The sequence below is a fragment of the Struthio camelus genome, chromosome Z, assembly GCF_040807025.1.
Source record: "Struthio camelus isolate bStrCam1 chromosome Z, bStrCam1.hap1, whole genome shotgun sequence".
In the NCBI taxonomy this organism is placed as follows: Eukaryota; Metazoa; Chordata; class Aves; order Struthioniformes; family Struthionidae; genus Struthio; species Struthio camelus.
The window spans coordinates 43656902-43801080 of record NC_090982.1 but is presented as its reverse complement, the minus strand read 5'-3'; the positions used below and the strand labels follow the sequence as shown (position 1 = coordinate 43801080).

At 42.5% G+C, this 144179-nt stretch overlaps 3 protein-coding genes across 9 annotated transcripts; all 3 read right to left on the bottom strand.

Moving 5' to 3' along the window:
• Positions 1-32633: 32633 nt before the first annotated feature.
• On the bottom strand, positions 32634-66210 carry LOC104151001 (E3 ubiquitin-protein ligase TRIM36). Of its 4 annotated transcripts, none has more exons than XM_068926691.1 (10): positions 66062-66210; positions 55099-55333; positions 46712-47055; positions 42496-42642; positions 41475-41570; positions 40269-40522; positions 39526-39650; positions 38683-38976; positions 38083-38380; positions 32634-36480 (listed from the first exon to the last, which is right to left on the bottom strand). In XM_068926691.1, the coding sequence occupies exons 1-10, from the start codon at positions 66128-66130 to the stop codon at positions 36126-36128; spliced, it is 2217 nt and encodes a 738-aa protein (XP_068782792.1). In that variant the 5' UTR covers positions 66131-66210; the 3' UTR covers positions 32634-36125. The 4 variants fall into 4 exon arrangements, with proteins under 4 accessions (XP_068782792.1, XP_068782793.1, XP_068782795.1 ...); XM_068926692.1 differs by having other exon boundaries at positions 46712-47037; XM_068926694.1 differs by lacking the exon at positions 66062-66210 and adding an exon at positions 56627-56828 and having other exon boundaries at positions 46712-47037.
• A 14717-nt stretch (positions 66211-80927) lies between these two features.
• Positions 80928-121302, bottom strand: LOC138064398 (geranylgeranyl transferase type-1 subunit beta-like). The gene is given in 10 exon segments (XM_068926700.1): positions 80928-81491; positions 81494-81625; positions 86566-86674; positions 86977-87161; positions 89493-89538; positions 96348-96480; positions 99240-99391; positions 107911-107978; positions 115312-115430; positions 121122-121302. Coding segments are annotated over 10 exon segments (1125 nt in total). The 5' UTR covers positions 121256-121302; the 3' UTR covers positions 80928-81444.
• Positions 121303-121650: 348 nt separating this feature from the next.
• On the bottom strand, positions 121651-143397 carry LOC138060819 (coiled-coil domain-containing protein 112-like). Of its 4 annotated transcripts, XM_068926696.1 has the most exons (12): positions 143202-143397; positions 138182-138340; positions 137918-137993; positions 130439-130560; positions 128553-128674; positions 126701-126790; positions 125611-125686; positions 124658-125048; positions 123391-123807; positions 122575-122670; positions 121953-122071; positions 121651-121875 (listed from the first exon to the last, which is right to left on the bottom strand). In XM_068926696.1, exons 3-12 carry the CDS (start codon positions 137987-137989, stop codon positions 121845-121847), a joined length of 1536 nt encoding a protein of 511 aa, XP_068782797.1. In that variant the 5' UTR covers positions 137990-137993; positions 138182-138340; positions 143202-143397; the 3' UTR covers positions 121651-121844. The 4 variants fall into 4 exon arrangements, with proteins under 4 accessions (XP_068782797.1, XP_068782798.1, XP_068782800.1 ...); XM_068926697.1 differs by lacking the exon at positions 143202-143397 and having other exon boundaries at positions 138302-138665; XM_068926699.1 differs by lacking the exon at positions 143202-143397 and having other exon boundaries at positions 138170-138293.
• Positions 143398-144179: the final 782 nt, after the last annotated feature.

Sequence of the window (144179 nt, the reverse complement as noted above, 5' to 3'; positions counted from 1 at the left end):
CTGCGCACAAGCCCAAGTTCACTGTGTAAATGGAAAATTACAATCATAGCAGGGGAGATGAGTCAGCCATTCCTCATGACTCCCAAGTATTCCTCAGAGAGCAGACCCCAAAGTGGTTTGTAATAGGAGATACAGATCATCAGGTTTTCCCAGAACTCTATGCATTTGAATCAATCATACTATGGGATAGGATTGCCAGTGTCTATAGGGTCAGGAAACAGACGGTCACTGTACAATACCCAGTTCTTGCTATAGTTACTCACAGAGTACCCAGCAAGAATAGTCACTAGAGTGGATAGCTGAAGAGTTAGGGGCAGAGGCATCATGGTCTGTTTGTGTATTTTTTTCTCTCAGGGAAATAGCAAGCATACATGTGTGCCTAGCATGGTACTAACATGGAGATCATCTCAGAGCAAGGAGATCACCCAAGGCAATTTCTGATCTACAGTCACCAGTCTCTCAGAGATAATAAGCAAACTTGCCAAGCCTGCAATCACGTAGATGTTCAGCCAATTTATGAGAGAGGTGAAGGTCTTAAAGGCCTGAAATCACAGGTCTGGGGTTCTCCGGAGCCTGCCAAAAGCACATTTCCCCACCACTCAGCACTTGCGGGAGCAACACAAGTGTCACTTACAGGTGCTAGGGTAACCAGGCCGCAATTTCACTCTCAAAAGGGAAATTGTAACGAAGAAAACTTGTTTCAGCACAAAGCTGTAGTGGCAGAATGTTACTTCATATCTGACACTGATTACTAGTTATTATTCATGTTTTAAAATCTCTGTGCCCTTACCTGCAATGAGATGAGAAGTGTCTTCAGGTATCACCTCTATTCCTGTCATCAAAACCATACTACAGAGATACTACAGAGCTTTGGCAAGGGCGAAGCAGACTCTGTAAAGGCCGGCTGGCAGATCCAGTAGGGTCATGCCTTTATGTTGTTCTTTCTTGGTTTACAGAAAATTCTCCAAAATCATCCCTTGGCAGTTGCAAAATGTGATTATGTTGTAAATACTCCTGTTAAGAACATAAAATAATCAGTCTTCTGCATGAATCCTAATCACATTGGGTTCTTAATAAAGCAGGGTATTCAGCACAATATATAGCTATGCACAATGTTTCCTATACATTGTTATGACAAGATAGGCTTGTCACTGTTGTTAGGCTTTCAAATTATGTTCTAAAAATAGCCACAAAGTTGTCAGATATCAGTTTCTATTTAACAACAATGCAGTTTTATACTCTTCAGTACTTTTAAGACTCACTGGTTTTTATCATTTTAGATTTTATTTACTAGCACATAGTTGGATTAAATTATAGCATGGTTCATTAAAATAAATGGTATTTGCATCTGCACTTATTCTACAGTTTTCTCTTTCAAGTTGCCAGAACTGTGCCCAGACATTTCACTGATAACACTTCGAAGATACATTTTAAAAATAATTTGATTCATCCTTTTTGAATTTAAAACAAAACAGAAACACACCTAAACCAACCAACCATCGTCCTTAAGTAACTGCTTGACCTTCAAAGTCACCTTTTCAACTTCTCAAAGTTTGTCTTTCCTCTCCTCTCCCCAAACACGCATCACCTCTCTTCCTTTTTCCTTCTCCTCCAATAAATAATTCAGGGAATATCAGTATACACACATCTAATCATATTTCCGTCTAACAGATATTAAGCTTTTACCACACAGCAGGTGAGTTCTCAAAACACAGAAACGCAAATAAAGTAGGTGTGATTGCAATACCAACCATTAACAAATACCACAACACCTTCCAGAATATTTTAAAACACTGCTAACAAGTAAGTGACATGCAGGCTGTAACGATATAAGCTCCCCATTTTTCTCCAAATGTACCGGGTCAGAATTGGGGGTTCATTGTAGTGGGTCAGAATTACCCCTCCCAGGTTGAATTTCTTTAGAAAAAGCGACAAAATGAAACAAGGCAAAACCCAGCCCAAGTACCATCCTAGGCCTGCCTGCTCAGAAGTCAAAGCTGCTCCTTTTCCTCTGGACAGTGTAATGAGTTACCTGGAACAACAACCGAAAATACTGTTCACGGTTTCTTTCCAAGTAGAGTTTTCAGTCAAATTCTGCCAGTACATTTACCTTTCAATCAAAAATCTCTTCTCTCTCCTACATGCAGGCAAAGACAGCTAGGAATCCTAAGAAGTGTTGTTGGTATCAGACCAGGACAACTCAGCAGTTAAGATTTAATCGGACCAGAAATCAGGACGTTTAACAGATGAGATACACTTTCTGAAGTGCACAGATCAGTAGCTAAGCAATAATTTCTGAATAAGTCCAGACTACGGAGGTGTGACACACATGAAAAAAAACAGTTCCATAATCTAAGGTATTATTTGTAGTGCTATCTCTTTTTTTCTTCTACAATAAGCATCTTGCTTCGATACTTACAAGAAAGGAATTTGAGATCAGAATTCCTGGCATCTAGAAGTCTCAATGCGGTTTATAAACATCAGGCTAGATTGATCCCTCTTCTCTCTACTGTGCATAGAGAGAGAATGATGAAAAAAATTAATATTTTGCAGAATACTTTTGTCTTCGGGAATTTTGAGTTACATTTCTAACTTTAAAAATATGCATTGAGTCAGTTTCCTGCAATGCAAGTCTGACCGTTCAAATTGGTTCTCCTGTCTTGCTTTTATTATCTTGCACTTGTTGCCTAGTAAAGCCACCTAGACAATAATCTAATAACACTAGCCCCGATTTCACAAGTTCTGCAATAAGCAATTTGCTTAAGTTAATGTATGGACATCTGGTCAAAGGAATGCTGTGTATTTTTTTCATGTAGCTTCTTTTAAGTATGTTGACTACCCAGTTCTTTCTCCATTTTACCAAATTATAAAAATGCAAATAAAACAAAACAGGAAAGACTGGCTTTCTCAGACCTCCAAGAAAGACCAAAATGTGTCAGAAATGGTATTCAGTGAGATGGTACGTCACACCGAATACTTTTGAATGCATGCATGAATCTGAAGTAAAATTTATTTTTTTGTTTTGACTCTTTGTTTTGTTTTGCAGTCTTTTATTGCTGCATCATCTTGTATCACCTGCAGTGGATACTCCTGCTTATTATTCTCCATAGCAAGAGCAATAACTACAGTGCATAAGCAAAAATGCACTTTTGCATTAAAAGTAAGTTCCTTGTATTTAAGTCCCTTGAACTAGAAGAAAAACAAATGCAGATATCCAGCTATCATTGTTAACAAGGTATTTCTAGTATTCTACTCTGTGCATAGCAAAGTCTCCACACCGTAGCCTGTCCTGAAATATTACTGGTATAATTCCTTTAATTAGGTCCTTTTTATTTGTTGAACTACTGTGTACATAACCATGCTCCCAGAATGGACTCTTTTTAAAGAAATTGTTTCTCTGAAAATGATTTCTCTAATTTTTTTTTTTTTTTAATGCTACCAAAGATTCGGGACAAATAAGATAGCCCTTTGGCTTAGAGCTAAACCAAGGATGAAACTGCCTCAGAATATACATCACTGCTGAATGGAAGATTAAGTAATTAATTGTTATTTACAGTTTGTCTTCCTGCCTTAGCCAGCAAGCAGTGCTTGAAAATGAGCAAGGAGTTGCTCGTGAAGTGTTGTTCACCTGGCTGCTTATTATTGTCCCTGTCTCGTTACAGGGTGAGCCATTGAAATGCCTGTCGCCGATGGCGCTGAACAGCTCCTAATAAGCCCGAAGAAAAAGACCCAGAACCACAGTTGCAGGAATGGTGGTGACATATAGGAATCACAGAAAGTAACGGAGAGCCTCAATTAATCAAGGTTCAAGAAGAGCGAGAGACCACCAGGACCAGGAACCCCATAGTCCCTTACAATCAAAAGACCTGGAGTATTTACCTAGCTTACATATAAAGGACATTTACCGTAACAATTGTTGCCACCTGCCCCACACCAACTGGTTTCCTCTGGGGACTACATTCAAGTCATCTATGCGGAGCTGAGCGATGCAGCAGGGCTTCTGCATGAAAGAGATGCTTGCGCATCTCCTCAGTTCCTACTTCAGCCGTTGGCCGCTTCATGTTTTGCAGGCTGGGTTACATTAGCACAGCTACATCTTCACTGTCCCTGCTGTCCAAGCTGAACAAGGTACTGATTCTTCAAATAAGACTTTTTTATTTTAATGCCAGAGTACTGCTGTCTACACTGCTTAATGGTGTGTTTGTGCAAAACACCTCTTTGGAGCAAGATATCACACCAGAAGGCAGAGAACCTCAGCCTTATTCACAGCTGCCCAGCTATTACCCTGTCAAAAACCTGTGCATCTCTAGCCCTGTCGATCAGCAGGTAAATTGCAATAAGCTTCTGATTCAGAATCTGTTAATACTTGACTAATGCGGAAGGTAATAGCTGTCCTGACAAAATTCCACATCCATTTAAGAATTTTAATTTCCAAACACTGTTCTCTTAAAAAAGTAACCATTAGAGCAGCAACAAAATACAGCGGCTCCCCACCAGCTATTCTATTCAGCTCTAACAAAGCTCAATCAAAGCTCTCCAGGCTCTTAGTTGACCGAGTAAGGCAGTATTCTCCGCGTAACTGCTGCAGAAGCCTGCTGATAACAACACAGAGCACATGTAGAGCTAATAACCAGCGAAGGTCTCCAGCCATTTCAGGAGAAACTATTGTGCCTGCTTTGTATTACATTCCTTCTCAGTAGTGCTTTGAAGAAATGATTACTTAAGCATTATAAAATGCTGTTCTATATGCAACGTACCTACCACCAGGGATACAAAAAAAGAACAAGAGAAAAGAGAACGATCAGGGAGATTATGTGGGAGAAACTGCAACCAAAGAAGGAAAATATATTACTCTGAACTTCTGAGCACCAGTGTAAAGAGTTAGACGCTAACTTCTCTTACATGGCTAGGAACTGGAGGTCATCCCCACACACAGGCCTCTAGAAAATTAATTCCCTCTGGAATCATGATAAAATGTCATGTTTGACTCTTGATTTTGATGCCTTGATCATTTGATCATCTGGTGTTTGCAGCTTTAATAGTACTTCGTCATGTGCTTCAACGACTGTATGGCGTGCTTCCTTCTCACTGCACGGTTTCCCTCAAGGCTTTTTGACTTCCTGGAGGAGACAGATGTTTGCTCACTGAAGGATTACACTTTTTTTTCTTTTTTCTTTTTTGCAAGGGGTCCACATTTGAAACACTTCATTAACAATTTGATAACTAGCAAAATGGCTTTTTAGTTCTTTCGAAGGCACACTGAGGGATCCTGGCTGGCCCCACAAACAGGAGGATGGAGCTTTGTGTTGCCGTGAAAAGCACTATACTCGCCCCATGCGGGAACATGTCACGCCATGGCCAGGTGAGGGCAAACGGCGGTCTGCGCCTGAGGGGAGCTGCGGGGCACGCTGCCGGGGAGGGGCACGGGCCGCTGTGGTGCCTGGGGCACACAAGGGTCTCCCTCCACCAGCCTTTCACGGACTCGGGCTTTCCCCAGCCACCCCGCTCCAGGCCCCACAAAACACCACACACAGGCCAAGACCTGAAGCGACTAAAGCCTTAAAAACTCACATTCATCTTCCCCCGTAGCCCTGACGGCTCCCCTCAGGCGGGGGGAAGCACCCTGAGGGGCCCCCTCCCGCGCAGCCCAGGGGCCGGACACTCGAGAGGTTTCTGAGGAGTACAGAAAACAACCTTTACCTGTTTTCAAGTCCTCCTCGGGCTCTGAAAGAAAGTATAGCTCAAACATACTGACAAATGAATTCATTCATAAAGCCTCGCTATAGAAAAGGTAATTTATGAGTACTTTGATTTCGTTAGCAGAAAGCTAATAGTAGTGTCAGCTTATCTTTCAAACCGAATTCAATCTTCTAGGGAATCCTAAATGAATGTGCGCAATTGCCAAGCGTTATCACTTTCCACTGGGGAAAGCACAACCCTCCTCCTAGCCGCTTCGACACCGAAGAGCAAACAGCGTGCGGGGCAGCGTGGTCTCGGCCCAGCCCCAAAGAGCCCCAGTCGGGCCTTCTCCATGGGTGCTCCAGGGCCCAGGGGGGTAATGAGCTCGGGGCCTCCCAGCGCTGCCAAACACAAATAAGGAGGTAAGGTGCCCTCTCCCCTGCACTTGCAGGAAAACAGCCCGGGAAGAGCGACTGTGCCCTTCTAGGGGACAGGGACATGCCTGATTTGTTATGTTAAACAAGTGACATAACTCTGTGTACCTCCCTCAGAGGAAGTAAAGGAGAAAATGTTCATCAGCATTCAAGGACTTCAGGGTGAAGGTGCTACATAGCAGCAAAACAGTGCACTACTGCAGCTTTGTAAGGCCCATATGTTAGTAAGGCACAGGAAGAAAATGTCTACAAAAAAACCTCAGCTGTTACCTTTGACACTTCTGTCAAGTAAGGGTTACTCTCAGATCTTGTGTAACGTAGCTGTTTGAATATCAACGCACATCTGCTTTTTAATCCTTGTACTTTTTAGCAATCACCCGCCACATAATTGAGTACAGCATCTCTTACCCCAGCGAGCCCGCTGCTCCCTTTCATCTGCCAGGGAGGGAAGGCGCCCGCTGGCACCAGGGGAAAGCGGTGACAGGTCACCGAGCCGCGGTGCTCACTGTCACAGCGTGCTGCATTGCTGCAAACTGTTAATAACCTAAATGCGCCGTGCTCTCCACCCCTCAGACCCCCCTGATTCCAGCAGTCAACAGGGGGATCTGCGCTGCCCAGCGAATTCACTTATCGCAAGTACATTACCCCCGTGAAAGGGCTCCCGCTATCTCAGCTCCTCAGTCAGTGACTCCCGCAGTCCTCTTTGCTTTTTTCTGAAACGCTAGGTGATAAAAAACAACCTGCTCAAGGTTACACAGCAAGGCGGTGACAGAGTCAGGGAAATAAATCACGTTTTCTCAGTTGTCAGCCCTGCTTCCTCCTGCCCTTCTTGGTATTCTCCAGCTTTCTCTCAGATTTCAGTAAGTCTCCTCATGATGGACCTGTAGGTTCACGATTACTGGAAAGGGCAGAGAAGAGCAAGCGGGAGGTAAATGCAATGCAAAAGAGAGGGGTATCTGCAGCACACGCCCACCAAAACTGTGCAACTGCAGCAATGCAAATGACATTATGGACTTGTATTCTTGACCTATGCACTTTCCCAGCTGCTCCGCAGAAACCCAGCCTGGGGATAGAAAGGGGAAAGGCGAGACTGAGTTGAGATGAGAGTCCAGCAGAGGCACAGCAAAGCAGAAGTCACTGTGCATGGACCAGAAACACGGGCATCAGCACACGTTGCCCTGATCTCTTGCAAATCCCTCAGGGTCCAGCTAGATCCCAAAGCACTAATGGGCTGAAAGGATGAGAGGCCCATCTGCTTGTACAGGGTGGATAAAAAACAATCCCACACACTTCTGAAAGGAATACAGAGAACAGGCTTCACCTAAATTCCAAAGTTTTACCAGTGACATAGGTCAGAGTTCTAGCCATAAATTTCTCATATATGCGCTTTTATAGTGAACTAAGACTAGATTTTTTATATTTTTACTGATATTTTATACCTTATTTTGCAACATAAATTAACCCAGTTTTAAGAGGTAATAAATACCATGCCTTCTTATACCTGCCTGAGACTGAATACATTCAGGCATACATGCATTGTTAATACAATACCTGCATACACCCTGCTATGACAGTAGCTTCCTAGATTCACATCATCTTTTATTCACCTATAGTGGTGCAGAGAAGACTGAAGTGATCTGTAAACCCAAAAATGTGCTCTATTACAAAGATCATTAACAGCCAGAGGATCTCTCCGAAAAATGTTTTCCACCTGACTCCAAAATAGCCCAATGACATTTTAGCAATAACATTATGTTATAGATAGCATATATACACATAAGAATACTTTTTCTTACTTTCTCTATATAAATAATATACATACCGTGTATATTACTGTATTACATATAAAATAGCTCAACAGTATTTTCAATATGCTCGCTCATTTCTATCCTAACTGAACACTAAAAAATACATCTTAGCAACATACCTCACCCTGCCTGTAATTTCAAAGCTAAGGGTCATGTCCCCATTTCAGCAGCCTGGCCTTTGGCAACTCAGCTCCAATTAACTTACTAGCACTAATAGCAGATTGGCAGTCAAGCGCGGCACACTTCAAAAAAACACCCTACGTACCATGGCCGCTCTCCAGGTTAGCGACAAAAATGGTTTAATCAGTTTCAGCAATATAGGTTTAAAAGTTATTCCCTTCCAGGTGAGAATTTATCATCTTAGCAGTGGTCTATTACAAACTTCTTGGCCACTTTGTAAACAATATAAATAAAACTAGACTAAATTTGACAAGATAAAAGGAACTTCTCAGGTCAATATTGTGTCTAAGATATTTAGCCCTCTGTCATATAGCATCTCTTCCACAGATGGTTATAAATATGTATGCATAGATGGATCATTACATACAAGAGTCTAACATTCCAAACAATTAATAATAGTTCAGCTCTGAATTTTTCATTTGTAAGAAATATATTTCTTGGCTTCCTCATAGCATATATGGCTATATTTAGATTTGCTGTGGAGTGAGGTCTTTAAATTAGGTGTTTTTACCTTGGTCGACAGTTCCCTTTGACTTAGCGGTACACTGTTTAATATTCAAGGGATTCTTCAATTGTATACAATACATGTCATATTGCTACTGTGACATACGATGAATTTTAAACCTAGCTGACTCAAGGAACTGAAGTGGCAACCTTCATCATTCAAACAGTCTCTGCATATGTCTCTACAGCTTGAACTAAAGAAATAACTCTGTCAATGGACAGAGTCATATTCAAGACACATCACACACTCTGTCCAATAAATTAGATAAGTGGGTTTATAGGGAATCTAAACTAGTGAGTAAGAGCTTATGCTATATTACTTTCAAATTTGTTCACTTTTTACGGTGAGTATTGCCATGCAATTACAAATACTAATGAGAACTGATCAGAGACAATCCACTCTGCATCCTACCTAGTTTAGCCTCCAGTTCCTTTGACCTTCTGTCAAATCATCTTCCTTTCTGGTTCTCAAAAGAATCCTTTGGCAACATAGTAGGTCTAAAGGAGCAGCCAGAAAATGGTGACATTCTTCTATAAAAACTCTACAATAGATGTAAACAAATTCAGAAACAGATATATGGCTACAAAGAATGAGTGCTATTATGCAAACAGAAGCACACTCAAACCATGGAAGGTTGGAGCACAAAGGTAAGGGAGATGGAAGACGTAACTCCTCATTAGCCCTGCTTAGTAAGGCATGCAACACACTCTGCCAAGTAGCTACACAACTAGATACATACGACAAGTGCGCTTAGCCACTAACTTGAAGTGCATGTTTTTATTTTATAGCGAGATATGGAAAGAACGGGGCCTTGAGAATCCCTTTCTCAGCAACACACTCGTAGTGCTATAGAAATAAGATGAAAAACAAGCGAATATAAAAGGGCCTCCCTTTGTTGCAAAACAATAAAGGGAGAAAGTAGGGATGAGAAAAAAAAAAAAAGAAGAGGAGAAATGTGAAATCCTTGGCATTGGAGAACAACAGATATCATAAAGCTTGCTCGGGGTTTAAAGGAATTTCCTGGTTGCACAGTGCTGCTGACAGTATCGGATTACAGGCAGTAAAAGGAAAGTCTTGGAGCCTGAGGCAATAGTTTATTGCCATTAGCCTTGCACTCTCTCCCAGTATTTTTTAATCTTTACACATCAGCTAAAAATATAGCAGCTGTTCTGCAGCTGAATATAGCCACACTCACCAGCACTAGCTGAATAACCTAGTTTTCATAATCCTTGTCCAACTCAAAAGGTAAGGAGAACTTGCACTGCGGAATCACCGCTACTGGACTTCCAGCTTCGACTCTATGCCTAAGTAATGGTTCAAAAACAGCTTTAAAAAAAAAAAAAAGGCCTTGACTTTAACTGTCATTTATGCTCTTTCATTTCCAGAAGTTTACTACTCCCAACTTGATTTTGACCTAAGTGAAGCAAGACATCTAATCATCATTTTCTAAACCATTTTCTAAAATATTTTCTAGATGTTACCTACACCCAACCTTGCATAATGACAGTATTTCAGACCACAGCTCAAAGAGGTGTGACCACCAAACAGCTGTCTAACAAGAGGCAACTTCCACCACCGAGACACAACATGCATTTTCTTCTTAGATCTCTCTCCTGTCATTCCCTTGCCTAGCTCACCACCTCTGGTGGTTTTCAAAACACTCTGTGGTTTGATCCTATTAAGTGAGAAAAAAAAAACCTAAAAAAGCAGTTTCATTTGCTTAACTCTTTAAGGGATCGGCGTAATGGAAAGGATTATCCTATGCATCAGCTTGAATAAATAAATGGACTAAAGTGCCCTCTTGTGTTTATCTAAATCTAAAGGAGGCTTAAGAAAATACTCTGTATATCAGCTATCAAAATACGAAAGAGCACAGAGACAGCCGGAAAATATTTTCAGGACCCTGGCTTCTGTGCTACTATTGTATTTCACAGTGCTAAAAAATATGCTAAAATAGCTCTAGGCTTTGTTAACCACTTGTCCTGTATTATATTGCCTCAGCATGGCTACATTTATGTCCCAGTTGCAGTACAAGTCAAGAACACATTAGGAGAACAGAATTATAAGACTAAACATGCATTAAAACAGACCAGAAATCAAAAGCTTTGCTTTGGTCCATTTTCTGAAGTAGCGACTTTGAAAATAGCGATAAAACAAGACTGTATGTCAAAAAAAACCTTTAAGGGGTAGAAAATATTTACTCTTGAGCCAGAAGCCTTGCCAATTGAATAGGATTACTCATGAGAGTAAGGATTGCTCTTGCAAACTTAGACTGACAGGTCAGGTCCTGAAATGTTTCTGTGGTTGGCTGTGTTTTCTCAGGATGATATTGCAGCAAGTTATATGTTAATGTCGATTTTTAGTTCCTGCTCTGGCTGTTCATTTTAAGGGGCAAATAACATGAATGATAACAATAGGTTTATTTATGAGAGAAGAAAATACTCAAACATCAAATTTAGTTTGGAAAAATGAGTTACAGCTTGCATAAAGTAAACATTCCAACCTTTATGTATCTTTCACTGGGGATACGCCTGACATGGCCAGCTTGACGAGAGGAGAAAAATCAAGCCTGCAAAGCCTCCGCAGTAAATTCAGAGCACCGTAACAGGAATGGGCCCTCACGCAGCACCCACCAACCGCCCTTGGCTGGCAGGGATGTCAGACTGTGCTTTTGCCAGGCTGTTCTTGCTTGCAGCACAGCCTCCCTGCTCAACTAGTCCTGTGTTGCTCTGTCCCCACGTTTTGGCTAGACAGCTCCCTGAGGATATCTGCTCTGACAGCTCACAGCTGAACCGGAGCAGTTGTTTGGGGAAGAAATGGAGGGTTTAGTATTAGAGCAATTTTTGCCTTGAAGACAAATGGGACTTTCCCAGCAAAGTGGTTGACATAGAAATAGGGAGATTTAAATGTTCATTTTGAGGTTGTGTTCTGAGCTACTGAGATGAATACAGCACTTCACACCTCTCACTGCAATTGTCCCAGTTCTCTGGAAGGGCAGAAAGTTTACTTCCAGTTCATGGCTTCTCTCCAGATTTTTATTTTCTTTATAGTAAAAAAGGCTCTTTTATTGAAACAAAAGGTAGAGTTCTGCCCCAAGGGACCTATTCGATGCCCATCAAATTATAAATTAGATGGCACTCTGGTACAAACACAAATCTTGTCTGCCTGTAGCAGGCATGGGGGTGGGTTGGTTTAGTTTTTCGTATGTTAGTTTTTTGGCATCCACTAACATTCAGAGCCTGCTATGTGTGCAGAATTGGGCTGTTTGTGAAGCCTTGCTGTTTTCTTTCCCTGGGTTCTGGTATCATTTATTATTAGTATGTTTTAGACACAGTCTAAGAAAGACTCTTGCTTACCCGAGCCCGCTCTCCAGAGACACTGAGCCATCACAGACATACACTGACTCAAGAACTATTTGGCCTTTTCCAAAGTTTGGCAATTTGTTAGGCCGTTGCATCTGCAGGAGGACTCTGGTCTCTGCAGCAACCTACAAGGGCGGTTCTCAAAAATCCCTATTCCCCACCTCTCACGTTGCCATGACAGGAGGTTTTCCGAAAACTCAGATTTTCACAGCCACTCTCTGCCTGCTCCCTTTCTCTTTCCTCCTCTAACTTACAAGCCAAGTTCTGGCAAGCTGATGCATGTTTCGCAACCACCAGGTAGAAACTCAGGAACCCCAGAGTGGGTTTCACTGATCATCTGCCCAATTCCACCCTACGGTCTCAGACAGGAGCCATGAGTAATAGCTGACCAAACTAACAAAACTGGGGGAAGACTTAAACCCAGACCTAGAGGGCCCCCCAGACCAAGCAAGGAGTTACAGGTGAAAACTGTTTACTGTCTTTGATGACAGAAATCCCCTTCTATAAAATGGAGTCTGAATTAACAGATGCAGCTATCCGTTTATTATTATTTAAAACTACAGTCATGATTAATAGCAGGAAATGGCTGCCTCTGCTATTACATAGTTATTTTTCATTAACGAGCTTGTTATAGCCTCTTATATTTTGGCATCTTTTCCATTCTGTTTCTTAAATTTTGTTGCCATTTCTTTCAGCTGCTCATAAGTTGTGTTTGTCCCATAGATGTAAAGCTGTATGGTTATCAGGATGGAACTTCAGAAAGCATGAAAGAGCAATACCCACCAGGTAGTCGACTGGCACCACCTTTTTTCTTCACCTGGAGTTAGGATTAAAATATAATTTCTTTTTACTTGCTTTCCCCTCACTAAAGACTTGATCCAAAGCTGCCTAAGTTCAGCAGAGCTCTTCCCAGCAGCTTGCTTTCTCTAGGCTGTCAGTCAGGAATCTGTTTGAGATACAGATGTAGATCAGTGCCTACTGCAGGATCTTCTAACATCTTTGGAGAAAGGAAGTATGCCTCTGAACTAAGAGCTGAACTGAACTGTCCAGGACAGCAGAACAGCCAGCCTTGACAAATGGGCAAGAGCACACCCAAAGCAAGAGAACAGAGGAGAAGCCATTCACTGCCACTCTTCAAGGTGGAGAATGATCCGTCTTTGATATCTCGGGTGGCCTCTTCTCTCTGCTAACAACCGCTGGAAGTGAATCAATAGACAATATTACAACAACAATAGACAACTCACACGTGACGCTCAGATACTAAATACGGTTTGAGTTATAAAATTATCACCATGAAAGTGGGCACTATCCTGAACACAGTGAATGCAGACACATCTTGCAGCATTAAGTAGTAAAAATAACACGATGGTCTTAAAAGTACATCATTTCATCTTCTTTACGGTAAACTGCCAGTAAAGTTTATGATGGTATGATCAGGCAGAATTTTCTAAATCTAAGTTTCTTTGTATTTAAAGACATTACTAGACAGCTTGCACACCTATTCAATACAGATAAGAAAGCCAGACTACAATTTATTAAACACTTGGCTATCTATTGCTTTCTTGCTACAATATCAGATTATAGGAGGCAAAAAGAAGGAAAGATTTAGAGACGCCCAACAGATCAGAGATCCTGGGCAGGGTGTGTGGGAGGGGGATTCATAGAAACTAATTTTGCTGTGGAGGCAATACTAGTGAAATTCTCATAGGCCCCGAGCCCATTGTCTAGTTCTATTCACACAAGTTTTCAAGCACATTTGCAATCAGTAAAACTTTGTGCTTAAATCTCACCGCCTTCGAAACCCTAGTGAAGCCTTATTTCAACTCAGTATCTCTGCAGGAACCTCGCTGGAATACAGCGCTTTTCATACCCTAAACAAATGTTGCGAGTTGCACTTCCAAAGGGATTATCCTTTCATCTGGGCCAATTTTGTGTATGTTTGTACTCCTCTGTCTGTGTTGAACACTGGCCTTGCATAGCTGACAGAATAGCTGACTGGGTTCACGTATCTTTGTTTTTATTCTATACTAAAGCAGTAGGTATAGTCAAACTAGTGATTAAAAAAAGGCCTTGAGGTTTAGGGCATGAGAAAAGTTACATTATTTATTTCCCTTTTGTCATGTCTGGCTTTGAACAGTGTATTACAGGGACACTGAGACAAATGAATCTAGTCAGACATGTTATGAAACAGTAAGTGCAAAGTTTACTGAAGTCAGAGGCAAGTCAAGAATTCTGTTTGGTCCCAGGAGATGACGCGTCTGCTTTGATAACAGTTTTCCATTCAATGCCCAACACAGATACCACAGATAGGCAAACCCTTGAAATTCGCTTTTCTTTGTTTGGCATTCTCGTAACCAAAATCAAATTGGTGTTAATGAGCGCAGCCCCAGATAAGTCAACAGAGCTAAATAAATCAGTAAAAGCCAGGAATCTAGCATAGCATATATTTTAATATGAGCCTAGATATTTGGGTTGAGAATCAGAGAATACAAGTACTTCCAATTAGTGGTAGGTGCTTCCTGCCAGAGGTGTTATTGGTCCATAAGTACAGTGAAGCCAAAGTAGAACTATAAAATGACATTTAGTATGTCCTGCCAGACGCCCAAGAATTAGGGCCAATCTATATATATATGTCTTTGCGAAAGACATGAGCCATAACTGAAAGCCTCCCAAATGACAGACCATTTATCTTAGCCCTTGATAAGGGCATAGTTTTCCTCGTTTTGATTTTTCAGCTTTCGCATTATGATTTTGTTTAATATGACTATGGAGTACCAGGTACATTACTCCAGAAGAGTACTTTTACATCATGAACACAAACCAGAGACTAAGCTCCTAAATGTCCCTTTGCAGGGCCATTGGTCAAACCTCCAAATGTTCTTGTAATGCTTTTCTAACCCCACACGTTTTCACCGTCCATTTCAATGCATATACATGTACATTTGGTTTACCCTAAGCTACCAGAACAACTTATATAAGTAACTGTAGCCACACGAGGTGGCAGAAGAACGCGGCAGTTCCACAAAATTAATGGCTTCTAAGCAAAAGAGTATGTCTGTGCTGCAGACAGAGCGGTGATTGCTGTACTCCAAAAGCATGCCTGGCTAGCTGGGGTCCTGGGAGGACGTATCAGCAACTTAAAAGGCAAGGCTGCCCCATCAGCTGCAAGCCTGAGAGATGGGCAGCCACAAGTAAAAGCCACCAAACCAGACACAGCACCTCAAATCTCCTCAAAAGCCTAACGCAGAGGATGGCTACGGCTCTTGGACGAATACTGTGGACTGGCACCTATCCAAAAAAGGGAGCCCAAGAAAACCACAATACTTTTATCAGCCGAACCTGTGATCTCAGGCAATTAAATTAAGTACATTTGACAAGACCTATTTTCCTTAAGCCATATTGACTGACATTAATTACATTTCCATCGTTTAATCGTGCTATCTTTTGGGCACAAATCAATGAAAGATTGACCTAAAATCATTTCACTTCCCTTTTTAAAAATACTGGCATGACTTTCACCCCGTCCTAGTCTCCTGGAATGTACCCAGCTGTAAATTTACAAGAAATTGTAGACATGGCCTGGAGATACCTACTTCAAACATGAGCATTTTTCAGCCATCTTGGTACCCTTGTTGGAATGAACAGCATGGAAGAGCATTTCCTTACCTTAATGCATTGGGATGTCTCTTAACTATGAATGTAAACACATTTCCTGTATGATATCCTGTGTAAAATGAAGTCTTTGTCTGTGTGCTAAGGACAAAGAGGTGCATCAAAGAGCCGAGGAGGCCCTTGGGAGCAGCTGGGATACCAGAGTGCGGACGTAACTTCATAAGCACAGTGCATTCCCATGGTGGCCGCCACCCTCATCCCTCCCACACACGGGGGCATTGGGCTGCTCTAGCTGCACCACTGGAGATGATCTCTCCCTAATCCCCCCCATCCTGCTCACATACCCCCTCCTTTTGGCAACGGAGTCCTCAAAATCTCGGCGCATATTTGGGTGCGGTAGGCCCTATCCTGAAAAGTTTGCAAGAGGTACTTCTGCAAGATTCCTCAATCTTGTCACTTGTCCCTGCAAAGAAGGCCCTGGACGTTGGAAAAACAGCACTGATCTACAGAGGAGGAAGAGGATTTGCCCCTTGAGATGTACTGCAGATAAGGGGGAATGCAAGACCCTTAAGTAAAATAAGCAAGCTCCCCTCCGATATAATTTGTCCCAACTCTTGGTTATACATTGCTTACGTTATACTTCTCTCCCGAATCAATACCTGACTCTTAGCATTCTGTAACTTCACCAGGCCAGTCTTTCTTGGATTTACCCCTCTCCATACATCTTCCTTCTGACTGAAGTGGTCCTAAGTGAATTTCTGATTTCTTATTACTTAATTTTCCTTTCAGGCTGCTGGGTTTTGACTCCTCTTTATTCAGGACAGCATCTCATTGCTTTCAAAACAGCCCTCTTCATTATGAATATTACAGTGATCAGGTCCCTCAAAACCCTCCTTTCTCCAGGGGTAATAATAATAATATAACTTTCCTAATTTATTATAAAAGAGCATGGGGAGGGGGAAATAGAATGGAATAGTAATCAGTCTCCATAAAATAAATTAGTCCTTATAAAAATAATGCATGACCAACTGGTACAAGATTTGAAAATCCTAGTCATTACATGACAATGACCAAAAGTAACTGGCATAAATACCCTCAGGTAGAGCATAGCCAGTGTGGTTCCTTATGCAATGATTCCTCGTGTGACAGCCTTACTTTTAACTCCCAGGGTAATCCAGCAAACAGGGTGTGTTAGTGACATCTACAGAGGGAGTGCTCACAAGTCAGCCTTGCTTACTGAACACGAAAGTGAGAATGCACAAAGTCATGTAGCATTTCTATGAAGACGTGCCAAGGAATAAATGAATCCAGGCACGGAGACTGCAAAACCCTCATGTGATATGGCCTACCGCACCCTGCAAGACTGAAGGGAGAACAGTGAGGTGCATCTTGGTCCCGTTAAAGTCAGAGGTGAAGTTCTCTGTGAGGCCTGTAAGGCCCAGACTTTATGTTCGTCTTGCCAGTAGCTATATGATAACAGCAAATAAAACATGCTTTTCACGGTAAAGTCACGGACCACTCGACAGGGCTTGCCTGCTCAGCACCTTCTCCTCCACGCACCAGTGTCATAGCCAATGGCAGCCATTGCAAGAGACGGCTAGTATAAGAGGTTTCTTACTTTTTTGTTCTCAATCTTTATTTAAAGGCATGAACACTATTAACAATTTCTTCTGCACTAAACATCTACTTAAAGATCATGACACAGGCAGCCTTTCATATTGGGAAGGTTCTTGTTTAAGACGACCTGCAATGTGCTTTTACCTTTTTCTTTTTAGTTTACCTACTCAGAAGCTATCACCTCTGTCCAGGCTGGAGAGTCAAAAGCAAACGCAGTGAAAGAGTGGCCAAGTATGCAGCACAGCAGGGCTGGGCATTGGAAGTGCACAAACACTCTTCTGACTTGAAAAAGATTATTTTCACCTTCCATCCAGCTAAAAGGGTCTTCCTAACAACACAGGGAGGGCTGAAAGGTAAGACAGTAGTGATTGGTTCTGTCTACTTGTTCGATTGCTGCGACCCTCCTGTGGGAGGTCTTCTCTTTGCTTTCTTAATATGCATTCCTATGTTTTTAATCAGCTAGAGAATAAATATTTTATTCTGTTATTGTGAGGACTACCAGGAGAATGAATTTCACACATCCAAGCTGTGCCAGGAAGCAAACTAGGGAGCAAAACTACTGAATTTGATCAGGTTAAGTATTCAGACACATACCCTTATTGTAAGCTCTCCTGGTCAGTTGTACTGTGCCCAGATTATTTGAGGGAAATGACGTTTGCTGAGAATGAATTGAGATAAAGCCTGAATTAGGAAATAGGAAACACGAGCACAGAATTTTGCTTTCAATAGACCTAGGAGTAAGAATAGGATCTCATTTATTTCTGAACTTAAAAAGGAGACTCAGAGTACTGCCAAATTTAGAAAGAATATCAACATCCGAACTGTAGATCTGTCACGCAGAGGTACCCTCATTAGCAAAACAGGGCTACGTTCACTATTGATGTAAGGGGACGCAGCTCTTCAGATCTCAGGGTAGTAATTCGCATTTAATCAGCAAAGTAAAATGGTATTCTCAGCTTCACAGGGAAATAGTCAGCTCACAAAATCCCCGTTCCTGCCAGTACCTTTTCTGCATGTGTTAATTTTCTGAGAGAAATGAAGGTTAAGAAAACTCTCCCCCTGAGCTCTTTTCCTGGCATCTTTCCTTAAACAAGCAAGGAATCACAGCTCAGTGCACTGAGGGCTCTGGCTTCCTCTTACTGGAGAGCTGACCTGCATGCCTTGGCATCACCCCCTTGGCTACTCTCTAGGTGGGTGGGCTAGCACTGGAGCGGGTAAGCCCCGAGTTCGCTGGGATTTGTTGACTCTCTCGACAGCAACTGAGTGCGCTTCCCACTCTCACTACAGCACTCTCCCCTTCTATATGAGGATTTCTCTCACACTTGCAAAAAAAAAAAAAGGCAGAAAAAAAAAAACAACACACACCACACCCCCCCCACACAGGTAAATTGGCCACTCCATCACCAGTTGGATTTGCATTGGCCATTACGTCTGCAGGTATCAAATCTTAGGCTCAACAAGCATATTCTGAAACGTGTAGAAAGCCAGATCAGCCTTAAGGCTGAGGGACCGTAGCTTTGCCGTGCACGAGACCCAAGTATGCGGAGCACTACAGCATAAGGATAGATACTAGCAACAAGGAAGGGAGAGTTTGTCACCTTCACTGCCACAGGATCCTATCATGGAAAGATACCACGGGACCCTCTGTGGTGGGGGAAATGGAGGCACAAGTGTGAACTTGAAAGTACAATGTGTTCCCTCATCCATTACACACAAGGCATTAGTTACGGTCAGGGTGGCTAACAGAGTTTACAACACGCTCATTATCCAAGCTTAATCTACAGCACAATGAGGAAAGCATTCTAGCCTCCAGAGTAGTCCTTTAACGACCATGACAAATTATCAGAGCTCGTTAAATCCTTAAAAGGCATCTCAGCAAAGCAAATACCACCATCCCATGCATCTTTCTCTATCCAAAAAAATATTCACGTCGCTAAAAAGGTCCCAGCACAAAGCTTGTCGAGTTCTTCAGCAAAGCATAATTGGCTGAGAAGCAGTGATTGAGCAGCACTGCAGCAACCCATTTCTGCGCAGAAGCTAACAGGTGCTTGGTATGCATAGGCATTGGATCATGGGACCACAGTTAAGTACTTGGGTAGTCTGAAATCCAGATTTTTGGAGCTGTGAATATACTCATTAAGAGACTGACCGATATCAACTTGTAGTGTATTTGCCCTTCAGGAAAAAGAACTTCTTCATAAAATCTTCCTCCATGAAAGCAGTACAACAGTGGCAGAGAAACTGAGTTTAGGACACTTCATTGCAATTCAAAACAGAGAACATGTCAAAACACAAAAATTAAAAAAACAAACCCACATACACTTTTTTTTCCTTTTACCAGCTACCTCCAAAAAAGAAGTGGCTACGATAACATCCTGAAGCAGAGAAAAAAATGTAATGTTTATAAAGGCTCCTTTGCCCATCTGTCTGGAGTTAGAGAGGATTTTCCAGCATTTACCTGACTGATAGCAAATAACCCTAATTGTTAGAAGAAGCAATTTGTAAACTAAGCACCATTGCAAGGGTATCTTTATAAACAGGAAGAAATAGATCTCCCAGAACACTATTTAAGCGATACCCACTACTCTCACACAAAAGCATATACCCAGTGAAACACCTGCAGCTATGTATAAGCTCTGCAACTGTGTAGACAAAGTTGGGATGTGGCAAATATTTGGTGTTTCCTGCTGTAATTTGGCTCTAAGGTCCTACTTATGATTCACGCACATGAGAGTTTGGCTCTCAGCGCTGTCCAGACAAATAAATCCCACATTTCTATGCAAAGCCCTGAACTGAGATGCCACAGGTCAAGCTTATTAAGACAATATAAAGCATTTAGCGATTTTTGTTGCTTATCCCACACACATGTACCATAGATGAACCTAACCTTCCCCTCTTACAAAGGGTAAAAAATCTCCACCGTGAGTAGGACTTTGTAGTACAGTGTTTACAAGGACCCCCCCGGGGCTCTTTTCCACAGCTCTCGCTCCTGTGTGCTCTGGAGGTCCCACCAGCCACAGTCACCCTCCTGCAGCCGGCCAGCAACCATGCAGCCACCTGCAACCGCAGCACGAGATCGCTGCTCCCTTGAGCCAGCTGCCTCTGGCTCACCCTGACGTACATGGCCAGGCAGGACTGCTTGGGACTGAGCCTGCAGCAGTTCAATTACATTCTCACCACCTCAGTCAGAACTGTTCGTGCCATACGTTTGGACATCCAATAAGTATTCAGCCATCTGTGGAAGAAATCATCTGCTGCACCCTCAATGAGAAGCAGCCACAGACTGTAACAAAACTCTCCACTATTTGACGAGTTAGCATCAGCAGTTCAAAAGAGTAAGCAACACAGTGCTAAAAAGAGACTTTTAAAACACACCTACAGAAACAACTTGGGGAGGAAAATCAATTCCCATTCTCTTATGGGACATATAAATACGTATTTTTAATAAGATGCTGGGCATCCAGCCTGCTACAGGAGACTGATCTGGAGGTCACTAGCGCTCAGGTTCCCAAAGGCTATTTAGCATGGCTATCTGAAAATTGCTTATCTCATTAAATAACAGCATAATAATAGGATCCCACAAACTTGGCAACATTGCCTTTGGTCAAGGCCAACCAGCAGGCATTGGGGTTGAAATAAATCACGTAAGAAAAAAAAGAAAGGGAAAGCAGAGGTCACTGCGGTATTTGGATGGATACGGCGTATCTAGCACATAATTGCACATTACATTTTCTTAATGTGGCTTCATTGCCAAAGCTCTCCCTTTCCTATCCCCCATTGCTCATTCTCACCCCTGCCCTATCAGTCACCATCCCTTCAAAAAATAGGCTGGAGGTGGGAGGAACGGGCAGCTGGCGACAGCCTGTTGAGAAACTTCTTAAACCAGCTCTGCTGCTGAGAAAACGTAGTATGCAATCACATCGTTATTTTTTACGGCAAACGTGACTTAGCAGCCTTGACCCAAAACAGATCCCTTCTTCACTTAATCAAGTCACAGTACTGACGGCATGGTCCTTAAATAAAACACAGATGCGCCAGAGAAATGAGCAGGCATGTGTCAGACAGGAAGAGACGGCTGCAATGATTACTGTACTAACTATAGGGTAGACTTGTGATGCTCCTAAGTGGCGCTGAGGAAGCAATCCACAGAAAAAGCGCCAAGACAAGAAAAGCAGGTAAAGCACATGGGGAAACACAGAGTCAGCGAGCTGGATCACACAGAAGTGTGAGCCATGCAGGACCCAGTGACATTGCAATAGGTGAACCTGTCAAGTCCCTGCTTCTCCTGCAGCTCTCTTCAAGCGAGTGGTTTATAAGGCCAGGGATATAAAGTCTTTAAGGCTGAGAAGCTGGCCGGTTAATCTCAGGGGAAGTAACAGTCATCTGGTCAGCTTTTTGAAGAATGTTAGTTTAATAACTTTCATGTGTCTGACTAGAAGGCCTCTGGTGTGTTCTCAGAGATACAGTTTCCCTCTTAAATACTGCACGTTCTTTACTGCTTAAGAAAAAAAGTATCTTCTGAAATTCAGAGACAGGAGCTCATCAAGAGTGTGGGCACAGAAACATCAACATCCAGGCCAATTATTCTGATACTTGACCCTTTATTCTGAAGCAATTATTTAGTGAGCTGATCATGGAACATTTTTCATCTCCTATGTGTTACTAAAAAGAAAGTAGAAAATTCATAGATATTCTTGCTGGTATACCTCCCTGCTGGCAGCACCCTGAGCTTTCCAAAAACAAACAGCCGTATTACTTAGTGGGAGATTCACATTGCCAAGAAATTGCTTCAGATAGCTACCAACCCACCTAGGCAACAAATTTAGAAGCTGTCCTCCTCTCAGTTGAAGAGCGTGCATTGTAAATGGGTGTTGTGCCCTCTTTCCACCTTTCTTTCCATTAGCAGGCCTAAAAAATTGTAGCGTGACGTTCTCCAAGTTCTTCAGCTTTACAATTACTTATTATCTCAGTCACACAGCGAATACAAATTGGAAGCACTCGGCACCAGAACGAGCTGCATGTTCTCCTAGAAACACAATGAGTGTATGCCAAGAGCAGCCTCCAGCTGAGACAACCGGCGCACGCTCCCGGCATGCTCAGCCAGAGAAAGGCTCTGCTTGGACTCACCTGGTGCAGCGGCTGCCCGTGGACCACACTGTTCCCTCCGCGCGAGGCAAGCGCAGCAGGGAAGCAGGGCTGCACGCGAGCGCTGCTGGAGCAGCCGGTGCGGCGAACAGGATGCTGCGTCCCTGCTGCAGACGTGGGAGGGAGGCAGAAGGGAAGGAAGTTGCTCCCAGTTCAACTTGCTGTACTTTTAAGTGAAAAACCCCAGGATTTCAGGAGCCCTGCTGAGAACCGGGTGGGCTGACGGCCTGGCACCAGCCCCCACAGCCCCAGCTGGGGAGGAGGCAGTCCCATTGCGCAGTGCAGTGCCCTGTTTAGGTGGCCCCCTGCTTCTGGTGGCAGAAATGCTTTGGGCGCTTCTAAACAGAGTGGGACTGTAGGTGGCCAGCATGCTTGGTAGACGCGTTAACCAAATTCAGGCAAAAACCAGCTTCGCTGTCAGCAGGCCTGCTCTCAGCGCTGCCGAGGGAACACACACGGTCTCCCTCCGTTACACCTGCCCGCGCTACCCAGGTGCTATGTGCCTGCCTGCTGGGTAGCCTTAAAAAATCTCTCTTACTTTACAGGAGCTAGAGCCGAGGAGCATTTTCACCACAGCAGCACCTCCATCCTGCAGCCTGTTCGCCCGCTTTGAACCGAAGGACGGTCTGAGCGCCCCAGCGCGGCCGGGCCCTGCCCAGCGCGGAGCCGCCGCTGCCCTGGGCCGGCGGCCACGGGCTCCCGCAGAGCGGCTGCTCGCCCGCCGCCGCCACGTCTGAGCGCCCCCCGCTGCCCCCGGGATCCCCTCCGGGGCTCCCGTCCCGGCTCTCCCCCGCCGCGGGCGGGCAGGCAGGGCCAAGCGGGCCGAGGCGCGGCGCGGCGCTGCCATCTCCTGGCGGCGCCCGGGCAGAGCCGCGCGGGGCCAACAACGGCCGCGCCGCGGGAGGCCAACGGCCGCGCGCCGAGGAGCCAACGGCCGCGCGCCGAGGAGCCAACGGCCGCGCGCCGAGGAGCCAACGGCCGCGCCGCGGGAGGCCAACGGCCGCGCGGGCGGGCGGAGGGGGCCTCGGAGGGCTTTATCTATCTAACCGCCTGGCTGAACAACAAGGAGTCGAAGCTCTTCACAACGGGAACGGAAAACACGTGCTCACGAGAGCGCGGTCCTGCGCCCCAAGGCTCGAGGGGCGGCCAGGCGAGGCGCCGGCGGGGCCCTTCGGCCGCGACCCTCGCACCAGTGCTTTGAAGCGCGGGCGCTGGGCACGGCAGGGCCCCGGTTCTGGCCTCCCCCAGCTCAAGGCATCTCGGGCCCCGTTCATACCGGCTGGGTGCAGGCGCCGCCTCTCAAAGCCGAGGGGGAGCTTCGCCTTCCTAAAGGCCCCGCTCAGCCCGAGTGAAGCACCAGGCGCGCCGAGGTTGCAAAATACTTTGTGCTTCAAGGAAAAAGGGGTTTTAATGATTCACACTTCAGGCGTTTTGAGACCCAACACCCTTCAGAACTAACTCTTCACGTATTTGTAGCCGTCAGGCTGCTAAGAAGGGTAGTTACTCTTCTGTCACTGACATCTAGAAGTGCCCTGCCTTTACAGTAGCTAATTTATATTTGCTTGCATCGAAACACGCTATTACAGAGCACTGCTTCTAGCCATGCACCACAGATTAATACACCTCTGCCACCTGCAAAGTCACTTCCTGCAACTCAGGAAGTGACTTTGAACAGCACAGCACCTTGATTACGGCTGCATGCTTTAAATTTAAGCAGGCATCCCGCTTTCAGCCTTTTCTGATCCCAGCCCCATGCCGATCGCGGCACCCCAAGGAAGAACGCACGTTCCTTATCCTTTTACATGATCTAGCCAACTTTTTATTTATGGCGTTACCGTCTATAACGACATATAACAGAAAGGAGACAAATCTAAACTTAGGTTGTTTGTTGGTATAGACAGCCTTTCCCTGTTTTTTCCACAGGAGATTTTCAAGACGGTAGAGTGGGAGCAGACCCCAGGGACGCCACGCTGGGCTGGACGCGCTGGGCAGCAGAGCAGCCCCAGCCCGGCGGGGGCTCCCCGAGGTGACACTGGCCCTGCGGGTGCCGCTGCCTCTCCCTGCCTTTCACACCAGGGATCGCCGCCTGGCCCAACTAAACCTTCCCCTAATAATTCGCCTCAGGCCCCCACCGTAGACACACGGGAAGGGTACCAGGTCCAGCCCCATCCACCACACGCAGCGGGCGTCTGTCACCAGTACCCCCACTCACCACCTCTGCCAGCCTTCAGACTGGCTGCAAAACCCAGCCCCAGCAAAGGGCTGCAACATCTGTGTTGTGTGTGTGACGCGCCGGAACATCACCAACCACCCAGAAACCGGCTCTGGGGCTTTAGTTTTAGGTGGTTCATGCTTCCAGCAGGTCTCCTGTAGCAGACTTTGTTGCTTACTTCTGTTAAAAATAAATGAACGCAAAGACAGTAACCTACGGCTTCTGAAGCTTACAGCTTTCCAGTATTCAGTGAGTGATTAAATTATGCCCTTTGAAAATGTAATGGCTTTGAGGAATAAGGGAATGAATATCTTCCTTCGCTAGAAATTCTGTTTCAGAAGGGTTTTCTGATTCTAATCTCTCCATCTCCATTTTGAGGATCTAACTGCTCTGTACCCACAGCAGTTCACTGGAGGTGTTGTGATTGCCAGATGCATGGTTTAATGACAGCAACTCAATGGAACTAAGCTCATGACTTAATTATATTAATTTTCAGACCTGAAAAAAAACGTAGCTGCTTCTTCCTGCTATCCCAGCTGTGTGAACCAGTGCCTGCCAATTTTCAAATTAGGGCCTCTAACTGGAGGTCTGCAGGCAGCACAATGCTACAGAAACCTTGCTTTTCAGCTAAGGAAATACTTATTTCAAACTGAATCTGAATGCACAGGTAAAACCAGGATATTATGCTAATTGCCCAGAGCAATGATCTCAGAGGATAACAATCTAGCCATAAGCTTGAAACCCACCTGAACTCACTGTGTGTCAAAGGGTTATGTGATGAGAAGTAAAAGATACAGGTGTGAGAGGAGGGAGACATCAGACATTTTTGGAACATGAAGGCAAGCATTTCTTTGCAAGAATCTTGCTAGTTTTCATTTTAATATGCTAGGGATGGTGGCTGTTGTTAAGCTGAGATCTTTACCGTTCCACAACATCCATATGAGCAGAAACCTGAGTGCATCCAGTGGGAAGTTCACGTGGAATTGAAGGGAATATATTGTTCTTGGCTTCTTTCAGGGGTCTGTTCCTGAATTTATGAAGTTACTGAAACTCCATGATGAGGACTTGATGCTAATGCAAACAGTGTGAGTTTAAATTACCCTCTCAGACTTGGCTTGGTTCCATTTGCTTGGCTCTGTCTTTGAAGACCTTATTGTGTGGAAGATGTTTTGCAAGAGCAAGTAATCAGTGGATGTTTTGTCAGTAGAGTACACTTTCTTAAATATAGGAAAACTGAGCTTTTCTGGAAGGGATTAGCTATGGTTCGAAATGAGAAAGATTATCTGAAATTTTCTAATTCAGGCTCAAGATGTTCTATTTCTCTTCTTTTGGTTCCAGCAGTGGGGTTTAATAATTAAGTGCCCAAACCTAGGCTGCTTTGAGGACAATGATGTGATTTGGCAACCTGATGGTGTTAATGCACCCCATCCTAGAAAAGGAAGATTGGACCGATGAGTTTGCTCTGGCGACTGGTGGGCAGGTGAGGTTGTTATAGATTACCACATTTGGAGCCTGCATGGGTTTGCTTCTACGGGGAGGCTTTATATCTGGGGCTAGTTCACTACTACTTTCTGCATCACATCATGGGTTGGTACAGAAACACACCGACTACAAAATGTGTATTAGAGAAAGTGCAGTTTGTTAATGATAATTTTGCCAGATGGTAACTATACAAGAATCAGATGAGAGCTTGTTAATGAAGATGTAGAGGAGGACTTTCTTTCCTCTTCTGCAGATAGTTTACTATCCTGCAATATTGTTGCTTTATCACTTTGACAAGGAGAAAGCCCAGATATTAAATAAAACAACCTAACATTAATTGTCTGTAAATACTTCTGCCAATATTTGTGACAATATATTCTGCAATATTATATAGGCATTGAGACCAAACCTTCTATAGGAGTGGGAAGAGCAGAGGGGTACAAATGTTCTGGCCAGTAACTCAAATGTGGAAGAGGGAAATGAAAAATGGCAGGCTCCGGTATGACGTCGTAACGCTCACTAATTTTTCTGGAAAACTTCTGCCTTTTTTCTTTTCCAATTTGTTGACTTAGAGCTGTTCTCATCTGACTTTCTATTTGCTTCAGCTAGCCTTGGAACAAAGCCCACCTTGTAACTTCAACCAATCTGGGATGGACATGATTTGGCTTATTCACTCATGATATAAACATGTGTGAATGAAACCTAAGCCTGCTTTGCAAACTGGATAAATCCAGACCATGACAACCTCAATTTCTCGATTCATTTAGAAGTTCTTAATAGCTACAGGAAAGATCTTCATGCCAAAGCATCTGTAATCCTTTCTGCAGCAGTCTTTCACAATAGAGATGCATTGGTTTTATTTTTAAATAGCGAGAACTTTATTACTACTTATGTCTTTTTATCATCCTCACTGTCCCTAGTGTCACGACAGCAACAAATCGAACAGCAGTGAAGAACATTCTTACTAAATCGGAGTTTGTCTTGTGAAAACTGAAAGAACTTCCAGCAGATTTCTCAACAATCTGGATAGAGGTTGGCCTTGCCAACCCAAATTTTCCATTGCAGACATGTTGTAAATGTGAGCAGTGCTGACCTCAACACTGAAACGCAGGATACTCATCCACTCTGAGCCTCACTGGAGTGCAAGCTTTCGACTTAATTTCCAACAAGTAGGTCTCTGCAGACTTACTTGTTGAACTCTATTTCAACAGGCTAAGTATTGCTTTGAGTAAAACAAGCTGACAAGAAGAATGTGTTTTTTTTCCTGGCCCTTTGCTTCTCAAAGCCTGTGACTGTCACTCTCTAGCTTTCATTTGCATTTTACATGCCATATGAAAGGGAGCGGCAGCCACAGGAGCAGTGGCTGTGCCATCATGTTTGCATTTCAAAGGAGAGGAATCATTTCCCAGATTTACTTCAAAGCAGTCGGCCCATGTGCCTTTGCATTCATGTGTGTTCTGTGGAGGACTGCAATGCTACCGGCAGTGTCTGAAAATACATTAAAGCCTGGGTTGGTCCTGTGTCAAAGAGCACCTCACACACTCTTAAATCTTGTGCCTCTCCCTTGAGAAGTAAACGGGCATTTGCGAAACTGCGGAGCCTATAAAGCGAAGCACGCACTGACTATACATGAGCTACCCAAAGCAGGCTCAGCTTGTCTCTCAGGAAGAGCTGCTAACGACTGCTCTGAAACCCCATTGCCCATCTTTCCAAACTATTTCAGTGTCTGCTTCTCAGCCGATACACTTTGATCACGCATTCTTAAAAACATTTCACCGTTTCCTCCTCGCTGCCTTGCTCTGTGAGCCAATCCCGCAAACACGTGCAACTCGCCCCATCGGTGGGCATATGGGGCGAGCGCCGGAAGGGACAGGTCCCTGCAGGGGAACCCGTGGGGCTGGTTGAGAGGGGACATGTGGCTGCAGCAGGGCTGCCCAAGCCAGACTGGGCTCAAACTAAGTTCAAGTATTCTCTGTAGCTATAAATAATGACAGGCAAGATGTCAACATTGTAAACAAGTAACTATTTAGTATTTTTTCCTTACTATACGTAATCCTTTTAGGAATGATCTGCAAGGGCATGTTCTGTGTACTGCTTCTCTAAAAAAAACTCTTTCTCTTTGCATTAACGTTAGAAATCTAGGTACTGGCTAGGTAGGAAAACTTGAAGAGAAGGAAAAAAAATAAAGGCGGAGACACTGGAAAGTCAATACAAATTAACCTTTCAACCCTGACTGCTCACCGCTCTGAACGAAGCCTAATTGCACGGAGGTGACGTGAAAGCAGCTGCCCCCTCCTCGTCCTCTCTCCCCGTGGGCCCAGCAGCATGGGCACGTCATCGGATCTGACCACCAAGCTCCAAACCCACCACCTGGGACCAGGCAGAAACGCTCCCATGGCCCTGAGGAGACCCTCCTCGAGGCCAGGTGTCCTGTCGTACTGGCTGCTCCCATGGCACGTACAGACAAAACCGTAAAAAAAAAAAACCTACTGGAAGATAAATTCATGTTTAAAGACTCTTGGAAATGTTTACACTGCAAATCCACATGATTTATGTTATTGCCCTTTGATTACAGTATTAATTAACCAAGCTAAGCGCTGTGACTGCCAGGCGCTAGCTGGCGCACAGGGAATTGGACGGGGCTGTGGGTGATGGCAACCATGCAGCGAGGAGCCTGGGAAAAGGCAGCAGCAGCCAGGGAGCGTTCCTGGCCTGCAGCGCTGAGCTCTCACGCTCACTGGTGACACCGGCAACATCTCGCTGGCTTTAATGGCATTGGGCGGTGAAACTGGATTAACTTCATTCATGTAATGCACTGCAGTGCACTTCCTCCCATGAAGTCCCTATCCCTTTGACTTGCTGCCCTTCGGGCACGGAGACACCTGCCTTTGCGCCTGCACACGAACAAACGGGGGGAGCAGAAGCCAAAGCGGGCTCGCTTTTCCATCCACAGGAGGACGGGCTTTGAAAACAGAAGCCGCCTTTTTCCTAACAACAACAACAACAACCACAAAATATAAACCATACAAAATTTAAAATCTGTGAACTAGCAAGTGAGTCATTCAGTGAGTATTCAGAAGAGAACTAGAGTTTGTGGAGAGAGATGCTTACTGGTACATGCCTTACTCAGTAGTGCCTTGAAAATGCCATTCTAGAAATCTTACATGTTGGGAGGAAACAAAGTATGCAGAAATGAAATTAAAATAGTAGCAACATGGTACTATAAATATTTTTTGCCATAACAAGGCCTAGTCTTATCTTTCCTCAACCTTATTTTTCTGTCTTAATAGTTTTCTGAAATGGACTCTTCTCTTTTCGCCTGCACGGCAGGAAGTCTGTGCAAGGAAAAAGATTTAATAAAGCCTGGAGCAAGAATGAATTCACACCTGCATGAATGCTCTGAAATATCAGAGGGTGCCTGATGCATACAATCTTTCTACAGAGGAAGATTCCTTTCTACAGATTCCTTCTACAGAAGGAAAGAAGAGACAAACCCAGCTAAAGTCCAGACAGGCTGCACAAAACAGGCTGCTTTTTCTAGTTGGATCCCTGTCCGTAAACAGGAGCATCTGTCTGTTAGGAAGGAGAGAAGCTTTCCTCCGTGCAGGGAGCTGCTGCCAGACACCAGGCTCCACCCAGAGGTGTCCTGCCTGTGACCACTGAACATCTCCACTACGAAAAGAGCAGCAAGAAGTACTAGGCCACTTTTCAGAAGAGCAAAACAAGCTGCGAGTGCCACGCTGACTCAGGGGAGCTAAAAGGTTTAAAGCTGCTGACAGGGGGGAAGCATAACGTCAGCGTTTTCAGGAAGGAGTCAAGAGCGTCTGCCTGCATCGGGGGTCCTACAGGACAAGTTGCAGCAGTCAGCATTCCTGGCTCTACCATCTTCTTTTAAGTCCAGAGAAACAACAAAATCATCCTGCCAAGGTGCCCGGTCACATCTCAGCTCCAGGTCCTTGTGCATCTTCTGCAAATAGCCCCTTCACGGAACGCATGCCCAGGTGCATATGAAAAGGCCTCTCTTCTATCATTTTTTATATTCTAAACAACTAGATGCAGTGAATACACTTGGTCCAGCAATATGCAAAACCATGAATAAGAAGGCCCTAAGAACAACTACTGCTATTAATTGAATGACTCATAGTTTTCTGATCTTCCTAATGATTTCTTTATAAGAAGCCTTTTTTGCAGCAAAAAGAGGCATATGCACATACACCCACATATACATGTATACATCTGTATATAGATAGGTTCAGTGATGAATGAAGTGCTGTTGGTTTTCCAGAGTCAAGTGGCTAGGTCCAACCCTTTGCAGTTTTCTTATGAAACAACTTCTTAAATGAATTCCTAATTTTGAATCTGCGTTTATTGCTTAACTTGGTTTTGAAGAAGTATTTAGGAGACAACTTCTTGAAGGAACTGTTTTCATTCCACTAGCTCAGGTATAGAACTAGTTCTATACTAGGAACAAGTACGACAACCCATTCAAATTGCATTAATTTGAACTCTACTCTTAAAGTTATACTGTAGGTCTTTAAAAAAGGTGTGTGTGTGGGGGGGGGAGATAGATAATAGATACCTGTATAACAATTCAGACAACAGTTTTTCCTAGGAGATGGCCATCAAAACAAAGGCATCTGCATGTTCCTTCATCTGCATGTTCCTTTTCCGGGAGGACTGCACTGAACCCCCTGCTTTAGCCTGCCACGTCACAGTGGCTTACCAACTCCAGAAACAGCTATTTCTGGACAACGCGTCAAGTTGCGCTGCGGTTATGTGTTTTTAGCAGCATCGGTGGGAACCTCCTCTGAATGCCCCCACCCAGCTTGACCACCTCATGCAAGAACAATCAGGCAAGGTCTCTGGAGAAAATAACCTTTTTGTCTCTTCTCAGAAACTTACTGTTACAGGATGAAAGGTTTCTATCTACTCAGGGCAGTTTCTCTCTGTCCCCTTGCTTAAGGGTTAAGGATAGCTTCTCCCCCTGCTCCCTTATCAGTTATGTTGTATGGAGGAGCAGAGGATACTGCTGCTGTAGTTGTTTCCAGGTCTGAGAGAAAAGAGCAGAAAATTCAATAGCTACAGCAAAGCAGAGCTGATGTGGGTGTTATAGAGTAGGAGAATGAGGGAGGCAGAATTAAATCAACTGGTAGGAAAAAGATTTGGGAGAAAAAAAATATTTAAAAAAAAACAAAAAACCCCAAATTATTTGAGCCCTCTACTCCTCCCTTATAAATGTCTTATGGGAAGAGGCAAGAGAAATAAAAGGGTTAAGAACAAGGACTAAGCCTGTCAAGCCAGGCAGGATAGCTAAAACAAATGGATCCTTTCATGCTAAGTTGGATTTGCCCAGTGCAATGTTTATAGTTGGGCAATAAATACACAAAAAGCCTTATTATTTTGCCAAGGAGCTAGAAATACCCTGCCAGCCAAGTCAAAGCCACTTCTTTCTAATTTGAGACTCCAGTGCAAACTGAAGTTCTCTCATACAGATGTACAGTTATATGGAGTGATGGGGTTTTTCTGAACCTTAAAATAAGCTTTCAGCAAATTGTTACTGAGCAGGAGGTAAGCCAAAGCCCATGCACCATCTGAATCCAGCCCTCATGGTAAACGTTTCAGGAAGTGCCAGAAAACTGCATTCATCTGCTGATGTGGCTCAAAGAATATTCTTTACCCTGAGTTTTTTTCCCCCCCAACTGCTTCCTCAGACACTCTTCTGTCGTGTCTTCACAGAGCTGGTTTTACTCAAGTTAAGCAATAAACAAACCTGTCATTTATAGCGTTGAAAAACATGCTTGAGGCTTGAGCTTAAATCGGAAAGTTGAGAAAATTCAGCAAACACCGTACTTAGTTTTGATACTCCTACCTGCAAGAGATGTCAGCCATTCTCTCATAAGAATGAAAGAAGTTACGTCTATATATATTATTTTTTTGACTAAGGTACAGCTTTGAGGCTCTTAAATCGCATTAGCACTGTTCACAGGACACTTCTGAATACAGTCTCCAGCACTCCCAGGTACCCACGCAGCATGTCTGAAAGGAGGAACCCACCAGAGGCTGGAACTTGCAAAGCAGTTAACTGCCCAAAACATCAACCCTGAAGTCTCAGAGACGCAGATATAAGCCCTGGTACCAGCTTTCACAGTTACAGTTCAAGTCAGACAAGGGCTTGGGTCCATCTGACCTAAGTCAGGGCACTTGGCTGAGCCAAGCACTACCAGTTTCCTTCATAAGGAAGAGGAAGGCTCCTCTGAAAATGCCCAAGAGCCCACCTCCTTCCAGATACACATTTCCCTCTGCAGACAGGGGCAGGAGCCTTGGGCAGCCAAGTTCCTAACAGTGGCATCTTTAAGTAAGTGCCTGCTGTGGCAACCAGCCCAAACTACACTCCTTGTTCAGTGGAAAACTAGAGGTACTTACCTAGAGCACCCCTCAGTGGGTACATGGGAAGACTTGAGAGCCAAAGCCTTTTGCACGGAAGAACAGTGCTTTCTCCTCCCAATTCACCTGTTGTCATCTACTCTTAAGAAATATCATTTCAACAGGGGTGCTTTAGAGCTGGGATGTAATAACATGAAAAACCAAACTACTGGATTTTCAGCTTTTATTTAAAAAAAAAAGTGACATCACATTTACATTTCAGAATATTTTTAAACAAGGCCTTCTTGTTAAAGCTTTAGATATTTAAGAAAAAGGGTCTACATGATTCACACCTGCATGGAGCTTTGCAGATCACACAGTAATCACCAAACAGCTATATTGCACAAGGATCCACACAATACCACACCATTCTTAGCTTAGTCTACATTGTAAAGTGCTGTTTTGTAGGAAGAAACTTGGTTTGGAAAAAAAAAAATATCTGGATAGGCAAGTACCGTTGAACTGCATTTTGAAGAGATGACACTTTTCCATTGTAGTGAAAAAAAAGCCTTTGCTTCTGACAATACGTTTTGTATTTAATAAATTGGAGTAAGCACCATATAGTACTGTAATGAATGTGTCCAAAGTATTCAAGTAACACCAAATGCCAAATCAATTTTTAAACTCAGAGTGAGATAAATACAGACATATCAAAACCTAGATTAATGTTCTCGTCAAAGGATGAGCTTTTAAAGTAGCATCAGTCTCTGTCCAGTAGAGTAAGTAATTGCATAGCTAAGCACATCTTAAATGAATGTGAGGTAAGGCGAGAGTAGAAAAAAAATAAAGAATTCTTCATCCCTCACCTCTGTTCTCAAACCAGATTTAAAAAAAAAAAAAAAAAAGAGGAGTGAGTCTGAGGGACTCTTAGTATTTAAGACAAAGTGTTTACTTTACAAAGATTTCATTAAACAAACAGTAATCAACTGCTACATCCTAGGGATACCAATTCAGATGTTTCCAAAGAATCTCAGTGCAGAATTGTGGAATGCTAACCGTGACATAAAATGTGCCATTTAGACCAGTTTCTGAAACAGAAGAGTCAGAAGTGACATGTATGATACTCATCCGTAGAAAAAGATTTGTCTGGTCTGTTGTTCCCAGATAAGTCCAACCCTCTAAAATCGATAGGTTTAAGCTTATACTAGATTTGGTAGATATATGGACAAACGGTGATGAGAGAAGACACAGCTACTGAAGAGAGAATCCTGCCTCCTGGGTCTATTCGACTTTACTGAGCTCACACACAAAAGGATGAGTGATCTAGTCAATATAGTGGACTAGAATTTGAAAGTTTTCTGTGGTGGATTGAACTATTCATGGGTTAATAAACAACAAAGAAACAAAAATGGAAGAAACAGTAACTTTTAACAATGGAAGGAGATTTGCTGGGTCTCACTACAATTTAAGTTATTCGAGATATTCCTCAGTGATCTAGGAAAGGAAGCAAACCAAAAAGGATATTTGTGCTACCTACAAAATTACTCAGCAGCAATCAAGTTTAGAAATGACTGTGAAGAGCTGCAGAAGGCCCTCAGGACTTAAGTCCCTAGAAAAACTGGCAGTTGAAAGTCAACATTAATAAATACAAGATAACGGAGTGGGGAAACCCTACATGTGCATAGCTTGTGTAGAACTCATCATTAGGATCATGCAGAAGAACCTCTGAAAACACTAGCTTGATATTCACTATCAAAAAAGACAATCACAGTTTTAGGACCGTGGTAAAAAACAAAACCCAGCACCTTGTCAGCCTTCACAGTAGCAGAGTGTGTCCGTACGGAGCGCTGCTCTACTTGGTCTTGAAAAGTGAGAGAAGACAACAAGAGGGGCAATAGGATGCTCATGAGCACAGAACAGTTTCCGCGCCATGAGCGACTAGGTAGGCAGGAAATGTGGATATAAAAAAAGGAAAAATGAGGAGGGTGTAATGGGAAGGAAAGACTATGATAAAGATCTATTATACAAAGAAATAACGTAAAGGACGACTAGTGACAGACGATTTGCCATTTCTCCTGCAGGAGAAGTCCCAGGAAATACCCACTGTTTAAAAACTGCTGCCTAAGTCTATCAAAGTATTTCTTAGACAAGCACACAATTAAGCTGTGGAACTTACTGCCCCACAGTATTAGTAAGGCAAGAGCATTAGTGGCAAGACAAACACGAGAGGTTGCCTTTGCTGAGCCTATCTAGCCCCAAGAGGGCTATCACACTCCCCTTGGGGCAAGTGACTCTTCTGCCGATTACCAGAGGCTGGGAGTGCGCGGCAGGAGAACAACCCCTCCACATTGCCCTGTTCTTATCTTCCAACAGTGGCCGCTGGATGGAGGCTTAGGAGAGAGGACCCTGGGAGAGGCAGACTCTAATCTGATCAGCATGACAGTTCATACAGCAAAGCATAGCTAAGGTTTTGCATTATGACCTACATTCATTTAAGTGTATTGTGATTTTCAGGTCCCATTTCTACAACTGTATACATGCACTTAGTAAGCATACTTCATACACATTCATCAAGATGGGCCACTATACCCCAAAATCAGAAAGCACCAAGTATGTATTAGAAACGTCCTTCACTTTAGATCCGTATTTTTCACAATGCAAGCTAACAGTGCAAGTACTCAAATGGATTTTTAGACAGATTCCTTCCAGACAGATGCAAACACTACTACCCGATACAGTTTTGAACATGAGAGGAACAGAAATTTGAACAGAGACACCCTTTAAGGCAAAACGTGGGTCTCAAAACTTAATCAGTGCATTTTTAACATTCTTACTAAAAACGAGCCTTTATTAGATACAAAGTTAACTTATAAAACATGTATTAACAGAAATACCTGAATTTAAAAGTTCGCATTTCATTACTTACGTTAATAACTCATTTGCTTTTGCCCACATACCAGGTACTATTACTCATACATGCAAGAAATTCAGACTTCACACTCAGAAGTCTGATGTTTAAGGTCAAATTGCACTTTATTTACTTTACGTAGCCTACACTAAAAACCTGGAAGAGCAAAGAAACTTACCATTATGCCACCAACTATACACCAGGTGTCAGAATTAGAGTTTTAGCTTACAGTCACACTAAAGGTACATGAAATACGATCAGTTTTTAGTTTAACCCTCTCCTTCCAAATACAACCTAAACATTCAGCTGCAGTTTTGCTTTCTCACTGCTTTGTACTTGTGCAAGCGTTACTTAGCACTGCAAGGCCCACCCTAGTGGTGCTCAGGGGTTAGTCAGAAAGCATTTGACCGCTCAAATGCATTCAGGCAGATTTCTTAAAGGAGAATGGCAATCACACACCGTCGCTTCGACTCCAATAATGCAAAACCAACTATGTAAGGATTTAAATTACTTAAAAGGCAGATTTCCACCCCGAGGAGTAGTTTTGGTTGCTAGTCAAACTTCTTCCCAACTGCCTCCCCCTAGGAAGGAAGTCTGCGGAGAACAGCATCGCACAGATCACAAGAAAGGCAGGAGAGTTGCTGGAAGAACGTTTCCCGCTTGTAGAAGCAACTGGGCCGTTTGTTTAAAAAAACATGACCCAAAGGCTTGTGTGCAGCACTTAAATATGATGTAATTAATTAGGACTGAACGCTAAGGCAGAACACCTCTGCTCTCATTTTCCATCTCAAAACAGCAATGGGAAAAGATCACTAGTATTATATGTCATCTTGGTACTCCAAGTAGTTTGCTGCGATGGCTTCCTCAAGATGAATTCCTGAGCCACCCATTAAAGCAAATGCCGGATACATTATTCCAGAGCAGTCCACCTGGCGCTCATAAAGGCATTTCATATGATCTGCATCGTAGAATCCAACCTTGCCTTTGTCATAGTCAAGGCAGACCCCTATACACGATGGCATGGGAAGGATTCTGCTCGCTGAATCTTTGGGGGCGGCAGGTGCCTTGGGGATAAAGAAACTTTTCATGCCTAAAGTGACCAGTGTAAAAGGCTGGGATGATTCAAAGCAGGTATCTTCACTCCCACTGTCATGACCACTGTCTTGTTCGTATCTAGAATAGAAAAACAACCATTTGCTTTTATCAAATCTAAAGCGTTACCAGCAATTTAAACAAGAGAAAATATTTTTGTAAGAAAGACAGGTAATACCCCACAAGCACTCAGAAAACCTCGTGCAGTAAGAATATACCTAAGCCAGACAGAAAGATGCATTTAGTAGTTGGGGAATGCTCACTTGGAACACTTCAAACAGAGTTCATGCAGGTGAACGCTAATGAGGATGTAACCAGAGACAGTTTTACAAAGGAGCTCAAACTTCAGATTTATCTAAAAACATACTTGTGAAAGGTAATCTGTAAGGAACATTATAGGAAATAAGTTAACATGCGTAGTAGTTTAGCAAATATGACTAGTCACTACAGGCAGGATATGTTTTACTTGAACATATTTACATAATATGAAACAAGTAAATATGTTTAACGTTCTTCTTGTACTATGAGTTTTCCGTATCACTGCTGTGTTGTGTTGTCTTTTAAATTCACAACACAGCATATTACGTTCCAAGTTTAAAAAATAATTTGGACTCTTTGGGGAGGTTTCCCTGAACTCCTGTTCCTAGTTGGTGACTGGGGGAAGTCCGTAGCCAGATCTGTTCTGTCTGCAATGTTTTCCCTACTTTTTTACCAAACGAAGGCAGATCAAAGAAGCATACAAAGCCATCATTCTTCTATGCATACAATTCCTAGGTGGGGTTTGGTTTTTTTTTTTTTTTTTTTTTTAAAAAAAGATGTGTGTCAGTTAAGGGTTTCTAGATATTTGCGTGAATAAGAAAACAAGGATAAGGAAGTCAGGATTTAATTTCTCGCCTTACAAAAAGGCTCTGTCTGACCTTAAGCAACTCAAAACATTGGCATTTTTACAGTTTTAGTACGTCTTATAGGAGGAAGCCAATGCATCTGTTAGATTCCTGAAAAAGTTGCAAATCCCCAGGGTATACTTCCTCAGCCTGCAGTTCCTCAGCCTGCAGTTCCCAGACACATCCAAGTTTACTAGAACTGTAATTGAGAGCTGGAAATCTTTTTGCTGCATTGTCCATTGTACTTTGGTTTGTGCCTAGTATCACCCCAGTACAGTCCACAAGAGTATAGCCTCAGATAAGCCAGTGACTTGGAGTCTACTGTGAAGAAAGCTACCACGAAGATAATAGAGTGAACACTGAACCTCAGAAGGGCAGGCAAACCTAGCACACTCAGGGAATTAAGGCAGGGTCTACCTACTGATGATTAAACAGTGCCTCAGTCTTGCAGCTATGGATTTTTTTTTTCCTTCTTGCTTTAATTTAATTTAATATCTTGACAAATATAGGAACATGATTTCTTTCTCCAGAAAAAAGATAAGACTCCAAGTAACTAAAGAGCAGCTGTCTACTAATGTTTGGGAAAACAAACCAACAAACCCAGCCACCCCCAAAACCAAACTCCCTCCCTCCCTCCCCAAAACAAAAACAACCCTGCATGCACCAGACCCTTCCATCTACTTTCCACTGATTAGGGTGCATATTGTTTACTGATTTAGACCAGACTTCCTCTTAATTTATTTTTTAAAAAGCCATCTGCTTATGTAGAACATGTATTACGCAAGAATCCATAATTTACCTTGGGCTGGTCACATCACGGGGATTATGGAGCCATTCCTGTATCTTGGCGCTAGACGCAACTCCCACTTTCACCAGGTACGAATGGGCTTCCACATGAAAAGCCCAGAAATGCTTCCCTTTGGCAATCCCAGTGTCGCCAATGATATAATCCAGGGTTGTATAACAGCCAACCTGTATGCGTTCAGCTCCTAGCAGCAGAGGAAATCCAGCCCTGCTTTCCACGGAGTTTCTTCTTGGGTTCAGCAGGAGATGTTCACTGTTGTACCCACATTTATCATCAAAAAGAAAACTAAAAACTGAAAAATAGTATCCCAAAAATTTACCATTAGTTAACAATTTGGCCTTCTGTGCTTATAAACTACATTTTAAACACACACTGGCATTTGAAATTCTCACTTTTGAAAGCTGCCAGGAATGTCACACAAGCTAACATAGTCTCAGTATACTAAGGAACCTGCTTGTTAACAATACTTGTATACATTTATGCAAATGGATACCAGGAAAAAAGAAGTCTGAGAGCTTCTAGAAATCGCCTACAATTTCTCATAACATCTATAGATACAAATTCAGCACTTTCTGGACATAAATGAAACGGTACCTGGAGCTGGAGGTGTATGCAAGATAACTTCTCTGCTCCAAGGGCTACAGATGGACCCTTTGTATCCTCGGACTCTGAAGGCATAGCTGCTGTTGTTATCAAGATCTGATATTATTTTGCTCTTGCTGCAAACTTCGATCTCCTGCCACGTTGCACTCTCCTCATCTTTATTAAGCTTACGATACTCAAGGACATATATATCAGCTGAGTCTGCTTTCCCAGGATATTCCCAACTGATCACAGCTTTGTTGTACATTTTACTCTGCTCTTCATTGATTTCTGGTACCTCTAGACCTGGAATGCCAGAAATTAAGGAGAAAGAAAAAAAACCCTAAGTTTAGATATATGTTGTTTTAGAATTAACCATATAAGCCATTTGTACAATGGATACTGCGATGAATTTAAAAAAAAAAGTCTGCCTCATGCAGTGAGGATGGTTCTGTTCACGCGCCAAAATAAATCCTTTATTTTCTGCGTTTACTTTGAAAGTTGTCAGTATTACTTATTTTTGCTGGCAAGCCACAAACCATACAAAACCCAGTCCTTTTCAGTCACGGAAAGACAAGCTTCTAGCAATACCAGGCAGGTATTACTCAACTGCAATATTTTGGAAGGCAACATAAACTGGCACTGAAGATGATGGCATCTTAGCTTATTTATCAAAGCTGAAGCTAGCGTTGCTGATAGGTAACGCCTTGTGTATCACTGAGAAAGAGGAAACAATGCGAGTCAAAAGGCGCATGACAGAGTTATCTAACTGCAGCCCTGCATGATTCTTGCCTCTTTTTAGAGAGAGCCTTACAGGCCCCGAATCAAGAAAGACCTGCTGCTCTCGCACCTTACCATTGGAATAGAAGGACAAGTCACCAAGAACCTCTTCTTGCTTGGCTACATCCACCACAAAGTCTTGAAAAGAAGTTTCCGCTGCTGGCCTGAAGCTCTTCAAGGACTCAGTAGCTTTTTGGATTCTGAAAGCACAAGGATGAGGGAAGAGAGAAGAGGTAATTCATATGTATGCATTTCTTAAAATAAAAATGTTAGGTTTTACTTTAAAAGAAAAGTCTTATTTTCAGGTAGTTACTGAAATTTCCCAGGAATTTCTGTCTCACCAGACAGAGCTTAACCACAGAATTTAAATGCCTTTTGTACATCAATGTAAAGATAACGAACAGATAACAGTTCAGATGGCAGCATCTGAACTATTTGGGGCATTACCTTCAAAGAACAAAACAGAGGTGAAGTGCTAATGGAGAACAACTATTAAGATCAAAGAGTTTAAAGCCAGAACAGAACTACAGATTAACTTGCAAATTCCTGATGCAATCTCTGAGCAAAGAAATGCATCAGTGAGCTGAATGGACTGCCCTTATACTGCAGTTCTGCTAAGCAAGGCTAGATGTTGTAGGAGAGAATCCCTTCTGTGTGCCATTTCTTAGCATGCACTGGAACATAGTAATTTCTACAAAACCCCACCTGGACCACCTATGAACCTCTGCAAATACAAGGTACTGCATGGAGAACTTTGCTATCAGAAGAGTACGCTTGAACAGGCATCCCGCACCTAAAATGGAACAGACTTAAAATACCTGACATGAAGTTGTTTTGCTGTTTGAACAAAACAAGACTGATCAGTTTCTTTGAGCACTTCTTGAGCATAACCCACAAGGCCATTATTTTCCAGAAGACCTTGATATTCCTCTATTTGGGTTTGTAGTTTTTCCAGCCTTAAGTTCTTAGATGCTTCAATTGCCCTGAGAGCTACTGATCTCTTCTCTTGCAGAACATCGAACAGTTTGTCAAAATTCTGAGATGCTTCTTCTTTAGCTCTCTCACCATTGCACTAGGAGGGAAGAAAATACATTTGAGAGAGATTCCACGGCCCTGGGGCATGAGTACAGAAGCATATTTAAGGTTTTTCAAAACATCATAGCGCTCTAGTCATCTGTTTGGCAGACAAGACTAATATTTTCAGTTTTTAACACCACAGTAAAGCTCATATGAGCAACACTGCACCCCAGCTAGTAAGCACTTACTACTTGAACAAATGAAGATTAAGAAAATATTCCTCTGATTACTTCTTGAATTATGCAGGACATTCCTCTGTCTAAACAGCTCATGTAGAATCACTTATAAAAGCAAGTCAACCTCTGAAGTCTTCATGTCTCCAAGAGCCGGGCGCTCTTCTAGCTTCCCTAATTATCCTGAATCAGGAGTCAAATCCATTTTCCCACATATGCCCTCAGAACAGCAGGCCCATCTCTGACTATGCCCTGCATCAGGAACCACAAAGCATAGGTATGGTCTGTATCAAGATATGGACAGGGCTAAGAGCTCCCACCATTTCTGTGCACAGAGTTTTTCAGCTTGGTGCGAATATGCTCCCCTGCTCTGGGCGTTCTACAGGGAGTTTTTGTGCTCGATTCTGATTTTATTGCAACAGCATCTCCAATTAAACAGAGGGTATAAATTGTGCAGTGCCATTAACACCCAGAGCTTTAACTCTAATCCGCTTCTCTTTGGTTAAGATATCACATAAGCCTTATTTCAATTACATTTACAGTAGCACCCAAAACTTCCCTTTCTGGACAGACTGCTTATGTTGCCCAAGTTTCCCTCACCATCAGGATTACGCCGTACAGGAGACAAGTGCGATTCAATACTAACACAAGCTACAGAAATTATTTTATTGACTAACTGACAAAAAGGATTTGAAACGCTTTACTGAGAACAGTGCAAGTCCCTGTTGCATGCCTTCAAGGACCATCCCCAAGCAATAAGCAAGTCATGCTTACCTCTGTTTCCTTCATCAGGAGACCCAGCTGAGAGATTTGACCTTTTACCTGGCTCTCCTTACTGATGAGGTATTCTATATCTTTTGAAAGCTTCTCCTGTTAAAATACAATAGCAAGCTGGCAGAACACCGATATCCCACTCAAACCAGTGCAGGTAAGTTGTCCGGCTAGGGCTCGGTTTGTCTAGTTATAAGACTGAAAAGCAGCTACTGGTTATGAAAGCCAACGCTGCAGAGACCTGTTGTTCAGTGATGGACGATGACTGTGCCAAGCAATCAGGCCCCTGTTTTGAGCAGGGCTAGGAGCAGAGGCTTCTAACGCCAACACGGAACAGCCTAAGTTGGCCCTCTCTTCCCCAGCCACAGGAACCATCCTCTCTTAGACTGAGCAACACGAGGCTTACGGCCATTACCGAAACTTCGGAAAACGCTTCCTCAGTTATTATTGACTCCTTCGCAATAAGACTTAGTAGCAAAATAAGTGGTTTGGAGCACTAATATTCTGAGTGCCTCTGCACTTCCCTACCTGCAAAAGGGTCAGCAGCAGTACAGGAATAGCCTGGTAAACAACAGGTGAGGAGGCCAAGGAGCACAAGGGAAGCAGGGTTGGGTTTTTTTGGTGGGGAAGAGAAGAGCGAGAAAAGGAAGAGGAGGAAGTAGCAGCAATCATTCTCTAATAAACAAAGCAATGCTTGCAAGTCTTCCCTATTCTACTATGCTTAGGGAATTAACAGACACAGGACTTCAGAAACATATAAAGTCCCAAAAGTTATTTCAGATTCAATTTTATCTGGAGTGGTTTTAAGGTGGTTCAAATGTCATGGAATATACAGTTGCTCAGACATATGCCAAATCACACTAATACACACATTACCAGATGTTGCACAAGAGCACACCTCATGACTAGTTCAGTGTCCTCTAAATACACATTCTGGCTTTCTGCCAGAGAGAGTTTGCCCTTACACCAGAAGCTCAGTACTCTTCCCCTTCTTAAGGCCAGATCAAACAATATTTACTTTTACCTTAAGGGTTTTGTAGGCCGTGCTCATGGTTGTTACTCTATGGTTTGCATGAGATCCACCCAGTTTACAAAGATGACAAACAGGCCTTCTGCAAATTTCACAGTACATGTTTACCCTCTCCATTTCATGTTCTGGGCACATCAAAATCTGAAAAGACAGCAGAGAGAATGCAGGTGTATTTCCAAAAACTGAGGTGCTCAACAAGCCATTAAAACAAACAAACAAACAATCCCACAGCAGTATCCAGGTCCCTCACTGGATTTTTATATTCCGTTTATCCGCCATCATTATATATTTCTGTGCAAGCAATATTCAAGGGATGAACATACACGGTTTCAGCGAGGTTTACATTGAGTAAAACTGTAGCAACGTCCACGTACACACCGCATGGCGCGCACGCTGCTACTGACCTTGCTGATCCCCGAGTTTGTTTGCATACCCCACGCTATCACAGTTAACTAGCTCCCTGGCACTGCTGCTCAGAGTTGTAAATGCAATACAGCAACACACCCCACCCTGTTAAACCAGCTGAAAGGGCTATGAACTACTTCCGAAAGCCAGGGTTGGCTTAATCCAGTAACGATCTAAACCTAAACTAGACTCAAATCAGCCACTTAGCCCATTGCTCTTGGAGCAGCAAATAAAACACAGCCTCCAACATCAGTCACAGTCAAATTAAAGAGAAGGAGCCTAATTCTTTTTTTTTTTTTGTCTGACTCCAATTACAAGTTGTTCATATCGAGTGCTATTTTCAATATCAGATTAAATGGGTTTTTTGGAAAAATCTGCTGTTCACTAAAAAAAAAAAAAAATCACCTTTCAGAATTGAACAAGAGGGAATAATTGCTCAAAGAGAAAAATGCAGTTCAGCTCCAAGCTCAGATAACAGATAAACGCATCTCAAAGGAAAAAAAAAAAAAATCCATTGCCCCATTCCGCCTCATTCCACCCCATTCCAGAATACTGAAAGGCAGTGTTTGGGACCATCTACTCTACGCTATCACAGAAGAGCTCTTGAAAAAGGTTTTCAGCTGCAAGCCAAGGAGAAGAACGAGCAGCAGTACCATACAGGTCAAAACAGTCAAGCCGTTTTACCAAAAAAAAAAAAGACAGGAAAGAACAGAAAACCAGAAATTTGCTAGTAGCATAAACATGGACACACCAAGCTAAAAACGCAGGCCTTCCCTAAAACCAGCTCTCAGCCCCTAAGTGTTCCCTTAGGCTTCAATGAACAGGGTAAACAGATGAGTCTCACAAGCACCTTGGTACAGCTGGCTATCATTAGGCAGAACACAATAAACTATTCTGCTGCCATTGCCTACTGGATTATGGAAAGGAAGCTTTCCTGAAAGTCAGCCGTGCAAGTAGACACCTCCAAAAAACTGCAGTCGCTGTTAGTCCAGGGAAGTCATAATTCCACAGCACTGTCTAGCCACCTCAGTAGAAGCCATACATTTTTATTCACCTCCTCATGTGAACACGAATGACAAACTGCAGGCTAGAGACAGAAGAGGTCAGCAGATTATCTTGTCCAGTCCTCTCATATTCAGGAACAATCGGTCCAGTATGCGCCTCTCCCATCCCCAGCACACATGCCACAAAGTGCTCTCCAGTCTGGTTTTCAATTAATCAAAGTGGTGACTGGGAACATTGTGTAGGAGACTAACAAATACTCCAAGCATTCAATTCAGGTCTTAACAGCGCAGTGTAATGAAATACGCACTTTTTTCCTCATGTTAAGCTGAAACACTCCTCAAAAAGATCTCTATAAGACCACAGTAAAGCTCAGTTTGCTGTAGTTGGGAAGCTTTTATAAAAAGCAGTATCTGTAGCTGATGTATCTCTACTATGACTTTGCTGTTGTTGAAACAATACCTCTGTCTTCACATATAACTTTAAAAAGCCAGAGGTCCCATTAGCACTTGGTATAGCAAGGTTAGGATGATCAAAACTACTTTTCCCTATTTCACTCTGCTTCAACAGAATTTAACTACTGACTTTTGTATGTACCACATGTTGGTAAACTACAGGAAGATTAAGTTTAGATTTAAGAGCACACAAAGATTTGGTATTTTGAAATAGGCACTATAGAAAAGTTTGTAGGGAGCTGTAGAGCATTTTAGATCAATAGCCGTGGGTAGAAGAGAGCATACACACTTTTAACACATTTTTATCCAATAAAGTGGCATTTTACACAGACAGATAGCTGTGTGCTAGTACATTTTAAAGTACTTCAAGCATGTGCTTGTTATTAACTGCAATGAACACGACAGACCCAGAAAGAACTCCACTAAGTGGATTACTGGATGCTTATTATATACTGGCTTACTAACTCTCGAGTCTCAAGTTTTTCCAGCCTCACCTACAAGAGAACATCAGTCAAGCGCTTCTCGCACATAGCATAACTTTAATTTAATTTTAGTATCTTAGCTTGAACACTTTATTAGAGGATACAAACATGAACCTAATTTTTCAAGCCTGAATTAGCAGTTGTGCCAGAGTTGAGCCTGCTTACTTGAGGGGAGAGAGTCTAGGATTAAAACCAAGAGGAGGCCCAAGTGGGAGCCTTCTCCAGAACTGAGCTCATTTCAAGTCAGCTCTGCAGAAATTTTAGCATTGATTGAAGACTTCAGTAGTCCTTACTTTCGAGAGATGTGATTTTTTTATTCATGAACAACACGAGCAGATTTTAACTCCAGAGCCCAGGTAAATCTTTACATCTATGTTCTAGTCTTCTGGGGGAGAAGGATCCATACAAAGTTTCCTGTAAAGTCAAGCCCACACCTATAAAATGCCTGAATTATTTCTAGTTCTAGAAGAGCTGAGGTCTAGTCAGCTGCACAAGAGGGTCCACTTTTGTATCAGCTTAAACGTCTGTTTTGGCCTACAACAAAGTTGGTTCATAGAGAAGCTGAAGAAGAGCGTAGTATTGTAAAACACTCACCATAAGAGGAGGCAACATGGAGCAAGAAGTTTCATAAACCCAAATCAAAACTCCCTGAACACCAGTACTTTGGGTATTTGTAGGACCTTCAATGGCACGGAGGTTGTTGGGCCAGTGCGTGCTCGGCTCTCCCCAATCCAGCGCTTATCTGCTGTGGGGCCAGACAAGAGCTCTCCTTGGGAGGAAGCCTGCGTACAGCTGACATACTTGCTTGCAGCAAACAGACTCTGGCTTCATGCTTAAAACCTTTGCTCATGCCTCACACTATATCCCCTCTAATAACAGACCTAAGCAGTGTGCTAGAAAAAGCTTCAGAGGACTGCTTCGTTACTGGGAGTACTTTGAATTGAGCTTGCTGCGTCCCCCTGCACCGGAACCACTCCCTGCACGGGACCAAGAGCTAGTATTACAGTAAGTAAGGCCAGTCCCCTCCAGAGAGCTCTAGCCCCAAGCCTTGCTGTCACAAACAAGTCCATGAAAATCAGCCCAAGGCTCTCTCCTCCTCACAGGCCACAGGGCATGCAGCAAACGCAGGGACATTAAGGCCTGCTGTGGTCTTTTGTTAGAGATGGCAGCTGTGACAATTGCCCCTCTCCCGTAACTTCAACTCAATAGAGCACAACCATGTTCTGCATCAGCTTAGCAGGAGAAACAAAGTTAACTAGTTTGCAGTCATTCTGTTTTCCCTGAATGCAGAAGCAGCATGAAAAGTAGGAAACTAGCCATTATGTTTTCTTCTTCTGCTACAGCTAAAAAAAATAAAATAAAATAATGGGGTGTAGCAACAGTGGAGCCTTGAACTCCACCTCCTGCTACTGGCAGATGCACAGAAGGAGAAAAGAAAAACGATGTTCGGCTCTCCATCAAGCTCAGGCAAAAAACATCTGAACCTGCATAAAGCTGGGGAGAGGAAGGTGTTTTCTCCGTTTACCACACACACATAGGTCCTGCTTTATCTGAGCTCTAGCGAAAAGCACTACAATTCTGGTTGTTCAAGATCGTTAAATCTTACAAAAGGACAACAAGCCACAAATAACACAATCCATCCCTCAAAGTAAAAAATCCCTTTTTCTAGCGTCTCCTTCAGATACGTTTTCTCTGGACTTTTCAGCTCCAACTAACCTCAGCATCAACAAGAACAAAAGCTGTTCGCTCAATAAATAATAGCACAAGTCAGAAAAGCAACAACGACCCTAAAAAGCAACTACCACTGCACAGATGTGTCTGCAAGCTATATCCAAATGCTGCACTATTATTAAGATATACACTTACCTTGGGTCTGAAGTTGGTGGTTGGTCCTACGTACTCATGCTGAGCTTTTACAGTTCCCCAAGGATGGTATACTTTGAAACATTCATTGCAATAGCTGGCACTGCAGTCCATGCAGCTCTTTGTGGATTCTTGAGCTGGAGGTTTGCAGAAATCGCACATAATAGCTGTGGCTGCCCTGGCTGCCTGCCTATATCTTTCCACAATGGTTTCCAAAGTAAGGTTTCGAAATAAGCCGCTGATGCCACGTTCTCCAAGATCAATATCATGCCGACAGCCAGGACAAGGAAACATAGTCGTTCTAGGAGTCAGTGAATTGCGTTTTCTGCCTGTATAGACAGCAAATCCTGGTTTAGTAGGAGCATAAACAGAAGAGTTTTAGACGCTTTAGGGACACAGGAATTTATGAACCAATCCCGAACTATTTTAGCACATCATCCAAACCAATACAATACTAACTCATATGCATTCTGCCAAGCCAAAGAGAACAGATTTGCTGTTACAAGGCACTGTAACGTTTGAGTACAGAGACATTACAAACTACTCTAAGACTTAATTCCACGTTAAGATGAATTTAACTGTTCCAATTCTATCATCTGCTTCCTTCCTGCAGTTTTGTTTCTTGCAACAACGCTGTGCCAACATCGCTACTCTTTTTCTTCCAAGCAGGCCCTGCATTACCAGGCATTGGTAAAAAAAAAAAAAAAAAAAAAAAAAAATTGCTCTTCTGTTCTGAAGATCTCACCATCTCTGCGCAAGGTGTGGAAGAGCATGGCCTAAACTTATGGCGAGTCACTTGGGACCAGTTACTTTAACTAGTCTGAGGGTTTACACAGGAACAAACTGTTTTCTTTCAGAAGCCTAAAACACTCCTATGACAATTACATAGCACGTACAGCTTCAAAAAGCACTCCCTTAAGAGAACATTCTGGAGATCCTGGCCTAGTTTTGGATGCATTCAAGTTGCAGCCATTTTTAAACACTAAACATGTACTTTCCAGAAATCGTTTAGTATTAGGCTGCCTGGCTGCCCAGATACACAGTCATGGCTTGGTACCATGTTCAAGCGAAGGAGGCTTATTCTCAGAGTGAGAATAAATAGTTATTCCCCGATGAATATAGCCAATTTTGAGGTCCTAGAAGTTTGCTTTGGCTGACACAAACTTATCTTGCTTTTCCCAAGAGGAGTCATAAAAACAGCCAGCATGAGAACTAGGTATTACCGCTATGAAATGCCAACCAAATCAGTTAGTCAAAACATGCTGCAGCTGACTTGGCCTTGATAAAGAACTGCTAACTAAACCTGTACACAAATCAAAGGGAACCTCAACACTGAGATGAGTGAATTTGAGAGATTCCCTTACCCTGAGGCAGGGAACAAGGGATCTGCCTGATTAAACAGAGCAGGCCTATCGCTTTTTGTTTTACAAGGGCATTGCAGAGAGGTTACGTTCCCACCAAACAGCTACATGAAACTTTCTCCTCCTCTCCAAAATAAGCCTCTCCAAGGCTCAAGTAAAGCTGCAAGCTTCAAAAGCCCTTGGGACTTGTTCTGAAATGGCTGCTGTAGACCCAAAAGCTCTTTGCTGCTCAACGTCCTCAAAGCTACGGAAGAGGGAGTGCATCCCCCATCTCATTCATGAACTCAAGGGGAACAACAAAGAGGGGTCATTCCGGTAATTCTGAAGCAGTCTAAGCCAGCATTTATGCCTAATATGTATCCTCTCAGTTCCCCACGCAAAGAAACAAAAAAGCATCCTCCAACCGGAGCACAGTTTCAAAATCCCTTTGAGATGAGTGCATGCCACTACAACTAATGAATCTGTAAACGGAGGTGTGACTTAAGAGTGCATACAACCAAATTCTTACCGTGCTGAAATGGGTTCTTAATTTTAACAACAGGAAATTGGTTCTTATCTGTATTTAGTGAGCTCCTCTCCAAAAAAAAAAAAAAAAAATGAAGCATCAACATTTCTGAAGCGTCCTTGGACATTAGCCAGAAAGACACTTGCCTCATGCTTTTCTTCTATGGTTGCTACAACCAACCCTTTAAAGCCTCCCTTCCTATCATGCACTTCTCAGCCTCTTTAAAAACACTCCCATAAGGAACTCATTGCTTTACAAATCTTTGAAACGTGCCCCATGATAGTTATGCATGATTGTCAGAAAAAAAAGCCTGGCTAAAAAAGCCAGAACCAGAGCAGGAATAAGTATGTACAAGCTGATAGTCTGAAATTCAGCTGGTCTTTCACCTTTCTGCAGGTCCTGAGCAGAACAATTAGATCATATTTACAGAATGCAGTAGTAGTAGCCCAAGTCAAAAGTATATAACTCTCTGGCTAAGGGAAGCAGAGATTTTTTTATTTTTTGGGTACTTACTTGAAGTCAATTAATAACCCAAACTGCACATCCTGTAATACCTGTAACTTGGCATATACAGCAACACACACATGCAATGCACAGGAACAGCAGTGAAACACAAACCTTATTTAAAATGTATGCTCCAAGCTAGCACTCTGCACAGAATGGAGAGACCTTCTGCACAGGCTTCTACAATGGCCTGAGCGGAAGGATGATTTTGCATGCAGTATCATGCAGTCAGTAGCTATAAGAAGGGGATGGGGAATACTTACATCTCCTATAACTAGGAAAATAATGATACAGTGTTGTATGTACGAAACTGCCTACAAGCAGTTCACTATAGCAGAAAGCAAGCAGTGACAAAGCAAGATAACAAGGAAAAATATGGTGCAGTGGTCAAGTTTAAAAATACAGTCTGAAATTCTTATCCAGTAGCATGCTTTTGAAGTCTGGCCCAAGAGGCTCAAATGTGGAATTGGTGTTTGTTTAACTCAAAGATGAGTTTAGCTGCAATCGAATTGAGGCCTTTCATTCTGCCAGTCATGGAATAAAACAAGACTGTAGTGATGAGCCATGCTCTACATATACTGGTGACACTTTGCTTACAGAACTCAATCCAACACCCAGAAGTCCTGCATGTCTTAAGATGTCTCATCCCTTTTCACCAAATAGTACTCTAAGAGCTTAGTTTTTTCTGTTTCAAAACCCGGAAGCGTACTTCCTAAGCGTCTCAGCATCCTCTGCCAATTTAAGACTTAAAGCATGGAAACATTCTCTTTTTGCCTAGTGAGAATGTTAAAATACTAATATGCAGTAAGAATTAAGTCTGCTTATTGTTTATAGGATTTATAAGCTCATATTCTGAAAAGCAAACACTGCGTTGAAGTGAGAGATGACTTTTGAGCACTGTCTTTTCTATTCTTGTCTGGCTTTCAATTTGCTGAAATTGAATTTTGCACATACGCAAAAGACAAAAAAGCATTTCAAGTAGCAAAAAATTTGGATTCTGCAAGACATATTAAATGTTCAGAGAAACTCAGATCCTCCCCAGATTCTGTTTTATACCTTGCCAATCCAGTTTCCAACAAACAAGTATATATTTAGTGAAACACTAGGAATTATCACAAAAATTTTTCGATTGTGGGTCGTAAACAGAACACTCCCCTTTCAGTGAAAACCCAGATCGGTAACTGGAGAACATACTACTGATTATCATTGACTCAGTAAAAATAGATATCTAAGTTTGTCTACGAAATTTAGAAAAAAAAAAAAACCACACAATATTATTGTTTTCTCACTGCGACTCCAAATCCACAAATATTAGGATACATACAGGTTCTAAAGACTGTAGCCAAAGAGCACTCCTAAGTCGTACGCATCTTATAAATACCCTATTTAAACACCCTTTTCCCACAGGGAGATACTAACACTTAAAATGTGGAAAAGTCACCCAACCTACAGCTGTGGGTTTGCAAAGGGATAAGACACCTTAAAGATAAAATTGTGTTTTCCATGTAAACAGTATCACCAGCATTCCGTGATTATGGAAGACATGAATGCTAATTTTGTGAAAGTTTAAAAAAAACCCAAAAGTTTTTAAAAGTCAACTGGATTCTGATGCATTAAAAAAAAAAAAAAAGAAAGAAAAAGAAAAGTAAGTGTATACTGCCACTCCCAAACTCATTTAATGCTTGTGAACAGATCTTTAGGAAGAAAGAAAAAAAAAAAAAAAAGGGGAGACAAATTTATAGTTAAAAAATAATTTTCAGCTACTTCAAAAATCTACCCCAAGTCATGGGTGTTTTCTGTGACCAGAGCAGATAAAAACAGCTTTAAGTGTCCAATACTTTGTTTGTTTATGATACTTCTGTTCTCCAACTGAGGCAATTTGACTTCCACTTCCTATTAGTTGCTTTGTTCTTCATGGGGAGTGTGAAATTCAGATTTGTGGTGAGTTCAGCTCATTCCTTTCTTGAAGGATACAGTGATTTTATGGACTGCTCATGTGCCTGCCAATATTATGCCAACAGGAAGGTTTGGTTTTCCCATTTTTGACAGAGCATCACACCTACAAAGAAACATTTCTGGTAACATCTGAGCACCAGCCCAAAACAGTGGCAGAGATGCTCATGCTAGCATCTCTGCCAGTGTTTCCGGAATTAAATCTATTTAAAACAAAGACACATTGGTTATCCTTCAACTTGACAGTGTCACTCAGCATGCTAACCATGAGAAAAAAGTGTCACTTTTAAGTATTTAGTTTTCCCTCCCACATGCATGTGCCATACTAAATTGCCAGATCCAGACCTACCCGGTCAGATCGGCAAGGTGTGAATTTCAGTCCTTCTCTTTTTACTCAGATATAATTAAGGGGGCGCAGATCCAATGAAGAACTGGTATGACCTTCCACTTAAAAGTGATATTGCTGACTATGACCTCTAAGTGTTACGAAGATCAATATAACAACTACATTTCACTAGTAGTAAGACAGCAGTTTTACTGAAACTTGATTATGTAACTCTTGAAAATTAAAAAGCGAGAGGGTTGGGTTTTTTTGTTTTAAAGGGAAGAGATAGCTGGTCTATTTGCACCTTTTAAAGTATGTTTAGTCATGCACACACACATTTAAAAAAAAAAAACCCTTTACTTAATTCTAGTCCAGTTGACCTTTAAGTCAATCGTAGAACAGAATGAAAAGCTTTCCTAATAGAAGTCTTCTGCACCTTTGCTCACTGCAAAAGCCGTTTTGTGGACTTGACCACTGACAAAAAAAACTATATGCTAACCAACGATATTTAACTCGAGATCTAAACACTATACTATCTAGAGCCATATAAGAAGTGAAGCATTTCTACCTCTCCACCCAAAAGACCTCCTCTGCGAGGCTGCGAACAATGAACAGAAAGCTGTTTTTAGAGATTGAAAAATGAGATATACCATTGGTTTACAATGGCTCAGATGAAGAGCGTCAATTGTTTTCTTTCCTGTGGCTGTTAAACTATTTTAAGGCTGAAAGGAAAGGTTGTTTAATTTCCTAACACATGACAATTGCAATATTAAAGTAGAGTGAAGAAGGGAGAAAGAACAGATGGAAGAAAAAAAATATTTATATATACATATACATCTTTAAATTTACTCCATTTCTGCGACATCCATCAACGCTGCACAAGTCAACATAACCACAACACATGCTTTTTTCTAATTACACTAACATTACAGAAGATCAATTAGCAATAAGAAATGCCCTTTATTTTTATTTTATATACAACAGTTTAATTTTTTTAACCAAAAAGTAATTTAGTTTTGCATACAAAACTGGATTTTTCTTAAACCAACACCTTAGATTTAACAAGAGCATGCACTCCATTTTAACTGCAAAATAAAAGTGTTCTACCAGTTCCAGCCTTTCCACATTAAGATAAACTCTATTTGAAAATGCAAGTTGTGTGTGCACAATAATCACAAAATGTAGACCAGTTCTTTCTGGCTTCTCAAGAATTTAAAGGCCAAAATCATGTAAAATAGCTGGTATCTTCAATAGACAGTGAGGATTCCTTAAGAAAGAAAAAAAATTAAAAAAAAATGAAGACGGTGTTATATGTATTTTCAAATATGAAAATAATGCCCCACAGCAACATGCCCTATACAAACCTGCCAGAAATTCTACTGTTTCACGTGCAACCCAACCTCGGATGTTTTTCTTTAATATTTTATTACAAATCCCACTCAGGATATATAATAAATTTATATACATTGTGTAAAGTCTATTCACAAAAGGAATTAGCAAGAGGATGCACAGTACAGTTACTTGGGATGCCAGACAAGAATTGTACAAATGTCAGTTGCAATTCAGTTGAATATTGATGGTACCAAATTTTTGAGAGCAAATCTACCTCACATAGCAATAGAGCTACAATGCCTTTAACACTGTAAGTAAAGGCAGCACAAGCTGTATGTCTAACTCTGTTCTTTAAAGCTCCCATTTCCATATGCTTTTCATTTGGCAAACCTGAACCGTTTGAGACGATCATTTTTCCTACAAAGTGCATCTGCCCGATGCTCTTTAGGGGGATGGGAGGGGAAAGCCCAATATTTCCACATCTCTACATTCCGTTGCTACCCATCAAACAGGTCTAACAAAGCCTTCGTCTCCCTCTACTAATAGGTCAGATGAGGAGATAGCACACATCACTTCCTATCAGTTTGCTGGGACGGTGGAGGACTACTATAGATTTAAAAACTACAACCCGTGCAGTAAACTGAGTGCATAAATCACGAGGGGGAGGAGTCCCCAGAATGAATCTTTGTTGTCTTGTCCTTACTGACATAACAAAGCAGTAACACTAAATCTTGTGAAAAGGGCATCCAACAAGTCTGGTAGAGCTGCAAGCTAAGCTCTTCAAATCCTAATTCTCAAGTCTCCGAAACTACCTGCTCCTCCGCCATGCGCTGGCGCAGGAGACATTATAGCGTTTGCTTTCTCCTAGTAATTAAAAGTCAGTCTCTCAACAGAGCCTCTGCCTCATTCAGCACACGTGGCACTATGGCAGCAAGCAGAGACTGTGCAGTGTTAGATCTTTATTTGTAGTGGCTGATGGAAAGCAAGCAGGAAGACAGGTTTTGGCAGGAGAGAAAGGATTATCTCCTTGCTTAAGCTGCTGAGCGCAGCATGGGGAGGTCGTTCCCCATGCACAGCCTGTCTGATACACCCACATTTCATAAGCCACAGCTTCACAGGGAGGTCACCCATGGTGTATTCATCACTTCCCAGGTGCTGGGGGTTTGATGCTCACTTTGCAAAAATATAAAGTGGACAGTTGCAACTGAAATCAGTGAGAGCTTTAGTCAATACACATGAAGGCATATCAGCACGTTATGCTTACTGGGTATAACAGGTAAACAGTCTTCTATTCGGGGGAATTCAGTTACCATGGGGCGCTCTCTTCATTCTAAGCTTGTGCAAAACTGGAGTTAGCAAAGGGCTTAGACAAAAAGTGAACTGTAGGTAGAGCTAAATAGCGACCGCGGGGCTGTCCATCCCCTACCCGAATAGGGCTGTAATGAAAATAACCGGCCACTCAGCTGAGGATTCCCTCACACCATGTAACCATCAATCAGCTAAACTAAGGCAAAGATAACATTTACTTATTTGCAAAAATATCAGTACTAAAGCTAAGAGACGTTTAAGAGAAGATGGTGAAATAAAACATTTGAATTTCGAAAAACGGGGAGGATGAGCATTAGGAACACGTGAAATGTAAGATTTAGGGTTTGTCTTGCACATGAACACGCTTCCAGAAAATTCTGAAAGCCAAGATGTGAGGTTTCTTTTAAGTATAGCATGCGTGAAATACTTTCCATATATCTGCATAAAAGTTGATCAACTTATCTGTGGATTAGACAGATAACTGAGCAGAATCAAACTAAGAATCTTTACAGCGTGATATCACAAAGAGCATTAAGAGCCATAAAGCTAAGTACTCTTTAAAGCTTTAAGCAGACCATGCTGAAAGAGACTGTTTGCTACAGTCATCCATCACAGTTCTTCAACCATGCAGTGATCATCCTCTATGGAAAGAATTTAATGTAAAGAAACGGACAGGCCAACACTATTATTTGGAAAGTTTGCAAAGACTCGGGAGTCAAAACTATAGAATTTAGGCTGGCAAAAATCTGAGAGAACGACTTAACAGTATTATGACAGACAATAAAATTGTCAATTTTGACATCTTGATGCTCAGCAGTCATTGAAATACAGAAATAAATAAAAACAAGGGCTAGGAACATTTACATGATGCCACAAAGACTAACTTTACTCTACACGAAATGGAGTGCATTGTCCTTACAATAAAAATATTCTCATTGTTCTTAGCACAGAATGAACAAGACTCGCACTATTCCCAAAGTTATCCATTTAACTACTGATGTCAGGAGTACCAAGAAGACACTCTACCAACACAGATACCCTTCAGTTCAAGTCAGCCTAACGTATATGAAATCAGGAAAACATGCAAAGCTCTGATACGTACCTGATCTACTAATCCTGTCAATTCTATCCATGCTAGGAGAATGGATTCGAATTCGAGGGCTACTCTGATTAGAGGATTCAGAGCCTCCATCGGTGAAAGAGTCTTCGAGCGTGAAGAGAATCTCTTTTACACATTTGTGACAAATACTGTGCTGACAAGGAAGGATCAGTGGATGGGTAAATAATTCCTTGCATGCTGGGCAGATGAGCTCTCTTTCGATATTCTTTATGGTAACCTTCACAACAGAAAGCGGGGGGAAAGCAAGTGTAAGTGCAGAAAATACAAGCCAGTAGGACATACTGCATTACTGTACGTACATATGTCACTGAACCCCAGCTCTGTAGAACAACTGCTCTACACAGTTTTAGCTGTTTTGGGGCGCAGCTCTGATAAACACCGCACACCAACCCAAATCACCGTTTAGGAAAGCACTGGCAACGGTCATTTCAACTGAAACTATGCAAACCCAGTTCATCTTCAGGTCATGCCTGCATTGCAGGGGAAGAAAAAAGAGGAGGGGTGCAGTCTTAACTCAGGGTAAAAATCCTAGTGAAGCGAGAGCAGCCATAGTTGCTGAGGAGAAGACTCTATAGGTTTAACTCAGTTTGCTTGCTTGCTTTTAAAATAAGCAAGCAAACAAACCAAAAAACCCCCCAAGAGTCAGACTGGTAAGACATCAGGCTTTCCCGCAGCCAGCGTAAATCACATGTAAGCACACGGAAACTGCCTTGACTTCATTAGGTTAACAGTTCCAATCAAGAATGCCTTTTTTTTTTTTTGTTGCACACAAAGAGCAGCCCTTGGATCCACACGCAGCACTCCGACAATTTAACGTGCCTGGGGCCATCTGGCACCGGGCTCAGATGCTACAAAACCCGCCGAGAAAGCCAACGGCAAGTTTAAAAAACAACAAAAAAAACCCTCCGAGAGGGCCAAGCTGCAGGCGCGCACGCACGAGTCTCTCCGTGACCGTCCCCCCCCGTCCCGTCCGGACCGGGCCGCTCCGTGCGCCACGAAACCAGACAGGCCGCCCCCCCACCCCACCCCAGCCGCAGCGGACGCGGCGCTCCCAGTGCCGGCGAAGCCCCCTTTTGAGACGCGCGGGCTGACGGCCCCACAACCCCCCGAAGGAAACGGGGGGGGGGGAGAGGATCCCCTCAAAACGTCAAGCAGAATAAACCCAACCCCGCCGGCCCCCCACCCCGGGGGCTGCAGCGAGCGCACCCGGGCCGCACACAAAGGCGCAGCGCCGCGCACCGCCCGGCCGGGCCGCCGCCTGAGCCCCTCGCACCACACGCGGATTTGGGCAGCCCGGCCGCGCCCCCCCCCCACCCCCGCGGCGTGACTGACGGCGCGGACCGGCCACGGTGGCCCCCAGCCGCCGCCACGGGGCTCTGCCCCTCCGCGGAGCCGAGGCGCCCGCCCGCCCGCCCGCTCACGCACGCAGCGGGCAGGGGCCGCCGCCGCCCCCAGCACCGGGGGACGGTTCCCCCAGGCGCCCCCGGCCCCGCCGCCCCCCGGCACTCACAGAAGGCTCCAGCCGGTCGCCCTCCATCCTGGCGCCGCCTGCGCCCGCGGGCTCCGCTGCAGCGGCCGGGGCGGAGCGCAGAGGAGAGCGGCCAGCTGCCGGCGCTGCCCCGCGGCGGCTGCTCGCCTAGTGCCGCCCGCGCCGGGCGGGGCCGCCCAGCGCACAATGGCGGGCGGGCGGCCGCCGCGCACCTAGCGGCCTCGGCGAGCCGCGGGGGGCGGCCACACCCACCGCCCGCGCCCGCGCCGCCAGGGGGCAGCGCCGCGCCGCCCGCCCGCCGAGCTGCGCCGCTCGGAGCTGTCCAGCGGCGCCGCCGCCGCCGCCGCTCCCCGGCCGGGCTGCGGCGCCCCGCCCCGCCCCGCCCCGCGCGGACCCGCCCCCAACCGTCTGCTAACCGCCGGCGCGGCCCTGCCGCCCGCGGGGGGGGGGGGGGGGGCCGGCCGGGTGCTGCGGCGTGTACAGTGTGTTCGCCAGTGAGGGGGCTGCGGGACTCACGGAAAGCAGGAAGGAGCGACGGCTGCCGGCTAGCAGTTCTCAGGAGTTGTATGTTTGAAGGGAGAAATACGGGTTTTTTGTTTTTTGGTTTTTTTTTCTCTGCCCCCCAAGTGACGCGACACACAGCAGAAACGTCGCTCATCCAAGCCGAGGGACCTCGGCATGGCGTGCTTAGTACGAAACGGGCCGCGCGCAGGAGAGGGAAGCACAGCACGCGAAGCTGTCCTTTCCTCCCAGTGCGAGGAAATGAAATACCGAGAGGTTTTATTGCCAGTTCACCCGGGTACAGGCATTCATTGGCATCTAGGGCAGCTGGGGCAACACACTGCCGCTCTCCTCTTCAACGCGAAACGCCCTATTTCTCCCCACCGCCACCTGCTGCCCCCCGCGGCAGCGCCGGCTGGTCCTCCAGGCCCACCGGCCCCAGAAACCCGCGGCCTTGCCCCTTCGCTGCCCGCTGCGCCTGCCCTGCCAGGGCTTCTTCGCCGGACTGCCTCCGCGCGGCCCTGAGCATTACCCAAGGCCCTCCCAACGCCGGAGGAGTAACCCAAAACGCTCCCTTTCCTAGCACTTCGGCTCAAGTTCCTGTTCCTTACTCTTCTCTGCGGAAGTAGTTTCTGCTGTCCCATTCAACATCCTTTCATTAGGGCCTCTAATAACAACGATGTCACGCAGACATATGCCTGTCCCTAAAGAGAACAGCACCATGATATCCAGGACATGGGAAAGCAAGCTGGACAGTGGCTATTTTAAGGACATAGCAGAAATGCACCAGGCGAGCCCTGCTGGCTTTCGTGGCAGCTAGACGGGCAGAAAACCAACGATTATTATCAGTGTTTGTGTTTGCTTTTGAAAAGGTGAGGCAACTATCCTTTTCACCAACAGCCAGAGCAAACAGAAAATACATTAAATCTCTCACTTCTTCAGATGTTGGGGCAGCTGCAGAAACAATGCTGTCTGAAGTTATGTAGTATTAGCCTAAGAGAGAAAAATCACTTTTAAGTTAGGGAATTCAAGGTTAAGACATACAGTGTCCTTATATTACACAATGGAAGGAGGTTTAGTTAATTAAAACAGATGGAGTAGGGACTATGTGAATGTTGGAAGTGCTTGCTGTCAGTTTGTCAAACCCTGAATTTGACCTATTTTGGCATAGTCTATTTAAAAGAATGACAGTGGGATAATAAATTCCTTTCCCTCCTCAAAATTACATTTCATGTGAGTCAATAAAATAAACATATATGAAAAGTCTAATTTGGTTTTTAGTCATTATTTAAATTTGAGCTTCAGTGGCCTGGCTGTGAAATTTGAATGGAAAATTACACTTGGAAGTTATGAAGACAGAGGTGATGGTTTTGCATGTCTAGCACTGCAAAGAGAAATATATATTAGAAGAGCTTTTAAGAGTACATGTAAAGTTTTTATTTCATATTTACTTTAGAAACCACCCTCTTAAAGAGTAGTAGGCTTGAAATTATTCTGATAATGACACCAATGCAGAGTATGTATATTCAAACTGAATCATGTCACTTGACCAGGCTCACACACTGCCCTGCAGCAATAAAAGCACACAAGGGAGGAAGAACAGGTTGATAAGGACATGTTTAGTTGTCAGCCTTCCAGCTACACATTGAGTAATGCTTTGGATGCTTCTGAATAACTACATTATCCATTAACCTCCTTTATTACCCCCAAGTTTCCTGCTTTTTAGGGCTCATTTTAAAGGGCGTACTTCTTAGTAAGCGTGATCCAGCCTTCGCTACATTAGCACACTACCCCTCGCTGATCCTGGATGTGATTGATTTGGGGCCCCATGAACTATCCGCTGCAGGCAAGCACAAAGCCTGTTTGTCTCTGCTACTGTCTTTGAAACAATATGAAGAGCTTTGTCTTAGGCAGCACAGCTAGGAAAACGATGCCTTGCTTCACGCCAGAGGTGTAGTTGCCAGCAAAGGCCAATGTAGTCAGCGTGGCCAAACCTGGAGCACACGCGTCCTTCCCATCCTCCCGCAGCCTGCCGTTGCATCATAGTGCCAGCCACTGTCATTGTCAGGGCTTGCGAGCGACTGCTTGCTCAATCCCCTGATAGATCATTAAGGTATTAACTTGTTTGCATGTCTGTTTGCCCTGGCTTCAGGCACTTTGGAGTAGGATTTTAATTACCATCTCTTCCACCACGTTAAGATGTGACATGGATGAAAAGGTCTTTGAAGGCCTCTAAAGGGAAAAACTCCCCCTTTTGTGCTCACACCTTTTTACGAGCCTTTTGATCCTGCCCCAGCCCAGGCCTACGGCATTCGCAGTGCCAAGCTCTGCGTTAGCTTTAAACTGCTGAGAGGAAGAAAAGAACAGTTAGGAATCGCTGATACATTAAATGACTAAGAGCACAACCCACTATCAGTAGACACTCCTGTTGGTAGCCTCTGCAGAAAGGGTTAGTAAGCACAGCGTGGCCACCGAGGTCAGACCTACCCATCTGCTTTGTTCTCAGCTACATACGTGCATCAGTTGGAAACCTGTTCTGTGGAGAATAACTAGGGATTCCTTCTACATCAGGAATTACCTGGAAAGCGTCAAGAGAGTTCAACTCATCCTGCATAATTTGCTTGGGTCCCCTCAGCAGGTGAGGTGGCCTGAGGGAGCTGGAGGAGTGCCTTGCATTCCTAAGATTAGCAGCACAGGAGAGAAACTGAAGGACAATTTTGTTATCCTTATTTTCCCTCCTACCTGGGCTTAAATGTGCTTGTTAATTTAATCGGTAGTACACAGCAGTCAGCCAAGCACTGATTTGCATTAACTATCAGTACGATTTGAAGAACGAGGAGGCGCTGGTTTTCAGTAGGCGACAGAAAGCCTACACTGTTCTGTGCTATTTGTACTGTCATTGGGATCCTAAGCAACACAAGCCTGTCGCTGCCCCGAAGAGGCAACACCTCTCCTGCCTCCAGGAGCTGCGCTCGAGGCCACATTCAAATCCAGAACCAAGTCATTGAAGAGAGTTTTATTTCTACTGCTTTTCTAGCCAAAGCGCAAGTGTGCACCAGTCCCCTGCTGGGTCTGCATTTCTCTGATTGAAGCGCACGCTGCGTTAGACTGGACTTGCATCAGAGCAGAGCCAATGGGTACGTGGCATAAATACACGTGACGTTCAGGTTGAAGTGTGAGATTTGTCCTCAGCTAACGTGGCAGTACAGGCAGAGTCTTGGGGGCCAAGCTACCCGACAGACACTTTTTTCCCCTGGGCAATAAGAAGTATTTTCAGCCAGAATGCATGCAGTGGGGTTGCAGCCTACCTCCAGCTCTCTGTAAATTGTCAGTGGTGCGATTTGCTTCTCTGCTTAGAGTTTAAAAGTTGAACCTTGAGGGTCATTATTTTTCCCAGGCTTTTCTCTGTCACACAGATTGAGATACATGTTTCGCTCAGCAATCAGGCTGGAACTTATGGCGCCTGAGAGAAATGAGCTTCTTTTGGCTTAGGAGTACAGGCTCATCTTTGTCTTCTCGATAGTTACCCTTCAGCTGTGTCACTCTGAAGAGCGAGCAAGGGCCTATAGCCCTTTGGTGTTTCAAAATACAGAGAAAATGATGCTGACTTGAGTTTTTTTGGTCATAAAATAAAAAATAATCAAACCCTAATCTGAGGACTTTATCTGCATTCAAACTTCTGTTAAGGTTGAAGTGTGGAAGGGAATCATCATTTTAAAGAGTGCTTGCTTTATCTTTCATGTACAGCCACTGTTGCAGCTTTTCTCCATCCCGCTGGTGCCACATTTTATCTGCTGAGGCCTCTCAGTAACTGTGTGAGACTGTAATGCTTAATTATTTTGCATATTTTCCAAGACAAGAACTACAGTTCTTGCGAGTTACACTGAACACTTATGAATATTCAGTTTATTTGATGACAGCAAACTATAGAGCACTGATACATACCGCTAGTCCAATCACCTGAAATGACAGCTTTAACATGCCTTCTTCCCAAATGCCAAAGAAATAACATCTCTCTTCTAACTTGTAGGACCTGCAAGTCCTTTACTCTGTGTTTTCTCTGGTAGCAAGACATTTGCTGAATCCAAATCACTCTTTGATTCTGGTTGTTTATCTACTTTGCGGGAGCAGAGATGCGCTACAGGACCATAACCTTTGCTGGTCCGACGGGCTTCCTAACAAAGCTCATAGCCTTAGACTGAACAAATTAGGGAGGTCACATTATTCACTGCTAGACAGAGAGTGCTGAACCAATAAGGACTATGCTCACCAAACTGCCAGAATATTAGGATTGTGTTCAGTTTCGGGAAGGATTTGTAGCTAGCACACCTCAAAGCAGAAGTCAGTTCCGTGTATCTTTACTTTTTCACTTACTGCCATGTCTACAGTATTCTACTTCACATCAGTGACAAGCTGGAGAGCAGCAGTCTCAGGAGATCCAAAGAGCAGCTACAGACAACAGCCCAGACAGAAGACATTGCTGTTTCCTTCCATCCTTTATATTCACGTGCCAAGCAAATGGAAGAATTATCATGGAAAAGCTTCCCCAAAATATATGAAATTCAGACCAAAATACTCTCCAGCTCTGAACTGAGAGAATCCTAACTGTAAACAAATATTACCGTTTTAAAGAAACAAAACATAATAGTTGTTTTTCAAAAGCATTTGAAACGTGAGAGGTTTACGTTAAAGAAAAAGCAAATTTAAAGGAAGCTCACCCACAGACTCAATTTCTGACACCACGTAAGATACGGCACGAAACATCTCAACAATACACACGTACCACCCAGCGTATTGCTCTTCTGTTCCCATTGCCTTCTCTCCTTTACTTCTGATTGTAGCTATCCCTGTCCCTAAGAGCAAAGCTGGTAGCTCTCCCTTGCCATATCACATCGCTTGCTGTTGTAGGCTCTTCAGAAAATCCATCACTGAAATGATGAGGGCATGTCTACGCTGTAGAAACACACTTTGTCACACAGGCTGACTAACCCAGCTAAGTAACTCAGATTAAAAGCAGCGAAGACAGGCAAGTTGGATTTTAATTCTTAGCTGCGAGATTTCAAATTCAGACTTCTCTGCAATGTCTACCTTAAGCTGTTAACCCAAATCAAACACCAAGTTACCTTCATGTGCTCTTTTAACCCAAGTCTTTTAACCCAAGTCACCTTTTTGCACAAACACCCCTCACAATACTGACATAATCTAACACACTTCTGGACACTCTATAAACAGTAGTAGACTGCTGTTAAAAGAAAGGACTAGTCTCCTCAAAGGGACTAAATACCCAAACAAGCTTTTTCCCCACACATAGGCAAGAAATATCTAAAGCTTTATCTTCTGGAAGTCAAGGAGCGGAACTTCAATTCCAGTGAGTCAGGCAGCTCAGAACAACCCACTGACCTCCGCAGCCCCTCGTAAACCTGATTGTATTTCCTCTTTTCAGTTCCTCCTGTGACTTTGTTTTTACATCACTATGTAGACTCAACCCTCATCTTCCCCCAAAGAAATAAAAAAATGCCATTATAAGATAATTGTACATCGGTCACTGTATAAAAACAGACAGAAGACAGGGACAGAAAATTGGTGTTTAGTTATCTGCACAGTCTGGATGGAGAGCTTAACAGAATTTCATATGCTTTTAACAATTATTTTGAAAAGTTGGCATGTTCTCCTATGAGGTTTGGGGCTTGTTTTTAAAAAGTATCCATTTCTCAAAATGCTCTTCCTGGAGCACTGTTTTCAAAGCTGTTCTTTATGAATCACAAGCTCTCAGCTTCTGCAAACCATGCTGAGCAGGAATAGATGATAAAATAAATGAGTGAGGAAATAACGGAACAGACTAGAGATTTTATCAAAAAATGGAGTATGCTAAGACCCTCGTTTCAACTAAACCAAGGGCTAGTGCACACAGCATCAGTGATGCTAGCCTGTCTCTGAAATTCATATTGTTTCATATTGGTTTATTGATTTTAATCCTTCTACAGAAAAATGCCCCAAAACGTTTCTACTACATGGAGAAATGTCTATTACACCCTCAAACACAAATATTTACTTATAGCATATAAAATTCATTAAAGTTGTTATTATAATGGAAGTAGATGCATTTCGATGAGGAAAACACAAGTCTATAAAAACAGAACCTAATTTTGAATGGAGTGAGGCACAACAATTGTGGGGGCGTTTGTGCGTTCGACTGTTGCAAAAGGAAATTCATGGACAGTGAAGAGGAGGCAGGGAAAAAAAGCCCCAAGCCATTTCTGGAACGTAATGTGATTTTGAGGCAGTTGAATGTCCTTCCTTGCTAAGATTTGAATTGAGACTTGAGAGTCCTGAAAGAAGGTCATACAATCTCTTTATGCCTCAGCGCCTCCACTAGAAAATGTAGTTAACAGTTAATCTATCTCACAAGGATATTTTGAAGCGCTCAGATGCTACTGTGATGATTGTGACAGGTGCCTTGGAAGCCTAGAATATCTCAAAGACTATTGTATTGAGCCATAACAGATGTTGCGGACATATGGATTACACAAGGACTATCGTATTGGGGCTATAAGTGTTACATGCATCTTTGTGTTCCAGGTACAATGTGTAAGTTGCGAGTGTGAAACAGAATCACAGGGGAATAATATCACACAGAAATATTAATGAAAGCACTAATAAAGATAACAAGTCTGTGGAGCCACATGCCCCGGGGGAAAGCGATACATAAAGATTTGCCCTGGTTTGAGAGGCTGGACACAGAGGGGAAGCTATGTGGGGAAAACAGCATGACCCCTTTCTTATAAAAGGCTGCTCGGAGTCTAAAAGCTGATAAATCAGCTATATCATACCTGTTCGGATCCTGTATAGCAGATAGGTGAGTATGTGAGCATAAGGTATTGTTACTGCATTCTGTTTCTCTAGTAAGAGTTCACTGTAGCGAGATGTTTTCCAGTTAATTCAGAGTATGTTAATGCTCTCAGGCTTTGTTGAAACAGCTTTATCGATTTAAGAGCACGGGAAAGGGAAAATGAGGTTAATGAGACCTCTAAGCAGTAATACCCTGCCCCTAAGCAAATACAGTTTACCAAGCAGGATAGTCCTTTTGCTGGCGTGGTTTATGCCACTTGAGAAAGAAGCTTAATTATCCCATCAGAATTAGTCGTCTGCTAGTCCAAGCTGCTCCTCCTGTAGTGGGCATTGCCAGTACGAGTGGATAGTCTTGGCTGAGTAGACTAGGTCCCTCCTACTGTCTCTGAGAAAGCAGAACCTCAGGTGGTGAATTAAACTCAAAGCTCCTGGGTAACATCAATTAATTACAAAGGGGCTGCAACCTAAAACCCTACTCTGAAGGGAAAGAAATGCAAAAGGAAAAGTAGAGAGTGAGAGGTCTCAAGAGCTGGCCCTTGAAGAGTCTCAAATAGAGGGACAACCTCTGCAAAACAGTCTGCTAAGCGCGCAGCACAGCTACTGCTCCTATTTTCTTCAGGTTCACCAAGTGTCTCTTGAGATGGGACTTGGCAACTGTGATGCTCTGTGTATAAAGAACAGCACTGTTTGCAATACATATGCATATTTCACTCAAAAGTGCTAACTCAGTTGTCTACTGAAGCATATGCTCTTGCGGGGGGGAAGTCTAATTCAAGTTACCAGCACAGACTGTTTGACTGTGAGAGACAGCACAGAAGTATCATCATCCTCCTCCAAGGGGAAATCACAGGCAGAAGGGGATCCTTGCCTGAAAGCCTTTATGACTATGTGTACTGCGTAAAGCGGCTGTGACCGAAACAAGACTTGGCCATCCGAATTGTCCTTTGGAGACGCAGGCGCGACTCCTCCCCAGCAAGGAGAGGCAGAAAATCACCCAGGAAAGACATCTCTCACCCTGCTCCACATGTTCATTCAGGCCACTTAGGAGAGGGAATGGGAAGCAACGGTGGGTGAACTGGAACTGCAATTTGAAGGCAGCCTCTGGAAATGACTCTGCCTTCAGAGCAGGAACAGCGTCTTCCAAATAAGCCCTTTATTTACTGCCCTTATTTTTAAATAAAAAAAGGCCATGCAGTTCAGCTTTTTAAAAATCCATCACAGTAAAGTCTTTGGTGCGGGGAGAAAAACTCCACGTTTCTGACACATATCAGCAGCTCACAATATACGAGAAGTTGGGTTTTTCCCCCCGTTTTAAGAAACGCACACACTAGTGTTTCCCACCGAATATTTGCAAACTCTGAGTCATTTCCTGCGGGTGACACTTTTCACTGCAGCGCTGCCCACAGCCACACCAACTACGGATAACAGAAAAAGCACCGAGCAACGCGTTGGCATGGATACTGCCTACATGAGCGCACCATATCCACCAAGCGTCGTTTACAGGACAGAAAGCTGCCAAAATGCCACGCGTCTAACTGCTTCAGTCCGGGTAACGCTCCACGCTCGTTGTTTCACTTTGCCACCCGACGGCCTCGCGAGCGTGCCGCAAACCTTACGCCAGCCTCCAAGAGGAGGCATCAGTCCTAGGGATGAGTTAAGTTGGCCATAAAAATAAGACAGAGGGAAGGCCGAAGAGCGCAAAACAGAGGGCGGGAGGCGCCGTGCCCCGCTGCAGGGACCGACCCTCTCTCCTCCAGACGCGTCTGGCACAGCCCCGCACCCCTGACAAGCCGCGGGCTCCCAGCTCGCTCGGGGGCCCCCTCCCCGGGCTCCCAGCGCCGCTTTTCGGCTCTCTCCGCCAGCCACAACCCAGGGCCCCGGCGCCCGCGGCCGGCCTAGCGGCCCAGGGGGCCGCCCGGCGCGCGCCCCTCCCGTCAACGGCCGCCCGGCGCGCGTCCCTCCCGTCAACGGCCGCACCGCGCGCCGCCCGCAGCCGTTTGCCCGCGCCGGGGGGGAGAGGAGGGGGCACCCAGCCCCCCCCGCCCCGCGCCCGGCCCGGCCCGACCCCGGCCGCCAGGGGGCGGCGCGGCGAGGGACGGCGCCCACCTTGCCTCGCTCCAGCAGGTCCGTGATGTAGGCGAAGCGGCTGCCGTCGGCTGCCGCCGCCGCCGCCATGGCGGGCAGGGCGGGAGCAGCGGTGGCGCCGGCCGTGTGGCGGCGGGCAGGGCGGGCGGCGAAGGCGGCCGCGCCGTGAAAATTTCATGAGGGGCGGCGGGCTCGGGAGGCGCGGCCCCGCCGTGCGCGGCCCCCTCCGCCCGCCCTGCCGCCCTGCCCCCCCCCCCCGCGGGCGCGGAGCCGGTAACGGGTCCGTCGGACGCGGGTCACGGCGGGGGGTGGTTCTTGCCTTTGCCCGGCTGGCGGAGGCCGGCAGCCCGCGGGCCGGAGAGGCCCGGCCTCAGCGCGGGGCGGCCATCGGAGCGCGCCTGCAGAGAGCCGGCGATACCGTGCTGCCTCCTTGGGTGCTGCTGGTGCTGGGTGAAAGCTAGCAGGCTGCCCGTGCTCACGCTCGGGTCAATTCTTAAGTATCACTGTATCGGTGTACCCCCAATCTTCATTGGACCCTGTGGCATGGCCACGAGTTGCATTTAAGTGCTAACACAAGAAGTGCTTTTGAAAACCCTTTGGGGCTGACCCTGCAGCGGGAGCTGCCGAAGTAGGCTGTACCCAGGGTAGACGTGCCTCTTTTCAAAAAGAGGGACTTGAAAGCACAGTTCAAAACGGGACGTATGCAGAGGTACAGTATAATGCATTTGTCCAAAGGCACCATGTTCTTCCTAAATGCCAAGCTTTTGTTTAGATGAAAGAGTGTGTAGGCACATCTATAAAGAATAGGCGCATCTACTGATGCAACGTACCTCATTGGGAGGATGAGCTGTGTGGTTGTGTTTGCAGCTGGCTAACAGCATATTTGTAGGGTAACTCAAACAGGAAGAAAACTTCTGTCATCTGTTTTGCTGCATCCCAGAACTTGATACTGCCACTCGAGATGGAGGCAATGTGCCTGCACATAGCTGAGGCAGGAAAACGTATCCTGGCAATTTAAGTACTCCAGGCCGGGCGAGAAGCTGCTCGAGGCGGGCAAGCTGCAGGGCCTGCCGCAGGGCTCACAGCTGGTACGACGGCCAGCTGCAGGCAGAAACACTGCAAAACCACCCAAGGGCTGTGGGCTGGCGCCCACAGGACAGCTGGGGAACGATGCCTCCAACCCCGCAGGCAGCACGCTCCTGCTCCATGCCGCCTGGCTCACTCCAAGCAGCTGCAGTAGCCTGCTTCTGGCAGAGGCACAAAAGATCACTTCAGCCAGCGTTTGGCTCATTTCTTCCTCCTGTGGTCCTAGAACCACCCCCAAACCCTTAGCATCCCGCTGTCCCAAGATTCAGAGAGAAGGGCTAATAAGTAGCTAGTCCCCTACTCTCATCTCCTCTCCCCCTTTGCTCATGCCAGAACTAAAATGTGGAAAGGGGCAAGGCACTCTTACACTTCAGATACCAGGTAGCCCCATGCCGCACCTCACTCTGTGTGTTACAAAACACCCTTTGGTGTGTTTTTACCAGTATAATGTATCTCTTCAGAGGCTGTATTTCCTAAGCTTACTGATACTGTAGTAACGTTATCCCAGATTCTTTCTACAGGTTACTCACTGAAACAATATACCTTTTCTTTCTCAGGAAATGAGACACAGGAATAGCTACCAGGCTTTTCTGTTACTAGATACCATAGAATTTTTTATATATATATATATATCTCAGGTGACTCATTAACCCAATAGCTTGTTATTGGGCTATAGACACACTTTCAGCATGTGTCAGTGTTCCACGTATTGCTTTTGTGCAAGTAGCTTAGGTATAAACAATGGGGAGAGGGGCACAGGGGACAATCAACTGTCATCACCCACACAGTTAAGACGTCCTTGATACATAATTTAACATGATGTGAGATATTTTGCCTCTCTGATCTAATTCCAGCTCAGTAAACGGCACTCACGTGGGAAATTTTCACTGTTGTAATTTCTCTGCTAAATATTGACTGCAGGCAGAAAGCAGAGCTCGCTCAGCTTGGGACAGCAGACTGTCTAAAATAAAGTGTCCCACATCTCCCAAGCTGGTCATGTAATCCTTTTTGAGGACTCCACATTAGTCCTGAGCTAAGCAACTGAGGCACTCCTATATCAAGGAAGATTATACCACAATATCAGTGTGAATCTCCACTGCCAGAGCCAAGCAGCAAACGTACCTTTGACCTTAACGTTCAATAATGACAGGCCATTTGAAAAGCTAAGGAATTTACAGCCCTTTCTGGTCCCTGAAAGAGAAGACAACAGCTCCGCATGCAGCAGTTTACACACTAAAAACCTTTCAGCTTGAGGTATGTCTGCACCTGAATCTCACTGCAGGTTTGTTATGTTCATGTTAAAAGGCCCACACCAACAATCTTCCAAACCATAGGCGACAAGAGTCTGCCACGGTACACGCACTATAGGACTATTCTGAAGTGGTTGCCCTTTTGCCTTGTGCTCTTTGGCCATGAATCACATTGTTATTTTGAATTAAGTGCTCTGAACTTCCGGCTGCTGTCTCATGAGTTTTTGCTCCTCTGGTGTGTTTTGTTTTGCTTCTTTCTGCTATACAGGGGGCTTCTGACCAGCCTGGGGTGAAATTCTGGGGCTTGGGATTGAAAGGGAAGGTTTCTCCTTCCTTGTTATCTCATTTTTGTCACATCCATCAACGCCACAATCAACAGCTCACAAGAAAGTGCTTGTGGTTCTCATTACAACATGCCATATATGTAAAGAGATGTATATTCAGCTCATATGATGAAGTCAGCCAGGGCAAGATGGATACTGGAGGAGATAGGAGAAAGATGGTTCTCTTGTGCTCTTTTCTTGGAGCAGTTTTATTTCAGAGTTAGCTTTACTACCACTGATATTCCTCCAGGTGTGGGTGGCTGTCAGAGACGGGTAAAAAGGAGGATGTCACAGCCCACTTTGGCACTGGTTTTACAGCTTCAGCAATGGCATACCTGTATGACAGCTCTGTTTGGGATGACCACGAGCCCTGCATGACAGCCCACTCCACCATCAGCCCTGCAGAAAAGAGTATTTCTGCAGAGTACTGCAAGACTTGACAGAGCCTCGTGGCTGCTTCAGTAACATTAACACGGGCTGTCTACAGATCCAGAATAGTTAGGACTATTCAGGACTACTCTCTGCAAGAGATATCTATTCCTTTAGCCGTTCTGGGGGATCCAGTTTACCTTCCCTTGGATGGCAGAAAGTTTGTGCCAGGCGTTATCTCGAGTAGCAGCAGAATGACAGTGGAATGTGCCTTTGGAAGGCTGCAGACAGATGGAAACACTTTACGTTGCAGCTGGTGGCCGAGGAACTTTCACCCCTCTTAGTAACTGTCCGCTGTGTTTTACAAAACCTTTGCAAGGTAGGCTGTATGTCAGAAATAGCTGACAACTCCTCACCTGTTCCACATAAATAGCCAATATGTATTTGCTTTTCATGATTTTTCTGCCTTTGTTTCATCTCTGAGGTTGGTTCTCTGCTATGGAACCTGCCTGAAACGGCATTCAAAATTTTGGTTGGCATCAAATTACCAACCTCAAAACACATCATTTAATATTGAAATTAAATAGTAGAACGACTCAATTTGCTTTCTATCACTTCGTCTTGAAGCAGGTCTCCAAACAAGCAAGTATCCCAGGCCAGATTATCAGATGATCTAAACTGGTATGTGGAAGGGTACAGCAGTGGAAAATCTGGCCCTGTATTGAAATCCTGAAGTGTTGTAGGACACAGTGCTCTGTCTTGGCACATTGACATGGAAATTCAACTGTAAAGAAAATTTGTATTTCCTGACCTGTGAAATATGTTGATTCTTCAAGGACAGTAGTCACAGCTCTAGATTTGCTGCTTGATTTCCTTCTCTAACTCAGTTTTTGCTTCTGAAATAAAGCTGAGTAGTGAAGCCTGATGCTATTTTCTTTCTACTCTCCTAGGAGCCTAAGATATTTTCTTGTTTTCATTATGGAGTGAACTCACTCAAGCACACACCCTTTATCCCAGTCTAGTATCTTGCCCAGGGGTCTTCCCCCACCATACACGTGTACACCATGCTTAAAATTGTTGGCCATCATTGCATGAGGAAGTCTACTTGAAGATGTTTGAAAACAGTTACAAGTGGCAATATAGAAAGGGCTAATAAAATTAATTCAGTACTGAGGAGAGGGGGAGGGCTTCCATTTCACAGTATTCAGAGGGAAATGGATCTGTATAGACGTACTTCCATCTCACAGGACTCAAATGTTATTGACAATTTCAATGCCAGAGCAACAGAAATGGCAAGAAATACCTATGTTATAGGTGGCAGAAAACTATGCCAATATTCAGTGTGACCTACCTCAGTGTTAAATTGTACATTTGAACAAACCGTGGGAAATCGTGGGGAAAAAAAAATCCTTATGCATATCCAAGCACGCATACCTCTGATAAGAACTGTGACCTGCATTTATTCTCATAGCAGCATTCAAAAGTCTACATCCCAACTCAAGCAATATTAAAGAGAGTTGGTGTAAATAGTTCATGAATTTTACCTAAACAGCTTCCTTCCATAGGAAAGGATGTTGATGGGAACTATCACCAGCTGAAAAAATTGCCATGAAACAGGTGTGCCCTTCTGACGGCTGGAAAGCCTTTACAAGCAGAATAAACGTGACATGTCCAAACTGTATTTCAAAGCTCACAGTAGCTGCATGCAGACCTAAACCTCTCCCTGCAACAAAACCGATCCCCAGTTGTTCTTTTAGGCATGACAGTGGGATGTTACGTTTTTCCATCCCCATCCGTGGCGCTCTGGGGAGGAAGAAGGAAGACAACGAGCTGGCATCTCTTAGTGAGCAATCAGCGCACAGACAGGGAGCTGCCTACTTTCACATCTCTTCCAACTGCAGCTGAGGTTCCACCACAGATCCTTAGGGCAGACCACCCATCTTCTGTCCCTTCTCTCTGACACTCCTGGTAATAAATCCTACCCTGGGTTCAGACTTAGTTTGTGATTCCCTGGAATCCCCGGATCTGCCTCTGTGATGCAGCTGCCTGTTCACACCCTCACTTTGTGTCGGCGAATTTGATTTTACATCCTCGGTGTCTCTAGCCTTCCTGAGTAATCCAGGGATCCTCAGCACACTGAGGACGTGCTCTGGCAAAGACAAATGTAGTAAAATAAAAAGGTGAATTTCAAATCCACTGTCATTTTGTTCAATTTCGTTCACAAAGGGCAGCTGTGACTCGAGTTCGGACCTCTTTGACGCCAGAGGTATCTACCTCTAGGCTTTTTGCCTTTCTCCACTTAAACCTCTCCATCCAAGAACAGTAAACATCCCCATGCGTGATCTGTAAGGCACCAACACACTAAAGAAAGTACAGAGTGAAGGCTCTGACTGTGCCATATAGAAACATATCTTTCTGTATGATTTCCTCTTAGACTGTCCCATATGACACTGGTAAAGTATCACATGCCCCGGGGAACAAGTTCATTTAAGAAATATGGGTCAATTATGTAGACTACTATTAATATTTAATATATTGAGTATGTTATGATATATTTATAAGGACTCAGTCAAAGTCTGTAATGATGCATACCATGAATACGTAATGTAGTGGCCATTTTATGCTACAAATACAGTTAATCCAATTTGACAATATAAAGAGAGTTTCAGGAATCTGGAGTTTAAAAAATATTAATTGAGTAAAACATGGCAGACTGATTCGATTAATTTACTGATTCTATTAATTTACTTGAAAGAATTTGTGTAACAAAGAAATAGGAGACGTGGAAATTAGGGAAGATGAATGCTACTGAGATCTGCATGCAACTGCAGTGATATATATTTTAGTGATTTATGTGTTCAAGTTACAGAAGAGGCAGGTCTGTAACAGCGAAGGCTCTGAAGAAGAATGGATAGGCCTGAAAGCTTTTCAGACTCAGCTGGCCTTTAAAGAGTATTACATCTTTCTACAAAGTTTGTTTAATTTAGGTGTTCAAGGTTTAAGTGCAGCAGCTGGGCTCCTACACTTGTCTTTAAGCTTAACTACACCAGGATTAGGTTTGAGTTAACTTTCGTTTTTCAAAATGGTATGCGCTGTATTTATTCAACTACATTCTTGGTATGTATTTACCAGGCAGTTAATAGAGTCTTTAATCCCCATTGAAAGTGGATTAAGTTCACTGTGGATTGAATTTGCATGGCACAATGTCTGTGTAGACCCCATTGTACTTGCCATTGTACATTGTCAGACAACTACCATCCTTCCCTCCTGTGCACCACACCAAAATTAGCATTTCTGTTTACCTGTGGTCTTCCACCAGTCTGCAGCTCCCCAGACCAGATCCTACAACCCAACTTTAACACCATCATCCAGCTGGGATCAGTACTTACACAAATGTCATCCTGCTGGAGAAGCATCCCATAGCAGCGTACCACAGTCAACAGAGCAGCAGTACAGCATGTCTGGGCAGGCAACCCGAGGGGACTCTTGCATCTCTTTTCCCCCCTCTGAGGACTGACAAAGGTGCTGGTGACCCCCGCAGAGATCCACTGGGATAAACAAAAGTTGGCAACAGGTATATAAAGGGATGTGTAGGACTGAACAAAAGGCAAAAAACATCACTCATGGAAAGTTATCTAAAGTCACAACAAAGCACATTGCTCCTAGTAGGATTAACAAAAAGCCAAGGGCAAAATACAGCCTACTAGCTGTTTGCACTGTGAGGAGCCCAGGGGGACAATTCCCCAGTTCCAGGTGTGGGATGGATGCTGAGGCTGGCCAGGGGTCAGAGGAGGGAGAGAGATCTGTTTGGGGCCAAGCCACCCAAAGGGGTGGTTCCACCTGGTTCCCCCATGTGTGTCGCAACGCAGTGCAAGTGGAGTGCCACAACGCGCACAGCCAGCCATCGGCCGTACTGCAAGAGAGCAGTCCCACGAATGCTTGGCAACTGTTGGGGACGTCGTCCCTGCCCTGCATGCACCACAGCACAGAGCGAGGTTGGACACACCGTGCCGCAGGGACCTGGTCGCTGTAGAAGGGTAGTTATCGAACGAGTGAAAGGCAGAAGCACAGCCCCTGATGATACGACTCTTGGCCCTAACACTGGCAGACAAGCACTTAAACACCATTCCCTAGTTTCCAGGCTTCGCTAATCAGAAATCTGCCTGGTTTTCAGTGTAACTTTCTTTTTATTCCTTTGACTTCTACATGTCTCTTGACAGCTTCAGCAGTTCTCCCTGGCGTGCTTTCAAGGGCCTCCTTGACGCACCAGCCTAACTGAGTGGAACATATTTCTCTCCAATACAGCTATAACTCACGAACTTCACGGAGTCACGCTTGCTTTGCCCGGCTGTGAAGGAGAGTAAAGTCAAATGCATGTTGCTCTGCCAAGGTTGGCTCCTTCCAGAGTCCTCCCAAAACTACCTGCCAACCAAGGATTTCCAACTGGTTAAAGTCAAGACAAACCCTTCTTTCACTAGCTAGAAATATGGCATTATTTATTACCTTTTTTCTTTTTTCTCTGCCATCCTACCTTTTACCTACTCTTTTCAGGTAGAGCTGGGGTGAGTGAAATAAATTATGTTTGCAAAAAGGACATTTTGGTCTGGTTTGATTTTATTTATGTTTTACATGATTAAACTGTCATCAAGAATAATCAGCTCCTGAGTGACATCAGTAAATTGGCAAAAACGTCTAGCCTAGAGCTGTTTCAGCCTCTTAGTGGGCTCTTTGCACCCCTGAAGTGTCTGAATCTTCCTTCCCCAGTGCTTGTAGCGTAAGACCTTTACCAGTGACTGACGTCAGAACATTTATTTTTGAAAGGAACTAAAATCACCCTTCCTTTACCTTCCTGTTTGCTCCAAATCTGGCTGGCCTCGAAAAGCAGCACAAAGCTCAGCTTGTTCTGACGGCAAAGCTAGCCCATGGGTAGCTGGAGGAGGCTGGCTAAACGGAAGACGACGAGAGGGACACCCAGTCCAGACTGGCTATCAGATCAACAGCTGCTGCAGAATTTAGTTTCCTTTTTTAGAAGGGAGATCATGGGAACTGTTGCTCTTCATAGCTTGCAGAGTCTTCAGCTCAAAAAACAGCCCTCCCTGGAGACCATACACTACATGCATCTCAAATGTCAGTCTGTGTACTTGTTTGGGTTTCTGCCACAGTCAAAAGCAGACTGCTTCCCTTTGCCTTGTGTAGGAAACCCTGAAACCTCCCTGCGCTGGGGTTTCTTGACTATGACTCGAAGTCATGGGAGGTAAGAAAGCCTGCAATAGTCCAGAAGGCTTACAGCTAGGTTATTAGAGGTACAGAACTAGGGTCACCCAGGAACAGGAGGAGAAATGACTAAGAGCCCAGCTCCCAAGATGCGCAGGCCCCTGCAAGGCACGCAGCAGGTCTGATGCCTGTGTGGATGCTGGGCTCCTGGGCCACCGAGCACCAGAGCGTAATCGGCAGAGGCTACTGCGATGGGTGGAGGCAGCTTTCCCACTGCTAGCTGCTGTTCCCCTTCATCCCAGAAGCCTGAATACCCCCTCACTGGGGAAGGGTGTCCATCTTGGGCAAACAGGATGCAACACGCGCCACTGCGGTTCCTTCCGAATTAGGGTTAATAATATCTATGAGACGCCTGGGGCAGCAGAGGGGAGGGGGACACCACGCGGCCTATGGCTAGAGAAGCTCACCTGATTAGTAAGGTGTCCACCTTTTCTTCAGATATCTACCATCACAGTATTCGCTCTTAACCAGTAACTCCTGTTTCTGCAGAAGGAAGGTGTTTGAGGCTGGAATTTATTTGCACTGAAAGCAAATGTTAAGGCACAGAGCCATCAGGAAACTTTGGTAACTGTAGCAGTTTCATGGGCTGCTGAGGAACTTATCTATAGCAACTGGGAAGCAACAGAGGGCACACATTCTTTCTGGCCATATACAGAGAGTTATATATAGTGTTATATACATATATATATATAGAAAAGCCCTGTGGCTGCATCGGAAAGCCTCATCCAGACACAGCCCCAGCAGAATCCTGTCCTTGGCCTCACCAGAGCGCTGCATATTTGAGAGGCTATTTCAGAAGGATGCTGGGCAGCCCGCACAGCCTGGGGACAGCTGATCTGTACAATATGAACATACAGACCGGAGTGCAAATACGCCCCATCCTTCTAAGACTTCTGACTTGTTCTCAAGTGTCTTTGTACTATTTATAGACGCAACACCCAGTTCTCATCTATGTACCTTGCAGTTCAGGATGATGTTAAATAGTCTAACCAGTTAAAAACAGTCCTCAGTGGAAAGAATTTACAGGCCGAGGCAAACAAAAACTGATGTTGAGGTAGGATAAAAGAACTGTAGAAAACAGGCCAGCAGGGTCCTTAAGAGATCAGTGAGCCCCCACCCCGAGGCAGGAAAAGCTGTCCCTACGTCATTCCCGACTGGTTAGTCTAACCTGATCTGAAAGAACGCCACCGCTGAAAGCTCCACAGCCTCCTCGGGCAGCAGGTTTATATAGATGCCTTTCAGTGCAATGCTTCTCCACAATGAGTCTGAAATTCAAGGGGATTTTAATGGTATTATAAGCAATACAAAGGCTAGGTCCAAGCTTAAAATGTAATTTCAGCAAATGGGCCTATTTTTGTAAGACATGGTTATAATTTAAAGAAAGTTGCTAAATGAAGGCTCCTTAGACAGTATAACATCAAATAAATATAGCACTGTGCTTAGAAAAACCTTTAAATTATCTAAAAGTAGCATGCAATTTCCATAGGATTCCAGCATATTTAGCTTTCTAGACAGTATAAGTACCACTCTTTTAGGACTGGTGAAGAAAAACAAAAAGCTGTGCATTGGCTTCTCTTCTGTAATTTTCATGTCAAATTGTCTTTTAGCGGATTCTCCATAAAATGACAAGGTGGAATCCTTTCTCCCCTAGGGTGAGGCAGAGCCTCTGTAGCACACGTGCTGTAGCAAACGGGACATGGGGAGGGAGATCTGGATGAAAGCTGTGATGGCTCTTGCAAAAACGGCTTCCTTAACGCCTCCTGGCTATCTCACAGGAGTGCTTCAGCTCAGGACTGCTAGAACGCAATGCGTTTTTAACCAGTGTACAGGGAAGCCTCAGGTCCTTGTGCAAGAGCCTGCTTATCATCACTTTCACAGGTTACTGTGGAGGCCATCTTCACCCACATACACAACTAAAACTGTCACAACACAGGCTTCCATATGCACATTTTCCTCCTTTTACTTGTAAATTTAACATAAACAACCCTATCTGGCAAGTTGAAAGCTCTCCTCTCACCACAGACGTTTTCCCTCCCCGGGCACATTTTGCAATTCTCAGAAAGAGAAGTTGCAAATTGTTGTCTCCACACAGATTTTCTTTTCCTTGATGAGCTTCCCCTTTTCATTCGAGACAGAACTTGTTCATTCCTCAAGATCCTGTTCAATCTCCAGTGGTAATGACCACTCACTTTTGATCAGCCTTGCCTGCAGGTAGAGAGTCTGTACTTACAGATGTATATTTTAAAGGATGCTCTTGCACTGTGGTGATCAAACAAGGCATTTCACCAGCGTCTCAAAAGCAAAGCAGTAGTATGAGATTTTGCGACCTTTGGTGGGTACAGCTTGGAGGTTTTCAGGTTCTGTGCCCTGAGAATATGCTCTGTGGGTAGCTCTTCACCCAGAACATGAGATTGGCTTGCAAAAACACAAGAGTGTTGCCTGCTTCCCAAAGCAACAGTTCCTTGAATTTTATTAAATTGGGAAGTTAATCAAGCAAATAAAGACCAGGAAGATCACAGCTTTAAAATGGTGGGCTGAAAGTATAATTCTAGGATATAGTGTAACCACTCGATCAAGTGATTTAATAATTATGTAGTACAGAGAGAATTACACCCTCCTCTCAGTCATCCAATGCTTGTCTAAAGTCAGGAGAACTGATTAGGTGGCACCTACTTGCAATAGCAAAGCAAGAAATTTTCAGAACCACCACAGTAGGTTACCTAGCAGCAACCTAAATAGACCAAGATTCTCATTCAAGTGATGAATTTCAGAGTTACTTCATATTTTAATTGCAGCAATAAGATCTGCTTACCTGGGGGTCTCCCCTCTTTCTCTTGTCCCAACAGCACGTCTTCTGCCTCAGGAAGGGCACCAACAGCAGTTCCTCCAAAATGTGAGAAGATGAGCTCTCCGCAAAAGCACTTGACTTTGGAAATCCTTGCTTCTTCCCCTCCACACAAGGTAATCCCAAAAAGAACGGCTAAGGACTCGCTGCAAAGACAAAATGTATTTTTCCGGGAACACTATTGTTTCTAAAGGATGTTTCATTTTTGATACTAGCTGGCATTAAGAACAACTTATTTGACAAAGCTGCTTCTGCTCCTCTTAGGTTGTCTTTTAATTTGTTACAGGGAATTAGCACTTGGAGCAAGACGGACCTTTATTATGTGTTTCAATATACATAATATTTAGATGTTTCTCCAACATCAAATTTACTTGTTAGTCTGGTCTATTACAGCTGATGATTGTCCCATTTAGAACAAAATTTCGCAAGATGAAGAGTCCATATACAAATACGAACATATTTAGCAACAGCCTTCCAAAATGGTGTTATCACATCTGGCAGTAGCTATGAACAAATCCAGAGAGTAAAGCTGCTGTGAAAGCCTTAATGATGATATTTGAAACCTCAATCCTCACATCCTATTGAAAGGATGCATTTAACTTCCTTAGTCTAAAGAGGCTGGTTCAAAGCTGCTTTTCTGGAATAGGAAGCAGAATGAGAGCCATGGTTTGTGAGCCTTTCACATAAGATGAGGGCACCCAGCTGGCATACGTTTGTCAGCCAAAGCCAACATCAGCAAGGTTGAAGTGCTGCTGGGGATTAAATAAGGTGTTAATTTTATAAATGCAATCGTAACAAGCAGGAAGAATTAGAGAGCAGGGCTGTTGTCTGGCACTGCTGCTGAAATATCAAAAGGCTGTGGTCGTGGCTGTTCTGCATGCTGCAAGCCCTCATTGCCAAGACATTTTACGTCCTCAAGCACACGGTAAAGCTATTTCGTTTGTTAATTCCTTATTGAGGGCTCAACCTCTATCAAAAGCTCTGGTTAACACAAAATTATTACAGGTGGACAGTAATCTCATGGTTTGCTTTTCGTAGCTATGTTTAAACTTTATAGATTTTAGCTGGATTTGAACATCCTAGTTTTTAAAAGTATTTTAGCTTCGGGACTCCATTTCTCTTTCTATCTGTGAAATTTTTATCTATCAATTTATGATTTATCATTTTTCTAGTCAGAAGACATGACGACCACAAAAATAGGAGGGGCAATGCAGTCCAGCGTTAACCACACAGTAAGTCAGAATCTAAACGGCTGCTGCACAGGAACAGTCAATGGTAATATTTGTTAGCTCATGCGTGCAGAGTTGGTTATTAGCACAAAGACGGATACCGGTCAACTTAAAAAAGATTAAAGATTTCAGATCAAACAAATCAATTAGATTCGCAATGAGGGGTGAAGGCATAAGCATTTTGCTAACTTCAGAAAAAGCTTTAGGAGTTAATGGGAAACAAATATGCCTCCTACAACCTTTAGAAAAGGGTAAGTGCGCTATCAACATTCAGTCCCCAGAAGATGCTGTCAAGTTATTAGCTGAAAAGAAAAAGTTGGAGAACAAATACGGGGTCAAGGGATCTGAAACAGAAGATCTGTCTTAACAAGCCAAGGTAGTTTATAGAAAACAAAGCAAAAATATTAGCTGCTTTTCTAAGCAAAACACTGTTTCATTACTTGCCGCAAGAAATGAACTGATTTTTTGCAGAATGTGATTTTTTACTATTGCCCTATTGCTTCTGCTCCTTTATCCTGGTATCACTTACAGATGAGATCCTGCTCACAGATGGGGAAACACAGGAGCTATAGTTTTGGATTATGCAACTAACTAGGCATTTTTCTCAAGATAATCAAATACATCATTCCTCAGGAAGGCAGGTAAGAAAGTACCTGTTATTTTGGCTATTTCCCAGCAGAGACTTTGAACAGCTTGCTTTGAGCAGAATGTAGCTCTTCTGAAATGCATGGCTACTACATGCTAAAAGCCTAGTAAGGCAGTTCTCCAGCAAGGTAGAGAGGCCTTGGGTAGGGAAAGATAGCTCCCACTTGCATCTCATCTTCACTGTAACTCCACCATGTTCCAAAACTATATCCGCTCTACCATGGGTCAACTTGTGCCCACCATCCTATGTCAAGGACAACCATACACTGTGCTATTTTGTGCCACTTCTACCCTAAGCTGTTTTTTTGATCGATTCTCAACTAGGTAGACCTTGTTTCCATTGCCTGCGAGTCTCATATTCAAGGAAACTACCTCTGCTGTTGCTGACAGATGTTCTGTTGAGCCTCTCCAGGTGTGGACCCCCAAAAGAACTGCTGCACTGCATAGATGTTCAGGGTACAACCCCCAGCCTGACAGGCTCTCTCTTTCAGGGAATTCTACCACCCCTTTTTATTTGCAGCTGAATTTCAGGTCATTTCCTCAGGATGGCGGGAAGAAAAACAATTCCAAAACTTGATCTTTTTCACTTCATTTTCTCATGCTTCTTGAGCCAGGAACTCCCCCTTTGCTCTTGTCACCTCAGCTATACACATGCTCTAGAAAACTCAAATCCTTTCCCGTACTTTTCCTGAACTTCCCGGTACTGGGGGAACTCTTCCTCCATATTCCCTTCCCTATTTTTCTCATCTTCACCTTTCATAACTCCCAGTCCTAATATTATTTTCTTACTCTGCACCAGTCCTACCTCAAAAGCATCTCACTTCCTCTCCCCAATACTAGCCTTAAAGACCTCTTGCTTCCACCACTTCAGACTTCCTACTCTTACAGTACTTTCAGCTGCATAGCCTCTCTTCCTGCAAGGAAAGAGTCTGGGATTTGGGACATCTCTAGCTTAGAGCAAGCGTCTTTCTTCCAAGTGCTGCTCCGTGTTCCTTCCCTGCTCTTCTGAGCAGCGCACTTGGTGATGTTTCAATGCTATGGAAATTCTTCTGCTTTTAGGAAAAAAACACTTTCTGGGATTGTTCTGGTAGCCTGAAGCTGCACGTTGAATCTCTCTAACATATGTGGTAGGGGGATGACAACTTCACCCTTTTTACTTCCACTGTATTGCAAGATCAGAACCACAGTCATTCCTTCAGCTCTTCTTGCTGAGTGAAAGTGTCTGTCTGTAGCGTCTCCTGCGGGCTCTGCCGAGGCAAGTGGTACGCGTGATCTGGCTTGAGAGAACATTGGTGATTGCTATTCCGAAGTCCATTAGAAAAAAGAACGTACCTTAATGAAGTGCAGGTAGAAAGATATCCTGCTACCTACTCTATGCCTTAGATGGACAAACTAATCTGCCACAAAAACAACAGCTGCAAAATTAATTGTTTTGATTCCGAGCAGCATTTCGGGCATCCAGAGTAGGACCCGACTAAATAAGCCGAGAACGTTCACTGTATCTCTCTGACAGGAAACCACTGCCACTTATTTTAAAGGCCCAATGTTCTGTTCGTTATACAGAATGATTAAGAAACTTAAAATTATTTCATACTAAAAGGGAAAAATATCAAAAAAAATCGAAGCGCAGTGGCACATTGTTAATGTACTGCAAAGGCTTGACTTCAGAAACAGGTTCTAATGCTACTCTTTCACAGGACTGTGCTGAATATCTCAACATCAATAGCCTGCACTCTCATTAATAAACCATGAAAAGAATATTTCTGATCAAAACACTGGCTAATGATCCACTGCACTGGTATAGAGGCTAATAAGCAGAATTAGGAAATCCATTTAGTAAGGCCACACAACTTTAACAGTACAGTATATTGAATAAAATAATTTTATTTTTTCTTAAACAAAGTTTGTGGAATCTGGAAGTAGACAACAAAAGGTAATTTTTAACTGAGACTTAATATGGGAGATTCTCTACCCAAAAATGTGTCAAACATCAAGGTCATAAAGAACTCCAAGGTCCTGTGCTATACTGCATGTTACGTAAACAGTTTTTGAAAATACTTTCCCATTATATATTTTGACACTGTATGCAGAAATTTAAAAAAATAAAATAAAAATGATGTTTAATTGCCTCAAGGGATTTCTCAGAAGTAAAGCCATTTGAAGAGCCATTTACAGTCTGTGGTGACAAACTTCTGCACAACCCAAATATTTCCTTTTTCCCCAAGGCAAAATACCTGGCTGAAGGCAATTGCCTATCAAAGTGATGCCAGCAACACAGATCTGATTGTATGACTCCAGCACTTAAAAGAGCACATTGGTTATACATGGCTTTTAACCTTGGGCTACAATTATGCTACCAGAACTAAATTCAAGTCTAAATCAGTCATGTAGAGATGTGTGTGTCATCTGGACACTGTTTAGAGTCCTTGTTTTCCAGATCTGATGAAGGTGGTGAAGGCGCTCAGAGGTTCTTGTGCTTACATTCAGGGCAGGATGAACTTTGCAAATACCAGTTTCTCCCATTAACGACAAGCCACAGATCCCAAAGTAGGCGTGTAAAGCGTCTGAAAGCAAGAGAGAAAAGGAAAAATAAAAATTATGTTTCTGTCAGGCTGTAACAGCCAACTGCTCCTGGATTCCAAGACCCCTAAACAATTACAGTCAAGGAAAACAAAAAGGTGCTATGTTTTAAACATAGGATTTGAAGCAAGAAAATAACTTCTGCCCAAACCTTCCAGCATGAAACGATAGTCTGCAATCTGTAAGACAGAGCTTGTTTTATTTTATAAAAATTCTTGCCTACTACATAACTTCATCTGAGCGCTCAGGCCACATAGCAAAAGACTTTGAGGAGCTGGAAATATACTTCCTTCAACAGAAGTAACTTGTTTTTTCAAATATGAAGGAATTTTTTTTGCAGATGAAAGGTCAGGTGGATAGCTGACTATTGGAACACCAACCTTAGCACTGGTAGCTGCCAAACGGGAAAGGTTAGAAGTATGAAAGAAATCATTACGTTCCCTAACCTCCCTTTTTCCAGAGAGAAAAACCCTAGGGATACGAGTTCGTGAGGTGACTCGATCAGCTGTAACAGACCACTGCCACCAAAAAGAGATGCTCTTCTTCCCCCATCCCACGCTGCTCCTGCTGCCGACCTTATACCAGCACTAGAGCTCGCTGAACACACTCCGTAACCTAAAGCAGTTCAAAAAACATGGAAGAAAACTAACCCAAGCAGGAAAAGTTTGACAGTTTTCCAACTTTTTAGTGAATTAAATTGGTTTGCAGATGGGTTCTAAATATCCTAAAGCAGGTGCAAAAAAGGGGAAGGACCACGCAGCTGCACTAAAGGAAGCTGGGAGGAAGAGGAATGAGCCTGGCCCCTCTGCACAACTGCAAGCCACTAGATTGGGTTATCCGCCCATGAAATCAGTGTCTAAAGATGGAAAGAGGATGTGACCTTATTGCGTCCCTTACAAATTCTGAACGCCTGATAACCTTTGGATGGTATCACTAATTTTGCATCTGACTAAAATGGTATTACAAGAAGGTATCTGGCTAGAGTCTCTAGCCAAATATCCTCCCTGAAAGAAGGCTTTTGCTTATCAGCATTAACTAGCAGATAAAAGGACGCTCACGAGTACAGGTAGGAACTGCATCTAATCAGGGAAGGAGAGCTCAACTTCAGAAAATACAGTGTATTAACCCCTATGGAAAGCTGCACTGATATTCACAAAAATCCACATAGAAACCTAATTGCCATGAAGTTCTACAGCTGTGTAAATCCACACCAACTTAATACGCAGCCGAGTTCTAGCCAAACACACCAATGCAGCCTGTGTACTCTGCTATTTCAAGATATAAAAGACACAAGGCTTTTCAGGGCTGAAAAACACACTTTCCAATGTTTTGTTTCATGAGCAACACATAAATATAGAAGACAGTATGAACCTTGCAACTACTCAGCAGCTGTCTTAAAAGCATGCACAAAAATGCGAGGTGCATACATCTGCTAGAGCACATCTCCATTTAGAGTGTTTTAGTAACTGCACACACTCATTTTCATCCTCTCACTCTCTTGTTTTATCAGGTTAAATCTTTTAATCTTTCTTTTGCATCATTTTCAATTTACACACACTCCCAGTTCTCTTATACTGCATATTATTTTAAAGGTATCAAGTGAAATACATCAGAGTCGTAGCATGATCTGCTGAGCACACAGCAGTACATTTAGTAGTTTAAAACAAGTTTATCTAAATCTTACTGTGATTTATGTTCAGGTTTAGGGAAAAAAATGAATGACTTCGGTATATGTTCTAACAAAAAAATCCCAGATCTGCAGCATACTTGGGGTTTTAATATTTGTAATAAGTAGCTTCAACATACGATGGCAGATCTAACAGCTTAACACGACAGGTCTGGAAATTACAAATGTTGCTTTTTATCTGCCTCATACTGATATTGTTAAATGCGTGCATCAGTCACTCGTAAGTGAAGAATAAAACAAAAAGTAGGTTTTTTGCTCTGCTTTGGAATAGGAATTTCCCTAATGAGTCTGTGTCCATGCCCCCTTTATAAAACAGCAGTAAGACTACTGCCATAATATTGAGAAGATTTGTCAGATTTAAAGAATGCGTGATATAAAAAGCCCAAAAGATGATGCAAGAAAACACTACTGTGAGGGTGCCTGAACATTGGCACAGGCTGCCCAGAGAGGCTGCGGAGTTTCCATCCTCGGAGGTACTCAAAACCCGACTGGACGTGGTTCTGGGTAACCTGCTCCAGCTGAGCCTGCTTGAGCAGGAGGTTTCACCAGGCGACCTCCTGAGGTCCCTGCCAACCCCAACTATTCTGTGATTCTGTGAAAAGGTAACAGAAGTGTGACTGGATTTTCCTTAGGAAACTTCTGACAGCCTTTCCCACACTTGACAACCCTATGTGGATGGTAGAGACTATTAGAAACAAAACAATAATCTCCCGATTCACTTTGTTATGCTTATGATTTCAGAGAATTAGTAGCATTTAAAAGACTCCTGACTTTTCAGATTGATTTTCAAAGGCAAGAAACAATTTGCTAAGCTCCCTGCTCAACAAGCACCTTAGTCCAAACGCTGACTATTTTAAACCATGAAAAGGTTTTAAATAATGCTATTGGCCTCCAGAACCAACAGTGTACTAACGTCTGTTAGCATGGGAACGTCAGGACTACAAAATAGCATCTCCTTGAATCATCAGTTGCGAAAGTTACCTGCAACTTTGGCAGGCTATGTACTATTTAGATTACCACAAGTAGCTTTTTGGTTTCTGCAATTTCTCCTACTTTTCTTCCTAAAAACAGTGTTTCACAGCAAAGACAGGTTGGGCTTCCACATTTAAACAGAGGTGGGTTTTTTTGCATAAAGTAGGAGCTACAGAAGCTCAAGTTCTGAATCTATTCTAGAAAGTAGCTATGAAAAATAGCATATTCTTACTTTGTAAACTTTCCCTGGCATATTCTGTCACATCCGAGTTTTGCAACAAACCCAGAAACCACTGTCCTCAGCTTTACAAGAGCTAAGCACTTCAAGGAGAATGAATCATTTCTGTCATTATTCAGCCTCAACAGAACTACTAACTCATCTGCAAGATGACCCATACCAGTCTCGTTACCTTCATATTTTTGCATATACACTGAAGTTGAGAGTACTACGTACATTTTACCACCAGCAGGCTTTTGAAAACAGTGGAGCTCCACAGACACTTCATGTTAGTAAAGCGCTATTATTGTGGGAGAGACATAACGTTCAGGAAGACAGCTTGGCTTTCACATACTAGACTAATCTTGTAGGCAGCTCAGCTGTGCATACGACATTGAAATAACAGATCCATAAAAACAATGTTTATGATGCTACATTTACAGTCTTCAGATTAGAATCGCATTCACTTTTTTACTGTTTTTCTTAAAAACGTGAACACAGACTGCTGTTACCATCTGCCTGAGGAAAGAATGCTGCAAAAAACATCACCTATCACAAAAGTACAAACTGATTTTTTTTCGTAAAAAACCTATGACACAAAGTCAACAGCACCAAAAGAAACACCAAATTAAGTTTTTCCCAGCAGATAAGCAATCTGTGAAGACACGTATTCTATGAACTGCCAGAGCTAGGAAGAATTTGGCATACCTGCAAAACTTCTGTACATTCACAGAACGACAATCTAGTAAGGCCTTAGCGCTCTAGTTCAATCTTCCTGTTCCATTTCTGTGGCCAGACAGGTTCAAAAGTATAAGCTATTTTAAGCTACTCTCAGAAGAAAGCTTAAGAGACAGTAAAAGCTTGCTTTGTAGGAAATAGCTGTGTTTAGGCAGGAACGCTCTACAAATCAAAGCAGAGTTTTGTAGCAAAGCAAATAGTAGTCCTGCCTTGCTCAAATCTTATCCCAAACAATCACAGCTATGTTAAAGGACAGGCCAAGGAACTTTTCACCTGACTAGGGTTTTAAACACACTGCTTTCCTTCCTAACCTAAGTAAATATTTCATCAAGATAAACATAAATATTTCTTCTCAGGGATACATAGATGGGTCTACATAACGTAGAGCAAATATAGCTAGTCTTCAGAAATCCTAAGCTGATTTTCAAGTATCAGTTTTCAAGAGGGGCGGGGGTAGGGAGAAAAGCATATCACAAGCACCATATCATCAGTGTGGGTCCACTTTGATAAATGCTTTATTTTTTTCCAGAGGGAAATTCTAAGCTCAGCTTTCTTCCCAACGAAATGATGCCAGGCTGAAACATCTCTGTGCAGAATCTGAACAGTCTCCTCCTTTATTATGACTACATTTTTATCTTGTTTGGGGAGTTTACAGACTGTTTATCTTCTCTGTACAAAATGCTACTGAGCAATACTATTGGCATGAGGTTTGTTTTCACATTTTTACAACATCTCCTTTGAACTCTAGCATCTTTGCAAATTAACAGTATCCACTTCCAAAATGCAACCAATAATTAATACAACTTTCAGACATAATCTGTATAATTTCTATGTGTAACTACAATCTGTAAAACATAATATGTAGCTATCTATATTTTGAGTTGGCTATTTTTAACTACATCAGTGACTTCTGAATATGCTCAAAGGATTCTTTTCTTAAGGAAATAAATGTTCTGAAATATTTGTCTCAGACCCTTTCCAAAAATACCCACTGCACAGCATGCTCTTTAACGAAAACAGCTAAACACGTACGGAAAAGCTTGTCCAGCTCCAAGCACACAGTGATACTCTTACACAGTGATACATCAGAGCAGCGGCACACTTGCTCTGATGCTGAACAAGGAAAAGCTATACCTGCTTCTTTCCCTCTAGATCATGAAAACGTCAGTCAAAATATATTTTAAGGATTTTTTTTTTTTTCCATTACTTGAAGGTGACTAGGGAAAAAACCTCTTACATCTCTCAGAAGTTTGGCTGCTGGAATACATTTCTAGCTTAGAACACACCCATAATTTGAGAAGGAGATTTACCTGGATGGCTATCTGGCCATTTGGCGAATCCACCAACAAGGCGATCTTGAGTTGACAAGATGTAATTTCGGTTTTTCTCAAAATTTGTATATTGGAATATGTTCAAGAGCTAAAAAGAAAGTAAAGTGTTACAGTAATATACTAAACTTTAGTATACTTATTTTATACAAAAATATAGTGCATATTTATGTATATAAATGGTGCACTGGTAAACTTCCAGTAATCTGGTAAACTTCCCTATCCTGCATTTTTGCAAGATGAGAGACATTCATAGTGGTCTGTGCATATTCAGGTATTTGCACTAAATATGTAACTGTGCCAAGCAAAGAACAAACAAGATGGTTATCCTGCCTCGATGGCTAAGAAACCAAAACAAGTCAGTAACTATCCTATGGCTTTTCCATACGTTACCTTCAAAGTTGCTCCCACCCAGAAGGAATAGCAGGTGTCTACAGGTTTGTTGGGTCGCCCATGGTAGCCATTCTGTTGTCTCATTATACACCACCTTCTTATTCTGTTCAGTTCTTTTTCTGAAAAAACTTCTTCCAATTTACCCATCAAACACAGTGATGCAATACCACAAAACGTAGAGCCACCTATGAGGAAAGAGTTATTTAAGACAGCCAGATTTTCACTGCAGCCTGCATGATCCCAAACAGAGTTTTAACTAGGGTAATAACGATTAAAATCAATAGATTTCTAAAGGAACACAAAAATGTTCATTTCAAGTCTAAAATCCAAACAAATAAAATGCTTTTCAGCTCAGCACATATATCAAAGGAAAAAAAAAAACCCCAAAGAACCCCCTTTTTGCACAAAGAAGCCTGAATTCACTTCCGTAAAGCTGGAGGGCACCTCAGTGCTGCCTCGTTTACATTACACAGCAGTTCAGGAAAGAGTAAATGGTAATGCAACAGAAGACATTTCTTCATATGTAACTCACACAAGAGAACTAATGGGAAGCCAGCGCTCAGACTGAAGCAGAGATGCCAAAGGCGGTCTCAGACACAACCCCCAGAGAAGAAAAATATACAGAAGAGCTTTTAGTTAAAATATGATATATCTTTCCCCATAAATCACTGGAGGTCATAAAGTTAAAGGAAGGAAATTCACAAGGAAAATTCTGCCTACCCCGGCTTGGTTTTAGAGACTGTTTATTACACTAATCTGCATAGCTTTTAGTTTTCTTCCTATTACTAACTGTGCCCTGAAAATCCCTCTGGTTTCAGTTGATGGGACGCTCTCATTCCAACCAATTTTTTTCCTCCCGTATCATGAGCCAATACTTCTTTTAGGACAATTAGTACTGCTATGTAACTGGACAGATCAATTGCTGCAGCTAAACTGTTTTTATCTTAACAAGCAAATTTTGTCTTCCAGTTGGTTTAGTGACTCCTACAATGCACTAAAGCCACTGCAGAAACAAAGGCTGGGAACAGCTTACAGGAAATAGATATCAATAATTCCCTTTGACAGAAACTCAGAGCTGAAGACATTGGATCTGGACAACAGATTCCTAAAGTAAAGGTGTAACTAAGACACCTAAAGATTTGTTCCAATAACTACTTGTTGGCAGCTGCCAACACCTTCTTTAACACCCACGATAACATGTGCCTTAACAGGTTCTTAACTTGAAGCCTGACACCAAAAAATTGGTGTTCAACTCTCCCTCCTCCTTATTTGCAGCATTACAACGAACACAACCATTAATCATCTTCCTGAAATGACTCTACCGTAAAGACAACTGCTATTTGATGCTTTAGTAGGTGTCTGATGAACAGAAACCAAGTCAGAACAAAATTAAGACACGGTCAATTCTATGAAAACAAATGTGGGATTCCCACAGTTGTAACAAACACACAAATTACACTTTCTAAGGATTTTTTGTTGTTGTTGTCAAGGAAACCACAAGGTGAATTTTGGAATTGGAGGAGAAACTCATGTAGTCTGTGTATCATGGCCATCACTTTTTAAAACTCAAAGCTCATTCTATTACCTATAACTGCAAAATTACAGTCCAGGAAAGAACAAGGTGTTGATTCAAGACCTGGGGCCCAAGATCCACTGTTAGTCTAATCCGGCATTAGAAGACCCCGTGAACTCTAACGTTACTTTTCATTCTGATGAAGAAAGGCAGGAAGAATTCTGAAGCAGTGACATTTGTTATCTCTAGCATTCTAGAGTACTTAGTTAACTACATTTTTAAATATGTAAGAGAATAATTTAAGTTTTTCAACTTTGCCCATCCTGCAGGAAAAACATATATGGAATAATATAAAAGTTCAGTATTAACAATAAAGCTAGCAGACATTTGATAGATTTAGTATCGATCATACAGATGTTAATAGTCATTTCTCAGTAAGGAAAAGTCCAACTACTTCATTGCAGAGAAAAATACTTTGCTGGAAAATCAGTCTCTTGGGAATTCCCACCTTCAGGGTTTACCTCTGTTTGCAAAAATTAACTGCAGCTTCAAGATTTGAGCCCCAAATGAATGCTGTAACCTAACAGAGGAAATGTTTCTCGGTTTTACTGGTAGCTGCTGAAACTGGAAATTATCAAGTGCATTGCACAAGATCTCTTGCAGATAAATCCACAGAGCTGCAATGGTACGTGCACAGAAAGGTTGCTCTGTTAGCAAGAGACGAGGTCTACAGCCAACAGCTTTCAGAAAAACATTTATGAGGTAAGAATAATGGAGTTGATGTATTCTTAAGAGCCTATCTGGTCTGATACTAAACTTGAACTAAGGCAAGAAGATGGATCACGTTCTGAGGCATGTTTTGCATTTGCTCCTCTTCATCCTACTTCCATAAAACCAGAACAGAAGGGAAAACGTGACATACCCTGCATTTCTTACAGCAGTTCTCACTTAATTCCAGTCTTAAAATGTTCTACACCCATTTATTTTTTTTAAACGCTCTTACCATGAGATTCCAGTCCAGCTCCTTGTGCCAGGCCATTATCGTAAGACTGAAGAAAAAAACCACAAACCAGTTACTTTAGAGCTAAATCACTTCTGTAGACATTACAATTTCTCAGTTAACTAGCAAAATTGTCATCAGACGATACCACCACTTCAATCTGGTTCAATTGTGAACCTATGCCTCAAAAAGCTCTTGGCACAAAATGACCGGTGAGCGAATCAGCATTATTTCAATATAGGCAGTTTTTATGACTTTTTCTTTAACTAAATAGCACGGAGTTCATTTTATCTGTGATGTATGTTAAAAGTCTGAAATTAGGTAAACATTTCTTTGCCAAAGGGAAAGCATGCAATGCAGGTAACCATTAAAACAAAAATGGAAATGTTGGGCCTTTCTGAAAAGGGAAAATGGATATATATTTCCAAACAAAACTGCAAAATCTGTCTCTAATCCAAAAGCTGGGTAATGTACGAGACAGCAAAATGTAAGGTACTACTGTCTGCACAATGCTGAAGCACAAGAAATGCTTTAGCGTGGAGAAAGAACATTAGGCTTTTAAAAACTGAAGACCGGTAGGAGGGGAAAAAATTGCTTTGTGAAGTGAAAGAAAAAGGAGCAGCTTCACTCTCACAAAGAAAGCATCCAAAATATTTCAGTACAGGTCTGCTGTAAGCAATCTAAGAGTAGGTGATATTGTAAACGTAGGAATAACAATCTCTTCTCTACAAATTCATTAAATCATTTTGCATGATAAGAAACAAGAGAACAGAGTAAATTATTCATAAAATGGAAACTGTTTAATTCAGAAGTGTTCACAGAATGCATAATAATCAATAGAATTCATTATTACTGGACAAACCATTTAGTAGGAACAAACATAAAACACTGAATTATTTTTAACTTCCAAAGTTAAATTACACAGATCACCTTCACCTTCTATATTCTAGTTCAATTACTGACTAGTGAATGTTCTGATTAAACAGTCCGAAAGCAATTTTCATTTTTCACCAACTATTGACTATGAATTTCTCATGTTTTTTTCAAAGAATTTAATAGTGGCTAACAGATACAGGATACCTTGACAGAGCACTGATCACTCCCATACTCCTAACTACAGCATGGCTGCCGGAGCTAGCATGCCTTTAGCAATGACATGAGGAGGATTTTGCAGATTTTTACAAAAGACGGATGTTGGGGAAAAAGAGGGAAGAGAAGCAGACAGTGGTTAAGCACATGAAAACCGTATCCCTCAGTTCTCGAGTTGTTGCTACAAGATGAAGTATCTAAAAAGACTGAATGTCTGATATACAAACTTCAAGCAGCAGCTTGATCTTTAAAAGTCTGAAAACGGTCAATTTTAAATAATCACTATGGACATCTGAATGTTCAAACGCAGAGTGCAAAGCTCCTTTAAACTCCTGGCAGTGCATTTGGAGAACACAATGCAAATGTGCTGCCACACTCCTCAGGCTCATTAATTGCTAAGCAAGGGCAAGCTGATTAGCAAAGCTATGCTAGCAAAGCTAATTAACTCTACAAACAGTAATTGTAAGAGGAAGTGGTTTGCTTTACATATAGCAAAGTAATTAGTTATGGAGAAAGGCTGTTTAAGTGTGCACCCCAGACAGTTTACTACATTAGGATTTACAATTAGCTTGAAATTTTAATAGACAATCGTTGACCTTTGGCTGACTGGTGCCTATTTATTCACAGGCAGCAGCTGCTCTTTGGGGACATGTGTGCATTAAAGAACTAGGGATATAGTTTTGGTTCTTTGTCCTTTTGAAAAGGCCCAGGAAACTCTATGCAAAAGAAGCTCTAGGTTATTGCAGCACGAAAGCTGCGTAATTAAATGCTGTCCTCAGGAAACGGGTAAAACCAGTTGGACACAATCTTCCCTTCACACTCCAAACCCTCACTCGGGAAGTTTCACAACCACCTTCATCATCCCCAGACTCACATACCTATATATGCAGAAGACATGGTACTATACTAAAAGAATCAGATGTCTTAAAAATTATTGCAATCTCTACCTAAAAACAAATCTGAGGTAAACCAAGAAACGCTGGCCAAAAAAAGGACTGGGAGTCTCTGTTTGCTGAGGTCGTTCTAAATTTCAGCATTTTAGTGTCTGTTATTTTTTAATTAGTAACATATCTGAGTTCTGAATATGCAAAACCAAATTAGACCAAGGTTTATGCCGATAAAAATTGTGTGATTGGGACCTGACAATTCTACTGACCAAAAAAAACTAACCCAAAATTATTTTGCCACCAGTATTGTTAAATTATTTGTTACTTTTTGGTCACTGGATAAGAGAAAGCCATTCATTTTGTTCTGCATGAAGATGCAATTCTTTTTAATACAGTTAATTCCATGCAACTATTTCATGTTCCAACCTTCCACTGTTCTTTATGTGCCGAACTACACCAGAATCTTCACTACTTCAGTTTCAGCAAAATTAAACCTGTCAGAATTCTGATCCAGCAGCACTAAAGAGAATAAGTAACAAAGAATAAGCTAAAAATCCAGAAGCCTATTACAGAGATCACTGTGACTAACCAGTCCTGTTACTCTCCATTCAAATTATCTGCACTTCACATGCACATTGGTTTGCATAGCTGAGAAAAGTTTGTGAACTGTGGCTTGTACGGAGTGAGTGAGAGTGAGTTTCATCTATCCGCAAATGATGACATAAGACAGTAAAACAAAACCACACCTTTATGTGACAGTAGCTTACGACTGAGCAATCTGTTTCGTTTACAATTAATGGATGCATCAAAACAAAAACATTGCAGCAAAATAGGAATAAGCATTTGCAAGGAAATCTGTAACAATATTCACTGTGTAATTACACAAGAAAAAACAAATGAAATAACATTTTTGTAGAGTGCCAAAAGCAAGCTAAAATACACACCTTTTATATTTCAAAATAAATTTTAGTTGAGCTTAACACAAGCACTCAGGCTAACATTTGTGGATCCTCCGCTTCATTAAACAGAGCCAACACGTGCATTACATTTGTTCGGGACACACATTGCAGTACTTGGTTCATACGACAGACAACTGAATTGGAACGCAATTTGAAGGCAGTCGTAGTGGGGGAAAGAGACAAATGAGAGGAAGGAAGCACAGCCACAGTGAAACAATTTTCACATAGGGCTACCGTACACCTGAGATTTCCTTGTACACACCTTCGACTCAGTGATTTTGCCCAGGCGGTATTCAAAGATCGCCATGTGTTTGCCCAAAAGTGCCAGATGCCTTGCAACACAGGTAGCACACGGAAGCACTGCTCTTGCCAAGCAGCTGCACATCCAGAAAACCCAGAGAAAACCACTGCACATGGGCAAACCAGCTCTGCAGCGCATGCATGGTAAGCCAACACTTTCAAAAAGCATGAGCCCTACTGAGCAGCGTATAGTTGATCTACCCCCTAATTTACAGTAAACCTGGACAGAAATATAGTAACTCTTGTTACACATTAGCTCATCCTAAGGAGCCTGCTGCCTGCAGCACGTTGCCTAACAAAATTCTTTGGGCTGCCCTCTCAGCTGGGCGGAAGCAGACCTAGCCTTAATGATAAGCTAGTGCTTTCCAGACTTAAGACCACGCCTAGACCACAATTTGACTTCATTAGTTAACTAAAGCATTAATCTGGGCCTTTCCATGAGGTCTCTTCTGTTCAGGCTTCAATTGGTTCTTGTTATTATTATTTTTGATAGAGTAAAAATAATAATTTATAAACAATAATATTATTTTTTTAAATGGGGTCAGCTTTCCCAGTAGGAACACAGCCATTGGAAATTGCAGGTACTAAGGCTCCGCAAGCAGACTATAAATTCAGTTCAGGTTTGCAGTAGACAGTAGATCTCCAGTGCAATTTCAAAGCTCCAAACTTCCAAAAAATCTCTACTTGCCTGCTCTGTAAGTGTCCTCAATATGATATTTTCTAGTTTTTGTCTTAGAAAGAAACACTCGTTCCCTGCCCACTTAATCTTTTCGGCGCCACTTGCTACTTTCGAGAACTCTCATTTCCACTTCCAGAATGAAGAGTTCTGTTATATTAAACGCTCCTTTTACACAAACCCTTTCGTACGTCTGACCACCCAACTCAACTTTCTTTGCACACGTCCTGGTTTTATTGTATCCTTTGGGACCTGAACTGCACTAGGGTGTACAAAAGGCAAATTCACCATTGATGCGATGTACAGAATACCACAGCGAGGGTTTTACTCTTTGGTTTTGCTCTCTGTTCTTCTTCTTTAATAGTGTGTCTCTGTTAAGCTAGCTGATTAAGGGCTAATCTTGGTAAACAAAGGCCCAGCGAGGATCAGAGGAGCAACGCCAGAGGAAGAACCCTCCTGACCTAATCAGTGAAAAAGGAGCGCCCTGACACGGCTGCTCCTTCAGACCATCGAAGGAGATGGGCTAAAGCATCATCCCTGGCAGGAAACCCACCAGGAGGAGTCAGCCGGAAACTCCCTCCCTGGAAACCCACGCTAGCTCACGGCGGTTATTGCCTACCGGGGTACAGGACTGCTTAGGGGATGCAGGGGAAGAGAATTTCTGGATGGTATAAAACTTCTTACGGGATGTTTTAAGCAGAATGTGAGCATGTGCAAAACTTACTATGAGATGGATAAGGAAAAGACCAAAGGCAGGAAAGGGAGGATTCAAAGCGGATTGGGGAAGAACAAGCATGGGAAAATTGAAGGAAAAGGGGTTAAAGGAGCTGGTTGAGTGTGAACAGACTCCCGGTCAATATGTTTGTCTAACAACTGACTATACTGTCATAAATAACTCAAAATTACTAGCAAACTACACTAGCTGCCCTCTCCAGTAAACTGGATAGCTGTATCCATAAAAGGACAATCCTTCTTACCTTCCAGTAGTTCAGGTTTGGTTTTGTTTTCAAAGCTTTTGATGAGGTATCCTGTCAAACTGCTCTTAAAATCCAAGCATTTATCTGTTTTTCACTTGGGGGGACACATCTTTTAACGTCTATAGTGTAAATGCCATATATTAAGGGAAATTATATGAACTTGTTCAGTTACCACATATCATCTTCTCAACTGTGTTGTGTCTTGCAAGACAGGAGAAAGACGGAGCCACGTTTTAACTTAGTTCACCGATGTTAGCTATATTCCTAGACTACGCAAATACTGTTTAGCTAACTCTGCGTGGGTAGGGCATTCTACTGAATATAGTTTAGAACTACACAACATATAAACAGACCACATCCTACAGAAGCTTAAGACTGAGAGCGCTCGTACCAAAGGGCAGAGTAGAAACACTTGAACTAACGTTAAACAAGATAGCTCAGGCATTAAAAGCAAGCTGTGACAGTGTGCATACAATTTTGTTCATACTCTTGACTCCAATACACAGGCTAATGTCATCAATGGACAGCGTATGAATCAGAGTGACTGTAAACCTTATGAAAAAGGATATTTGAAGAAAAATATATCCCTAACAAGTCTTTCGGTGGTCTACCAGAAAGATCCTTGCCATATACATTAACAAATGCTTAAAGATCTAACTCTACCCCCCTAAAAAATAAAGAAAGAATAAAAACCAATTCAGACAAGGCCTGATTAACTTAAATCATTTTTTTACTTGCTGATCTAAATCATAACTGAAGCACGAGATTAACTCTTTTTTTTTTTTTTTTTTTTTTTAAGATTTGTTTCTCACTTAAAATTTACCATTCTACTATTGGTAATAACTATAACAACTTACAGACTTACAAAAGAAGTGGTGTGTCTCAAACTTGGCTTTTTTTTTTTTTATTTTGTGGACCAGAAGAGTTAACTATGTACATCTACTCACACTGTGGAATTCTAGTTTCCAAATGATTAGTAAATCATTTGTACTAATCTTTGAAAATAAAATTCATTTAATTAACAAAAGTAGCATTTTAAAAGTACATTTATTTATTAACTAAAATACCAAAAGTGTGCTGGATGTACAGATCAAGAAGTACTGCATCATTTTCATATTTAAACCAACTCACAAAGTAACTTGGATGAACTCACTGTACACACCGTATTAATGAATTTCAGCACTTGCATATTTTTTTCATTGCCAAATATCTTTAAGTTTCACCTTGTGTCCTTTAAGTTTTATAAATCACATCTGATATTATTTGCAGTCTAACACCAGTTCTTCATCTTCTCTGAATCTGCAACCTCTCATCCTAAGAATAAACTGGTTCAGGTTAAGGTGTGTGCTCTCTTTATGCCTACTACCCAAATTGAAACGGAAAAATAACCGAAAATCCTTTTGCTCCATCAAAAAATGAAGACAGCATGCACATAAAAAAAAGTTGCATATACTAACATTTTGCTTTATTGGAAATATCTAATAACTGATTAATGATGTGCATGACTGGAACACTTATTAAGCTTGAACTGATCTCAGTAATTAATTTTTCCTTTGATTCTGTATATCATTTAAAAAGCAGCACTGCAGCTAATTGAAGTTTGAGGATTTGTTAATGCAATGTTTTATCTATGCATTTTTTAATTTATAAGAACTTCAGGCCTCTGTTTATAATATTGCTTTCAATTTTAAATTGAGTTTTAAAGAAAAAAGATCAGATTTAATTTAAGTTTCAGTGAAGATACACACAACAAATGCTACAATTACATTGCTAGTACACACACTGCAGTGTGAAAATATAAATGGAAAAAGGAACATACCTTTTCATATTCAACCCACTAAAACAGGAATAGGAAACAAACAAAATACTACAACTAAAATTTCACTTTGGATGGATTTATAGTCATAGTGAGGAAAAAGAACAATTACCTTTCCAATGTGTTAAGAAATAACTCTCTGAGAATAACTCACCATACTTCTTCTAATGTAGTCTATTGCTTTTTTCATATCCATGCCTGACCAGTTATCGAGCATGTAGCAGATGCAGGAAGCACAGTACACGAATCTCATATCATTCTCACTTCCTTCCAGCACAGCACAGAAACTGAAAGACAAGTATTCCTCATTATACATCGTATGGCCTCTTACATTAGAAAATACGAGAAACATTTTAGGAATTGCGTTATTTTTCTTTTCAAAATTATTCTAGTTACAGTATTCAGAGAAACGACACTACAAATGTAACCCAAACCTGAAAAAAATTTTGCTTGGCTTGGTTAGAATCATATGTTCTGAAAAGAAAATCAACAGAACTATTAACACCTAGTGGTTTGGGTAATCTTATTTCTGGCAATGTCACGACCCTGGACTTTTATTTTTCCAAAGATACTGATGCATATGTTCTTTCACTTATCTTACACGTTGATGTATGAATTACCATATCCATCTATTACTCTTGGCAGAATTCTTTGCTGCTCTAGAAATCTTCGTAACTCACACTGCTCTTCTGACTAACTTCAGGATCAGATGCCCATATATGTATCAAGGTAACTGTTATTATTACTATTTCTAATTTAAAAAGGGAAAATTACTTGCAATCCAGTTTTTGGTTTCTAAGAGTTAAATTCCTTCCAAACTCTGAGGACATTTTAAAACTGTTATATAGAGGTTGGATACAATCCCATCTTCTTTAAGAGACCTTAGAAAGAAGAGTGATACTTTGATTTGCTTCCTGGCAAGCCTCCATTTGGTTCAAACAGCTAGTCAGAATATTTTTTAAAAATCAAGTATTGGCAAGAAGCTAGCACAACAGAATATTTTGAGGAGGCCTCCTGTCAGATCCCTACTCCAAAAAAAAAAATATACATATACACATAAACTCAAAGGACTTCTGACTTGAAAGGCCATCTTTCAAGAGCCACTGTGACATTCCCCCTTTGACTGTGGCATCCAAGTACACACTCCACATCTTCTTGCCTACAAAGAGCCTCCGATATTTACTGGGAGATCATTTCATCTCTGCTAACCCCCTATGGCTGCCAGGTCCAGCTCTGGTCCAGCTCAAGTGGAAACCCACTCCATTATTCTTTGGATATGGCAAAGGACGTTCAGGAGAACCAGGACAGTTCTCAAGATGTGCCAGTGGTGTGGTTTACAACTGTACTCCGTCCTTAGGTGACAATTGCCGTGTATGGTATTCAGACACTTCAGACCACAGTAAGCCAAGGTAAAGCAAGAATGCACACATACACATTCATTCATAACTTTTAAAGAGACAATATAATTACATTTTTTTTAGTTAATAGAAGACATAGGTGAAGGAATAAAAACTAAGCATAGTATACTTCTACTGCGGTTACGCGAGGAAAGTTTCTCTTTCCCTTATTCAGCTCACTGGCTATTCCCATCCAGACAAGATGTTAGGTCAGGTTCTGGCCTCTTGCATTCTTCCCCTTGGATGCAGTAAAAGCTCTGTCCATAGGTATGAAAATGCCTGTAATACTAGGAGTTGACTCCCACTCAAGTAACAGTTCTACCTCAGAGAGGTGCAAAGCATCTTCCTTTCCCTCTGGCAGCTAGCTGGCACTCTTCAGCATCTTACACTTAACCCTGTACTTTAATCAGTCTGTACATTAAAACCATATACGATACAAACATGCAGAACAGGTTAACTGCATGTAGTTTATCATTGCAAACAGGCATCATGGCAAGCAATCACTTCAAGACGCTAGTGGGTTTGGCACAACTCATCCCCACTCCTTCCTCTTGGATATACTGTGACAATAAAAACGGCTCAGCACGCAACAGCAATGCATCTAGCAGCAGTACAGACACCCCTGTATCTTTGAAGACGCTTGTGAACTAAGGCAAATCAACAAATATTCATATGTATATTTGTATACGTACGTTAGAACTTGGCCCGTTAAGGTCATTCTGAAGCTATATCTAAGCAGAAACTGTACAACGTTCTAGTCACAATTTCCATTTAGAACACACTAGATTTTTTTTTAATGTAACGTTGCATTTTGAAAGGTATATTGCACAAAAAAGGTTTTCATTGGAAGACTTCTAGGTGATAAAAAGCCTTTTGATTAAAAAAACAAAAAAAAAGCTTTCACAGCTAGTAAACGGAGACAGAAATTTCACTATGAAGTGAAATAGAATTCCCTCAGAAATAAGGTTTATGTAATTACGCATTTCTTAAAGTACTCTTTCAAAAATGATATTTAGTAAAATCTCACTACACAGGCAGATCACGTGACCCATCAGAAGTGTCATTAACTACCAGCTCCAGCCTACAAAAAAACCCAACAGAAGCAGATGAAGAGGGAAATGCAGTATTTTTTTAAAAAACGCATGCAAAAAGGATGAATCACACAACGAAGTTTAATATTATTGCCCTTCTACTATAAGTAGCATATAGGCTAATTCATCCTGCTATATTTATGTTCTGAGTGTCTCCAAACTAAATAAAGCTCACCCTCCCACAAAGCAGAGCAAACGTCATCTTAATAGCGCTCCAGGGCCTTGCAAGACCAGAGAACGTGAACAGAGAAAGTCTCACTTATTTGAAAGACACAATCCAAAAAAAAACCTATCCCCAAGACATAAGCCAAACTATTAACTTTCTATTAGTATGTATCTACAGCTGTGAGCAAACAATCATTGCCCAATATGGAAACGAATCTGGACACTGTTTGGTACCTGTGAAGTGGCACATGTTCTATCACTGATCTCCACAACATTTTCCACTAGAAAGTATTACACCACTACTTTCACAAAAACATGTGCGCTATGTTTCATTCCATGCTTTGGTTTTCCATTAACCTTCCGCAGGGTTGGAAAATATAAAATATAATTTACCTTCCATCCTCCAGCTGGAGAGCTCTCAGTCCTTCCAATAAGGCATCTTTATTTACTCGACTTAAATCATCTCCAAGAATAACCAGACATGACAGACCTGTGTAAGTCATTGCTATATGGCCACTATCATAGGGATGAGATATACCAGGACCCTAAAAAAAAAAAAAAAAGGAAGAAAAAAATTTTTGGAACATCATACAACCTTATATCACAGTCAGATATTCTTTTTTTTTTTTTTTGGTTAAGTTTTAAGAGTTAAGCAAAGTTCCTTTCCCTTCAGGAATTCGGTTAAACTGAAGGCACCTCACTAAACCTCTCAATGAAACTCAGTTACTGCACAGCTCTGGCCCCCTTGCGATCAGCCAGCCGGTCAGTAGGAAGCTTTGGAACAAGACTGCGCCAACACTGATACTTATGCAAGAGTTAACCCAAAAAAACCCAACAAAATAAAAATCAGACGTGCTCAACTGTATCTAAGTTTATCCTGACACACTACTGGGCTTTAGTTTCCTGGCAGCGGGCGAGCTTTCCGTTAAATAGCCAAACCTCTAGAGGTTGCTTCTGCAAAGATTTGAGAACCTAATTACTAATAATCTCTCTCATGCTTTTTCTACTTGTAGGTAATCTCTCAGTCAGTTGAAGGGAAAGCAAATTAACCCCTCATCCGCTTTCATCTCTATTATAAAAGAATAATCAGGGTTTTATTTACGTAAAAAACAAAGTCAACTGGGAAGCTAAAATGAGAGTTAAATGCTGACTAGTTGCATGATACAAATCATGACATGGGGAAGTGACTGATGTGAGCCGAATGCTTTTTTTTCTTGTGGTATAAATACATCCTGGACATTACCACTGTACGACAACACAAACCACACGTAACACGATAAATTTGGATGCTTCGCATGGATCAGTTTGGAACAACTGAAAGGTTGTTGTTGGTTTTTTTTTTTTTTTTTTTGGATAGAAGAGCTACTTCTGTGCTGAGCAGCAGAGACAAATGAGTTTCTAAAACACATTTTACTAAGATTATGTCAACTGCCATTTTTACTTTGCAATTTATTAAAAAAAAACCCCACATGCAATAAACAGTATAAAAACAAGTTAAATGAGATTATGTTATGCGTCCATGGTATTTTTCAGGCCAAATCATGCTCGTTTCCCACGCCAGAGCGCTTTATTTCAAATAAGCGGCTAGGAGAGAAGTACCTATCACCCACTAAGCAGCAAGAAATTGTTCCCCCACTAAGGAATCAAACACAGATGGGGAAAGGGGGCAACAGCAAGGTGAAAGCAGCTGCGATGGTACTGGAAAAGCTCCAGCTACGCAACAGAAGGGGAGCAGGGGAGTGCTGAGCGCTGCACCCACCCCGCTCCCTCAGTTCCCACCATGGCCCTGCCCTGTCCCGGGGTCTCTGCTGAGAAGTGGGGTGCAGATCTCAAGGGGCTGCGGTCTGCTCCCGCGCCGGCCCGGGAGCTGTCGGCGCTGCCGTGAGCTGTGTCTCCCTGCTCCGCGGGCCCCAGCCCCGCTGCCCCCGGGGCAGCCGGGGATGGGGGGCTGCTGGGCGCACGGCTGCCGCCGTTGGGAAACACGTTTCTCTGACTTGGCTGGATGGCAGGCTCTGATCCCAGAAGGAATGACTTGGCCTGTCATACCGCTTTCGGCATTTTAATCTATGAGAACCAAACATCTTCTGTTCGGAATACCTTCCCCTTAATAAAGTTTATTATAAGCAGCTTAACCCTCGTGATGCATCAAACATATTTGAAACATACAATTCAGCTCCCAAAATCCATACGTGTCGGGTGATACAAACTTGCTCTGTCACAGAAAAATATTCAGTTTATTGATCTACTTTTAAACCAAACAAGTCTCTCTTCTGAAAACCCACATTTGAGCAAATTCTGGCCCTAGAAGGATTCTCAATATCCCAGCTCAGCAGCTAAAACTTCTTGCATATTTGGTCAAATGAAATACAAGATACACACTAGCAGATGAAAAACATCTGCAAAGGTTCTTTGATACTTAGTACCCGCTGCCTACCAAACGCCCCAGCAGGTCAGTCAGCAGCTCGGGAGGAAACTTAAGTTTCCCAACATCTGTACGATCCAGGTTAAACTGCACTGAGAGGACCGCCTGCGTTCACAGCCTACTTCAAAGCTCCTGCATCAGGGGAGCAGGGAAAGTGCAGGAGATGCTGCCACTCCTTTCACACAGACGCATGGAAAACGCCGGAGCCTGCAAATCAATGTTAATTGCGTAGCACCGCTCTGTTTACACGCTCACACAGCTATTTTTAAGTCCCTCTCCAAATAAATATTGACACCAGGAATAATGGAACAGTAACAGCTAGAGTGAAACAGTTCAACTTTAATTTTGAAAATATTACTTCCCGAGGAAGATTATCTTTACTAAGCAAATCAGATTCACTCTAAGGATATGCAGACTTGACTTTTTAAGACCGTTCGCTATAGAAATTTTATGCAAATGTTCATAACTATTTCAAACATGCTTGGATATTCAGGAAATTTTCTAAAGCATCTGTAATTCTCAAAGAAGGCCCCTTTAAGTGGCAATTTTCCCCGCAGTTTCAACACAAGTAGCTCAGAATTTCTGCTCCGTGCGATTTTCTTAAATTGTGCTTTCTATATACACACACTAATTCATACTGCCTGTTAAGTTTTGGAAGCCTACAAATACATTCAAATAACTGGATCTTTATTTTTAGTGAACACAGGTATTTCTATTACACTCTCACTTGCTGCAATAAATACAGTTTGCATAGAAATGCATTATAAGCACGTATACTGCATGCTCATAATACAAAACAATCCCCTCTCCCCTGAAAAAACCCCCAACAGTATCAATCACTACAATGTCTAGACAATGTACACATCTCATCTTTTCCATGCAAATATTTCAACGTGTAGAGGTAACATAATGCTCTTCCAAACACAGGGTTTCAGCAACCCCAGGGGTGTATAACACTCTGCGAGGAGGGTGGTTTCAGCCAAGAGCACAAACTACACCTTTACGGTGCATATAATACAAACGGAAGTGCGCGTTGGCTGTACATACTATCACGAAGCTCACAGCTAAATGCGTTCTGCAATCTTCTGCCTCCATCTTTGAATACCACACAAATACTTTGGTACAAGTAACGCAGAAAGGACGACGAGGATGCATACTTAAACAGTAATTCTCAAACAGGTCATTACATAGCTGAGAATAGCTGCTAGTAAGCTCACACAACTATCTCTACCACTAACAGCTTTCCTTTATCCAGGTATTATCATGTAACAAGCAATTCAATTCTTTATATGGAAAATGGGTATACTGGTAGATATTTTGATATGTAATTACTAAAAAAGCCTGTGGAAGTGACAGAGGGTCAATACGATGGTATGCATCTGAAGTCTTGAGAGCATTCATTTTAGAGCCCCAAACCCCGGCGTATATGGCCAGCATTTAAACAACAATTAAACTAAACACAGAGGATTCAGAATCAAGATCACATAAACAGAAACGATTGCGTGATGTACTCGCAAAGGCCAAGATGAAGTTTTGGGGAGCTGAGGGCCTCACAGATCTTGTGCACCATACATGCATGTTTTTTATATAAAACAAATATAGTTAATATATTTATTCCAGAAGAATAATACATTCTGTCCCTTAACCATAACTGTTAAATTTTAAGGATGCTAGGACGCACTTATCTCTTAGTCTTCTCTAGGCTCCAAGGAACTATTTCAAGGTTGTCACGATACTCCTCATCACACTTTTTGTATGTACCTACACACACCAATATACATTTCACACACTTATTCAACAAAAACATCTGAGCCTGAATAATAGGGTTTCTTTGGGGGGACATCAATCAGAAGAACGGGACATTCGAGATGAAACAAAATTTACATTTCTTGCATATAAAGAGGTAAAAATTAAACAAGAACTCAAGAATTGCAGAAACTGGCCTTGTGACAATTTGATGCCAAAAAGTAAGACTCAAAATGGCTTTTTCAATAGGAAAACATAACAAGTTTCAAAGCTTTTGTAAGATAACTGCTAATACTTCTAAAATTTGTGTGGATGGGAGGAAGCCTCTTGTGATAAAGTAACCCTAACCAACGGCTCCACTGCATATATGTGCACTCTGGTATTGCGCTAGATAATGCTTTTTAATATTTAAAATGTTTTTCAAAATTAGCTAGCAACACTCTGCTCATTTTATCAAAATACAGAAAAAATGCTTATGTACATTTGAAGGACTACTTTTTGCTTTTTTTTTTTTTTTTTTTTTTAAAACGAACCATTAAATTTCAAACCTATATAGACAAAGATGGAGCGTCTGAGGACGCTCCAACTGCGCTCTCTGGCACAGGCCTTGGAGTTCTTGCAAAAAAACAACCAATCAAAGAAAAAAACTAACAAAAAAGCAAACAGAAACAAAACCCAACCAAACAAAAAGCCTCCTTCAAGAATGTCTAGAAACGTGTGATATTCAAACTGCCAAACTCTACTTTTGTACCTTTGATACTACAGAGGCCAGTGTTTAAGGTAAAAATAATCTTAGGTACTGAAATGCAATCTTTTTCTCCCCAGAAAATGATGCTTTCTAGTACATGGGCACTTTTTTTCCCCCCTGAATGGAGATCAAATGAAAGACAAACACTTGAGCTGCAAGACTCTTTGTCTTTTAAGTTGCTTGACTTATGCTGAATATCAAGGGTGTTTAAACATTACCTCTGCTTATTAGAAACAACTGCTGCTAAATTGCCTCTGCTATATAGGACAAAACCATCCAGACACTGTGCAAAAGCCTGCTCAGAATTTATCAAAGACAGACACCATGTCAAGGCAACTGATTTTTAATGGGCACCTTCAGGACTGGTCCAAAAAAAGTTTCTTCTCAAGTTCTGTACTACGAATAAAGCCTACTTTTAGTTAAATTGCACTATTTCTGCTTCACAGACACTGCAGACCAAAGGCACAGCAGCACCAACTAACCAAACTATCAGGCCAGGCATAAAAAAAGCCATTGCTACTGTCCTCTCCGGGCGCTTCATGGGCCAAGGGCACAAAATGAAGTTATTTTAAGGACAGCAGCAGTTACTTCTCAAAAACTGGCAGCGAGAAGGGCGCTAAACTACAGACGGATGGTTAAACGCTTAGATTACCCATTCACAAGAAGTGAACGTAACCCGCGAGGGTTACGGCTACGTTAACGAGCGACGCAGCGCAACGGGCAGGGGCTCAGGAGCGGAGCAGGAGGTGCTGCGGCACCAGGCCCCGCTCCGCGCGCGCACCAGCACGGCTGCAGGCTGCTGCCCGGCCTGACGGCCCGGTACCGGGTGGGTGAGTGGGTGCGTGCAGGGTGCACCCGCTGCTTTAGCTCCCTCCAAAGGGACCCAGTTTGCATGGTGCACTCTGCGGGTCAGGCACGTTAAGGAGATGCACGTAAGAAGTGCTCTCCTGATCTGACCTAAAACACTGATGCCTGCACAGCCTGAGAAACCCAGCTACGGGGATACGGCCAGGTCCGGTTCATCTCTTGAGATAATTACTGTTTTTAGGAACGAGATTAACTTGGCTCTCAGCAGTGGTGTAAACCAGTCCTGTTTCATGAGAGATAGCATGATGGTCTCTATGATCTGAGCCTTCTTTGAAAGAATTAACTCTAAGCAGCCAAGATCTTTCAAAACGCTAAAAGTGCTACTAAACACACCGCTACACGGAGTCAGACTTTCAAAAATTTGTTTTCTCAGCTGGCATCAGTGTTACAAGCATGAGTTATTTCAGCCTTGAGAGAATATAAGGTTGTACTGGGAACACAAAACAGATTTTTTATTTTTTTATCCAAGTCAAAACATATGTTACTTTCCAAAAAAGTGCTAGGTGCTGGCTTTCAGTCTAGCCCCTAAAACTGATTTGTAACAGTTTAAATAGATAAAAAAAGAGCTAGGCCTGTCTGGAACTGTAAGGAGACTGTCAACCCCTAATTTCAAAAGACCGTTTAAGCTCCGGTAACACTAAACCTGAGAGACCACAGAATCTACAGTCATTTCAGGAAATAATACTTCTCTAATTTGAAACGAATCATGTTTAAATGCACTGATAAAAATGGCATTCTTAGCCGTCGTTTACAATTAAGACTGTTAAGACTGCGGGGTGAGCGGTCAAGGTGATATGTCTTTGCTACGTTTTTGCTACCACCCCAAAGAGCTGCATAGACACTATCATCAAACATTAAAAGGTAACAGTTATAAAAACAAGAGAACAAATGAGATATCCTGGTCACATTTAAGAGAGTCGGGAGGGTCTAACATATCCTTTGCCTTTTTTCTATTATTTTCAAATATCCCTAGTGACAGAAGAGATTTGGCTAGCTCCAATATGGCACTTTCTCACGGTCCAAAAATGAAATGACTGTAGTGGCATGGAATAAGTAACTGCCAACACAAATCCAAAAAGCTTACAGGCATTTTTTTTATTATTTTTAAAGACACACATTTAACTGACTACTTTTAAATGATGAATAAAGAAAAACAACAAGGCCTTAAACATAACCCAAAGTCGTCACAGCAAATTGGCAAGTTCTTCTTTCTTTGAGTCATTTCAGAACATTTTAAGGACATAACTCCGGAAATATTTAAACCTTTGTGTATCAATAATTCCAAGTAGATCCGATTTCTTTAACGTATACATCATAAAAAGCATTCTGATGCTTGTATAAAAAGCATATCAATCTGCAAATAGTTTTGTAGATATAACAACCTTGCAATTAATTTCCATAGATGATATGAGTCTACCCCGTTATTGCTTCTACAGATTGGCTAACAGGTTATGAGACACTGATGGGTTGCAACACATTTCGTGTACTACTGAAACTTGAACATTAAAACACCGGGAAGTGCTGTCAAGCTACAATGACACTCTGCAATTCTTCTGGACCTTTCATCATCAAAGGCTTCTACAAGATCTCAAAACTATATGCAAAACTCGTTTTTCAAGCTTTATGCACTGGGGAGGACTTGGTCAAGTTTCCAAAAAGCGTATACTGATTTAACGTACTACATTGCAAAGTACTGACCCAGACCTTTGAGGAAACATGGCTGACATTTTTATTGCCTTGCTTTGGTAAGATTGTGTGTTTGTTTATCTTATAATGCAGTTATATCACAGTAATAGCACTAAACCCTCAACTTCTTTAGGTGATTGTTATCAAAAGGAAGCTTTCTTCCAAGTAAAATCAGTGTTTAAGTTTTTTTTTTTTTTTTACAACTATACTGAAATCATAGTTTGCTAGTTGGCATTTAAGCTTTATTTTTAATAAAGTATCCCAATAAGCCACCCGTAGCGAACCCAAATTGTTTCAGGTTCTGTTTTTAGCAGACATTTTCCTTCTTTCCTTCAAGCTCAGTGGGTGGTAGGATTGCCACTGAGGTTAATTCCAATTAAAAGAGATGATGAATTCATCTTACTGCTACAACTGGAGCTCACTGTAGACACCATCTGTAACGTAAAACGGGATAAATACCAAAGCAAACCAAGAGGCAGATTACCTTGCCTGTCACATGTTGCTGTAGCACCTGCTATAGAGACGAACAAAATCCTCTTCAAAATTATTTTCCCCCTGCTATAAAGCATAACCTGTGAACATTACTGCTACGAATACTTGGTTGACTTGCTATGCCAAAAGGGCCATCAAGTGGTTATTACTCTAGTGCAGATTAACATTCCCACAAGATACTCAAAAACCTAAGGCTAAGTAAATAAAAATGAGGTCAAAACAGGCTGCTGTACTCTCCTCATACACAAGCTAGTTCAAGGCTTTTTGCACTCAACTACAGTCATAGCCATATCAGATGTCCATCCTCGCTTCCAGTTTCCTCTCCCAATATTAATAAATTAATATCTAAAATCCTCTTGCTATCTCTCCTCTAGAAGTCACATACTTGGGGAGAGATGTTTCATCCACTCTTTAGTAGCGGGACAATCAGCGCTTTCACTCTCAAACACAGCACAGAATTTCTGTATCTTTTTCACAATCCTGCATGCACACTGGCCCCTATTTCTATCTTCCAACCATATCAGACCTGCTGTATTTCTAGTAGCCTTTGCTCACCTCATTTCTCCCCAGTATTAAGGGCATCCTCTTTTCCTATACAGATTTAATTCTCCTGAACCTCAGCTCCATGACTGAAAAGCATCCTCTCAATGCTTTACACCACAAAGTGGGATAAGCAGAGCCCTGCCTATGTGTCAGCGGATCCCAGACAAAAATCAAACATCCCACGTTTCATAACATGAAGAAGAATACTGAAGAACAGCATGCCCTCCACCATCTGATGCAGAGCAATTACGCCCTTCTCTTCCAGGTCCACAGGCAATTCTTGAGCTAGAGAAGTTTCCCTCCCCAGTTACAGATCAGAGCAGGGGAGGGTGCACTGAGACAAGCCACAATTTGTATGTCGTTCTCTTCACTGCCCTCTGTAAACACAAGCAGCACCATTTTAAGAGCATCACCCATATTACGAAAGCTCTTCAAATGTTTCAGTATATCAACAGAAAAAAACCCCTACCTCCCACATTTTCCTCAGTTCTGCAGTTAATATTATACAAAAGACAGAAATTACTGCCTAACTGAAATTTTTTTCACCACACTTAACTAACCTTGGATGGGTTGAACGGCATCCCTAAATACGAAGAGCCTCTGAATCCACAGCGATTCAAGTTTGATCCTGGAGAAGGAAGAAAAATAAAAAGTTAGCTAATTGGCTTTGCCAAAACATTCATTATAAACTGCAATTCCCTAGCCAAGATCAAGGCCTGTTAGTTGAACACCACTCACAGTACAGCCAGAGTTTGCACATACGTTGTTTCAGTATGCTCCCTAACCCAGATTGTCATTATTCTGAAGAGGAAAAAACAAGCAAACTGGAGCCTGGTGTAATGACAAAGCAACAGATTATTTTACTTGATGGAAATATGTTGTTCATACCAGCATAGAACTTTCTTCTCTGCTCTAAAGAAAGAAAGAAAGAAAAAAAAAAAGAAAGAAAGATTGATTGACTATTCCCCTGGAAATGTGCCCAGAGTTAACAGATTTACTCCCTCTCTAGATTTCTGCCTAGTAATACCATCTGTTCCTAGGCAGAATTGTTTTAAGATACTTTGCAACATGTACAAGGACAAACAAACTATCCGCAGTTTTAAGTCAGTACTGATTTAATGTGATACTATCAGAACTAAATAGTTAAAATAACATGACAATTTTAAGGGAGCCATTCCCCTCTCTCACTTAACACACAGGCACAAGAACATGTTATCAATCAGACATTTCTTCCAGTGATTCAGATGTGATTTTTGCAATGTGTCACAGTATCTGAGCATGTATTAGAGAAACGTGTACCACGTTCAGTCTGTCAGTATAAGTTTCCAGGGATCTGCACCGCACTGCACAGGCTCAACTGCTCCCCAGGCTCCCAAGGTAAAAGGGCTCTAAGTCACTCATTCTCCTCCTCCTCCACTCCCTCCCTTGCTTTTTTTTTTTTTTTTTTTTTTTTTTGGGGGGGGGGGGTGTCATCTTCAGCCTTGAATCTAAAAAGCCTCACGGAGATTAGGAAAACCTGCACCAGGTTAACTGAACAACAACAGTTATAATACTGACAGCCCTAAAAAATATCACTATACAATGTGGTGCATCAGTCCTGGTGTAATTAACCAACACAGTAACTTCTAGTTTAACATACATTCTGCATATATGCAACATCTAATTTAGATCCTTGCATCAGTCTAAATACTTCAATGCTGGTAAAGTGTTCCAGTTTTTCTAACAGACAAGTCTTTGGATCTAATCTCCATGGAGCGAACTATCATTTAACATTATAAAATAAAAATAAAAACAAAAAACACACACACCTGCAATCCCCACTTCTCCACCTTTTATCCTAAAAAATTTTTTAAGGAACCGACAGGTGTAATGCAGGTCAGTTCAGCATATACTGGTATAGAAGTTGGTATCCTCTAGCAACAAAGAGGAAATAGAAAGAGTATCTGGATTTATAGATTGAAAAAATATATATAACTGTTATATTTGGTTGTAACCTACATCATCTCAGCAAAGAAAGCTTGCCTGCTCGTTCCTGGAATCAAAGATCCTACTTTTCGTGTCGCTACAGATTCTGGAAAGCACAATAAAGATTAGGCTTAAGTGGATCCTGAAGGACCCTGCGAAAAAAAGCTTCATAAATCGAAATACGGTATAACATTAATGAACCAGTGAAGAAAAAGGAGAATTAGAATTCCTGTTTCTTAAATACCAATTTTCCTAACTGGCATTGTAAAGAAAGCACCGTTTTCAGAAAAAATTAATCAGTGCCAGACATGCTTACGTAAGCCACAAGATACACTTCAAAAGGGCACAAACGTGGACATCCTTCACCCAGAAAACAGACATAAGTCTACCAGTACATAGCTACCAGTGTATAATCTCCAAAGAGAAGCAAAATTTCTTGTCCTCCACATAAAAGAACGTTGTTGTTAATGCTTGGGCATTAAGAGATGTTAAGAGATGTAAGAGATGTTTCCTAGAGTTTCAGGATTACAAGTGAATCGCTAACTTGATAGTTGCGATTCTTGACTTTAAAAACAGAATGTGGAACTGATAAAGGAAGCGCTAAGCGGGAAGTGAAAACAGCTCTTTTCTAGCCATATGACACTGGCACACTGACGCCATGTCTCCTTTCTTTTCTTTTTTTTTTTTCTCTTTTTTTTTTTTTTTAAAGTTTCCTGTAAGTGCAAGTCCAACTCTAAAGGGGCAATACTTATTTAATCAAAAAGTCCTGTCTTTCAGTTTATGCATATCATCTCACTTGCTCTGAAGTTAGTTTTACTATTTTATTGCAGGCTCCTTGGGCTTCTTATCTCTTGTAATAGCTTAGCAATGCTAATCAAACTCTTGCCTACTTTGCTGAGTTGCAAACAGCCAGTAAGGATCTGATATATCATTAAAAATTAAGCAAATTTATCCCAGAAACATACCCTAATTAAAAGTATATTAATCAGAATTAATGTCCCGTGTAAAAAATTGCTGAAGTGACGACTTCAGCACCTGCATAGTCAGTTGACGCATCGAGTATAAATGCAGTTATGAAATGGTACCACCTAGTGTTCACTCTCAGTTAAGTACGCTTAACACCGCTTTCTGAACGAGCTTAAAAAATTGCAGTAAGAAATAAGAGTTTTATCAATCACTGTGAGACTGTTAAAAGCAGAACAAAGAACATGTGGAAAAACCTGTCATATCTGACAACGGAACTAAATAAATTCGACCTGCTTCCCAACGCAAGAGACTCCACATTTACACCAAAAGCTGAGACTTTACCTTGAAGAAAGCCGTACTACGTATGTGTAGGCCAGACAGTCCTTAGGCTTTATAACAGAGCTCTAACTGAGGACCACAGGAGGTTTATCTGAGGATCGTTTTGTTACAGAAAGGATATTTTTGTTATGTGACTTTTATGATTAGCCTTTGACGGGAAGAGCGGTAACTTTTAACCTCTGCTTCCTCCCCTTCAGGGTACCTATGCATTCCTCTGGCTTCTAGGCTTTTCTTATTTTGCTAAGCGCAGGAGCAATTTTATATACCCCATTAAAAGGTAAAGCTATGACTTTTTCATGTATTTTAACCATAGGCTGACATAGGTAGCATGCACAGATAAACATGAGCAATTCTTGCTGAAATAAGGCTAAAAAATAATTATTCTTATAAACCAAAGCACAAAGAACGCGCACTAAAGCACCATTACCAACCTAAATTCAAACTCTGACAGAACAAAGTTGTAGGTCCCTGGTGCAGAACAGTGGTTTTCAGGCGGCTATGCACAGACCCTGGGGGTTCAGATCAGAAAACGAAAGATGTCTCTGCTTTACTTGGGGTACAGTTTCTCAGTACAGCAGAGCCAGTGAAACATCCAGCTGTTTAAAGTATGGGATCCGGCTCCCTCTCCCTCACTGGGCTCTGGCACTTGTACTCCCAGCCAAGTCAGCTCACCAAGGCAACAGAAAGCTAACCTTTCTGATAGATAAATAAATACATGCTTTTCTGCCAGTTAAACAAGCTAAACCAGCTCACAGCAGGGTCACAAAAGTGGCAGTGCTGCTACAGGGGAGGACAGCAGATGAATATGACCAAAGAACCAGCCTCCTCTCTCTGTCTATAACTAGATTATGAATTCAGATCTCTGGACTGAAGTAATCTTTCAAAAGTGCTGAACTGGTTTTAAATGTGACTTGCAAGGAACAACTGGGATACATCTCTCTCGCATTGCTAAGAGCTGCACTTTAAGATAGTTAAAGTAAATTTGAAATTCTGTCTAGGAGCTGCTTTACGACAGGGCAAACAGTACAGTAATGACATGATAAGAACGAGAAGAACAAACAGTGAGTTGAGACAGGACCTTTCATCAGTTCTTTTCTAATTTCATATTTGAAAAAAAAAATGTATCCTTAGTTCAAAGCTGTCTTTTCTGATAAGACTTGTAAAAGAGCACAGCCGCTTCCCACCCCAAATGAAAGAAAAAAGAGCCCTTTTCAAGATTTCAATGTCCTTCTAAAAGGAAACACAGTGAGGTCTTACTACAAGGAACACACAAACAAAATAATCAAATTGCATGCTATTAGCCATGCAACTAAGCAGAGCATTTACCGAACAGAAAGGAAAAGCAGCAGGGGTCAAAAGCTACGGAAGCTAACTGTTCTGTAAGAGTCATAGAAGAGAGTCCTTTCAAATAAGCAGAAGACACCAACGAGACCAAGCATCCAGTGAAGACTTAGGTTTGATGGTGAGCATCAGCTGACATGTGTGACAGGGCTATTTTCTCCCTCTACATACAACCAGTATCGAGTCAGGCTCTAAAACACTTGAGCTGACATCACTTATAGGATAATTCTAAAGGATATTACTTCTTTTGAATCTCATGTTTCGTGGTTAAAATAAAAACCACAGAAGAATTCAGTCTATCCTGATGGACCTCAATTTTTAGCTTCCTTTTGTGTGTTTCATTTAGGATCACAAACTATATTTTTGCTTTCTTACTCAGCTAGATCATGATCTCACCATTTTGTTTTCATGAACTTTAGTTTCACATAAAAATGTCAAAGGCTACAAACCTTTCAATTGCAGGCTACCTTAGCACATCCCATACTGGTACATATAAACTTACTACTTGCTACTACCACAGTATATTTTGAGAGTGTAACTAACAAGTTATTCTAAACATCAAATTCTGAATTTTCTTCCATGTTCTACAATACCCTGCTATAATAGTTATTGGCAAAAGTAAACAGAAATTAAGTTTGTAGAGTATCCATTGTTCTCTCTCCTATCCATCGAAAGCCCACTATAAGGTAGCAGTAGTTCTCCAAATAATTTGGACTTGTCACCTGAAAAAAGTGCCCTTAGTAAAATCAAATGAAGTACTACTGATAGAGAAGCTTTGGAGAGAGAAACATGAACAACAGAGGAATTTTTCCTCTGCTACTCCCCCCATTAGAATTCCAGGAATTCTTTTTTCTCTCCTTTTAGGAATTCAGCCAGTGACTCAAAAAAAAAAAACACCCCCAAACAATCCAAGATGCTCTAAAAATATACTCCAATCTAAAATGTAAGTCCATTGGTTTTTAACACTAGAGCCAAAAGCGATGAAGATTTGTATTAAGTGCAATGTTGTTACTTAAAGCAAGATTATTGGACCAGCAATCCAGAAACTACACCACAGTGTCATAATTTAAATACTTAAAGATCAATTTTCCCCAGAAAGAGAAAGATATCAGCATGCATGTCAAAGAAACTGCAACAGATTATTACTTTAAAGCGAAGTAAAATCAGGTTTTTTTCCCTAAGAAAGATTCTGATGCATCAAGCTACCAAATATTCCCTTTAACTAGGAATGTACAATCATCTTGAAACCAAAAGCCTCAGCGCTGCTGTCTACCACAGTTTAGCTACTTCTTCGGACATGCCAAAAGATAGAGTCAGAGCTCTACTGGTGGCAGGCTGTCAACAAACATCACACATACTAAGATTACAAAACAGTCAGGACATTTTATTGAAACCAGACATTACAAAAGGTTGTGCACTCCCTTCTGAATATTTAGTCATCCAGCATCCAATTTGTTGCTGTTAGTATCATTTACATTTTAATCATCTATTGTCCACCAGATGAAGTAAAAATGGAAAAAAAATCCTAAAATTTTAGAGGTCAAGGGTCAAGCTGAAGAGTGGCGTTATTACCAAAAGGAATAGAGCTTAACAAAAAAAAAAAAAAAAAAAAAGAGGAGTTCTTATGAGATGATATCAAAATACAGGACTGGAAGGATGGTTGGTCTGCTGGTGAAAAGAGAGATCTATTATTTATAAGCACAGAACGCACTGCCACAGTGAGGCACCCCCCACCCCAGACTATTCTCCTGGAACTGTACGATGGGATGAGATCGGGGCGGGGGGGAGGAAGAGCTCGTCCTCGCTGCGCCCCAGATCTTTAGCCTCCACATCTGCAAGCTGAGACTGATGTTGTCCTCCCTAGAAGGGCCTTAACAATGAGACTATCCCATATGTTGGCTGGGGGGGGGGGGGGGGGGAACGGGACAACAAAAATCTTACAGCGTTTTATCAAAAGACAAACAAAGAAAAATGCCTGTTCTAATCCCTCTTCTCATGAAGTTGACTGTTCTATCAGAATACACTCCTGAACACAGGGACAGAGATCAAAAAGCACGCAACTCCTAAAAACAAAGAATGTGTACATAGAAAGTTTTCTTAATGTTAAGGGAGAGGAACTTCTCATAAGTAAAAGAGCTGCAGGAGCAACTATATGATCTAAACCCATTAATTTTCTGCAATCAGTCCTGAAATACAGCACAAGCAAAACAAGATCTATTAGAGCTAATGCCTTGTGTAGATCTGACAGTCTGTAAGTTGCCAGAGTAAGAAATGGGTTCTTTTTATTACTATAAAAATCAAGCATCAGCAATCTTGACTTCTACACATTCACTTCATAAAAATGCTTTTATTTCCTAATAAGGGAAGAGACCTAATTTGTGGTATATGATTAGACATTATAAGGCAATACATGATTTTATTTCTACAACCATCCAACATTAAAAGCACTTCACACTTTCCTGATTTTATAGACAGGCACCTACAATTACCTCTTCTCTAAAGACCAGCCTGCAGCTATCCCACACCAGCACTTAACGTGCCAGTACCTCATGTCATAGAGCTGCCTTACCGGCATCCCCCTCCCTTCCACTCCTGCTGCTGCTACTATTAGCTGCTCACCTGAGCCGCCACAGAAAAATGCCAGTACCAACTAGCCCACAGAAATGGCGCTTCCCTTGGCTTCTGTTAAGCAGCCTGGAGAGGGCCACTTCTTTTGAGCTCCCTCCCTAATCTGGATCTATAATACACATCCCAATCCCAAGACAGCTGGGACAGAGCAACAGTATTACTCCCTTCTAAGAACATTAGGCAAATTTAACCAACACAGATCCAAAGAATACATTTTTCATTATTAAGTGGGAACTGTGCTTATCCCTTTTGCTTCTTCATCTTATCCCTCCTTTTCTCAAAAGCTGTTCCATATAGCCACACCTGTGCTCACAGCTCCTGGCATGGCTGTAACTGGTAGTAGTCAATATAATCATTAACAGACTCATAATGCCTATGTGGCATATGCATTTCTTTTTAGAAACAGGCAAAAAATTTCTCTGAGAAAGTTTTCGAAGGTGGAACTTCAGCAGTATGTTGTATTGTCTTATCCTCAAAGTCATTTCACAGCTTCAACTTGAATACATAAAAAAGCAAAACTAATTGCTATTTCTTTAGAGTGCTCTATTTCTAGGAATTACTAGACATTGCTATCTGAAATTACCACCACAGCATCTCAGGATGGTCAAATTTTTATTTTGCAAAAATCAAACAAACAAAACCAAGAGCCATACACTATTCCCCAGGTGAAAAGCAGAAGTAAAGATGTTAATATCAATAAAAAAAACTAAAAACTCACTCACTGTCTTCTGTGGGAAGGACCTGCAGGGAATAAATCCATTCTATTATATCATCTTTGTTCACCACATCTAAGGAATCCAACATATCCAGACCAGAGAGCGCGAAAAATGCAATTGTCAACCTAAAAGAAAAAGATAAGACTTACACTTCCCACCATAAATATCATGGGGAGATTAACAAATGGTTGCAGAAACATAAATTTCTATGAATTCTCAGCCTGTAGAATGGAGCAACACATCGAGTCTAACTCAGAAAACATTACATTTATCTACTGGACAAAATTACGTTCTTTATATTTTAAACATTTCTCTGCCTCAACAAGACTCTTCATATAAGCCATGTCTTCTTTCATATGGTAATGAGGTGCCAATTCAGACATTAATCTAAGGGTCTGCTTATCTGAAAAAGATGCTACAAGGTAAACCGCGTTATTAACTTACTAACTTATAAATTAGCTCTCTGTAATGAATTCTTACATGAAGAACCTTATAACTATGCAGTAAGTGCAAAGTAACCCTGGCCTTAAGTAAACTGCCTCTCGTTGTGTCCCAACACAATTTCAGATGCTTAAAAGTTAGGTGCCAAATAGCAAGGCTTCCTTTGTAACCAATGAATGCAGAAATAAATGCACAGGATGAATTACCACACAGAGGTACTTATTTCTTGTCCTTGAATACAAAGGAGCCTAGATGACTACCTTAATTAAACATCTAAAATTAAGCAAGTCAAACCCAAGTATCCAGCACAGGAAGTGAAGTCAGGAGTAGCTAGCATGCTGCAGTTCTTTCCTGCCCAAAGCTCCTCTCCTTCCCTAAACTTGTGTTACTGTAACTATTTATAAGGCTCCACTGCAAACCAGCCCTCTTAGCTGGGCAGTTTTGTTTTTAACTCAAATCATTGCAATGATTTGGTTTATAGTACAGCCCCTCAAATAGTTGCAACAGTTGCACTGAGAAAGCACCAACACAACAAGCACCGAGATAGGAACTGGAGATAGCTTGCTATCAGAGAAAACGTTCATGCAGTGATATGTTGGAAGTTCGGCAAATTAAAATTAGCTGGGTGTACATTTCGGCACCCACAGTTGTATCTGCCTACCCTCCTGAAAATTCTTGCTCTTGTTTCACCAACTGATAAGCTGATTGTGAAACAGCTGCTGAATAGACAGAAACTACAGCTTAGTATGCTGAGGAAACCTAAAAGTCAATGCCAGCTTTCCTTATGAGATTAAGTTATAGTTTACAGTTACCTCACAGGCTGCTGAGCTGCCCTAAGCATCAGGAGTAGGGACCTCTGAAGACGACCAAGACAGAAACCTCTGTGACCATCTAATTTCTGCCCGTGGTTCTGTGCCAGAGCGGTAAACACCAGGGCCACAGAAAACGGTGATGCAAGTCAGCCCAAAATACGGCTTAAAAGTATGCTGCGGCAAACGATGGTACAGCAGCCAAATGATGGTGCAGCAAACACTCACCACAAATACAATGTCACGCCCCACAATGCATGGCATTCCTATGAGCATGTTGACCTGTTGTTACAGTAATCACGTGGCCTGACATTCACAAGCCATAAGACGACAACTTCTGCTTCACAACTGATATCACCTAGGATTACATACCACAAGCAATGACCACAATTCATCTGAAGAACGATAACTTATTAAGCTGAGTTATTTGATTTTATGCTATCTTTTACCTAGATCCTGGGTTTTTGCATTTTTCTTTTGGACAGTTCTCGCAAACAAAAGATTTTAGCTTATAATCTTCTTGGATGTTGAACACTATCAATCCCTCTTCAAAAAAAAAAAACACTGTATGCAACTATAAGGTCCTTGCCAAAAACATCAAACACAGAATAGCATGCATCTCCGTTAGTGCAAGTACTCCTGGCCAAAAAAGGGTAAACTTATTTCGTAATCATTGAATGCTAAAATGTATTTCTTTATTATTATTAAAAGTTTTTTGCTACAGAGAGTCAAAAAACATACACTGCACACAAAAGTTATTTCTACATGGAACAAAAATATCATTTAGGTCAACCACCTGCTGCAAAATCATCTTTAAACTAAAGCTTAGCACTTCAAGGCTTGTATCAGCTTTGGCCACTGATCAGATCCATGTAACCCAAAATCAGATTCTGGACAATAACTCATTACTTTAAGATTTCATGAGGAACAAAGGTTAAAAAATAGTTCAATCACAGGGTTTTTTTTAACCCTGCATATATTTCCAATTTTCACAAACACAAAGTTTGACAAACTTTGACTACTAATATTTGAAGACATTTTCACACTATGTTACCCAGGCAAGCGACTGCCAAAGAGGCACAAACACAATGCCAACTTCAGCACTAGGAACTGCTGCACACCGAGCCCCAAAATATTAGACTGCATATATAAAAGACAAAACAACATGCCTGACCTACACTCAAAAATACTCACATACATCAGATAAATGAATGCAGAAAGCGGCTTTATGCATAGCTGGGCTTCAGTTTACCTAATCAGAATTGATTCTTTGTGTTAATAGGAGCATTTGGGAACTGACCGAACTGCCAGAATTCACATGTGATGGGCAAGAATATCCTGCATCCCTGAACACAGTACCTTCCTGATACAGCACCTAGATACTGCATTTTACTTCTTAAGCTATCCTGCCTCAATGAGCATTAACGGAATAAAAGACAACTGTTACCAGTACCTTACCTGACACATTGCATGAAATTAAAAAGCTCTATATAGTACAATTCACCTATAGAGTACCCCTTTTTGACACAGTCCCCAAGTCTGGCATCGCTGTCTCTGCACCTTTTCTTCATGCCTTTTACCACTTCAGTTAATTTAGAAAGTCACTCATCAAAGTCTGAAGATGAAGTTTGTTTTGTTACTTAACCTACGGACAACTTAGTAACAGATAATCTGCATTTTCAGTTCCCCACAAAGACAAGCAAATAAAAACATTTCTGGTGACCGATTCCAAGCCCTTGGTCTTCAGGCAAGGGCACAGACTACACTTTCTCAGAAGAATTCCAAAACCTTTTAAGTGACTGATTTGAGAATCTGGATAAGCATGATACAAAGAGCATTATGAAATTCCACAACTTCGCATTCTCCCACCAAACCTCACGGTACTGACTGTGTACAAGACTTTATTGACCACATCACTGAAAAACTACTGTCACTGATGTTGCATGCAGTAGCCAAAGATTAAATTAATTACAAGGTCCTTGGACCAGTAATTTCAGTAAAGAACATGCAATCAAATTTCTTCAGGTTTGTACCAACTCCCTTAGTGCTTGATAAATCACAGCCTAAGTTAGAGCAGACCAACACTGTACCAAAAGAAAATCTCATCCTCTACCACCTTGTGACAACAAATGCAGTTGTTCCCAATGCAGTGTGGTGAATCAAAGCTAACCTCGCTGACTTCCTTTTTTTTTTTTTCTTAAAAAAAGAAAAAGCTTCTCTTTAATTTAGTTGAGTTCCCTAATCTGGTTCACCATGCAACCACACAAATGCAGGAACAAGGGAGGTAAGAACAAAAGGATGACAGCACTTCATTGTGCAGCAATTCAACTCAGGAGGTTCACTAAACTTGGTGACCTTGAACTTGTCAAAAAGGCTGCTTAGTACTCTCAAGGTCAAACACTTTTGTGGTGTAATCACCTCCTAAGAATTTATTAACAGAGCAGTATATACACCCACAGAACACTGATCTAAAAATCAGTATATTAAAACTGAAGAGTATCTGCATGAGCAAAAATTTCACAACTTAAATAAAAATTGTGGTCATCTAAATTCAGCATGTATTTTTTGTGAGCTGAAGGTTTAAACTTCGAGCTGAAGTTTAAACTGGTTGATGAGCCAGAAATTGGAGAATCCTGAAATAGTTTCAGACAGTTCCAATTTTCAGAAAATTTAAGATTTTTTCAGGGTTGCACAAGCATTATACAAAATGTACTGGGCACTGGCTATTTAGTGTAGCGGCTATTACGACCACATGTGAAACTTAAACTCAGCCAGGCCATTAGTTGCCTAAAAGAGATCCAAAAACAATTAGCATTACACTATTAAGCATACCGCTAATAAGACTGGGGACAATGCCACGCAAACTACAGCCTCTATTTTAGCTCAGCAGCAAACTGGGACAGCTTGGCACTGTAAATCACAGAATAGAAACATCTAAGCTGGCAGGGGCCTTTGGAGATCACCTGGTCTCCCCTTTTGTTGAAAGCAGGGCCATAGATATGATTAGCCAGGGCCCTGTTGAACCGAGTCTTTAATTTTTTCAGAGAAGGACGCTCCACCACTTCTCTGGGTAACTTATTCCAGCGTTTTAACTGCTCTTACAGTGAAGAACGCTCTTCTTATACATAGACTGAATCTCCCCTGAAGCAACTTGTGCCTGTTGCCTCTTACACCATCTCCTTTGTGAAGGGAGCACCTCCACCTTTTCTGGTTACCCGTTTTTAGGTAATGGAAGACTGTGATTAGATCCTCCCTGAGTCTTCTGTTCCCTTTAGCTTTTCTTCAGACATCAGTTTTTCCAAACCTTTTTATCATCTTAGTGGCTCTTCTCTGCCAGACCCTCCAATTTTTCAGTGTCTCTGTTGAACAGGGGGACGAAAACTCAACCCAGTATTCCAAGTATGCCAAAACAAACGCTTAAATGGAGTGGGATAATCCCATCCCTTGATCTGCTGTCTATACTTTTACTGATGCAGCCCAGGACGTGCTTTGCCTTCATTGCTGTAAGTCCTGTCAATGTTAAGCTTGGATAATCAAATTAATTTTTACTTATAATCAGGCCTGGTGTGTTGGTCTGGAGATCAGAGAGGATCTGTGTTACTCACCACCTAAACAAATATAAATGCAGTGAAAAAACAGGATTGGAAAAGCTCTCCTGAAAAGAGTTTCAGCCGCGTATTGAAAAATAATGAAAGCACACTTTAAAAAAAAAAAAAAAAGATGATTAAAGTCTTTGTGCTTTTTCCACAGTATGACTGACTTCCAAGGGATTACAAAAAGTTTTTTAAATTTTGATGATTTTATTACTTGAATAACATACTGAATCCTTCACACGTCTGCAAGTTTTTCCTCAAACGCAACTTTACAAACAATCAAAACATTGACCATCTTGTGCATCAGAACTAACTTATTACCTTACGGGAAGGCATCAAGAATCTAAAATAAATATATCCTGGGGCCATTACATGGCCGATGCGCCCACCCACCCCCAACTTTAAAGTAAGGAACATATTTCACTATACCAATTAATACACTTTAATACTTGTACTAGCTAATGAAGATTTAAATTATTTCGGTTACACAACCAAGTCCTCTGCGTGCTGACTTTGAGCTACAGAACATTTAAGCCACTTAGTTTACAATCGGCTTTCCAGGTGGATTAAAAGGGTGAAGCACGAGGCTGAAAATAGATTAGAAGGATCAACAAGTGTTCTCTCCCGGATAGCGGGGAGTTTTACTGAGCACAGCCTACACCTCTCCGTTAGCTTGCATTTGCTGAGAACGACCCGCTGGCAGAAACGCTTCTCCAGCCACAGCGTCCACTGCCGCCGCCGCAGCGCCCGCCTGTCGGGGCGGCCTCACCAGTGCCGCCCCTGGGGGAAGCTGGCCTGGGGGGGGGGGATCCCCACGGGGGGACCCCGCGGCAGGGGAGACCCCGCAGGCTCTCCGGGGGTGGCGCGGGCGACAGCAGGCGAGGGCCTGCGCCCCCGCCCCGCCCGCCGGGCGGCCCGCCCAGCAGCCCCCTCCTCCCGCCGGGGGGGGGTCCGCGGGAGCCCGGCCCGCTACCTGCTGGTCTCCAGGGACGAGTAGCGCTCGGGCAGGACCTGGAGGCAGCGCTGGAAGAAGCGCACATGCCGCTCCCGCAGGAAGTCCAGCCGCTCCGCCTCCCCCGAGCCCAGCGCCGACGGCTCCGCCGCCATCTTGCCGCCGCCCGCGCCCGGCGCGCACGGTGCGCGTCACTGGCGGGCAGCCCCGCGGCGCGCTGACGTGTGCGCGGCGGGGGCGGGGCGCGGGGCGCCCCCCGCTCCGCCCAGCCGAGCGAGCCGGCGAGGTACGGCGGCCGCCTGCGGCCCCAGTGCGGCGGCGCAGCAAAGGCGGCCACGCCGCTCCCCCCCACCCCCAAAGTACATTTCGGGGGGGGGGGGGTCGGGGGCAAGTTACGTGCAGGACTCCGGGCACGTTTGTACTCGAGAGGAACGGCGAGCCAGGAAAATCAGGGTGCTGTTCACTGCTTTGCGTGCGCTCCTACACCGCTCCGAAATTTGAGAAGGATTATTAAAAAAAAAATTAAAAAAAGAGCTGATCATAATGAAGAGCTTTTAATGCAAAGTGAATACATGCCATGATGAAAACGCTAGGGACTGAAAACAGCTCAAGTTCAACACTCACAAAATACAAACGTAGCATTCCACTGCATCGAGCAGTTTTTGTGGAAAAATCCTGAAGACCTTTGGCCGCTTCGCATACAAGGAAACCATCATCCTGTAAAAACGATACGCAGATGCTCATCTATAACCCTTGTCTCCAGGCTGGGATAGCTCTGAAATAAACAAACAAATAGCTATAAGTTTATTTTTGTTTCTTACAGTGATACACATTCAGCGTTCTTCTCCTTACCTATGAGGAATATGCAAAAGTGGTTGTGAACCCGTTGGTCCGATCTCTTTTGTGTGTTCCTCCCAGCCTTTGGTAGGCCTGTACAACCTGGATGGGTCTCTGGCTGCATGAATTTCAACCTTGCAGTGAAAGAAAGAAAAAAAAAAAATCTGGTGTTTTTCATCAGTCACAGAATGACCTATGTGTACTCATATCTTTATCATGTAGCTAGACGCAAAGAAAACATAAGACAAACCCATCTAGCGAGAAGGAGACTTTCACCCACACTGCCACAGGAAACATATGATAAGCTTTTACTTCATGGAATATTAAGGTATTTTAGTAAATTAAAAGGTTAGACTCCACAAACCCAGACAATGTCCCTAAAACATTTCTGGAAGCTAACCTATTTAGTCCACTAATGTTAGCAAGCCATTTTTAAAAAACAACTTGCAGCTTCTTTGCATGGCTGAAGGCTTTACCCGTAATAAGCACTGCTCAGAGATAAGGAAATTGTGAGTCTGAGACGTATGCAATAGTTGTAAGCAATTTTTTTTCTTGCTTTGCTCTAACTAATTATTTTTACTCATCTAAATATTCAATAACCGAAAAAAGTTATAAAATAATGTTATTAGAACGCTACCTTCTCTCTTAACTTTGCCAGTCTCTTTTCTTTTTCTCGTTTTTCCTCTTCTTTAGCTTGCTTTTCAAGAATTTTTAGTTCAAGTTTACGTAGATCCTGAAAAATATATTAAGATGAAAAGCAAACTTATTTTGGAAAATAAAACAAATTATATCAAAATACGTACACAGCCTTTTCACAGAATTAGAATTTACCCTTTGTTTTGTAAATCTTTTTTGATAGTGCAGAACTAAGTTACACTAGATGGCCACTTGCTACATTTTGTTCTCCGCAGTTACATAGCAATGAAAAAAATGCATGTCAGTAGTTTAACCACTGTTCATAGAACTGAAAGTTAACAGGAATGCTGACAATAATATTGATTCTCCAGTAATGAAATTTACAGTGAGCTGGGATCCAACTTGGACTTACAACTACAAGAACCTGCAATACTTTCACTCTATTCCTTTTATTACTTACATATCCGCATACAACAATCAGGTCTCTTAATGTCTTCTTTAGCATGGAGAACAATTTGTACTCTTTGAATGCCATGTCCTAAGGTGTTTTTCCCAAACTGTGGTCACACTCAAGCAGGCAAAAACATCTCTACATTTAGAGAACTTAGAGCTCATGGGAAAGTAAGATTTGTATCTAGAATAAAGTTTCAAACTGTTTCCTGGACATAAACAAACATTATTATTCATGGTGAGTCTAAAACGGATTTAAACGAATAAAACTAGGGTATTAAGCATTTAAAACTGTTATCAGATTATATTATAGGAGGAAGTCGGCAAATTTAAACACAAATACATAAACGGAAAGGCTATTACTCACCCGCTCTTGAAACCTAGTAATTTCTTCTGCAGCAATTTTCTTCCTCTCCTCCCTTTCAGCTTCCTCCCTTTTCTCCTTCTCAAGCTTTTCAAATTCCTCCTTTTCTTTCTTTAACAAGGTATACCGTTCCAACAGCAACTTCACATGGCGTTGGCGCTGGCGTTCCTTCTGTTGCTTTTTCTCCTTCTCTTCTTCTAGTTTTAGTTGTGATGCTTGTTCCATTGCAAAAGCTAGTGCTTTCTGTTTTTTCCATGCTTCAATTGCTGCTTGTTGTCTTTTCCTTTCTTGTTCTGCTTTTTGCCTCTGAGCTTCTTCACGCTGATAACACTCCTTCCTAAGTATTTTTTCTGATTTCTCTTTTTCCTTCAGGATTCCTTCTTTTTCTTGATGCTGCTTTTTTTTCCACTTTTCAATTGACTGCATGAAAATACCAGGAAAAAAAAAGGTCTCCTTAAAAATCTTACACGTTCATGTTGATTCAGTCTGTCACAAGTAACAGATAGTAAATGAAAACGTACACTCCAAGAATACGAGCTGAAGACAGGAATTCAAGGTCTACTTAGGCAACTTTCTAAGGCAAAATAGCACCTATGTCTGCTTTCTTGCAGGCAGGTTTAAGGCTCACTATCTAAAACCATTTAAGTTATAGCATTCATGTTACTTTAGAATAATTGTGAATGTTGGCGTGAAATGCTTTTCTCAGTGCAAACATATTTCAGGTCATTTTTTCCCTTCAAATTAACAACTTCATATACTATTTTCTTAACAATTCACTGTTTATGTCAGCGTATCTTTTATTATGCAGGAGGTCCAGGGCTCAAAGCTCTCTGAAAAGTTCATAGTTCTTCAAGGAATCAGTTCTCTAAGCCAGTATTGGATAGGTATATTGCTTACAGAGTATAGCTTGACACCCACGGTTGGGAAAAAGGGACATAACAAGAACTGTAACTTGAGGTGGGACTGCTCGCTGCTTTAAGGTTGGCACCTAACTTGTCGGACAACTGCTATCAAAAACATTTATAATACACTCCAGCAATACACAGGCCACTTCAGCATGTTGTTAGCTCCACATTTATTGATCACTCTTTAAAGACAAACATTTACTGGCGAGGTAAGGATGCTAAAGACTTCAGTGGTATCATCAACAGTTAAGAGAAATTTACCTAGCGCTACCACCCGAGAGACAAACTCAAAAATAAGCAGCCCATGCATTTTTAAAATAACTACTTTTTCTTAAAGTTACAAAAGCCCTAAGAGGTCATCTTACCTCTTTTTTTCTTTCTTGTAAAACTAGAAATTCTCGATACCATTTATCATGCTGTTCAACATCTTCCTTTGTTCTTCCAGAGAGATACTCAAGGGCTTCATCCATGTAAGGTGCCCTTCCTTTGTGCTTTGTCCATGCTTTCAGAAAATGTTGATGATCATAATCATCCCAGCCTCCTTGCCGCCCTCCTGTTCGCTGAAGAAACCTTTCAAACTCTACTACTTCTTCAGGCAGATGATTTTGCAGTGTTTTATCAACTGAGACCTTACCGGATGGCAATCTCAAAACCTTTTCTGTTGCTGAGTTACCTAATGCCCACAGTTCCACCTTCTTCTCAAAGATACTGAGTTCATTAGTGGCAGTTTTTTCCTCCTTCAAAAGTTGTTCATACCTAAAAAGAGAACAAACACTGGAATGTAACAAAAGAAATCCACTATTCATTGTTCGCTGAAAATATATTTTGCACTTGTTCAATTCCACACAAAAGCTATTCTTAAAAGATTATGAACTGAAATGGTGTAACAGATGACAGCCTAGTTGTAATGATCCCATAGTAAAGCACTACACAATCAGGATTAAGTTACTCTTTTAATGGAAACACACATTTACAGCACACAAACAACTAATTCAATCCCCTCCTGACATCAGTAGGGGGAAAGGGAAATAACCGACCCCTTACAAAAAGGACCATTCTCTAAAAAGCCTTTTCACAGGCAAATGATTGTTAGATTGGACCAGTGTAGCAACTATGTAAACAACCTCTCACAAAGGCTGTTTATCAAGATTCTAATCCTGATAGCTTGAGTTTTCATTTACGAACTGCAGGAACTACTAGCAAAAGAGAAAAACAAGAGAAGAGTTTACATGTTATAACATGAACGCAAAGTTTTCACTGTGTAACTACTTCAAGTCACGTTAAAGCACTTTTTCAGCCAAAGCAGGTGTAAACATACATTTGTCTCTGTTCCTCTTTAAAAGCATTGATTGCATTTTCAACTTCTTCCATCATTTCCCTGAGCTTGTCAACAACTGAAAAAGAAGAAAAAAGAGCATAATACACTAAGAAGTTTAAAGTCTTTACCAGTAATTCAGCACTATCCAGAAATAGACACTTAAAGAGAATTCTAGGAAGTGTGTACAAAGTCTGCATTACCATCTCAAACAAATTCTTAAAAGGAAGACTCCCCTCTACGCAGAAGGTGCAATTTCACAGTGATTTAGCTAATGGGATGCCCCCCACCATAAATGTTTATTTCAATTAAACAAGTGACTCATTCTGGGCAAGCTTCAACTGATTCACCAAATAAACAAGCCTCATCCTAAAGTAAAGGGTTTCCGCCTTTGTTTTTTGCAACAATGCAATTACAGCGACTTAAGAAGCCCGCTCAAATCTTTGGTTTACACCAGGTATAAGACAATGTGTTATTTACAATATAAGCACTGAATAAATGAAATTAGATGTGTTGCATGTAACATTGTAAAGCCCTCAGCTAGTAGAACTGCAGTGTGAGCTCCACACAGACCAGCGGGGCGCTGCAAGAGAATGATTCTTTCAGCGCTCGTTTCCCAAGACGTTAGATGTTTGAAGACATCTAACTGAACAAACTGTTTAAGCATTTTCCACAGAATACTTCAACTTGCACTTCAAGCCATCTAGACGGCTAGAAATAAATCCCCCGTAGACCCTGCTCTGTCACCTCTTATCAGATGACAAGGGAGTTACTCGACACTGCATTGAAATACTGATTTTATTTTACACAGGAGAAAGACTGGCATTTAGAAAATACTCCACTCTCAACAGCCTGAAGAAACAAATCCACACCAGCTCCAAGACAGAATAAGCTGCTCTCCTACCACAGAGAAGTGCAAGAGCCTTCATCCTTTCTTACACTCCTCCCTTCTTACATCTCCCTTCCCAGATTCCTGGAAAAGCAGGTAGATTGGAGAAGCAGAATTCTGGGTGTGCAGAAGACGCACAGGCACAGTTACCCAAGAAAACTGTCTGTAAAGGAAAACGTTCTTAAATCTGCCAACAAGACTTACACTCTGGTGTAGGCTTCACGTCTTTTAATTGTCGCTGAAGTCTCTTCACATTATTATGTATTTTTGATAGCTTCTGTAGGATTTTAGTTTCTGTTAAAGAAAATAACAGGCTAACTGATAATTCTAAACATCTCTTTGTGCATTAAATTCAACACAGGAACAAGAACAATCAAGTGTCTAAATTAAATTGGGGATTTCACCTAAGCAGGGTTACAAATTCTGTTTGATCTTATGAAACTGCTGCAATATGAAGTATTTTAATGTGACTTGTATCTCCCAGCACAGGGTCAACAGAGATTTAAACTGCAGTAGCTCGTACCTCTAAGGAGGTCAACAGGAGAGTCATATCCAGGTTAAATCAGTTTTCTAAAACCAGGTAACTGGAGTTTTGAGAACAGTACTGACTATGCAGAAGACAGCTCCTCCAGAATTTTGAGGGGACTCTGACTCTCCCTCAAAACACTCAACAGTGGAGAGAAAAAACTTGGGTGAGAGCACGTGAATTTACTATTTCAGCTACATTTGCGTATTTGCTGTGTTCATTAAAGCAGAATCCACGTCTTCTGGAGCTCCAAGGAACTGCATGCACTTGTTTGCTTTGTCGCTACTTGTCTCCTCAAGAGCCCATAAATACAAAAGTGATGAGGATGAAGTCCTGGATAAAGCTAAGCTATTGAGGAGTCTGGGGTCTGCATCTCCTTTCCTAAAAGGGTTGGTTTCGAGGAATGGATAATAGAGAGCCTAGAGCTAAACGTAACAGAACGCAGCTAAGACCTGACCCCACTAGCTCCTGCTGAGACCACAGAAACACTAAGAGCACATAAATCACGCTCAGAGACCTGAACATAGCAGCATAGTAAATAATAAGCTTGAAGGTTCTAGCACACACCCTCAAAGATCCTGCTCTAACACACTTTCACATCTTACATCCAGTGACTTATACCTCTCATCTTTGTCCTCTCTATCATTTCGTAACAGTGTCTCCATCCCTACTTCCATACTCCCTCTTTATGCCTGGAAAGTTTTCTGAACTTCTTAGCTTATTCATCCCTCAGAAATATTTACACGTCATAAGGCTTGCAAGATGTAGAGGATATGACAGGTATCGTCAATTAAAACAAACAAATAAAAACACATTAAAACACATACACATTTATAAGGTCATTATTTTTAGTTGTTTCTCCAGCTCTTTCCCATTCTTCAACTTGTTTTATTTTCTGTATCAGAAGGCACAGCACGATTTATATGAACGCTCTTGAAAGAATTAAGGGACTGTGACTAGGGGGTCACTTTTTTACCTTAAGGATTTAATTAGTCCTGCAGTGGAACAGATACGGTAGGAGACCACGCATACTAGCTCAAAGTACTGTTTAGACTATGAATGTCCATTTTCCAAGAAGCTGAGAAAACGTGACCACAACACTTCAGTGTTTAAAAGCCTATCTATAGTCAGTAATCAGTGTAGGAAAAAAATTATTTTGTGAGAAGGATATATTTATTGTACCTTAGCTAGACTACATTAGATTTTACTATTCACATATGAAATTGCTTCTAAGTTTCCAAAATAATAACTTTCCACTAAAGTTTTTATAAAGGTGCTATCTGCTATATTCAAGACTAAAAGAAAATAGTTAATAACACAGAAGGCCCAAGATACTTACATGTCTTAATTTTGCAAGTGAATTGTGGAATTCTTCTTTACAAGCAGCACCTATACTGAAATTCCGTACTTGTATCAGAATTTACCTCCCAGCTGTATTAACCCCTCTCTCTACTATCCATTAATAAACCAGTTAAGCAAACAACCGTAACGGGGAAAAAAAAACCCACAAAGTGAATAAAAAACACTTACTTTCAGTTTTCCTGTTGACAGTCATTTTATGTTCCAGTTCTTCCAGTACGCTGTATTCGACCCGGAAATCACTCTTCCTGTTGTAAAGATGCCCATTTTTGTCTTTTTCTATAGTTGCAAGCCTGGAAAAAAAAGTTGCAACGTTGAGTGAGATGCAAATACTTAGCAAAGCCCCCACATCTCTCCAGGTTAGCATGCAGTTGATGCTGTGTCAGCAGGACCCTCTTAGATGCTATATAAGTCATTGGTTTGTTCCTATAGTTGTTTCCAATGAAAATCTGCCTGCAGTTGGAAGACTAAACACCATAGTAACCCAAGCACCTTCAACAAGGGAAAGGAACTAACAAGTAAATTATCTCCCTGACCGGCAGTGGTTCACACACTGAAACAGCCCGAAATCTGATCTGTACGCTTACTTTCAGGGAACCTTACAACAATTTTCACTGGAAAGCACAGCAAAAGAGACAGGCTGTATTAATGCAGTTGCATATATAGATGGAGCTCCAGCACAGACAAACAAGTAATACGGCCAGCGTTACGTTCCCAGTTCTACTTCAACAGAGGAGTCAAATGCAAGTTTGTCAGTATTAATTTAAGATACTGCAATTGCTACCTTTGCTACTGGCAATCCTTTATTTATAATGCAGAGATCTATAGGTGACTTTTGCTTCTTTACTAAGGTCAGAAGCTTTAAAATTTGACTCAGAGTAAAGATTTGCTTTGCCTCACACAAGACAGTCTAATAGGGTTTGACCTACAGAAGAGCAGGGGGAAAAGGGCTGTAGATGCTGCACTTTCGAGCATATCTGTGTAATCCAGTGCCACCCTGTTAGAGATTATGGCAGTAGGATACTGGTACAGAGAGATCAGGTGGGATTTCCAGCGTTAAACAGCATCACTGACAACCCTTCACAGCAACAGCATGGGTTCTGTAGTAGGACTATAGCTAGTTTAATGTTCAGACAACTACATGATGCAGGGATGCCTTCATACCCCAACTTTAAATATTTTGCTGTCCTATGGAATTCCTTGCCCAGAACTGAATACCAAATCTTTTCCCTCAGTACCCTAGAAGCCTCAAGAACACAACAATTGTCGTGGTTAAACTTTTACCTGTATCCAGACTGCCTAGTTTAAAGCTATTTAGGATTCTCTACATGACCCAGCAGTCGCATTTGAGCCATAACCCAGGCTCCACAATAACCAAGTAGGAGCTGACTGAGTCAGTGTAAAACGCTGCTGTGAGAGTTAAGTGTCCCAGTTCATTCAGGATTCATAGCTACAAACCTTCTCTTGAGCCTAGTGGCTAAGTCTACTCTTTCTCACCTCTGCAAGAAGAAGCTCCTCTGTCCTTTGAATCAATAGCTTAGTTATGACAGCACTTGTTCAAGATGCGGGGGAACACATTCAAATCATTTCTGTGCCTGAGCTGACTTGAACCTAAACTGCCCAAGGCAATGGCCTAGATATTCTAGGTGAAATGCTCTCAGTCTTCTCCGTGAAAGTTGTTGTAATACTACTGCAGTTTCTCTTCTGTTGGTCTAAATCTTAAGGGCTTAAGGTCCTTAGAAGGGTAAGCACAGCTGAGCAGGAAAACTGAAAACTCAGTTACACCACAAGCACCTTCACTTTTGTGCATCTACTTGAGCAACAGCATAGTAAAGAACAAGACCGACCAACTCTAGATGCTGGTAGTTCGAACAACAGGCCATTTTAGAATTCATAAGCCTATTCTGAACTAGTATCATGGCCCCAGTAATCCATCTGAACTCCAGAAAATCTTAACATAGTCTAAAAGTTTCATTACAGTGCATTCTTACCTTGAACCTTGAGTTATCTTTAGAACAGCACGAAAAATATACGTATAAGGAAGTGTTCCAACTTACTGGGTTTTTAGTTTTTCTGCTGTTCTTGTAAATTCAACCTTCTTAGCTTGTTCAGCTTTCACCTTCCAATTCTGAAACTGAAATTGTCGACCAGCACCCACAGTACTGCAACAGCTCTCAGTCTGCACATAACAAAGTAAAATATTATAAAAAAATAAATAAATCTTGTGTTTGTAAATACTCATTGGTTATTTTTAAGCAGTCAACAACACAGCGCAGAGATAACTAGCAACAGTGTCACTTCAGTGCATAGTGGCAGAATTCAAATATCTTTAAGTATAAAGGTAGAAAACGTGTATAAAAACAGGTACAAAACTTGACTGATGAGACGGTGACCTGATAACTGTGTATACAACACGTTCTTCAACAAAGAACTGGAAAAACGCAGCATCAAGTTGCTTTAACGGAGATTGCTCATCACAGTATAACACTGCATCAGGCCCAAGTGCCTTGCCTCTGACAGCAACTAGTATCTAAAGATTAAGCGGAAACTAAGTTCCTCACTGTAGGCACGTAATCTACATGAGGCAATTACCCCCTATTTCACCTTGTCCAAGGAAGGGCCCAGCTTAACTCCTGAAATCCGAAGCTTAAAATCCCTTCCATGTTGTTTGCTACGGTTATCCACAGCAACTGGCTCCTAACGCAACCAACCAGTCCTGGGATTACGATCGAGTAAGAACTGCAGAGCTGCGCAGTCCGATTTACGAAGCCAGTACTTCGAGATCCAACGTGGCAAACCGGTACTGCTTCACTTTTCCCCGCAGGCTCCTTTTGCCCGTTGATCCCTTTATCTTGTACGAGACAAACTCTGCCGTGAAGCGCCGCTTTATTAGCTTGCGTTTGCCCAGCGCCTACCGGACTGGGCTGACTTGGCGCTCCGTCACCCCTCCAGCGCAAACATCATCACAGCCAGATAACGCCGAGGGACGAAGAGATGGAAAAGGGCGCAACCCCAGCAAGGGAAGAGGATAAGGGACACCGGCTTAGGAGACTTGAGCGCGCACGCGGGAGGGGAGGACTCACTCACGACCCAGCACCAGCTCTTCCTCTACAAGCACCCAACTCCCTCCACCGCCATGTGCTTTACCCGGGCTGAGAGCTCTTCCAGGAGGATCCTCTCCCCCCGCTAGCCTGCTCGGAGCTCTCTGCCCCGCTCTGGGCGGCAACGGCAGGCTGCAGCTACAGCGAACCCCCTGAACGCCGGGCGGATGCCCCAAAGCGGGGCGACCGAGCAGCCCGCACCGCCGCCCCCTCACCGCGCCCGCCTGCCGCGGGCCGGCTCCCCCGCCTCGCCTCGCCTCACCCCGCCGGGCCCACAGAGAGGGGCGGCTGCTGCTGCCGCCGCGGCGCCACCCCCCGCAGACACCCCGCTCCCCCTGCCCGCCGCACCGCGCCGGGCCTTTACCTGTTGCTGCCCGGCGGCCGCCGCCGCGGCAACGGCCGTTGCCAGGGCAGCCATGTTGGCCGCCGCCGCCAACGGCCGCCGCCCCGCCCCGCCCCGCCCCGCCCCGCCCCGCCCCGCCCGCCGCGTTCAGCCCTGCCGGGTGGTGCTTCTTTTTTGGGGGGGGGGGGAGTGTCGGGGGGGTGATATTAGGTTTTTCTAGCTCAGTCCTGTGGCCCTGAGGGTGCCCCACAGTATTATTTACAGCAGACCTGCCGTTCCTATCCAGGAACGTTCCCCCTGAGGAGCGCAAGGGATCGGTCCTCAGGCGAACGCAGCCCATGCCGCTCTTCCGCGGCGTAGCTGCCCTGCGAAATCCCGGTGGGCTGTAAACCGGCTCCTGCAAAACGAGATTTGTTCTTGCAGACGTGGTGGGGGGGGGGGTCCCACCTGCGGGCCGCGGGCCGTCGGTAGCGTTTTCCCTGGCTCTTGCTCACGCCAGGGCGGCGGGGGCGTTCAGCCTCTCGAGGCCTCCACCTGCTCCGCTGTCACCAGTCGTCCCCCGGGGACGCGTGAGAAAGAGGCGTTTTGTGCTCGCTTACGCGTGCGAGGGCACCAAGAGGTGCTCTAGGCCGTCCCCCTGGGGTGCCTCGGTCCCTGTGGCCGGGTGAAACGGGTATCTTAAGCTTCCTCTTGGAGGTCTCATTTACCGTCAGAAACATCGAACCATTACATCCCTGTCTCCTGCTCCACGAGAGTCATTAGTTTACAAGCTGGATCCAACGCCCAATGGGATCGATGAAAAGACCCCAATTATCTCAAACAGAATTTGGTTCAGAAGCCATCTGTTCTGTACGGCTCCAGAACGGGTCGTCTCCTCGGTGCGAGTTTGGCCAATGTTTCCAGCGCTTTGTGGAAAGCAACATAACACTATGGAGGATTAACTGGTTCAGCAACCATCCTGCTAGCTCGTTAGGGAGTAGCACTCCACTGAAACATTTCAAGAGATCTCGAGTGGCAGGATATCTTCTTAGCTCAAAGCCTTTCATGATTTGAAGGGGAATCTAAGCTGGGAAAAGCGTCCTGGAACAGGGTCCTGAAATCCTGGAATTTCAAAAGAAACAAAGTGGGGTCTGTCTGCACAGGATCCTGTGTTGTCTAAAGCAAATGGTGGCTATGTATGTTAGACATTTAACCACCCTGCGTTCCTGGACGTGAAAGGTGCATTTCAGGGTGCCCATAATGTTGAAAATCTCGTAGACGTTTACTCAAGGTGATGAACTTTGGAAGAGGATAGCAGCCTAGACAGGCCCTACACTCTTCTCTGAAATAGATGCTATTTAATTCTCCCTGAGTTTGCGTGAAGACCCAAAGCCACAGACAGAGTGTCAAAAGCCACATGCTGGTGTCCCATCAGAGCAACTTGCTGATCATCCAGCGGACAGAGTTGGCTTGAGCTATAGGTTATTTAGAAATCTTGTATATGCTGAACCATAAAATGTAAGTAACAGCAAGTGATGCTTGTTGTAGGGTGCCACTATATCCTACTTTTCCATCAGTGGCTGGTTTTAACTGCGGGGAAACAGTTGTAATTTGACTGTAACTGATTGGCCATCTTGGGTATATGACTAAACTGTTTTTTTCCCTCTGTCTCTCTCAACTCATGGGGCATGTTTGCTCTTGGCTAAGGTCCTGTTTATGTCTGGATTTGAGGTTTTGTATTGATTACTTCCTTCAGGAAGACCAGAGCGTGTCCTTATTATTTTGACAGAAGAAGAAAGAATTTCTCATTTTTCGGTACATTTTTGGAACTCTCAAGATCTTGTTTTTCACTCACATATACCAATCAAACTTTTAATGAGTTGCCAATTAACATTTCTGCAGAATAGAAATAATCTATTCATGTAGTGGCTTTGCTAGCTAAAGAGATTTCATGAACTGGTGTTTTCCCAGCTGCAAAACACAAAAACATTCACAGATGCTAACCAAATGGCCTATGCTGAAGACATTTTATTGCCTAATTGATGTTTTTAAGAGCACTTTCCTGCTATATTTTTCCTTTTTATTTTTTGTGACTGCGCTTACATTTGATTTCTTTGTATCTGCTGAATAGAAATTAACAAGTATAGGGGAACATTTCAAAACCTGAAAATAGTCATCAGCATAAATTAAGGAGAATTGTTCTCACAGATTGCTACCTGCAATGGCTTGAAAAAGTATTCTTTCCACACCAGCGTTTCCTAATCTTCTTTATCTTTGTCCTGCAATACTCTGATGTAAGAGAAAAAGTGTATCCTCTAGAACTTTTTTGTATTTGCTTTTCTTTGCGACTACCAACCCTTTCAAGGTTTCTGTTTCTACAATAAGCAAACTCATAATTGCTCAGGGACCGTGCTACATTAAGCGTTTGTTTTCAGCAAGCGGTTTTGTCAAGATGGCTCCACTCGTAATAACGTAATTCAGATACTGTTTGCTCAGTAGTTCACCAATTTCTGGGTGCTGAATTCTTACATTATTGTTTGCTGCGCATATCACCCACGAGTTCCTCAGAATCCTGAAGACTTTGTAGGAGATGTACTAGAAATCATGTTCAGAGCGATTTCAGGTGTCTGAGCTTGGCTAGCTCTGGCTCTAAGCACTGTAGGGGGCCAGTCATCAAGCTGTGAAGCTGGCATGAAGGTGAACCCTGGCTTTTGACCGAGCTGGGACCTTACTTCATTCCTCTAATGCATCAGGACTCGTCTAAGCCAGAATATGTCACAACGCTTGGTGGCCTCTGTGTACCGTTTGTAAACTGGTAATCTAGATCAGAGGAAACCAGCTAGCTAATTGCATGGGGCTAAATCCTGCCCTCTTCCTCATTCCTTATTTCTCAGCTCAGTTTGGGGATGGAGGTGCTCTAGCAAGTCCCTGAGTTCTGTGATAGTTTTGCCTGAGCAAACATGTCAAGATTTTGCCTTCAGTGGCATAAATATAAAGCTATGTTTTCTGAGAAGGTGAAAACTAGTTTCATTTGTTGCCCTTCATTTCACTTAGCAGGAATAATACACGAAAGGTACGGTACAATTTCACAGTCTTTCTTAACTCTGAGTGGATTGCAGGACCTGAGATGGAGAAGAGGATTTGCCTGGTGGAAGATATTTAGGCCAAAACGTTCAGATGCGGAGCGCTTCTGTTTTGTGGCTCCTAGCATGACATGCCTTGCCTGCAATTTCTCGAGTGGTTAACTACTTGTTTCTCTTGCTTCCATCTGGAAAAGCTGAATGTGCTCAGCACTTAGGAAGAACTCTCAGTTGGCCTTACACATGCCAGAGGGATCAGCTCTGGGCACGGCAACTGCAGGTTTCAATGAATCGAAAACAAGCTGTGCACTGTCTCTTGCCTCCTGCAAATCTTACCTATGCACAGTTCAACTGGATAGCAAGAGCTGGTTAAGAGGTGTTTAGAACAATCAGGAACTGGTCAGGTGGGACACGTAAAATGGGGTAAAAATCTAGTAAACAAAGAATAGAATATAAAATGGCTTTAAAGCTGGACAATCTTTCTAGTAAGCATACAACAGTTAAACAGTACTGAAAACCATAGCTTCCTATCAGCAGGTAATGCCTTATGTTCAGCCTAGAACAAGACTCATGACATTATGAGCCTGTTTGGTTAGTCTGTCCAGTCTAGAGTTTCTGTCACAGATGCAACTGCAGAGGAGATTGAAGCACAAGTGGAAACAGGGCTTCCGTAGCTGCCAGTGTTTTAAGGCAGTTATTTGGATCTTCTGTATAGACAGGAATGGAAAAACAGCTCCCTTCCCTTAGTATACACAGTCTTATAATACTTCCCATCTCAGCAAAAAAGACCACATCCTGAGATATTTTACACAGTCCTTCTTGGAGCAAAATCCTATTGAAACATGGGTAAGTAGTTCAGAATCTGGCCATACAGCATCCTGTTTACACTAAGTGTTTACATTGCTCTGACTGCTGTGGATGGCAATGGCACATCTACTCCTGCATGCAAAAACGTCTGCAATAAGAATGAGCACACTGAATTGTAAGGGGAAGGCATTTGGCATTAACCTAGGATTTCAGGGAACTGGGCTCAGTTCCTTTCTTTGCCACACTTTTCCCGTGTGAACTTGAGCAGACGCTGTAGTTCTGAGTAAAAAAGCCATCATAGCCCTGGCTAGCTTACCAGGAGGGGGTTCAAAGAATAACCACTTTAAAAGGCAGAGATATCTTGGTCTGGATTTGATCTGAGAAAGGCTGGAATCAATTCTATCATACACAGCCACCATTTCACCTTCAGTTATCTCTTCTCTTGGTGACAGCTTTGGTATCACTAATTCTGTCAGGCTGTTCAGCTAACGGTGTCCTTAGGCCTGAGAGTATATGAGATGACTTTTAGCTTTGCTTGTTGCAGCACAAGAATGGCTGCTTGAACACCACGGTGGTGAGGAACGGCACAGAAGTACACCGAGAGAAAAAAAAACTAACGCTGTTAAAATGAAAGAAATTGGGGATACATACAACAAAAAATCTCAAGCGACCAAACAAAAATTGTTAACCTGGAAGATGCAATGTTAGCAATCAAAGCATTGATCACAGCCACCTTTCTTTATGGAAGAGGCCTCATCCGTCACAGTACTTGTTCAGCAATACCACCCGTTTTCCTGAAAAAATCATAATAAAGAAAAAGGATTGCACAGTAACATTATATTCCTATCCATGACAGCCCTAAGGAAACCGCCTATTTTACCAGACGGGATCAGCATCCTCTCACTGGATGTGGATCCTTTGAAAAGGGACTTCCCTGAGCAGATGTTTCTCTCCAGGTGAACTCAGAGCACGTTTTTTTGTTGGTGCATCATCTCTGGGTCCTAGACAAGAATGTTTTAGGGTAGTTGTAAAGCAGTAAGCCGAAAATAGAGTCCGTATTAGAGAAGCAAACTGGAAGTAATTTAACAGAGAAAGAGAACATTACACACCAGGAAGAATCAAAGTCTTTAGCTCTATGGGAACAACTATCCACAGGTGAAAGCATTCATAAAATTGTCTCGGTATCCTGGACTATAAAAGCACCTGGTTGCTGCTAACATGAGCTTCTGTCATATTTTTCTTTCTAAAACCAGGGTCTCCATTGCAGCACAGTGCAGTAGCATAGCCTCTGACCCACAGGTCAGAATAAATCTACTCAAGGTATCAGCCAGACTATGAAAAAAACGTAAACAGGTGCAAAAAAAGCTATTACACGGATGAAATGTGCTTACTTGGAGGTGCTCTGATAATGCACTCCAGGAGAGGATAAGCAGAGTAGTGCGGTAATGCACCTGATGAGTACAACAGCAGTAAGTGCGGTAATGCAGCTGTGGCCGAGGCTGGCTCGGTTCTGCATTGTAAGAGCAAGCTGCTATCAGGTAGAGTGAGCGGTAGAGTGCAGGGAAGGAGTCTTGCATTTCATCTCTTTAGCTTTTGTCCACCAGATGTCATCTGAGAAGCACCTGATAGCTACTAACAGCATGGCCTTTCCTTATATTTTCTTTTTTCCAGAAAACAGCGACCAGCTTTTACTGTGTACGTGTCACATAATTAAAGATTTTGATTAATGAGACTGAAAAATTCTGACTGGTAAGGAAGTTTGGCAGGAGGCAGTGTGAAGACTTCCTGGTATAAAATCCACATAGCTTCTACGCCCTGCCTGTAGCTCCCTTCCCCTTACCACCACTATCAAAACATGCACGCTCACATTCAGACATTTGTTAGTCAGTTGGATGTATTTACAAAGCAACTGCTGCCTTGGTATGCAGTACCGGTCTGAACCACTGCGTGACAGCCCCAAAGCTTTTAAACTGTTCTGGAGGCTCCTTGTTGCATTGCTAGGGCGGCGTACGCACTTGTAGCAGTAACTGCAGTGTACTTTTGGCAGAAGAACCAGTTGCACGCTGCTTTTTGTATAGAAAACTGCAGGCTTTCCCACCGTATGATACTAGGAAAAAACACCCAAAGTGCTTCTAGAATAATGATGTAATATGTCTAGCAGATTGAAAATGAGGAAGGACTGCGGTCAGCAGCTGAAAGAAAAAAGCGAAGCGGATTTTGTCTTACTCTTTCGGTTTGCTTGTCATGCTGATCCTGGTGGCCCCTGAGTACTCGGCAGGAGACTTTAACCAGGCCCATGAGTCTGAGAACAAAAAGAAATACTTGTTACCTAGGATTTCTGAAGCTCAGCGAGCACGTTTCTTTCACAGAATTTAAATGTACCAGTTCCACGTGATGGATCCTAGTCCAAAAGACATTTTGCACAGATTAAGACTGTTAGTCCCTCCCTCAAAGAGCTGAATCAGGACACTGTCTTACTCCAATACCCACCGCAGACCAGCCTGTACCGAGCCCTTCAGCCTTCTGTATCCCTCTTCACGGGACCATCTGATCTGGCCCCATCCCAGCACCGTCAGCTCCTCTTCATCCCGTGGGGGCAGAAGCACTCACCACTTTTCCCTGCCAGACCTGTCCCAGAGTGCCGGCAGCCTGGTGGCCAAAACACACAAAAGTATGTTGCTCTGTAGCTTCAGCTTAATTTTACTGTCCCTCAGTATCTTGTCCAGTGCCTAACTCGTCCCAGAAGCCAAAGAGGTCTAGACTGTCACTAGCTACACTTTAGGTAGAAGGGACTTTGCTCGGGGATTTGTGCGATGGCAAGCAACAGTAGCTTGGCTTTTCATGTTTCGTTTGGTGTAGAAGGCCTCTTCAAAGAAATTTAAACCACAAGATATACAAAGAGGGCTGGAGATAGCACATTAGTTTTAGTGAGTGTTTCTAGGAAAACGTAGATGGTACTGGAAATAAATCTGTCTTCGTGTTGTCCTCAGAAATATCTGCTCATCTAAACTGCCCTTTCTTTTCCTTTCTGTGAAGAACAAACTATATCTTTCAAGAAAATAAACCTTTATGTGGACTCAGTCTGTAATCTAGATTTCACACTACAAGTGAAGAGGAAGGTCAAAAGGGAAATGAAAAACTGAACAAATACGCTTGACAAATCCAAGGGTCCCAAATGAGCGAGAGCTCTTCATTTTAGTGTCCTTGACTCTCTCCTGATTTATAACCATGTAAATGACAACAGAGTCTCACCCCTTAATCTTTCATCCTATTCCCTCCTTTTTCCCTCTAATTCTTTCCTTCCTTTTCCCATTCTCTAGAATTTCCTTGTGTATTTTCACATCATCTCCCAATTCCTGGCTCTTCTGTAATTCTCTCCTCATTCCTCTCCCTCTCCTGTTATAAAAGGAAGAAGAGGACGTGTGCTAGCAACTGCACTTGAAACAAACAGAAAGGGATAGCAGGCATGCCAATAAAACACAGACGTTTTCTAATGTGTTACTTAAGCCTGAAAGGTTTTCTAAAAATCCTTCTGAGTGTGATGAAGGCGATAGTTCCAAATCCTGTGCACGAAAATGTTACATTATAGAAATATCTTCCGTCTTAGATCTGGCAAGCAGAGGACAGAAATATGCTTAGGCAGAATTACAGACAGTTTTAAGCTTGGCCAAACCTCAACACAGCAATAAATTGGATGCTCTCCCTGGTACACATTTGTATATTCAATCAACAACCTTAGCAGCTGCTTGTATTTGAAACTGGCACACTGCATAGGTCACACTACTGACAGCATCAGTCATGCTGGGCCTTCAGGACCTCACTCAGCAGCTGTCTCTGCCACTTCATGTCTATCGTGACTTCTTAGTTTATCAGCTCCTGTGCTACTCATCTGTAACTAGTTATTAATGCAGTCAAATGCGACGCATTTTCTTATGCATCGCTTCCCATCTGATGGTCTTTTCTGTAGCTTTGGTGAAAAGGTGAGCTGCTTGGGTTCTTCCTCCTTCCGCCACATAAAGGCCAAGAGACTACCAGCTCAAGCCATTGTCAGCAGCACTCCAAAAAAGCCCAGATAAGTCAGAGGCGGATAAATGAGAATGCATTAGAAACATAATGAAGGTCTTTCTAGTCCTGCAGAGAGAGCCTCCGAAGGTCAGGATGAAAATGTCTGGCTGGCAAAAGCTGACCTATGCCAGGAGAGAGTGCAAGGATATTTGTGCAGAAAAGCAAAATCACCCTCTGCAAATAAAGAGATTCACTTGTTCTGTCAGAAACATATGGCCTGACATTGCCACAATTGAAAGCGTTCAAGATTCAATCTGAACTGATTTCATAACGGGCAGAATTTTTATAATGTCTTTTATTTGTGTTCCCTACAGCTTGCTATGGTGACTGTAACAATTAAGTGATTACATTAGTAGAGACTAGAATTAAAAAGTTGCATTTTCAAATGTTCTACTTCCACAATTTTTATTGGCAGTTAAAGTTAATCCTCATGCTTTTAGGCAGCTAACCGAGCATGTTTGTGACCCGGGACAGTAACTGCACAAACCAGTACAGCAACACACATATGCCAATCACAGTCACAATTTTTGCCTTGATAGTTCTGGGTATGTGGCTGAAAGATGGAAGAAACTCACTGCCAGTCTTTGCAACTGCAAACCAGAAAACTGCAAGAGAAACCAGTCTTTGCAACTGAAAAAGACAAAGTATAAACAAAAACTCCATTTACAGCAAAAAAATAAAGAAGGAGCCACATTGTCCACATTTAAATTTAAAAATAAACTGGAAATGCAATTACTTGAACAGCAATTACTATCTTCAGGGCCAGTATAAAACTACTCCAGTTTCACAGATTATTCCAGATTTCAGTAACACCAGGTTAAACGTTGGAGCTTTCATGGCTACCATCCCAATGACAGCAAGCAGTTGGCTAGCAGATTTTATTCACATTCAGTGAGTATTCTTTGATCAGCACTCGTTTATCAAAGAGAAACACTTTCCAGGGCATATTAAACATTACCTCTAATTTTAGACCTGGCCTCAGAAATAGTTTACCGTAAAGCATAACACTACCTATGCAAGAACATACCTGTCCGTACCAATATTAGGTTAAATAAGTGCTTGGCCAAAAGATGCGGTAGATTTTTGTGGGTGCAAGATAGGATCTTGATCGCCGTTTTAGAGGAGAGGATATTGTTGAGACCCTCAACACATAATCGTGTTTCCCCTGATCACAAGGTTAGATGATGCTGCGATAAGCTCTCCTGGTTTCTGTACTGGCTGAACACTTACCCTAGTAAGTCAGTAGAAATGTTACTATGTGAACAAGTTGACACACACATCATTTCTGTCTAACTTAATGCCTTTTGCTTAGGTTTTGGACAGGTTTTTCAAGCTTGTAACACTGCCTCCAGACTTTAGGACTTTTTGTGGTCAGGCCTCAACTGCAAGTACTACCGAAGCTGCCTTCACAAGCAGTAAGAGAGGAAACAGAGCTCAGGCGGCTGTAAAGCTCTTCATTTACAGTCCTGTCTTGATTTTTCATTTGCCTGGATTTTAAAACAATACTTAGAGCCAGAAGTGCCCCAGTGAGAAAACTATGCAAGCAGAAACAGATGAGAGAGCAAGACCAGGTCAGACTTCCCAGTTACATAGGCAGGGACTCATTTGGTAGCCTGCATAGCATTCCTACAAAACCATGCCTGTAGCAATACATTTTGGCCCTCCAAGACACCGGTCTTTTTTGACACCAGTCTTTTTGGTTCCCAGTACAGCTCTATGAAACAGAGGCTGAGAAATTTTGTGTATACATGATTTGCAGATCTGTTTGAAGGCAATAATTACTTGTATACATGCCAAAAAAGGAGCATAAAGTGATGGGGGTTTTTTTGGATTGCTATTTCTGAATAACTACCTACCTTAGGAGGACCAGCACGGTCAGAATTGATTGCAGTAAATAGAAAATAGAAAAGCTTTGGAGGGAGAAGTGAAAGTGAATCCAAAAAACATTAGTAGTACTCTTGTATTGGAAAACTTCAACGGCAGGCAAGAGTTGTGCTGACGGGTTGAAAAGGCCGTAGTCAGTAAGTAGTCTGGGTTCAAATTGAGATCGGTAATTAGATTATGTTCTTCATACTTTTTTGTTATTTTCTGTTTGTGTTTTCATTTTTCTTGGGATATCAGAAATATGTCCCTTTCAGAGTAGAAAATGAATGCAGGCCAACAGAGCACTTCTGATTAGTCCCTGCGTGTTGGCAGAACAGCAAAATATCAAGCTGTTATTTTCAGTGGAAATGAATGGCGTATCAAGATGTATGAAACAGTCACTTACATATAAGTGCATATTTTTTGACATGCATAATGGGATCTCAGATACGCGAGGCACTGGAGGCAGCTGGAGCAGAACAGCTCGCTGTGGAGGCAGGCCGACGCAGCGGACTCGGCACGGCGACGGGGGTTTGGGGCACGTCGCTCCTGCCTCCAGCACAGCCGCTGGTTTGCTGGGGGGCCTGAGGCAAGTCACAAACACGCTGCCCTTCCCTACAGAGGGAACATGCCCTTCTCCGTGCAGCACTCGGAGGGTCCGGGCGGACAGCGCTGCGTCATCGCTAAGCGCTGTAGGAATGACAGTGTTGATGATTTCATATCAACATTCGGTTAACCATTCACTTTGCAACACGAAAGATCAAATAAATATGGTCACATCTGTATTTCTACTACTGTTAACCAAACCTGTAAAATGCGTGATTTAGAAAAGACCATGGTGCAACCATATGTGCATTCTGTGTATAGTATCCCGTCCTTGGCAGCTAACACGGACCGCAAGCCTGTAGACCGCAGCAGCCACTAGTTAGATAACCTGCAGAAACAAGTTCGGCTGAAAACAACATTGTGGGGCACAACAGAGAAAGTGAGGTATTCTGACTGTCCCCCCACAAATAAGCTCTTGCCCCAGGGTGAGCTGTACTTTCTGCCAACTGATAAGGAAACGCAGGAAGCCGTAACGTGAGTTTTTCCCTTGTGAAGCGAGTAAGTCAGGGTAACGCTGCTGATTACACCTGTGAGAGGAAGCAGTCTGCCATACATGCTTACGGAAAATGAGAGAGGTGAGAAAGATGGGAGGCTTGGCCATATGTTACAGAGCTCTCTGGCAGGTGGGAGAAAAATATGTAGAGCAATATACTATCTAGTTGCAGAATAATGCAAGCAGGTGGAACCGGTAGTAGCTGAACTGCAAGATAATGCATCAGCAGACAGCACAGGATAATTAGATGTTTTTAGCTGTGTACAAGTATTGAACAAAAGCTAAAGGTCAGGACCAGATTACAAATGGTTTAAATGCTCGTGAGAGCAGTACGCTCGCAAAGGCAGCTGCCAAACCGAAGGGTGACACTGCAGGCTGTTCTGTAGCACTGCCGCTAATAACACCCACAGGTTTCCGCTCTCTTTGTGTATTTCCCATGGGTTGTAATCACAGGCAGCCTCCGCTTTGCACCTACATACTTACAGGACACTTCCAAACTCCATCAAAATTGGTAATCCCCAGAGAGGAGGGAGCAAAAAAGATTGCTTAAAGCCACCTTTGCCCCTGCTCCTCTCCGACGGCGTGGTCACTTCAGTGCCCATAGCAGAAGGCATCCATAGCGGGCTGGGGACGCCAAGGCTTTTCGCCTGTCAAAAGGCATGGGTCTGTAAAGCACTGAACACACACTGCCAGTGCCCTGTAAATAAACAAATGACGATTATTACTCAAACAAAACAGAATACAGATTGGCACCCTTTGCAGGTATGTAGCTGAGTCTCTGCTGAGAGTGGTATGAAAGCAGTGAGTGAGTACACAATAGTCCATTCGGTAACGTGTTCTACACTGGCGCATGATAAAGCTGGAAAACATCCCTCCAGCTCAACACGCTCCTTGGAAACTGTTGTGCTGTGCAACCGCACCATTAAACAAGCTGTTATACGCTCTGACAGAGCTTCCCAGGCAATTTCCGCATATCGAAGCTAAGTTCATCTTTTTTTCAGTGTTATTTTTTCTGTTTTATTGGAGCACCCTGGTAGGACAGATATGTTCCCTCTTCTCCTTCGTTTCCTTCCTGGTATTTGTTAAGAACTATTCCCATTAATTGTGGTTTTCCTAGGAAGAGCATGCCTGGGTCCTGGCCATTTCTGCAAGCCAGAATCACAGGACCATTTACTAGGGAATGCCACCCTGCTCAGAACCTGCTGTATCCTGCGGTGCTGAGGATAATTAATATTTATGACGGATTCTAGGAGCTGTCCGATCACTGCTGTGCATAAAAGGAATTGTCCTCTTGAATTGTCCTCTTTTTCTGCCACAGTTTCTCTATTAATTCTTTTTCTGTTTGGTTGTTTGCTGTTGTTTTTCTGTGACAGAGATACGTCGAGCACGCGAGCGTATCGTTTCCTAGGACCCAAGGATTACTCAAGTGGCAAATGAGCATGTGATTAGGCATGATTAGGC

Excerpts from the sequence above, each read along its gene's own strand:
- LOC104151001 (XM_068926691.1), bottom strand. The coding sequence starts at position 66,130 with ATGGCGGCGGCGGCGGCAGCCGACGGCAGCCGCTTCGCCTACATCACG. Across the intron at positions 42,643-46,711 it reads CCACCAACTTCAGACCCAAG|ATTTTGATGTGCCCAGAACA; the intron begins GTAAGTGTATAT and ends CTGTCTTTTCAG. Across the intron at positions 38,381-38,682 it reads GCATACACCTCCAGCTCCAG|TTTTTAGTTTTCTTTTTGAT; the intron begins GTACCGTTTCAT and ends ACTATTTTTCAG.
- LOC138060819 (XM_068926696.1), bottom strand. The coding sequence starts at position 137,989 with ATGGGCCTGGTTAAAGTCTCCTGCCGAGTACTCAGGGGCCACCAGGAT. Across the intron at positions 130,561-137,917 it reads ATGACAAGCAAACCGAAAGA|ACTGAGAGCTGTTGCAGTAC; the intron begins GTAAGACAAAAT and ends TGTTATGTGCAG. Across the intron at positions 123,808-124,657 it reads TACAAGAAAGAAAAAAAGAG|TCAATTGAAAAGTGGAAAAA; the intron begins GTAAGATGACCT and ends ATTTTCATGCAG.